Here is a 144,179-nt window from a genome sequence, read left to right as displayed (position 1 = left end):
ATGCAATAGGAGACAATAGGCCTAGGGGCAACACAAACCATATAATCCAAAAGTGGAATGCGAACCACGAATGGACCCCAGGCCTAGTGTAGTGTGTAGAGTGTTGCTGGGAGTGTCAGAAAACACTAAGGGTGTCCAAGATACCCCACCCCAAGACCCTGAAAAGTAGGAGTAAAGTTACCCTACTACCCCAGAAAGACAGTAAAGTCGAGATAGGGGATTCTGCAGAGAAAACAACTGACTGCAGCACACTGAAGACGGATTCCTGGACCTGAGGCCCTGTAAAAGAAGGGGACCAAGTCCAAAAGTCACAAAAGTGTCCAGGGGGGCAGGAGCCCAATAAACCCTGGATGAAGGTGCAAAAGGGCTGCCTCTGGGAAGAAGAAGCCAAAGATTCTGCAACAAAGGAAGGTGCCAGGAACTTCTCCTTTGGTCAGAAGATGTCGCACAAAGTGCTGTAGGATGCAGAGTTGTTTTCACGCACAAAGACTGCAAACAAGCCTTTCTAGCTGCAAGAGTCACGTATGAAGGTTTTGGTTGCTGCCAGGGTTCAGGAAGGACCAGGAGGTCGCCCCTTGGAGGAGGAGACAGTGGGGGCACTCAGCAATACGGAGAGCCCATGCAGAAGCAGGCAGCACCTGCAGAAGTACCTAAAAAGGCACTTAGAAGATTTGAGGACGACGGTCAACTCAGAACAACAAAAGAGGGTCCCACGATGTTGGAGTCCAACTCAGTGAGTTGGGCAATGCAGGACGGGGTACTGGGGACCTGGGCTAGGCTGTGCACAAAGGAATCCTTGCAAGAGTGCAAAGAAGCCCTAGCAGCTGCAGATCACGCAGTACACAGGAATGTCATCTGGCGTGGGGAGGCAAGGACTTACCTCCACCAAACTTGGACTGAAGGACCACTGGACTGTGAGATCCAGCTCCTGTGTTCCATGGACCACGCTCGTCAAGATGAGAGGGGACCCAGAGGACCGGTGATGCAGAAGTTTGGTGCCTACGTTAGCAGGGGGAAGACTCCGTCAACCCACAGGAGATTTCCTCGGGATTTCCAGTGCAGGGTGAAGGCAGACAGCCCTCAGAGCATGCACCACCAGGAAGCAGTCGAGAAAGCCAGCAGGATTAGGCGCTACAATGCCGCTGGTAGTCTTCTTGCTACTTTGTTGCAGTTATGCAGGCATCCTGGAGCAGTCAGCGTCGATCCTTGGCAGAAGTCGAAGAAAGAAGTGCAGAGGAACTCTGGTGAGCTCTTGCATTCAGAATCTGAGGAGAAACCCACAGGAGAGACGCTAAATAGCCCTCAGAGGAGGACTGGCTACTGTGAGAGGTAAGCACCTATCAGGAGGGGTCTCTGATGTGACCTGCTGGCACTGGCCACTCAGAGCTGTCCATTGTGCCCTCACACCTCTGCATTCAAGATGGCAGAGGTCTAGGACACATTGGAGGAGCTCTGGGCACCTCCTCTAGGGAGGTGCAGGTCAGGGGAGTGGTCACTCCCCTTCCTTTTGTCCAGTTTCGCGCCAGAGCAGGGCTGGGGGGATCCCTGAACCGGTGTAGACTGGCTTATGCATGGAGGGCACCATCTGTGTCCTTCAAAGCATTTCCAGAGGCTGGGGGAGGCTACTCCTCCCCAGCCCTTCACACCCATTTCCAAAGGGAGAGGGTGTTACACCCTCTCCCAGAGGAAATGCTTTGTTCTGCCTTCCTGGGACTGGGATGCCCAGACCCCAGGAGGGCAGAAACCTGTCTGAGGGTTGTCAGCAGCTGCCAGGAAAACCCCAGAGAGCTAGTTTGGCAGTACCCGGGTTCTATGCTAGAGCCCCGGGGATGCATGGAATTGTCCCCCCAATACCAAAATGGTATTGGGGTGACAATTCCATGATCCTAGACATGTTACATGGCCATGTTCGGAGTTACCATTGTGACGCTACATATAGGTATTAACCTATATGTATTGCACGCGTGTAATGGTGTCCCCGCACTCAAAAAGTTTGGGGAAATTGCCCTGAACGATGTGGGGGCACCTTGGCTAGTGCCAGGGTGCCCTCACACTTAGTAACTTTGAACCTAACCTTCACGAGGTGAGGGTTGGATATATAGGTGACTTATAAGTTACGTAAGTGCAGTGAAAATGACTGTGAAATTACGTGGACGTTATTTCACGCAGGCTGCAGTGGCAGGGTACCTAGGTTATTGGGGTTCCAGGAGATCCCTATGGGCTGCAGCATTTCTTTTGCCACCCATAGGGAGATCTGACAATTCTTACACAGGCCTGCCAGTGCAGCCTGAGTGAAATAACGTCCACGTTATTTCACAGCCATTTACCACTGCACTTAAGTAACTTATAAGTCACGTATATGTCTAACCTTCAGCTGGTGAAGGTTGGTTGCAAAGTTACTTAGTGTGTGGGCACCCTGGCACTAGCCAAGGTGCCCCCACATAGTTCAGGGCAAATTCCCCGAAATTTGTGAGTGTGGGGACACCATTACACGCGTGCACTGTACATAGGTCACTACCTATGTACAGCGTCACAATGGTAATTCCGAACATGGCCATGTAACATGTCTAAGATCATGGAATTGTCACCATGTCCCCCAGGTCTCTAGCACAGAACCCGGGTATTGCCAAACTGCCTTTCCGGGGTCCCCACTGCAGCTGCTGCTACTACCAACCCCTCAGACAGGTTTCTGCCCTCCTGGGGTCCAGGCAGCCCTGGCCCAGGAAGGCAGCACAAAGGTTTTCCTCTGAGAGAGGGTGTAACACCCTCTCCCTTTGGAAATAGGTGTGAAGGCTGGGGAGGAGTAGCCTCCCCCAGCCTCTGGAAATGGTTTGATGGGCACAGATGGTGCCCATCTCTGCATAAGCTAGTCTACACTGGTTTAGGGATCCCCCAGCCCTGCTCTGGCGCGAAACTGGACAAAGGAAAGGGGAGTGACCACTCCCCTGACCTGCACCTCCCAGGGGAGGTGCCCAGAGCTCCTCCAGTGTGTCTCAGACCTCTGCCATCTTGGAAACAGAGGTGTTTGTGGCACACTGGACTGCTCTGAGTGGCCAGTGCCAGCAGGTGACGTCAGAGGCTCCTTCTGATAGGCTCTTACCTTCCTTGGTAGCCAAACCTCCTTTTCTGGCTATTTAGGGTCTCTGCTTTGGGGAATTCTTTAGATAACAAATGCAAGAGCTCACCAGAGTTCCTCTGCATCTCCCTCTTCACCTTCTGTCAAAGGATCGACCTCTGACTGCTCAGGACGCCTGCAAAACCGCAACAAAGTAGCAAGACGACTACTAGCAACCTTGTATCGCTTCATCCTGCCGGCTTTTTTGAGTGTTGCCAGGTGGTGCATGCTCTGGGGGTAGCCTGCCTCCTCTCTGCACCAGGAGCTCTGAAGAAATCTCCTGTGGGTCGACGGAATCTTCCCTCTACAACCGCAGGCAACAAAAGACTGCATCACCGGTCTTCTGGGTGCCCTCTCAGCACAACGAGCGTGGTCCCTGGAACTCAGCAACTCCGTCCAAGTGACTCTCACAGTCCAGTGACTCTTCAGTCCAAGTTTGGTGGAGGTAAGTCCTTGCCTCCCCACGCTAGACTGCATTGCTAGGTACTGCATGATTTGCAGCTGCTCCGGCTCCTGTGCACTCTTCCAGGATTTCCTTCATGCACATCCAAGCCTGGGTCCCCGACACTCTAACTTGCAGTGCACAACCTTCTGAGTTGTTCTCTGGCGTCGTGGGACTCCCTTTTGTGACTTCGGGTGGACTCTGGTTCACTTTTCTTCTAAGTGCCTGTTCAGGTACTTCTGCGGGTGCTGCCTGCTTCTGTGAGGGCTCCCTGACTTGCTAGGTGCCCCCTCTGTCTCCTCATCCAAGTGGCGACATCCTGATCCCTCCTGGGCTACAGCAGCATCCAAAAACCCTAACTGCAACCCTTGCAGCTAGCAAGGCTTGTTTGCGGTCTTTCTGCGTGGGAACACCTCTTCAAGCTTCTTCACGACTTAGGACATCCATCCTCCAAAGGGGAAGTTCCTAGTCCTCTTCGTTCTTGCAAAACACCAAGCTTCTTCCACCCGGTGGCAGCTTCTTTGCACCCTCAGCTGGCATTTCCTGGGCTCCTGCCCACTCTCGACACTGTCGCGACTCTTGGACTTGGTCCCCTTGTCTTACAGGTACTCAGGTCTGGAAATCCATGGTTGTTGCATTGCTAGTGTTTATTTTCCTTGCAGAATCCCCCTATCACAACTTCTGTGCTCTCCGAGAGTTGTAGGTGCACTTTACACCTACCTTTCAGGGTCTTGGGGTGGGCTATTTTTCTAACCCTCACTGTTTTCTTACAGTCCCAGCGACTCTGTACAAGCTCACATAGGTTTGGGGTCCATTCGTGGTTCGCATTCCACTTTTGGACTATATAGTTTGTGTTGCCCCTATACGTATGAGCTCCTATTGCAATCTACTGTAACTTTACATTGCTTGCATTACTTCCTTTTGCTATTACTTGCATAATTTTGGTTTGTGTACATATATCTTGTGTATATTTCTCATCCTCATAATCAGGGTACTCACTGAGATACTTTTGGCATATTGTCATAAAAATAAAGTACCTTTATTTTTAGTATATCTGTGTATTGTGTTTTCTTATGATATTGTGCATATGACACCAGTGGTATAGTAGGAGCTTTACATGTCTCCTAGTTCAGCCTAAGCTGCTTTGCCATAGCTACCTTCTATCTGCCTAAGCTGCTAGAAACACCTCTTCTACACTAATAAGGGATAACTGGACCTGGCACAAGGTGTAAGTACCTCTGGTACCCACTACAAGCCAGGCCAGCCTCCTACAACTGTCATGCAACATTTTGACTATGCAAGAATGCCCAATGAGTGACATGTTACTAGGCAACCCTTTGTTGTTCCCTGCACCAGTGGCTAATATGCAGCCGTGCACCTACACTCCCAACCTTGCTAGCTGCCCTGTGGAGGTCGATGTATTTGTGCAGGAAGGGACACCACCCTATACATATGCTGTTTTGATGGACAATTGGCTCTTTCTGTGTGTACAGCAGTATGTAGCATGCATTGGTGGCACATTCATATGCGTTCAAAGCACAATCTACTTCCTTATTGCAACCTGCAAATGGTACCCCTGGGGTGGTGTTTGATGTTGGCACTGCCTCAGGTTTTAGGTGACACCTACATCTGAGTCAGCATCATCATGCTATGTATTTGGTGGTGACTGACCTGCAGCAACACATATTGCATGCCCCTTCCATGCTACATACTGCATAGGAGGGTGGCCAATTTACAATGTGGCTTCAAGTCACAAAAAAGTGGTTGTCTGCCAAGTTGTACATACAGTGCAGGCCATGACAATGGCACTGGGGGCTTTTACATAGGTCCCTTGGTGATCCTGATTGGCAGCTAATGTTTGTGGCAGGCGCCAGGTGTCCAAGGGTGTCTATCCCATTGTTTCAGGATGATCAACAATACTACCAGTGTTTCTCCTATCTTCCAACACATAATTCAGCATTTATACTGTCAACACATGCACAGTGCAGGCTATGGGATAGAGCTCAGCTACTTAGCAAATGTGTCCCTTGGCACAGTGCATGTGAGGTCAGTGATGTTCTGTATTCTCCGACAGGGTTTCACTATGGCATTCATGATCTGCACTGTCTAACAGTGACTCTGCCCCATGGTGGGCCATTTATTGTTTATGGGACTGACATGATGGTGTTGTGGGTCAGTAAGTGGTGCATGTGAGGTGGCACTACAGTAGTGTGTGGTGCCACTTATCACAGATCTGGCACATGGTATGCGATGGGCATTGATTTTGTATTCCTATGTGTGTGATCCAATGCGTCAGGCAGATGTCTATGCACATTACAGGTAAGTCAGGTATGTGTTAATGAGATGTAGTTGGTATTGGCAGTGGTTGTCTGGCGTCTGATGTTTGTTCTGGCAGTGACTTACACCCTATGATTTGATGGTTCTGTGCCTATGTGAGGCTTACGTAACATGAGCATGGTGTATGCCATTGACCTGGCTGTGCTATTCTTTGTTTGGTGTACTGTGTGTGAAGTGTACGTAGTAGGCAACCTGTGGGCACTTGTAGTGGTCTGTGTAGTTCTTCTGTTAGAAAAGGGTACATATCTGCACCTGTCCTTCACGTGGTGTGCCTGTCAAATTGTGGGTGCGTTACGTACATGTGGGTGTATGTGTTTGTGGTGTGCACTGATTGTGCTGTACTACAGCATGGTGCAGAAGTGTTGTTACCTGCATATCTGTGTTACCCTGTCCATGTGTTTATGTAGTGGTGTATGTCTTGTGTGTCCTACAGGGTTGGTGTTGTTATGTGTATATTGCTAGGTTTGTTGACTTACCCACAAGTAGGCCATTTCCATATTGTCCATCCTTGAAGTGTTCATTGATCCTGCTGTGCCAGAAGATGAAGGCGTCATGGACACTCCTAGGATACTTTGCCAAAATGTTTATGAATAGTGCCTGGTGGTCCACTATGCCCTGCACATCCTTGGAATGTGTGTGCTTGCGCTTCTGGTATAAGTGCTCTGTTGCTGCTGGTGGAATGAGCCAGACATGGGTGCAGTCGATTGCACAGAGCACATGCGGAAAGCCATGGATTGGTAGAACCCCTGTTTTGTCTCCTGCTGCTTTTGCTGAGTGTTCAGGGTGTCAGGGAGATTATAGCGTCTAACACCTTTTGCAGGAGCACAGAGAAGGACGGCTGTGAGACACCAGCAACCAGGGCACCTGTTGTTTGGAATGAGCCACTTGCCAGCATGTGCAGGACAGCTAGCATCTTTGTCACATGAAGTATGTTGTGTGAGGTCTGCAGGCTGGCTGTGATTAGTGGCTCAATGTGGTGCAGCAGGTGTAGTATAGCTTGCCAGTCAAGTCTGTAGGTCCTTATGATGTCCTGGTCCCTGAGGCCAAGGAAGGTTGTACTGGTTCTGAAGACCCTCTCCTGCCTTCTGCGTTGCCTTTCTGGACCGTGTTGTGGTGAGGGTGATTGGGTGTCGGGTCTGGTGGCTTAGTGGACTAATGCGTCCACTATAGGGGCCTGTGTTTGACCTCATGGTCACAGGTTCAAATCCCGGCAGGTTCACTCAGCCTTTCATCCAAAATTCTGAGGTCGATAAAATGAGTACCATTGAGTTGGGTAACAATAGACATCTGTTATTCAGCGCCAAGATGCCTGCGGGTGAACGTGCGCTTTACAAATACACATGTTATGTTATTGCAGTAGTTGTTGCTGTCCTCTGTGTCGTCTCGCAAGCTGGATCAGTAGCACCTCCATCTTCTCCTGTTGGTTGGTAATGTTGTTTCTGTGTGTTTTCCTTAAGTAGTGATGAGTTTGCCTCATTTTAATGCCTGCCCTGACCCAGTTGTTAAAATTTGACACAAATCGTAGTTAACGTCATTTTTTGGCCCACCTCCCACCAGTGCGTTTTTTTGCCAGGGTGGTTATATATGGGACTAAGGGCTTAGAGTCATTTTTTGGATGGGAACCCCTACCTTGCATCTCATTGATGCAAGGAGGTTTCACGCATCCAAAAATTTATGTTAACTCCAATATTTTGATGCTAGACGGGTCTAGGGTCAAAATAGAAATATGGCGTTAAGTTTGCGCTAAAAAAATGACGCTAATTCAGCGCAGAGTATAAATGTGCCCCACAGTTGTTTAAAAGATGCTCTCTCAGAATTAGATTATACAAGCCCTCATAATCACTGACCTTGCCGCCATGTAACCACCCTTAAAAAGCTTTAACAGAGCAGTTAACAAAATCAACCCAACCCTGTGAGGACTTTTTCCTAGTATCCCTGAACTTGATCCTATATTGTTCAGTGGTGAGACCAGACCCATTTAAGAGTGTAGATTTCAGAACAGCATAGTTGTCAGCATCTTCCTCTGTGACAGTGAGGAGTCTATCTCTCCCTTTGTCAGAGAAGGAGAGCCGGAGGATAGGAGCCCATTGTCTCTGAGGTACCTTATGTACTTTACAGGCCCTCTCCAGAGCATTGGACCACTTGTAAATGAATTTTAAAGTCGAGTTTTCACTGAGCACTTCAGAGGACAAGCATGGGTAATAAAATCTGAGTCACATTAAACAATAATCAATACAGCCAATCGGTCTGGCTTGCTTTGTGATTCACAAGCTACGCCAATGGGATTTGCAAATGTTCTTGTGCACCTTGTGGAATCCACCAGGGACACTTACCAGCAGCAGCGGCCTGGAGACAGGAGAGAACAGCCTCTGGGTGCGCGCACGGCGTGAGCAGCGTCCACGTGCAGGGAAGAAGGACCGCCCAGTGCGCTCTCTTGGGAGCAGCATCCTCTCTGCAGGAAGCAGCATCCGAGCAGCAGGGGGGCGAAGCAGACAGGTGATGATTAAAACAGCGCTGTCAGGGAAGCAGAAAGAAAGCAACAGCCCCATGACAGCAGAGAGGAGCATTCAAGTTTTGGATGTCTTAACAGTGACTCTACCCTGCAGAAAAATTGCATTAATTGACCCTGCTTATCAGATGTTAAATTAGTCCTTCATGCATCGTTGTAGAAGAGTAAGGATACACTCAATCAGCCTATAATAATACGGTTAGGCTAAAATCCCAAGATATGGTTGGTTTAAGATTCTGTGTCAAAGAAGCCAAAGGCTGAAGGAGGCTGATCCAAAGCCCTCTATATAGGTCCATATGTATATATATATATATATATATATATATATATATATATATATATATATATATATGTGTGTATATATATATGTGTGTGTGTGTGTGTATATATATATGTGTGTGTGTGTGTGTATATATATATATATATATATATATATTTAATTCAAAAGGTCGCACTTACACTAGCCCTCAGGTGGTGAAGGCAGGTTAGATTCAGGGAGGTGAGAGTGACTGTGCACCAGCAGATTTGAGGAGTAATGGCTCGCTATAAAGCATCATTTCACTGAAGCAGAAAAAAGCTCAGAGGCCAGTTAGGCGAGATTCGAAGGCAGCATCCGAAATCACTGTTTGCAGGTCGGCCCGGAGCCTTATTGTGATATCTAGATCAAGGCAGGAAGAATGTTGAGGCTGAATTATTACAGGCGTGCTAAGGAGGACGCGCTTTACGAAACCTGTGCCGGGCATGCAATAATTTCAGGACAAGTGGTAGAATGAGAGAACACTGGGATAAGTATAAAGCATCTTCTCACTGTACAAAATGGCACAGCCCCACCCCCTTCACCTTGTCTGAAACCTTAAACAAGCAAAGTAGGTCCAGATATCAGGTCCAGGCAGCATGGTGGTACAAACATTTACCCAAAATATGGGGTCCAAGTTCTTGCTGTGTATCCTGTCCTAGCTTGTAGGAAGATTGCAGGGTTGTGCCTGGAGACCACTCTGCTTCCTATAAAGAAGAAAAGGGACCTGTTTCAGATCCTACCCGATCTTCCCTGTGTCACTCCTGGGCAACAAATCCAAGATCCAAGGGGAAGCCCTGGTCCACACTTTACAAGATTATGTTGAGCAGGATGAAGTGATATCATGTGCCTGAGGTTGAAGCAAGGGTGCTGGAGCAGTGCAGATGCTGACGGAAATGCACCTCACATAAAGTCCCTTACATTTTTTTGAGCTCCAACAAACCTTCAATCCATTGACTGCTGGCTTTTCACAGAAAACACAGGTGGTCATGCTCCTAAACTCTGCCTTGTTGTGCCTTGTCCAGGTGCATTATCAGAACGTCTCTATACTGAAAAGAAAATAGATTCTTCTTCCAGTGGCAGCTCGTGGGAGGGAAAAGAGGTGGGGTGGTGCAAGTCCAGGGTTGGGGGTACGGGGAGGGGAAGAAAATATAATAATTACAAAAATTTATTGCGGCGCCGTGCTACGCCGATCCGCTCCTCCATCATCGACTGCAGGAAAAAGCTCCCAGTCTGCCCTGCGTCCAATCCTAACGCTGCTTTCATGCTGCTGGCAGCATGAAAGCAGCGTTAGGATTGGACAGAGCGCCCAGCCAGGGAGCTCCGAGGCAGAGTGAAAGTCTCTGTCTACTGTCTCCAACCCAGCAACGCAGTGCCTGCATTGCTGGGTTGGAGAGATCTCAGTGCACATATATGTTTGGCCGGCCGAGACAGGGAAGTGCTGTGCAGGTCCTCTTGGTGCTCGTCACCACCCTTTGCCCCGCCCCTTTTACAAGGAAACAATAACAAAAGTGGTTTCTTATTGTTTTTTGTAAAAGTTTTGGAGCTGCTGCTGCTGGTGGGGAGGGTTACGCCCCTGGCTGCTTCCTGTAAGAAATTGGGTATTGAGTGTGGGTGGAAAACCTCTGGCAGCTTGACATACAAACATTTAGGCTTAAGTATTTATGCAGCAAACAAACAGTAATAAAGTGAAAACACAACATAGAAAAAAGCCACAAAAATTTAGAAATGTAATAATTTGTAAGAAAATAACCCAAAAATTAATGAAATCCAGTCAGTAGAATTTGAGTTATAAATATTTGCAGTTTTAGTTAAAAATAGCACTTAAAATATCAAAGCCCCTACCATGGGTACATGTTTGTAGTAGACCAGGGGCAAAGTCATAAGTTAAGCATGACCACGATGGAGCATAGATCGGATAGATGAGGTGGACTGGGCGGAGTCTCAGCTTCCTTTCAGACTTTTGAAGAAAAGTTCTGAGAAGGTAAAGTTCAGTGGAGAAAGGCAACTAGTGTTGTCTGAGGAGGAGGTGTTGTCATTGGGGAGCTGCTGGACGGACTTTGTCACTATTTTTAAGGTTGAAAATCTCCAGCAGGATGAAGCAGCAGATTGTAGGGTTCTAGAGAGGGCGGTGCAAATTCATGAAGGGAGATGCCCTTGGTAGTCGGCACAATTTTATTTAGCAGACTGTAGGTATTATTAAACATGTGTGAGTATTCAGAATATATTTGAATGAATTTATTGCTGAAATATTGCACCACGACATTGCAGAAAGATTGAGAGTAAGAGGTTATGGACCGAGTCGAGATAGGATAAGATAAATTAAATAATGATGCAGAAGAGTTCACATGTCAGCTTGTTGGACTTAGCAAAGTTTTCAAGAAACGTAATTAGCTTTGACAGCTCTAATCTGCTCTTTGTAGTTGCAAATGGCTTCTCTATAACTCAATTTGGCTTGTGAGTCATATGAGACCCTCCAACTGACCTCATACGTCTTACAAATTCTTTTGCCTGCTTTTAAACGGTCAGAATACCAGGGTGCACTTGAATGTTACCATAGCCTTCACCCAGATGGAGGTGTTGGGTCAAGAGCAGCTCTCATCCAGGCACTGACATTAGTGGCATTAGGGGCAATGTGTTCTGCTACATGTGCCAAGGGCCTGTAAATGCTGCTTGTTGGCCTGCAGCACTGATTGAGCCACCCACTCAAGTAGCCCTTTAACCATGGCTCAGGTCTGCCGTGGCAGAGCCTGTGTGAGCAGTTTCACACAGCCATGTCGAGCTGGCAAAATAACCAGTTTGCCAGGCACAAATCTTCCCATTTTTATAAATCCAAGTCACCCCATAGGTAGGCCCTAGCTAACCCAGAGGGCAGGGTGCAATCAATTTAAAAGACAGGGCATGTACTTTTAAGTTTTACATGCCCTGGTGGTGAAAAACTCCAAAAGTCATTTTCACTACTGCAAGGCCTGTCTCTCCAAAAGAATAACATTAGGATTACCCTTGAAATTCACAAACTGAAAAAGATAAACTTTTTGAGTTTGATGTCTCTGGAATCACAATTTAAAACCCCAACTTATGGCGAAGTCAGATGTTAAATTGTAATTTTGAAGATGCCACTTTTAGAAAGTTGGCATTTTTGTACTTTAGTCTTTTGTTGCCTGCTGTCTGTCTCAGATTACTTCTCTGGGGTGGGTGAAAGATGGTCTTTGTGTATTCCTCTAGCCAGCCAGGCATAATGGGAGCTTAAGTATGACTTGATGGGCCATCTTGGGAGGATGGAAGGGAGGAGCTGCAGCAGCTGCACTTATACCTGAATAGGTTCTGTCCCCATACAAAGTGCTGCATTACCCACTGTAGTGAGTCTGGAGCCAGGGTAGGAAGAGCAGGGTGTCTGTGTACTTCAAAGGCCTCTTTTTGAAATTTCTCCCCTTCAAAGGTCCAACTGGGTATAGGTAATGGACCTCTGACCCCACCAACTCAGTACACTTCTGAACCTCTGAATACTCTATCAGGAAGACGGACTGTTGATCTGCTGAAGGACTGCCACTCTGCTGAACTGCTGCTTTGCTGGACACCCGCTTTGCTGTGCTGCCCCTGCTGCCTGCTGTTTCCCTGCCTGAGTGAGAAGGACTGGGCCTGCATCACTTCAACCCAGAGTGGCTCGAGGTGCTAGCTGGCTGGCCTCCTGATCTGAAGTCTCAGGGTCATAAAAGACTTCCAACCATCCTGCTCCTGCACTTAGACTCTGCCATCTTTGACTCTGCTCTGCCAAGTGGTGCCACTCCAGTCCTGGACCCTTAGAAGTGGGGTTAAGGTGTTTGCTCCAGCAAAACCAATGGATCCTCTGATGCTGTTGCATGAAACAGAACCACCACTGTGAAGCTTTTCCCAGTATGGGATGAATAATTGTCGAAGATGATATTCGGTTACCAAATCATAGCTAGTTTTTCCATATACAAATACCAGATGCATACATGGGTTATACTTGTCACACTGAAACTTTTATCCCAAAGTACTGGCTTTACAAAAGGGCTTTAAAGACTCACCATCTGCCGCACTGATCAACACATTTGATGAACTTGCATAATAATATGTGTGTAACCAATCGGGGCAACTTTGGGTTCCATTACCTCCTTCATCCCACAGGGATGGCTGGAATCTCTGCACGTCCTTTGACATTTTCCTTACAGAGAACCACAGCATTGCTATCTGATCCTGCACAGTTGTCTCACATGCTCGCAGCCCACATCACTCTGGGATCTGCATGGCAGCATCATTCATCTGCCTTTGCTCTTTCCTGGCTCCCAGGAATCTGTTTGACATATCCGATGCTGAACTACCTTCTCCAGTTTTTGTGTGGACCCTACCGTCCACTTATGAAAGCAGGTCCCATGCGTCAGCCCAGAGATTTGTCATGGTACTGATGCAGTGAACAATTCTGTTGCAATGGGCATTTTACTAATGGGTGGGACAATCTGACGGAGTTACAATACAAAGGTAGACCAAAGAGCCATGTTTTTGCGTGTTATAATGGAAGGACAGACGATAGGTGTAGAAACACCTTGCATCTGTCCAGTAACTGAGGAGCTTCCACTGTACCATTCGTAGAAGCTGTGAATCTCAATCCATTGTTAATTCTAGAGAGAAGTCTGTTTTTTCAGAAGGTGTAGGTCATATGTGATGGAGGGTGTGATGTACAATAGGAGGTGCTTTATAGGACATGAAACAACCTCCCTGAGATGGTGTGTCTTGGATAGTTACCTCGAACTGCCTTTAAAGTGGGTGTTATGGACAGGTACAACTAGGACACAAATTGTTGAGATGTATTTGTTGTCTTCACTGTTACTAATTCATTCATTCTGCCTTCTTAATCTGTATGCAATGTTCAGTAAAAGAGCCAATGTTAATCTTGAACTTGAATTTTTGATTTTGGTAATTAATAGTATTCTAATTCAAATCTCGAATCAGAATGTCTGACTTCTGTACCTAATTTTGAACAAACCTTTATTAAATATAACTCTATCCAGTTTTGTAGAAGGTACCGTTACGTGAGTTAATTATGTAGGGAGGTAGATTGACATGGACACTAAAGAGGGTAGGGGCAAAATGTTCCTTCGGGGATGCCAATGAGTACAGGAAGTACAGGAAGAAGTGAAGGTACTTAGATTACTAAAAAGTCACCAGGGCCACCAAGATGTGAGATGCAAGCAGGCCCAGCATAGCGCAAAAAGTGCGGCTGTAGTGCTTCGAAAAAACAATACATCAAATGAAGGAAATGAGCTACGTGGCATCCGAGATTGTTAGAGAAAACAGGCAGATGGTGCTCAGGATTTTAATCCCACTTGAATGGGAAATTAAAGATGCCCTTGGCAGGGGCGATGGAAATAACAGATTGGGAAAAAGTGGGAGTGACTGATATGGAAAGGATCCTACTGGGGTGAGGACATCATTGGCAGCTTTGCAGAAATGACATCTAAGAATAACTGTACACATAGGACATAAATGCAGTAGTAGTGAGAACATACAGTGATAGGTTTTACCGGAATTGTAGAGCCTGAATAGGTGTGCCGTGAATAGAAAGAGGCCCAGGCACAAAGCTTAAGCACAGTCAACCGAGAAGGTTCAGAATAAACTCTTGTTGCTTCAGACACCCTTAGTCGGTGTCGGGGAGGTATTGTGCTTAGGAGTGGACTGAGAAGAGGAAATCCCATTAGAGGCACCCGACATGCTGCAGCACATCTCATCTGGGGCCTAAAGAAATATGATCATATCACCCCCATCCTGATGGAATTTCATTGGCACTCCTTGCCAGCCAACAACATCTTCAAACCAGCTGCTTCCTTTACAAAGCTATCTCTACGAGCAATCCCACTAATCTTGCAGACAAGTTCATAATCTCTGGTGGCTCTCGGTACACCTGCAAGCAGGATACCAACAGGCTGCAGACTACAAAGTGTACAGAAGGAAAATAAAGACAGCAGGCCTGTTCCATCAGTGCACCCAGAATCTGGAACATTATTCTTTTATCCATCAGGACCTCCCAAAGTTGCTTCAATTTAGGAAGGAGTTGAAGACACTTCTTTAGAGAACATTACATCACAATGCATTAACTGTCCACATCCCAGCTTCCTTTCATATTACTCGTTGGCTTTATGCTTGTCGTTGACCATATTCAGTGCTCTGCTGCCTTTTGGCTAGGTTTGTGCTACACAAATATCATATAGGTATGTAAATACATACGTACATGAAGAAGACAAAAATCACATAGGCTCAGGCAGCCAAAGATTACTGTCAAACATCAGCATGTTACACTTAGACCAGGTGACGTAGACCATTCGGTGGAGAAATCAGAATGGAACACGTAAAATTACCACCCACAGAATTTGTATATATGCTAAAATACCTCCCAAGACAAGACAGCATTCATCTCCCTGCTGGTAAAGAATCCACAGTGGCACAATCTGATGTTTAATTGTGTTAAATGACCAACAAACTCTAGCATGATAGACATCACATCATATGATTTGATTGCAAGTAAACCGTTCTTTATTGTGAAAATTCCACATATTAGCTCAAAATAACTAAAATAAAATAAAATAAAAATAAGAAAATCTGTCAACAAGACCTGACCTTCTTCAAAGACAACGTTACTACGTTTTGGCAGTGTTTAGATATAATATAAAGGGAAATCATTTCAGAAGATATATTGAACCTTTAACTTCAGCAGGGAGGCCTAGTGTGAAAAACATACACAGAAGGCATTTAACATAACAGTTCCAAGGCAGCTATGGTACAATGCGCTAAAAACAATTGTGGCCTTGCCAGAACTGACTCAATTTACAAAGCAATCAACAGAAGTATGGATGCAGTTTTAACAACTTGTCATTACAAAGCAATTTCTGCGCAAACTTGACGTTTCCTTTCACATGTTCAATGAAATAAAAATGCAAATATGTTAGTATGGGCAAAATCAGCATTTGAGGCTGTGCACAACTCTGTGTGAGCCAGAGATAACAGTCAAGAAAAGTTTAGGAAGAATTAGGAGCATTAGCAACCCTCCTGCTGCTGTTCAGGGGGTGTTATTGGAAGATGTGTTTTGGGAATGGGCTTGTAAAAAGGTGAGTGGAGAGGTCAAGCTATACTATATGGAACTATTAAGAAGTCAGTGTACTAAAGGCTGCTGAATCAGCGAATTCCTATTAAAAGTTCATTATTCTTATTTCAGTTAAATTTAATCTTTTAGGAGAGAATATCGTAATAAACTCAAAATAACCAAATACATCCAACAAAGAAACCTCCGCTCAAGATTGGCATCCCACCTTAGAACACCACCATACAAGAAAAAGACTATAGGTGGTACATCCTTCTCCGTTCAAGCAGCCACACTATGGCATTCATTACCCCCAACTATAAGAGCCACAGATAACTTTCTTGTCTTCAGAAAACTACTCATGAGTTGACTCTTTCCTTCATAACCACCATATTCAAATAACTATGAATTGCATATGCCTATGTTGATAAATATTTTTTTCAGATTATGTGTATATTTCTAGTTATGTATAGTTTCTATTGAAAATACGTATTGCTACTATGTCGTAACAATAAAATACACACACATTCTTTAAACCTGTTTGACTAAGTATATTTTACCCATGGTTCTAATTATGTATTGTATGTGCATATGTGTGTGTATTCATGTGTATGTATATATATATGTATGTGTATATGTTGTTTCTGTGCTTGGCATGTTCGTGGGTCATTGCATGGCTCCTGGGTGGGTTGTTATACTAGATATCTATGAATTCCTGCTCTCATCTTATCACACTTATCTACCCATCATCATATGTCATGTCTCTATCAAACTATCCTCCATTCTCACTCTGACTCATCCCAAATCCTTTCTACTACTTTCATCTCCTAAATAACTCTGCCTAAGCTCTTCCCTCCGCATCCACATTTAACTCACCAAATCTCACTCTACTACCGTGACCTCCCACACAACCCTACTAAATTCTCCCGCATTTATCTCACCCTGCTACTATGCTCTCCCTAACCCTTCCACATACTCTTCCCTCCTCCATCCCCCTTTACTCAACCAAGCCTTTGGGTTGAGTAAATTAAGGAAATACTCCCAATTAACACTTCTGGATTCTTCCCTCCTCCACCCCTCCATTAATCCAGTCAATCTAACTAACAAACTCTCATATCCGCGGCTCAAATTAACTCATAATAATACTAAACCTGTACTCATTGTTTCCCAATACTAATCCATCACTAATTCTTGTTGGGTTCCCGAGTACCGTGCTACTCACCGAAAAACGCTTTGACGCCTCATCAGGGGTAGTAAGCGCTATATAAATACGATTACAATACAATACAATATTTGGCTGACAGATTCTCCTCCCTCTGGGGTAAAAATCTTTCCCTTTTAGAGATCTCTGCCGGCGCATAATTTGTAAAAAAAAAATACGAGTGCAGGTGTAGACATTTTTGTAGGAGGCTGCTGCCCACTTCCACATGGGGAAAGCAAATTTCCTTCACTGGCTCCGCCCACACCCACCAACTGCTCTATGAATGTGAAAAGTCAAAGTCCAGAAAGCGAGGTTCCCTTTCTCAGATGACGGTTCCCGGGGTTTTTTTCTCTGAAAAGATTATTAACACATTACAATTTACAGCCCAGTTTTCATTGCTATGTAGGTTTGACCTGCCAAAACTTAATGAAGGTTGGGGTATTTCATTCATCGGATAATTATCGGATGCGTTAAGTACCTAACAACTCATAAAAGGGGTTTACGCACCAGTCGTAATACACTGACCAACTTGTAATTGTCCTTAGCCTCTGAAAAGGCACTCTGAAAGGGTACTTATGAAATATTCCAGTACCTTACCAGTTCAGTTCAGAGGAGGGCGAAGGCTGGGCATATATTAAGAGGTGCTGTGAACATACCCGGAGAAGGTTGCTATGATAAGGATGTGTCAGAATCCCTATCCAGGGACTTCCATCCACTTCTATAGATTTCTACAAGGTCTTGATGATCAGCCCATCTGAACTTTTGCCCCTGAACCCAGGTGGTAATGAAAGATGCGAAGAGCCCACAGGGTGTGGACTGTGTGTGAAAGTTTGCCTGCAGCTGAGCTGTGGAGTTCACCTGTGCCAGGTGAAGAGTGCAACTCTGTGGGCTCTCCGAGGCCTTGGTTTTGTTAGTGTGTGGATGCCCTCACTGAAGGTGATGAGCCGTTCTTAAATTCAGACTCTTTGTTAAGTGGGGGTAGAAGGTGATTAAAATAGGATATCAAGCCTTTCATTAAGTTAATATTGCATTTTTTTAAAGAAAGACACCTTGTTTTATCTTGAGTAATAATGTGTATTTCTTTAAAGCAGAGTACTGATGTTGGAACTCTAATAATCAAACACAAAGCATTAATCATTGATGTAAAATGGGAAAAAAACATACCCATCTAGTAACTGAATTGCACTGTACAAAATCCCAGATTAATCCCAGCTTCTTGGCTTGACCAAACTGTGTGATCCTAGATAATTGTTTTATTTCACTTAGACTCCTTTTTTATCATGATAATTAAGAGTACCTAAAAATACACCAATTCAGGATGTTGCCTCTACGAAAACCTCACCTCGTACATATGTTTTAAAAGACTATTATTATTTATCCATCTACAATAACAACCATGGCCACAAATAGGGTGCTGATGGCAGCTGGCTTGTCTATTAGTTCACTAGTGGCATTATTATTAGTGTGGTGATGCGGTGGAGAGAAACTTATACCTCTGTTGCAGTATTTTCTTACTGTCCCTGCAAGGAAATTGGTAGTACTGGTCATAATTACATCTAGACTTGATTATGGTAATGCACTGTTCTTAGGACTGCTGGGTTAATTAATGAAAAGATTGCAGGTTGTTTGAAGCACAGCAGCCTGTATTTTGCTTGGCCTTTCTTTAAGAGCTTGTGTTTCTTCCTACCATAGAGAACTGCTTTGGCTACCTATCAGGAAGAGATTATTTTTCAACACTTTGATTTTGATACATAAGGCACTTCATCAGTTGGGCGTGGGTTACCTGAAGAGATAGGATTGGCTTTTACCTGCCACCTAGGCACCTGTGTTCTGCCACCCTTTTTCTGGCCAAAATCCCTAGGATTCAGCGTTATACGTTAGGGGACAGGTCCTTTTCTTTTTTAAGACCTTCCCTTTGGAACAAACTTCCTGTTGAAATTTGGAGCATCTCAGCCATTTCCCAATTTTGAAAGAAATTGAAAACTTGTCTCTTTACGCAGGACTAGTGTTTTTCTCCAAGCTGCACCTTACTGAATGTGCAGAGCACCAGGACACTCCTCGGAGTACTAGTTGTGCTTTGGAAATGCACTTTGTATCACATTACATTCATAGTCTCTGACTCCATCCCAGTTAAAATCTACAAGGTAGGGGGGCCAGTCTTGTTACAGAAGCTCACCAAGCTCTTTCAGACCATGTGGCAACAGGAAGTTATCCCTCAGGACCTCAAGGATGCCTCCACCGTCCATCTCTACAAGAGAAAGGGAAGTAGGCAGTTTTGTGACAACCACAGAGGAATCTCTTTCCTGGTCATTGCCGGCAACATCCTTGCCAGAGTACTCCTGAACCGCCTCACTTAACACATAGAAGACGTGCACCTGCCAATGAGTCAGCGCAGCTCCAAAGAGTGCTGAGGGACAATGGACATGATACTTGCAGCACGTCAACTAGAGGAGAATTGGCAGGAACAAAACAGTGCCATTTACACAACGTTTGTGGACCTCACCAAAGCCTTTGACACCGTCAGTCGTGAGGGGCTATGGCGGATCACGGAGAAGTTTGGCTGCCCAGGCAAATTCATCAGTATGGTGCGCCAGTTCCATGATGGCATGCTTGCTTGAGTACAGGATGATGGAGACTCCTTCAATGCCTTCCCAGTCACCAACGGAGTCAAGCAAGGCTGTGTACTAGTAACCACGCTGTTCAGCATGATGTTCTCAGTCATGCTGTCAGATGCCTTCTGCGATGACGAAAACATCAACATCAAGAGTCAGATATAGGACTGATGGCAGTCTCTTCAACCTGTGGAGGCTACAGGCCAAGACCAAGATTGAAGAGGTCTCTGTGCGCGATTTCCTGTTTGCAGATGACTGCGAACTCAGTGCTGCCACAGAGGCCCAGATGCAGCACAGCATGAAACGCTTTCCACTGCCTGCAAAAACTTCGGCCTCACAATCAGTACCAAGATGACTGAGGTCTTGCATCAGCCCGCACTACAGAAGACGCATGTGGAACCAACTATCACAGCTGAAGGAGAAATCCTGAAGGCGATTGACAAGTTTACATATCTCGGCGGCACACACTCCAGATCTGTGAACATTGACGATGAGGTAGACACATGCATCGTCAAGGCAAGCTCTGCATTTGGACGGCTGCAAGAGTCAGTGTGGGAGATGAGAGGCTTCAAACTGTCCACAAAGCTGAAGATGTATAAGCCACTCATACTGCCCACACTACTGTATGCCTGTGAGACATGGACTGCGAATGAGTACCATGCCAAAAAGCTGAATCGCTTCCACATGCACTGCTTAGGAAGGCTGCTAAAATTACCTGGCAGGGCAAACTTCTAGACACAGATGTCCTCTCTCAAGCTGGTCTGCCAAGTATCTACACCCTGCTATGGAGAGCCCAAGTTAAGTGGGCTGATCACCTTGTACGTATGCCAGACACACATATCCCAAGAGACTGTTCTATGGTGGACTGACGGAAGGCAAATGCAGACAAGGTGGGCAGAAAAAGCGCTTCAAGGACATGCTGAAAGTCTCTCTGAAGAGCTTTGGCATTGACCTGGACTTCTGGGAAACCCTAGTTCAAGACCGCCCCCCGGCGAAGCTGCATCAGCAAAGGCACTACCGCCCACAAGCAGAGCAGGACTGCAGAGGTGTGGAAGATGCGTGAGCTGCACAAATCCATAGCCAACTCTTTGCCAACCAACCCAGCAGACCACTTGTGCCCAACGTGCTGCAGAGCTTTCTGAGCCCGCATTGGACTGATCAGCCACAGCCCGACACACCATACCCAGTCAACCTCCTCAACGTGAGATCCTTGGGCATCATCGACAATGACGGATGAAAAACAACAATGGAATGTACTAAAGTGAAACACATTGAGTGGCATTTACTAGAAGCCAGCTCCCATACTTTGATGATGATGCTATTAGTGAACCGAGAGGTAAACCAGTTGCTATGTTCAAGAGATGCACTTACCTAAGGCCTGCACTGCACTTCACTTTCATCATAGAGTGAGTTCTTGATTGCACTGGCACAGTCATGCACTATTTTCATTTACTGGGTGGACTTGGGGTGCTGTGCTGGAGTGGGTGGGGGCAGGTGTATTTCAGCACTTGCTTAGGCACATTTATTTTAGCTTTAGGCCTGCGGCCTGAGCCCTTTTACCTAGTTAATTTCATGTATTTATTTTATTCGTTCAGCATGGCTTCATTTTAGCAGAGGTGTTTTATTATTTTTTATCAGTTGCTTTTTTACACAGAAAGGTTTATTAGTTCTTTTTGCACAGCATTTCATCTTGTGCTCTGACCAAGTCTGTACATGATAATTTACTGAGCTGCCTGTCCAAGAGTACAATATCTACCTTACACTGAAATAGAAACATGATCACTTTAGGCCAGTACTGAGAACAAAAATATGTAGAATCTAGTAGTGCAGGTAGGAATTTTAGATTCACTAGTGTTACAGGATGCTGGGACCTTTTATCTGTTTCATGTTCTTGGTCACAATGATAATTGTGTTGTATTTCATCTTTATTTACGTAGAAACCAGTTGCTTCAATAATTCTTTTAACCAAGTCCTGTTTCTGTTTGTCTCTGCCTTTGTGAGACTTATGTAACTGAGAGAAAAGGGTAAGACCTGTTCTACCACAGCTTCCCTGAGGAGTCTGGGTGTCATGCGTCACAAATCACCTTTACTTTTAGGTATGGGTGAGGTGCTGTTAGCTAGACGAAAGAGTTAGGCTGACAGCTACCAGATAGTGTGGGATAGACTCAGTTCCCACATGCGGTGGTGCTGCTGCCTGAAAGCAGCAGTGTCGTCCCCATGATGAGCGACAAAACAGGGTAGAATTTTTCAGTGACAGGTTACCCTGCACCACAACAGTGAGAAACGCTGGGCCAGACACAGCAATGCAGCTGCCACCTTTTATCTCGTGCTTTGAGACCCAGTCTTGCCCCGCTTCCAGAGGTTGAAGACCTTGAGTAGAGTCCAGCTCTTGCTGCCTGCCAAAAAAGCAGTAAGCTTCACCCAGCAGCAGGTGCAGTTTGGCAGGCAGTGCACATAATGTACAGGAGTGCACCAGTTGGTATGTGGGTGACACACTAATGATGAAGTCATCAAGATTTAGTTAAATCAGAATAACTAGAAACCCTTTCCAAAAGGCGTGATCTATGTAAATAGGGTTGTGTTTTAAAATGTGAACTAGAAGCCTGGGCTTCGCATAGGGTGGAACCTGGCCTGTGCTTGGGGGCCTTTATGTGAGGTATCTGGTATTGCATCCAGACATATCACACAATAACGAACATATACCTAAAACTATCCAGATTTATTGGCACTGCCATTCCTTACTAGAAGTATCAAATAAGTGAGTAACACTGATAATATTGTTGTGAATATTTGAAATTGAAAATATGAGGTTCTGAATTAAACATTATCACGGTCTGTGGAAGGGGTAGTGGTCTTCGGAGTCTCATTCACTCCAGTTCTTCCTTTCACACCGCTTTTCTCTGTAGCCTCTCTCTGTCTGACATGTAAGCTCTCATTTTCTCAGTACATTTTTTCTGAACTCATCCATCTGCATATTTCCCATGTCCTCTTTACCACTGTCTTTCACTCTCTCCTACATATACTTGCTTGTGTCACCTCCTGTTCACCATGTGAGGTCTCTCTCTCTCACACATACACATGCACATTATTATCACCTATAAGCACAGCATTTTCTCCACTCTGGCTCTGTCAGTATTTCAATCTAAGTGTATGCCTCCTTCACACACTTTCACAAAAATGGTTACATCAATTGACATGTGACAGTCACTCCGTGCACTCTGTAGAAACACATAAGATTGGATAAGCATCATTATGACTTGCTGAGGCACTATAAGAAATTCGCACTACCTTCCCCCTCGACTCACACCGACGAACGGAACTCACTCAGACAAATGGAGGTGACTCAGTTCAAAGTAGAGGTGGGGGAGTCAGCGCATTAAGAGCAAGAGCCGAGCCCTGAAAATACTTGCTAAGTAAATAATACAACAAACATCTCTTAAAAGATGTTGGACTCCTTCAGTATTCAAAAAAGTGTATTCCTTTAACATAAAGAAGATTTGAAATCATGGGAGGTAAAGGGTAGCTTTTTAGGAGTGTTTTAAAGAGGAGGAAGGTCGGCTTGATGATGGGTCTTCTCCTGGAGCTTCCAGGTATGTGAGTGGTAAGACTTAGGGGGTCATTCCAACCCTGGCATGACGACGGAAGCACTGCCAACAGGCTGGCGGTGCTTCCCTGCCCATTCTGACCGCGGCGGTAAAGCCGCGGTCAGAAAAGGGGATCCGGCGGTTTCCCGCCGGATTTCCCCTGTCTGGGCTGAATCTCCATGGCGATTCCGACCCCCTTCCCGCCACCCTGTTTCTGGCGGTTTGTACCGCCAGGAACAGGATGGCGGGAACGGGTGTCGTGGGGCCCCTGGGGGCTCCTGCACTGCCCATGCCACTGGCATGGGCAGTGCAGGGGCCCCCTAACAGGGCCCCAGCATGATTTTCACTGTCTGCTTAGCAGACAGTGAAAATCGCGACGGGTGCAACTGCACCCGTCGCACCACTGCAACACCGCCGGCTCCATTCGGAGCCGGCTTCTATGTTGCAGGGCCTTTCCCGCTGGGCCGGCGGGCGCTCCTTTGGCGGGCGCCCGCCGGCCCAGCGGGAAAGCCAGAATGGCCACCGCGGTCTTTTGACCGCGGAGCGGCCAAATGGCGGTGACCGCATGGCAGGCGGCTACCGCCGCCCGCCGCAATGACCACCTTAGTGCTTAAGGATTGTGGGGTGATTGTTTTATGAAAGGCATAGTACTAACACTCCTTGAGAGGTACAAAATCCATCAAGGTGGTGCTGATGAAGTTTGCCTTGAAGTCTGCCTGCAGCAGCTGTCGGACCTGCATCTCCTGGAACATCTTCTCATAGTCGGTGTACTTTGTTTTTAGCAGCTCACCCCATGGGATCATTCACTGTAGATAGACAGGCTGATGGACTAATTGACTACCATTAGTGGCAGAGTTATCTTTGAACCTTAGTGGACCAATGCTGATTAAAAGAAGTCTCAATCACCACGGGGACAGAGAACAAGGACACCCCAAATCTGGCAGGTTCATTCTCAGAAGTGAGGATGGAATATTCACCATTTTTTGTAGAGTCTCCATGACCATTCTCCTCTAAATTAAGGCTATCAGTACTTTAAGGTCATGTCAAATTATAGATATTTCATAAGATACCACGCTTTTGTTGAAAGACTTGAAATTAATCTTTAAACAAATTAAGTATGGCTCTATTATAAGTTATTGTGCCAAGTATTACGTCCAGCTTGCCATCACCTGTTTTTGTGATGAGTGTCCTAGATGCCAAAAATTACATCTAATGTACTAGTTTTGAAAAGGTGTCCCATAATCAAAGAATGACACTCAGACACACACTCTCAGTCCTGCTCACTTACATTCACTCACACACTCTTAATCTCACCCACACTCTGTTTCTTTCACTCCTCCACTCTCTCACACTGCCTTGCCCTCATTCTAACTCCCACCAACTTTTACTTGTTTCCTTGTCAGTGTACTCTGGGATCCCTACATTTCACCATGCAATGCCCCTCCTGAGTTCTTATACGTATGTGCATCAGGGCCCACTTGACTACATAGACTAGCTCCACCTGCAGTGTACTTTGAGAAGTAAGATAGGACTTTTAGAAAAGTAAACATATTGTGAAAATATGGCAATCTCCTCACCTTCCGGAAGAGTCATGTTACATTTTAGGCTGTGCCTGCTGTTGTCAATCTTGGGGAGAATACCAAACAAACTGTGAGATTACGGCCTGCAGATGGCTGATCGTTGTCCGTTTTTGTGTCAATCTAATATGCCTGCTTCTTATTCAATATCTTTACGTCCTCTTCATGTGTTTCTCCCTCCTCCAGAGCATAGCTTCTTTACCTTCATTTTAATTGGATGACTTGTATCCTTCCACAGCTCCATATCAGGGAACTACTTTTTTTTCTCAGAGCACTCCATAGGAGTGCATGTGTATTTTTGCTTACTCCATCCTGTGCAGTTTCCCTCACATCTCTTCCAACCATGCTGTCCGTGGTACTCCCACACTCTTCTCTCAGTTGTTTCGTAAAAGAGCAGCAACAGGTATATTTTCCCAGTGTTTGACTAAAAAGCAGACTCTATGAGGCTGGTTTAGTTTTATCTCCTATGTTCTCAAGATGTTGCATCAAAGCTCAGGCCTTCAAATGCAAAGCAGGATTTATTGCACTGGGGGAGGAGAAGGTTACTGCACTCCATCTCTGCAAGGGTTGTCTTTCCTCCATAGGCTTATAAATCAGCTCACTGGGTTGCTGCGTAGCTCCAGTTTGCCTGAGAATGTGTTCCAGTTTGGAGTCATGTGGAAAGTAAATTTGGCTTGAGAAGAGTTTTTCTTTAAACATGGGCAATTCATGAACCACTACCTCAGACACCTCTTCTGTGTTCTATTTGAAGCTGGATCATGTGCAAAAGGCTTTGTCTAAGATTTATGGATGCCTTGCACCACCCTTGCATGAAGCAAGTTATTGCAAAGCAACATAAATCCTTCTATGAAATGTACAAGGCCACACAAGGGGCTATTTGCACAGCCTTGTCTTTCTAAAGAAATGTAATGCAGTGCAGAGGCATGCTCTGTGTTGCGTTACATTTTGTTATGGTAGGCATTCCGTGAGTGGAGCGGGGTGTTTCCATAAATCCACCCATCAATTCCACCTATAGAAAAGGTAATAAACCTGGGATTGTGCCAAAATGGTGCACCTACCACTGAGAAAATTACTTCTTCTTTCTATGCGTGATGCATTCTGCAGCATACAAAAGAGAGGAAATTGCCTCTTTGGGTAGTTTTTGTGAAGGAAGGGATCCTTTCATGCACAGATAGAGGCACCTTTGCATCATGGCATAAGGGTGCCTGTGTTGGTATCGAGCTGAAGAATGCTACAACTTACTAGACGTGGTGCTTTTCATATCCCTCCCTTTCACGCAACGCAGTGTAGCAACTATGCTTGCTGCCCTGTGCTGCATAAACGTTTAGTAAACATGCCTTCTTAAAAATTGTGTTAACAATTTACAGCATGAATAGCATTTGAGAAAGAAATCACTCTGTTTATAAAGATTGAAAATGTTTAATTTAATGTTCAGTCTTGAGATACCATAAGATATGTGTTTGCTGCTCCTACAGTATGTTTAAATGTTATCTTTTTGTTTTATGTTGTTTCAAACAGTAATTTACAAGCAAGCATTGGAAAAGGCAATAGCTTGTCACTGCATTCTAAAAGCGAGACCTATTGGCTTTGGCAATGCTTTCTACAGTTTATATGAATGGCAGTGGTGTGTTTATATAGTCTTCTTAGCTGTGCTGTGTGCTTGGTTGTAAGTCATTTCAAATGTGTTCCCGTCATTGTGTACATGATGTGCACCCTGTAACAATGTGGTATCTTGTTTGCCAACGTAAGCCATCGAAAGTGCAAACCGAGTCGCTTCTCAGTACCTTAGTATAGTCAGATAGGGAACCAAGATACACGGATGCGTAAGGCTGCGTAAAGTGGCCAGTGGGTGAGCCAGGATTCAAACAGAGGCATGCGTAAGACTGCGTAAAGTGGTGTGTGGGTGAGCCAGGATTCAAACAGAGGTATGCGTAAGACTGCGTAAAGTGGCCAGTGGGTGAGCCAGGATTCAAACAAAGGTATGCGTAAGACTGCGTAAAGTGGTGAGTGGGTGAGCCAGGTTTCAAACAGAGGTATGCGTAAGACTGCGTAAAGTGGCGAGTGGGTGAGCCAGGATTCAAACAGAGGTATGCGTAAGACTCCGTAAAGTGGCGAGTGGGTGAGCCAGGTTTCAAACAGAGGTATGCGTAAGACTGCGTAAAGTGGCGAGTGGGTGAGCCAGGATTCAAACAGAGGTATGCGTAAGACTGCGTAAAGTGGCCAGTGGGTGAGCCAGGATTCAAACAAAGGTATGCGTAAGACTGCGTAAAGTGGTGTGTGGGTGAGCCAGGATTCAAACAAAGGTATGCGTAAGACTGCGTAAAGTGGCGAGTGGGTGAGCCAGGTTTCAAACAGAGGTATGCGTAAGACTCCGTAAAGTGGTGTGTGGGTGAGCCAGGATTCAAACAAAGGTATGCGTAAGACTGCGTAAAGTGGCGAGTGGGTGAGCCAGGTTTCAAACAGAGGTATGCGTAAGACTGCGTAAAGTGGCGAGTGGGTGAGCCAGGTTTCAAACAGAGGTATGCGTAAGACTCCGTAAAGTGGTGTGTAGGTGAGCCAGGATTCAAACAGAGGTATGCGTAAGACTGCGTAAAGTGGCGAGTGGGTGAGCCAGGTTTCAAACAGAGGTATGCGTAAGACTGCGTAAAGTGGCGTGTGGGTGAGCCAGGATTCAAACAGAGGTATGCGTAAGACTGCGTAAAGTGGCGAGTGGGTGAGCCAGGTTTCAAACAGAGGTATGCGTAAGACTGCGTAAAGTGGCGAGTGGGTGAGCCAGGTTTCAAACAGAGGTATGCGTAAGACTGCGTAAAGTGGCGAGTGGGTGAGCCAGGTTTCAAACAGAGGTATGCGTAAGACTGCGTAAAGTGGCGAGTGGGTGAGCCAGGTTTCAAACAGAGGTATGCGTAAGACTGCGTAAAGTGGCGAGTGGGTGAGCCAGGTTTCAAACAGAGGTATGCGTAAGACTGCGTAAAGTGGCGAGTGGGTGAGCCAGGTTTCAAACAGAGGTATGCGTAAGACTGCGTAAAGTGGCGAGTGGGTGAGCCAGGATTCAAACAAAGGTATGCGTAAGACTGCGTAAAGTGGTGTGTGGGTGAGCCAGGATTCAAACAGAGGTATGCGTAAGACTGCGTAAAGTGGCCAGTGGGTGAGCCAGGATTCAAACAAAGGTATGCGTAAGACTGCGTAAAGTGGTGTGTGGGTGAGCCAGGATTCAAACAGAGGTATGCGTAAGACTGCGTAAAGTGGCGAGTGGGTGAGCCAGGTTTCAAACAGAGGTATGCGTAAGACTCCGTAAAGTGGTGTGTAGGTGAGCCAGGATTCAAACAGAGGTATGCGTAAGACTGCGTAAAGTGGCCAGTGGGTGAGCCAGGATTCAAACAAAGGTATGCGTAAGACTGCGTAAAGTGGTGTGTGGGTGAGCCAGGATTCAAACAGAGGTATGCGTAAGACTGCGTAAAGTGGCGAGTGGGTGAGCCAGGTTTCAAACAGAGGTATGCGTAAGACTGCGTAAAGTGGCGAGTGGGTGAGCCAGGATTCAAACAGAGGTATGCGTAAGACTGCGTAAAGTGGCGAGTGGGTGAGCCAGGATTCAAACAGAGGTTTCCTGGGCCCAGAAGCTATTAGGCAATGCACATGCATGGAACAGTATTTCTTTACCAGTGGCACGTGAAGTACCTCGTACCACGTGGACCGTTGTGTAGTTCTATGAAAAGGTATAATGCAGAACAGCAGCTGGGAAATGAGGGGATACTTTTTTTAATCATGGGGCGATGGTAGTGAGGGCGAAACTTAAGTATTCATTTGTTATTGAATGGATTTGACTCGTATCTGCACATCCTTCGCAAAAAAAGGAAACAACTATTCTGAAGGCCGGGGGCGCACAAAGTTACCCTCAACCCATTTTGTTTAAATGACATTTTCGTCATTCCTGATGGCGATCTCTCTGGTATGGGCTGCAGCTTTGAAAGTGCTTGAATCTGATTGGTGGCAGGATGATTATAAGGGGGGGAGGGGCTTTACTGCAGCTTGCAGGACTCGATGACCAGGCGATGGATGAAAGTCGTTGACACATGGACTGCTGTGTGCGCTCTTGGCCATGACAAACTCGAACGATCACTATTGCAAATTGGCCTAGTCCCTGTTGCAATATAATTATTCCATCTCTAGAGGGCCCCCTACTGTTTAATTTATTTTGTTGCTCTGAATATGTAATCTGCCTTCTTTGGCTCCAATTTCCACACTCGAACCTACTGCCCCACACATCGCTTAATGAAGCTGATAATTAATAAAAGAACAACTGGGCCTTTCTTTACTGCACTTTAGTTGTAACATATACAACCATCCAGGCAGGATAGTGATAGATTTAAGAGGTACATTCTCCTATTTCTTTAAATGCTTTTTGGCATGTAAAAGAACTTTGCTTCTTTTTACATTTAATATGATTTCACCAGAAGCATTCTGCTTTCATAACAACCCACAGAGCCTCTCAGCTCCTTGCTAAATGATAGGGCACATGAAGGAGATGATGGATCTTTTAAAACTGGAGAAACACAATAATACCTTTGCTTTCCCCAGTGATACAACTCTGACAGCTAGATTATAGGCAGTGTGAATCTAAAAGTCAGAGACATACAGGTTATCTGAACAAAGAAGCAACAGACTGTCTATTAAAGGCAACTTTGAGAAATCGCATCAACTCTGCATGTAATGAAAAGAACTTTAATACAGACTTGATGAAAGAGGAGAAAGGAGGGCGAATACGCCTTTATATTGCCCATTAATTTTGTTGAAACTATTGTCTGAGCTCCATCATTTCCCCTGATGCTGCTCTAACTAGTCCTGCCAGGGACAGAAGGCCCTCTATTGGCCCAGCCACCATCAGCATCTTCAGCTCCTGGTCCATGCAGCTGGGGACATGGGCCTGGGATGGTCTCTGCAACACATTATCGCTCTCCTGCGCAGCTGCAGTAGACATGGGCTGTGGTTTCATGAGTTTAGAGAATGGTGCTTGTGATGAGTCACACTACATGAACACCCTTGTATGAGATATGTTATACTCCTGCATTTCATGGGAAGGTATGTGTTATCTATGTTGTTCAGTCTTCTAAATGATTTTCCGCGTGTGCTCTGGTTGGATCTGGCTACAGAAAGCCTTATCCATCAGTCCTTTAACAAAATACAATAACATTCAATAAAGAGAGACTGGGTGTGGGCTAGTGCTCTTTCAAACATTGCTTATCGTGCTTTGCCATTGGTTACGTGGGCTGTCCATCAGGTCCCTGGCATTCTGAGAATGATTACATTGTCCTAGTTGTGTTAATAGGTTATGGTGAAATAGTACTTTTGTTAGACTGAAGATGTCGCAGGACATGTGGTTTATGATGGAAAGTAATTCTGTGTTCCTTGCTGTATTTATTTGGATAGCACAATCACATAACAAAATACTGCACACTAAAATGTGGCACAACATAATGCAGGAAAACACAAGATAACACATCATAACATGCCATACCATAACACAAAATACTATATTAAAGGATTGCATGACAACATAACAATCTACACCATATACATAACATAACATAAGGTAATACAGAATAGTCACTTTTTATGAGATGGTATCTTACCATTGTCTTTGAACACAGCTCTCTCTGGAGACGCTCTCTCATTTGTACTTACCATTATCAATTCCTCCATCACTAAAGGCATCTTCACAGAAGCTCTCAAGACAGATTTTCCCACTCCTAGTGAAATCTACACTAGAGCCTGATGACCTTGCCAGCTACTGGCACATCACTTACCTACCATGAATCAGCAAAATCTTTAACAAAAAAGTCTATGATCAACTCCAAGACTATGGCCCTCATTCCAACCCTGGCGGTCTCCCATTCGGAGCCGGCTTACTCGTTGCAGGGGCTTTCCAGCTGGGCCGGCGGGCGATCTTCTGGCGATGCTGTCTTTCGGCGGTTTCCGACCAGCGGGCGGCACCCGCCGCCCGCCGAAGTCGGAATGAGGGCCTATATGTCCTGCATAACAACCAGCCTGGCTTCAGATGAGCCGGCAACACGGAAACAGCTACTCTACACATCATAGACGAAGCCCTCTTGACCACAGATAAAGATAGTCCTTGCCTTCTGATAAGGCTGGACCTCTCATCAGCATTTAAAACTGTCATCCATCCTAACCTCTATGCACCCTGAAGTCTCGAAAGGAATTCACTAGCACTGTGCCTCACTGGCTCTCCTACCTTTCCAACCAACACCACTTTGTTCACATGGGCACCTTCTAGTCATGAAATATCTTCTTTTGCTGTGGTGTCCTGCAGAGCTTCCTATTCTCTCCCCTGTCATCTTCAACACTTACATGGAGCGGCTTGGTTCTCTACTCCCAAAAAACAGCATCTTCATTCACCAAATGCCAATAATACATAACTCTTCCTGAAAGTCTCCTTTGCTGTATACATCTGATGCTTTAAACACTGCTTGAACATTATCTAGGTCTGGATGTTCACTTACTATATGAAGCTCAACCCAACTAAGCCAGACTTCCTGTTATCTGTCAGGAACACAAAACAAGACACAGTACAAACTAGAGGTGGGCAGAACTTGCGAAGTTCACTTCGCAGAAATCTGCAGAATCAAATGAAATTCCACACACTTCCACGAATGGGTGCAAATCGACACGTCATGCCGCTTGTGATTTTTAGGGCTGGGAGCTCGTTCCGTGATGAAAAATCAGAGCGAGCAGCACCACGAGGTGTGCCAGAGGGTGCTGCTGCTCAAGTGGATTTCACTGCTTCTTGAGTAGATTTTCTACTCGAATAGCAGCTTTCTCACTGCAAATTGTCCTGAAGGAGCGCGACCATACGATGTGAGAAAATCTCACCTGGTGCCCCCTTGGTTCCTGAAAATCTCACTGAAAATGCTAACTCTCACTCTCGCTCACCAGTGTTGGTGAGCTGCACGCAAGAAAAAACTCCACCACATGGCTGTTTGCAGAATATGGCTGGAAGTTCACATCACAAGCATAATGTGGAATGGTGAAAATTCTGCCAACTCCTCCGGCAGAATGGAATTTATTGCCCACTTCTAGTACAAACCTGGCTCAATGACAGGAACCTTGAAGGCATCGAACCCTAGTTTCACTAAATATGAAGTCACTTGGCAAGAAAACAAAGGCAACCTGGTACAAGGTTTTTCTTCTGAAGAACGACAAACTAGTTCTTCCCAAAAGCGGCTTCAAACTGCTATTTTAGTCTGCCACTTATCTGAAACATCGCAATGCCCTACTCCATGGCCTTGCAGACACCACACCGGCACCACTTAAAGGCCTCCTAAGTGATGCAGCATGTCTTATTCAGAGCCTAAAGAAATATGACCACATCTTCCCCATTCTAGCTCCATTGTTTCTCCTTTCTCGCCCACACATCTTCAAACCCAGCTGTATAGTTTACAAGGCTGTAACAACCAGCACCCCATCAAATCTTGCTGGGAAGCTCCCACCTCAGGTGGATATTGGCACACCTGCAGCCAGGACTCCATTAGCTTGCAGGCTAAGAAGTAAAAAAAAGAAAGAAAAAAAACAAGACAATAGGCTTTTTTCCTCTATACACCGAGGATGTGGAGCAAATCTCTGAATCTATCAGGATCCCAAAGCAGCTCCAATTTAAGAAAGAGCTGTAGACTCACCTCCCTGAAGAAAACTACTTCACACTGCGTTAGCCATTCACAGCCTAGCTTCCTCTCTTCTTACACATTGACTTTCTGCTTGTCTTTGACCACATACAGCACTTCGCTACCTTTTGGCAAGGTTAGCTCTATACTACTACCATACACATGCATGTGTACATATAAACAGCGCTGCATGACACAAAATAACGCACCAGTCCAGTGGCTAAAGCTGTGGTCTTCCGAACCTGTAAATTCATAACTAAATCACAGCCCCAGTACTAGAGTCAACATCATGTGGTTCTAGGCAAATTACTTGATGGCCTTATCTCTAGAAATGTGAAACATGTTTAATGTTAATGGTTATTCCCCCCTGATGTATGATGTAAGATCATCTACCAACCCCTCAAATAATATGCAGCACTCTGTTGCTTCATAGTTTGGTTTGCACTATATAAACCCCACTAAATACATAGCTTGTGCAGCATAGCAGAGCTTGGCACAACATAACAGGATACAGCATAGCATGGCAAAACACAGCACTTCATAAATAAACACAGCCTAAGACACGTCACACCTTAGCATAGCACAGCGTGGCAGATTTCAGTGCAAAGACACACAACACTGCACTGCATGACACAAGATAGCACACCATAGCACCCTGGCTTTCACACCTGGCCATCTCAGCACCACATTAGGGCTCCTCCTGCATTGGGCAGATGTCAAGGGTGGGCACTGATACTCCTCCACCTTTGTACGGCGAGTGAAACCATTGGCCATATAAATATCAGCCTTATCTTGGTTCACTTGGTTTCTGACTAATTGTACAACCCAGTTCAAGCAACGGGTGGGCAGAGAGCCCCAATGTCTCTGCTCCCATACCTTGTATCTTAAATGTTTAGTTAGCACCATTTGAACCAACTCTCTGGGCTCACAATGGTATATTTCACTTTTATGCTGATGATAGTCAGATCTATTTTACTTTACTGTAGAAGAGCAAGCTGTGGTTCACCATCAGGTTGCTAGCTGTCTAAAGGGTGTTCAGTCTTGGATGCAGTACTTGTGAGCACAGATGATACATCCCACCTCTGGAACAACTGCCCAGACCACTGGTCTGCATCCTTGGCCAGTTGAAAAGGTTTGCAATCTTGGTGGTACTTTAAACAACAATCTCTGTTTTATTCCTCATGTGAACTCAGACACCAAAGGTGCCTTCCATCCTTGCTTTCTTCTAATTCCCCCGAAAGAAGTATGAGGAGATATAGGGGCAGCTGCAATCGTGAGGGAACGTGAATAATTTTGCCATTGATCTTCAGGGACAAAAGCGACTCAGTGCTCGTGTTGCAGCCTGGGACACAAAGATTACACTGACCCATCCCTCAGGTCACTACATCAGTTTCCAATCAAAGAAATACCATGCTTTAGAACATTCTATAATATATACTTGTCCATTCATAGGCCTGCACTAGGTTATCTGACAAACCCCTACCAGCAGCCCCACCATCCATTCAGATGCCTGAGATAATTTTCTGATAACCTCCTGGCTACTCAGTGACTAAACTGAAAGAGATGGAGCTAGCCTCCTGGTCCAGGGCTCCTCCCTATGGAACCTCTCCACTGAGAATGGAATAAGGTTACCTAAAGTTCAGAGGAGGCTCAAAATATGTGTGTGTGTATATGTATTTATATAAATATGTATATGTGTGTATGTGTGTGTGTATATATATATAAACCTCACGCAGCTCAGATAGCGTACTTCATCTTCTTTGATTCTGCCTATTGTTCTTTAACCCACTCATCCTCCTTACCAATCAAATTCCTAAGACTGGTTGAAATGATAGATGTTTATGTGAAGGAGTTTTCACCATAAAAGACCTCTTGCCTTTGATGTCTGCATTTACATTAGTGACTGATGAGTTTTGCTCCCTACTATGCCTCTTTATGACCGCTGGTTCTCCTCCCTCAGCTCTCTCGGTCAACAACTTGTGGTTTGTAGCATTGCACAAAACCCCACCTATAGATACAAAGTAGACACTGCAACTCATAGCTTTATTTAACTGCATCATACAACTGGCATAACATAGAATAACTTGTCATCAGTGCCTGTACAGAGCTGGAGTGCTGTACCTGAGAAGTGGCAGGTCGAGGTGCCACTCCACCCATTACTGGTCAACATTTGTTTCCTGTAGGAGCATCTAAACACCTTCTGATGGAGCCCTCCGTGTCTAACCATATGGTGAACTCTTTACAGATGCACTTGTTTCATTTTTTTGTTTAATGTTGCTGCTTTGGGTACCGAATATGAATCATGTGTCAAAGTGGACCAACTTGATGAAACAAATCTGCACAAAGTCGAACAGCTGGAGATCTTTTCAGGCAAATGCTTAAAGTTTGGCAGAAGTGCTGAACAATCAGGGTACCACTCAGCCCTGCAACACTAAGGGCCTGATTTAGAGTTTAGCGGAGTGGTTATTCCATCACAACGGTGACAGATACCTCGTCCGCACCCATTATAGCCTCTGGGATTTATTTTTTTCATGGGCGGGATATCCGTCACTGTTGTGATGGAGTAACCCGTCCGTGGAAATGTAAAGAAGGCCCTAACTATGTTTATATTCTATAGTCAATATACTGTATATGTTATTAAAACAATCAAACAGTATTCTTATAGTTTACTGACAGTATGTACTGTTGTATCAATGAATATAATGAATGCAAAGAGCATTAATAATAAACTAGACCTACTGGCCTCGCTAATGCTTGTTTTTTGCCGGGGATGTAATGTAAAAAGGTAAATTTGCACTTGTATAGCGCACTACTCACCCGTTAGGGTCTCAAGGCGCTGTACTCCTACCGCTATGGAACCCCTCCTGGCTTTTCCCTGTGAAGCCAGGCATCCAAGCGCTGTTGGGGCCGTTGTGGAGATTAAGCAAGCTATTGCCCAGAGTTGGACCCATTAATTAGATTAGGCACCGAGGCGAGAAATATCTGGTCCAAGGGAATTGAGCCCAAGACCTGCCGAAGCAGGACTTGAACCCTGGTCTTGAACCAGATCTCTGCTTCAGGGTCTGCCGCTCTAACCATTGTGATAAACCCCCTCCCGCACCCCTCCCATGTGTGCTCCTTTCCTCCTGTTCTCAGTCATGCAAGCAAGCTGCTGCCTATCCTTCGCCCTTTTATATCTGACAATGAATCACAGCATATAAAAGCCTTTATAGGTGTCAGTTCAATACCTTGCTTGATTAAATTTGTTTTATAATTGTTCTTATTAATGTTGTGCAAACTCATGAGGACACCAAGTCCTAGTAAAATCTGAGAATGACCCCACTACACTCACTGACGTACCCCCTAGTGACAAACCAAGCCTAGTGATGGACCTGTGCACATAAGAACAAAAAGACCAGGTATGTGTTGAGAGAGACCTGGGGGTTCCTCGTCTAGTTCTATGCAGACTGTCTCAGCATCTCTGAAGTGCTCCATCTTTCCTGCCCACTGCAGCATGGCCCTCCCCACTGCAGAAGGTTTATTCATAGATTCCACTCCTCACATTTTAGGACTTTGAGAGGCGTCCTGTTTCTCCTTCTAAAATTCTGCTGGTCCAAAATACAATATTTAGGTTTCACAGGCAGCTCCTTCCTTTTAAGCTCTAGTTCATGTGATAAAAATGTATATATTTTGTTTTCCGTCTGGAGACTCTCTACCTTTGAGCAGTTGATTGCGAAATGAATATAAACATGCGTTTTTTAGAGTGGCATCTCTAAAACAAGTCACTTGTAAAAAGTTCCTTTTTACCCATTCTTTCTGGTCTACTGTGACGTCACCCAGATCCATTGCTGCACCATCTTCCTTCACAAGTTGCTTTTGGGCACGCCTCCAAAGATGCTGGTCATCATTTCAATGCAACAATCTATGCTGCATTTTCACATTTTCAGGCTTTCTATTTGGATGCATTCACACATAAGTGAGTACTCGGCAGGCTGCCCATGCGCCACTTATCCATGCCCCACCTTTCAGGGGTTTTGAAAGAGTCATTTTTCAGTGGCAAGAAAATGAATCGTCTTCTCAGCAGAGCACTATTGGATATACTGAGGCATTTCAACATTCACTCCCATTCGGCGCCCCTAACATCCCCCTGCTGTCTTTCAAATGAGACCTGTCCAGATCTGAGCCATCTTCGTAATAGGAACCATATTGGCTCCACCGTCCTCACAATGCATTTGGCACCAACTCAAATAAAATGCAGTTTATTTGCCTCTTCGGTAGACTTGGATGGTTTCAGGCTCAAGTTAAAGGGTTCTGGCCCCTGATCTGTGCAGGACTGTAGACGGTTCCTTCATCATAGCTTTCCTGGATGCCAGCAGAGATCTTGAACAAAACCTTACTTTGTCAACCACCCCAGATGAAGCATTAAAATAGTGGGTCGATGCTTTAGGGACGGGAGTAGGCACGCTTTTCAGCGTATCCAGCATTTTTGGTAAAACCGCCTTTTCACATTTGCCGATTGATCCTTTATTTTTCATCCTTTTCTCCCACAGTGCAAATACTGAATGACTTTGTATCACTTCGAATTGGCTACTGAAGGTAGCACTTTTGATTAGGTCACCCTGATGACGCTCTGCAAAAACACATTTTGTTTAAATCCTGCACCCTGATTAACAGTGGGGTTCAAGAGAATCGATCATTGGGCTTCCGGAGAAACGATGGTTGCTTTACAAATCACTTTGCCTTGAGCATATAGCCCTGGCAAACTTATCACGTGTATTTGTAGAGCACATGTTCTACCTGTGGGCACCTTGGCACTGAATAACAGATGTTTATAGTTACCCAGCCCATTGGTACTATTATTATCGACCACAGAAGGATGAAAGGTTGAGTGGATCCACTGGGATTTTAACCTCTGGTCACAAGGTCAAACACAGTCTTCTGGAATTGGTGTATTAGTTCACTGAGCCAATAACCGCTCTTCCACTGTCTTGATTGTTACAAGTAGGTCATTCAGTGTGGGTGTCAGCCATTGACCGACACTGGGGAGTGTTTCACCTCTCATCGGCTCCACCTCAATTTCCAAACACTTCACTTTTGTGTTGTACATCATAAAGCAAGTAGGAAAACACAGGCTGGCTGAGATGGGCACTGGGGACAGTAAACATGACTCTGCTGCCTCCTTCCTTGTTTAGTGCAGACTCTACAACAGACGTGGTTGAGCCTTTTTTGCTGTTTCAAGAATGCGATCAGCAAAGTGTCGATCCCAAAGCCTTGCCACGTTCTCCAGAGCATATGAAGTGGAGGTTGCTGCTTCTGTGGCAGTAACACTTTCAATGATGGTCAACTGAAAGTCAAGGAAAGACATGAGTCTTCCTGTGTTGCTCTGACGATAAAAAACATATACATTGTATGTTGCCATCTGGATCAGGTGGGTAAACAGTTTCTTATACCAAGCGCAAGTTTTACGACTTGCCTAGTATTACTGAAGAACCTGGTCATTTTTATCCACTCCGTCTATGTACTTGTTGTAATCAAGAATACAGGTGGGCTTACGAATTTTGGCCATCTCACCCCAAACCATGATGGGTGAAGTGCTCTCATCATAAATTGTAGTGAGTATGAACACATCACACCCATCAGAGAACTTGATTGTCAGCAGTTCGTTGGAATGTAACGCAGTGTTCTGGGATTTCTGGAACCTCTTACAAACAAGCTCCTGCGGGAATCCTTTGCAGCGACAAAAAATTGTACTGCATGCCACAGTGCCAGATTTGTACAGCTCACTGAACAACTCTACTTTTGTATAGAAAATGTCTAGATAAAGGTTTTAACCTTTGTGAAGGAGCAGGCGGACAGGCTCCTATACAACCTTTACTGTGAACCCTAGCATGGGAGGGCAACCTACAGAGTTTAGAGTGGAGTCCTTACCTATATGCACTCTCAAGCTGTACACATAACCAGTTGAGGTCTCACACAGCATGTACAGCTTGTTGCATAAGAAGCTCTTTTGCTTGCAATGTATTCCCTGAACAGCAGTCGCCCTGTGTCAAGGATAAAGCACTTATTGATGGCTATATTCTTTCCAGGAGTATAAATCTCTGGAAACCTGGCAGACAAATGTTCCATGATAGGAAAAACTTTGAAAAAACTGTCATGGTTTGGATGGTCTCGGGGCATGCAGCAGAACTGTCATTGAAGTGCAACATATGCTGCAATAGCAAAAAATGATCCCTGCTCTTGTACAGTGCAAAGATGGGGTTACCCAAACCATGCGACCAGTAGGACTGCAGGCTTGGTTTGTGCACTAGCTCCATTTTGAGCATAAGGCCCCAAAATATATTCAGCTCCTGAAGGGAAGTGGGAGTACACTGGTGCGCCCAAAGAATGAGGTCGTAGAGTGCCTCTATGCTCCTTCATAAATAGTTTGCCATGCAAATTTGTTTGCTGCACAATTTGCTCAAATGAATCAACATCCAAAAAGAGACATAGTCAAATGGCAAAAAATTGGCCATATTGACTTTACATCCGGCATTGCCAGTGAAAGGTGGAATTTGGGGCTGAACTAAATTGGGAGGCTGCCAAGAGATCAGTTCCTCTGTGCTCTGCTCTCTGGGTTTGTTTAACCTGCTACAATTGCCCCGTTGCACAGACTGTGCTTGCAAAGAGACAGCATGACTGCCATTATCATGTCCCTCAAAATCGCTGGACGATGAGTTCTCAGATGGAACTCTGTCGACTGAGAGATCACTTCCAGATTCTGTTCCATTTTCCTCTCCGGCAGATGCTGCCTCAGAGCTGTCCTCCACAACATGAGTTGGGGCCTGGGCAACAGTCATCCAACGAGACTCCATCTCTACTGTCTGCCTAATGCGTTCCTTCTAAAACTCTGTCCTACGTAGAAGGCATTAGTACTGTTCTAAATCAGTTAGTGGGAGTGTGCATCTGTGCGATGTGAGCAACAGTAAATTTTAAAAAATACCTTTTTGATGAATATGCAGGTTCTCCGAAGGAATTAAAAAATAAGTATTGGTTTAGCCAATAGGTCTCGCTTTTGGGACATTATAAGTGTTTAAGCAGAATTATTGGCTTTGGAAATGTATTTAAGCTATGTTGTAGAACAGCATGGGTGCTGTGCAGCATGTTGAAAAAGTTATAATAAAAAAGTGTTATAAGCACTTTTGTTACCTTATATATAACCAATAAAACATTATTTATTTAAACTGTGAACAAACTTTTTGAATCATTGTTTTTTCATATGTTTAAATACTTTTACACAATAAAGTGTTTTCTTAATTTCAAATGTAAGACCTTTGATTTTTTATGCTTGAAAATTAAATGAAAGCAGTGGGCAGGCTGTAAGCCAACAAGGAAGTATTTTCAAAGTATATAAACAGGTCTTGAAAGCTCGACCTAGGCACTGGCAAAGCCAATTGGTCTTGCCTATACAAGAGCTATTGGCTTTGGCAGCGCGTTTTTTGCCATATTGTACATGATTATGGCTGCTGTTCAACATGGCTAAAGGTTAGTGGTGTGGAATGTCTTACAGTGTAGTGGGGGAGTGAAGTGTTGTACAATGGAGTAGAGGGGAGTGGAGTGCCATAGAGTTGAGTGGAGAAGAGTAGGGTTCAGAGGCAGAGAGTGCTGTGGCATGGAGTGGTGTGGGGTGGAGTAGGGTGGATTGGGTTGGAGTGGATTGAGGTAGTGGGGTGGATTGGAGTAGGGTGGGGTGGATTGGATTGCAGTAGAGTGGGTTGGATTGGAGTGGGTTGGATTGAAATGGTGTGAGGTGTATTGGGGTGAGGTGTATTGGAGTGGGAAGATTAGACTGGACTGGGGCAGGTGGATTGGAACAAAGTGATAGAACTAGGGTGGAGTGGATTTAGGTGGGGTGGATTGGATTGGGGTGGGTTTAAGTGGGGGGATTTGGAATGGGGTGGATTAGACTGGAGTGGGGTGGAAAGGAGTGGACTGGAGTGGACTAGATTGGAGTGGAGTGGATTGGACTAGAGTGGAGTGGGTGGATTGGATGGGGTTGACTGAGTGGAACAGGCTTAAAAACTACCTCAGAGGCAAGTGAAGACTTGTTTAAGCGTCCCCGCTGCTGCAGTCCCACAGTCGCTATTGGGACGAGCGGTGCAGAGGAGCAAAAATTACTCCATGCCATGAAGAAGCCACAAAGAGGACCACAGAGACCCATTTAAAGCTCCCACCAGTGAGCACCCTCGACGTAGAAGAAAAAAACCTCCCACTGATCTTACCTATATGTCAGGCCTCGAGAGCCAGCACACTTGGAGACGGCCAGCAGGAAGACATGCTGAGAGCACTCCCACCCACCTGAGATGCCATAGGAAGGAGGCAGCAGTCGCTGTGTACAGGGACGGAACAGTAGCCCCGCACAGCCATCTGCATCAGTGATTAAAGGCTGCTACACGTTTGGGTCAGTGTGGAAGAAATAAAGCTCCCACAGGCCTTACCCTGCCACTAGGCCCACAACTGCCACCTTACCTGCCCATCCCAACCTTGAGGGAGCTGGCACACCCGGAGAAGGCCAGCAGGAAGACGCACTGGGGAGGTTGTTTTCAGCTTTTTTCCCAACGGAGTGGGAGAGTGCACTTACCTACTCCTTGCTGGTGGGGAAACTGTGATGTCGGTGCACCTAGCAGCAAGCTGATGTCACAGATGGTTGGGAGAGGGCCGGGGGTCTGACGCTTGAGCGATTCTCCATCGCCCTACCCTTCTTTTTTTTTTTTTAATTAGCACCGGAGGATGCATTGGATGCCTTATTGAAGATTTCACTGTTTCTAGGGAGCTTTAGTCAAATGACATTTGTTCTGATGAGACCCGAAGACTAACTAGAAGTTGAAATGTCAACATCCCTTTAATAAGTTGCTTTCAAAATATGTTATGTTTCTCCAGGGGATACCATATATGAACTGCACTCAGTTTGAGGAATGTAGGTTTCGGAGGCATTCTTGTACACCCCAAAATTGCATCCACAAACTGGAGGGAGTTGGATTCGTATAGTGAGTGCTCTCAAGGAGCATGAAAGCTACGTTTTCCTGAACTTCAAGTAGCTAGCAACAGAAGGCATCAGTATAGGTTCACTTGACAAGTATTCAGGATAAGTAGGGACTTTGATAAGGACAGAGATATGAAAGGGTAGGAAAAGCTAAGGCTGGATGTACTTTCACAGGAATAGTGCATAGGTAGAAGGCAGATAGTCAAAGTAGTTCATATACACATGCTATCACTTCATCAAACCCATTGGCGCTGCACTCCCCCCAGTACTGAATTACTCCCTCACTCAACTAAGCAGATGACTCCAAACCATGAAGAATGCAGCAGGCAGCGTCTTCCCTCAACATCGCAACACACACACACTCTACACCTCAAAGAGTTTCAATGACTCCCCATCCACAACTCTTTTCAATCTCCTGAAGCAGACATTCAATGCCTTACACAGCACTGGTCCAGCATACCTCAATACCACCTCAGATTTCAGAAACCTACCTTTGCACAACATAGGCAGCACCAGAACAAGGAGAATAGGTTTCTCCTAATTGGCTTTAAAAGGGTGTAATGACTTGCCTCTATATGTGCCATCTCTAAAATTAGTGCATTCCACACGAAGCTGAACATTTTGCTCTACGACAGGATTACTCCATAGATCAGCCCTGACTGCTCTTGCCTTGGCAATAGGAAAACCTCTCGGGTGATAATGCCTTTTACAAAAAAATCATAACATTACAGAGGACTCTGCACCCAGCGCTACATGTATGGGTAAAATGTTTGCCCTGCTCGCCATGTTCATTCTTAGTCACAAGTTTGTATATTTTCAGTTTACCGCATGACAAGGGCATTACGGTCACAGTATTGCACATAACAGTGGACGATACATATGCTACATTCTCACTGACTGTCCTGTTCATCAAAATCTGTTGCTTTTTGTAGTTTATGACGTTCTCTCTTGGGAACTTAGGCAGTATTCCCCAAATTATTTACCATAGTTTTAAAGGTAGATATGCTCACTCAGTTTGAATAATGTAGATCTCCAAAGGTATTCTTGGACACTCCCCACCTTGAATCAAGAACTAGAAATAGATGGATACACCACAGTGAGTGTGCTAAAGACACATGTAAGACATGTCTTCCTGAGCCTCATGCGGCTGTTGTGGGAACAATCGGCAAAGGGTTACTAGGCATGCATTCGATAATATTCAACATAATATTCAAAATGAAGGTGGTTATTTGACAGGTGAGAAAAATGTAGTCAAACTGTTTTTTCATTTGAGAAGGTTTTGGATCCATCAAGTATCAACATGTCTGGGCATATGTGTTTTAGAGGTTTGTTTGTGGTGTGTTTGTGTGCAATTTGGTCGATGAATAGTTGAGAGATTTCCTTGAATGGGTATTCCATCATGTGGCATATGAATGTGATGGGCCCTTGCATGGCGGTGGTATATTGATGTGAGTACACTGATCTGTTGCATTGGGGCCTTGTCAAGCAGTATGAAGGTATTGTGTGTGATGCATGAATAGCATGTGAATGGATCATAGAGCGGTTATTGTCTTGATATGGCTTTATGACTCCCATTCAGTAGTCTTGGTTTTAATATTCAGATACTTTGATAGGCATGTGTGCTTTGAAGCTAGCATTTCTGGAGGTGCTAAAACCAGACAGTGTAAGTGGTGCTTTGACTTTAAATAAATATTTGTGGCAGTTAAGGATACTCCGTCGCAATGACAACAATATCCTTACTGTGAAGATAATGGCCTGGCTGCCGATATATATACAGATGGACCACTGGTGTAACCATGGGGAAACCTACTCCACCTCTGGCATTGTTGCATCCCTCACATGTCCTGACTAAGGGCCATTTGTGGCTGGCCTCTATGTATGTCCACCTAATTTAGATGTGCAAACATACAGGTCAGTTCTCACTGCAAGTTACTACCTGGTAAACCATGGTGGTAAGGGGCAGTGATAACTCTCTAATGCCCCCATTGCCATGGGAGATAATGCCGATGGTGAGAGATGCAGTTTAAAAAAAACAGCTTTGACATTTTGTTTTTGAAAAATAAATTGATGGGCAGCTCCATCATGTTGATGGAGTAGTGCGTCAAACGTAAAAAGGCGTTGACAGGAACTGCCATTTTGGCAGCTCCTATCCTGCTTTTGAATTGACTGCCAGCTTGGGGGTCATTTCTAAATTTGACAGGTAGAGTTGTCTGAGCATGGCAAAGGTGAAGCCCTCCACCAGGGCTACTGAGTCTTCTTTATCAGCCAAAATGTAAATAGAGCCCTTACTAAGAACTCCTTTTTTTTTTTTTTTTTTTTTGCAATGTGGGTATCTGTGGATTTTGAGCCCTAGCTCAGCCGGCACTTCGGCAAACCTGCTCCTTTTTAGAAACTATCAACCCGGGTAATCCAGGCGTGCATAACTGTCATGACTTTCACCAGGTAATTTTACCCAGAAGCCCTTGAAAACTTCAAACTTTGGTAAGAAACACACATTTTCCCCACATTTTGGTGACAGAAAGTTCTGGAATCTTCAAGGAGCCACAAATTTCCTACCACTCTGAGTTACCACATTTCTCCCAATAAAGAATGGTACCCCACAACACAAAAGGATCTAAAGTGCTGTGTTGAGAGAAAAGGAATGGTGGTATCTGCTATATTTGAGGCCATGCTGTGGCGCTACCTATGAAAATCTACGAACCACATACATTTATTAAGAGTGGACAAACAGGGCAAGTCCAGGGTGGCGTACCTTGCATGGATCACATGAGGTTCTCTTACCTCATACATTTTTCTTCCATTTTAATTCTGGAAATTCTGGAATCTGCAGGAATCCACACAATGTCTAACAATCAGCATTACCCACTTGTGCTAATAAAAAAGCTGTCCTATTTGAGTGGCTAGGCTTAGTTCCCACAACTGAAATGGATCAAACCAAGGTCAATCGGAACCCTCAAAGGAGTGAGGTATAATTTTTATCAGGGGAGTTGGGGGAATGCCATGGGGAAGGAAGTTTGTGGCTCCCTGCAGATTCCAGAACTTTCCATCACAGAAATGTGAGGAAATGTATTTTTTGTCAAAGTTTGAGGTCTGCAAGGAATTCTGGGTCAAAAAACCTGGTGAGAGCCATGCATGTCAACCCACCCTTGATACTCCTTTGTGTCTAGGTTTAAAAATGTAAACGTTTGCAGGTTGCATAGGTGCCGGCTGAGCTAGGGTCCAAAATCTACAGCTATTCACATTGGAAAAAAGGGTCAGTTTTGAGTGGAAAAATGTAATGCGTTTATGTTGGGTTTCAGGCTGTTTCCTGTCATGGTCAATAAGCCTACTCACACACACATGTGAGGTACATGTCAAAATGTGTGACGGAAGGCTGTTTGTGGCTCCTCTTAAATTCCATCACAGAAATATGAGAGAAAATGTGTTTCATAGTCAAAGTTTGAGGTTTGCAAGGGATTCTGGGTAAACAAATGTTGCTGAGAGACATGCAAGTCTCCCCATCCTGGATACTCCTATGTGTCTAGGTTTCAAAAATGTATAGGTGTGCTAGGTTTCCCTCAGTGCTGTCTGAGCTAGGGTTCAAAATCTGCAGCTAACCACATTGTTGAAACGGTTCGGTTTTCAGTGGTAAAATGTGATTCGTCCATGGAGTGTTTTGGCCAATTTCCTGTAACAGGCACTAGGTCTACCCACACAAGTGAGGTACTGTTCTGATCAGAAAACGTCTGGGAGCATTGAATAGTAGAACATTTGTTATTACCAATTGGATTTTGCTGCATTTGTGCCTTTCAAATGTACGTCAGTGTATAAGAAAGAAGATATTTTTTTTAAATACCCTCTACGCCAGTACGAGTGCCACAAATTTAGAGATGTACAAATACCCACTTCTTCTAAACTCCACATTTTATGCCCATTTCAGAAATACATAGGTTTTCTTGATGCTCATTTTTCACTCTACATATTTCATCATATAAATTGGTCTATACGCAGTACTAAGTGAAAAACAATGTATGGTGCAGCTCCTTTGTTAGCCCTTAGTACATTGGGTTCATGGAGAACCTACAAACAGAATGGTGTAGCGGGCGTAATGGTAGATTGGTTTTGTTAATCGGCCACTGTGACAAAGAATTACAGATGAAAATGTTCACACAAATGGCCACTTGTTTTCCTATCATTTTCAATATTTCTTTATTTCAACAGTTATTTTCCCTGAGAAAACCTTTGAAGGATCCACACATATGACCCCTTGCTGAATTTGGAATTGTGTTGGCTTTTTAGAACTCTGTAGCTTTCCAGGATCACCCAGGGGTTTCCACCACAAACTGAATGCAAATCCATGGTAAACATTCGTTTTTAGATTCAGTTCTGCATGTTTCTGAAACATGGAAGATGGTGACTTTAGTACAGCAAACTGTTTGTTGATGCCATTTTTAGGAATAATAAACCAGAAACTTCTATCTGATGCACGTTCTTTCCCATTTTCCTTAAAAAAAGAAGTACATTTCAGCTGTATTTTGCCTTTCTCTGTCCCCTCCAGGGGAATCCACAAACCCTGGCTACCTTTCGAATCCTCAGAATTTTGGAACAAAGGGACACACATTTGGTGTGGATACCTTATGTGGAACAAGCTATGGAACCCTACGTTTGAACTACCCTAAGTAGCCAAAATGGCTCAGCACTGGGTGGGAAAGCCCAAGCACTTAAGGGGCTAAGAGTTTAGGATCTGTTCTTTCTTCATGTCCCTAAACTTAGATCTATGATAGGTGGAAGGTTTTTTTATGGCTCCCACAAGCAATTAGACCTGAATTTCTTTAGTCATCCCATCAGAACCTAATTTGGTAAAATTCAGAAAAGGCTTAAAGACCTGGCTTGTTCTTGTGTGCCAAGTTAATCTTTAGGTGTATGTTGTGCTTATAAAACAATATAAATAAGTACATATTCTGGAATGCTAAACAATGCTTTGAGGTTGGCCTGCTTGGCCAGGTTAGATATTATGGAAAAGAATGTGCAGTGAATCCCTGCATGCCAGCCCAATCTCATTTCATTCGTTTTTTTTTTTATTGAGATCTTGCATCATGGATCCCATAGATTTGTATGTAAATGTATAAATATATATATATGCAACCTTCCTTTTTCCCCTGCACTGGAGCCCTTTTGACAGCCTAGCACCAACGCAGCCACCCTAAAACCATGGTGCTAGGGTGCCTGTGTTGCATGCAGGATAGTTTTTGTGCAGGAATGGACACCATCCTGCACAAAACCAATCCTGAAAGGCAGCATGCAGCACACATAGAAAGAGGAAGTAATGGGGCGAAATAAAGATGTTTCTCCTGTGACACCTATCTTTTTGGCACATTCCCAGGTTTACATGTTCTTGAACACCCAGGCAACGACCATGGAATGCCTTCCCTGGGCAGAGTAAGGCAATGCAGTGATTTGCGTTGCGTTACGTTACTCCAGAATTTTGGAACCACTCAGAGCCATACAAAGTCACTTTGTGTGACTTTAAAAATATGACTTCGAGTTTTTGTCACACACGTATCATATTGCATGCAAATATGACACAGCCCTATCATACATATGCCCCATTTAGTTCATACTTAAAGTCAGAAAGACAGCCTTCGTAAAAACCTACAAATACCTGGAAACCAAAAGGAAACAGTATTAATGAAAGTCATGTTGTTCATGGTGATTTTCATCTTTTAACCACATGCTTGGGAATGTATGACATTCCTAGATACAAGTACTGTGCTTTCAGTTTGCACATTTCTCAAAGCAACTGATTCCATATCATCTATTGATCACCATTTAGAAACATCGAACAATGCATTGCGTAATAGTGGAACTAGCTGACTGTCCTCAGTTCTACATCCCGCCTTATACATATCCATCTGGATAAGCCACTTCTTGTAATATCAGAAGTGAATTCAACAGGTTTGCTCTGTAAAAGCTTGTACTATTTGCCAAGTCTAAATCTGTTCACTCTGAAATATTATGGATGCCTCATCAAGTTTGCATCTTGCTCGATATCCATTCCAGACACTGACCATGGGGTCAGAGGTATGAACTTTTAAGAAGTTGCAAACCATGTGATTCACTAACTTTGTGGGTTTGTGGCCACCAAAAACTGTTCCAATGTCCAAAGCTATTTAAGGAGTCAGTGAAATGTTATTGATTCCTAAAATGGGTTTTCAACAGTATACAAAATCATAATTTGCAAGGGGCATATTGTGGGGGTCACTTCCAAATTTTGCTTCTGTATCATAATGTGACTGTAAATCCATTTCCAAATCATTGAACAATTAATTATTCTTCACATTGAGGTGGTAACTCATTCGCAAAGGGTAATCGTTCCTGTTTCGAGCACTTGAACTTTGTGAATTTTTGTAAAGGTTTTAGGGGAATTAGGAGGCGGCCCACATGACCACAGCCAGCTCGCAGTGAAACTTAACACAAAGAGCAGCCCTTTTTAATTTAAGAAAAACAGGCTTCTTAAACAAATACACAACCGCAGATATGGTGGTCTGTTGACCCTTGCATGCCACTATCCCTGTGATTGGAGCAATATGTGACCTACAATATGTGACCTACATCATAAATTTCAGTGAGGTAGATCGTATTGTGAAACACTCTGACCTGACCTATCACTAATACACAAAAGGACTGATTTCAAATTATGACCGGATTTGTGACCAGTGCAATGGCACATCTGACCCTACGTGTGTGCTACAGTTGAATGTATTCAAGCCCCTTCATTTGACGGCCCCAATACACAGGGCCAGACTGGCTACTGGGCATTTTGTTCTAAATAAACAATGCAAAAGCAAATGGTTTTAAAATACATTTTTAAAGCACTTGTTTTTGCATTGTGATGAGCCTTCATGGCACTGTGATACGGATACTACATAATAAGCTAGAAACTCTATAATTTCACCTAACTGTTATTGAGGTAAGGATTATTTGGATGTGCAAAACATATAAACAATATATACGAGAGTGAATCCGATGACCAGTGAGTGAGGAAACAAATTAAGGGTATGGGTGAAAGAAATAGCAAAGGAGAGGTGGTGCAATGAATGAATATGAATCAATCAATAAAACATTTATAGAGAGAGGTAAATCACACGTGAGGGTCCCCAGGTGCTGGAGCTGTACGCTGCTGCGTGGAGGTATGATCAGTTGATCATCCTGTTCTTTAGTTCTATTCTGAATCATTGGAGTGACAGTGCAGTCCTGAGGCCTTGGCTGCCAGGTGCACGAAGGAGAGTCCTCTGCTGTTGGCTCAACGGATCAATGGGGTGTCTGCGAGGGAGAGAGAAGCTGATCGAAGGTGTCAGGTCAGTTGGACGAGTCAAGGAGGATCAGGCCTGCTATTTCCCCATGATCTAGGAGGGCTTTGATGTCCTTTGTGGCTGCAATCAGGGCTGTCTTAGTGCTGTGGTTAACTCAAAATCCAGATTGGGAGGAGTCATGGAGGTTGTAGTCTTCTAGGTTTTGGGTGAGTTGCTGGTTGATTGTTTTCTCGGGGACACCTGCTGGATAGGGGAGCAGTGACATGGCCCGGTAATTCTTCAATTCGGTTAGGTCGGTGGATGTTTTTTTCAGGAACGGCCTCACTTCACTGTGTTTCTAGACCTCCAAGAAGAAGGCCGTGTGATGGAGATATTTAGGAACTTCCTGAGCTTGTGGCCGATTGTCTTGCTTCTGAGGTTGAAGACGTCATAGGGACAAGCGTCTGTGGGTGCTCTAGAAGGTGTTCGAGGTTTGTTTTCTGCATGTGAGCTGGTTGATGCTGTCTGTGGGGGAGAGTTTGCGTTCAAAATTTGTATAGATGGCTGAGAAGAACTCCGCAGGGGGGTTTCACAGTTCCTAGGAGGGAGTAAGTGATGGCATTCTCAGTGGCTGTGGGATTGGTGAACTCCTTCATGATGCAATGACTTCTTTGGTATGGTTTTGTGCAGGCTTTGATGCGGTCTATTACTGTGTTCTTCTTGGTTTCCTTCAGGAGGTGGTGGTTCTGGTTAAGAGTGGTCCTGAAGACGGTGCGGTCTTGTTTTTTTTCTGATGCACACTTCCTTTCAAGTTGTTGACAGTTGCATTTGTTGGAGTGCAGTTCCTCAGTGAACCTGCTTGCTCTTTTGCTATGTTCTTTGACCTTGGCTGTCTTGGCGGGGGCAATGGGTTTGCCCATTTTATGATCCACTCGGAGAAGCTCTTTGCTGCTTGTTCAGGGTTGTGTGTAGAGTCTGAGATGTGGAAGTTGAGAGGTTTGTTCCACTGGTTGTCTGATACTATTTCCAGTTTCTTTGCGTGGGTCTGGGGGCACAGTGCCAGGTAATGTGGGTCCTGAGATGGTAAAGTGCATGCTCTGGTGGTCGGACCTGGTGAGTGGTGTGGTGTGGATGTACCTGACTCTGTCGCTGGAGGTGAAGATGGGGTTGAGTGTGTGTCCTGCAATGTGGTTAGGGTCAGTGATGAGCTGCTTGAGGCCAAAGCTGTTCAAGCTTTCCAGGAGGTTGATGAAGTTGGCATCACTGGGGTCATTGAGTTGGAAGTTGAGGTCCCCTAGGAATATGTAGTGCTAGGAGTCGATTGCTTTGAGGGACAGTGAGTTCTGGGATGGCTTCGAAGAAGCTGGGGCATGCTCCTGGTGGTCTGTAGGTAAGGGTGCTTTTTCCGTCTCTGTGGAGTTGGAAGTTGAGGTGTTCCATTACTGGTGTTTGGCCGTCAAGGGTAGTTGTGCAGCGGAGGGTGTCCAAGCAGGTGATGGCGATTCAGCCTCCATGCTTGTTGGTTCCGTCCCAGTGTGTTATGTTGTGGTTGAGCCAGGTTTCTGTGAGGAAGATGATGTCCAGGGTGAGGGAGGAGATCATGTCCCAGACCTCAGTGGTGTATTTAACTAGTGAACGTGCAGTGAGTAGGATGTACTGGAGTTGTGTTGTGGTGGTTTAAGTCGATGTGTTCGGTGCATTGGTTTCTCCGGTGCTGAAGGTGATATGGCAGTGTCTGTAGAAGAGAGGCCCTCTGGTGGTACATGGGAATGTGTGGCAGCAGTGGCTGTTGGTGTGTCCGGGCTTCAAGGCCTCAGAGGTCAGTGGTGATGTATCTTCGTGGGGTCGAATAGCCAGGGGTCTTGGTGCAGTTCAGGTGCAGACGAGTGCAGGCCGTCTTGTCTGTGGTGCACCTGATTCACGCACTGCGGCCTCCATTAAGTAGGCCCTGGGAGGATGGAGGGGTGCTGGTAGGTGGTGGGTGGGGCTAGGGGGCAGATGGGAAAACAGACGGCAGGTAGGAGCAGCAATGGGGGGAAAAAGGAATGAACTGTGAAAAAAGGAGGCAAAAACAGGAGAAAGTACTCAGGAAAAGTGGGGGAGACAAGGATAGGGTAGTGAGAATGAGCTAGAAAACAGTAGCGAGCGGTGCAGCTGCAGCGGAGAGCCGGCCTGGGAAATTATACTGTGTCTGTCATAGAGTTTGCGTGTCACAGCAGACGTTATGATGCAACAAACATGAAAAGATCACTGAAAAGCTCCGGCAGAGTAACATTAAGAATTAACAGTTTCCTTAAAATTAAAATTGGAAAGCTCTGTGTACGTTTTCCTCCTTACCCTGGCTTTACATGATCCTAGTGCAGGTTAACATTGAGTGTGTTCAGCACTAGACCTCTCAGAGGCTTTCCTTCATTTGAAAATGTATTAAACCTTTCAGGTTCATGGAAAAAGTTGTGGGAAAATGTAGTCACAATGTACTATATGCTTCCTTTTTCTGAACATGTCAAGTGCTGAGGAATAATTTGATTTATGATGCTCTCCAGACAAATAATATAAAAAACACAGGACAAGTTGTTCAGTTGCTGAGAGGAAAGCAGCACCTTGGTGTAAGCATGAATGCTTCATAGGTTCACTCACTTACTATCAGGAGTATGGAGGAGCAGAGACACACTACTTGCAGAACAGATCTGGCCTATAAGGCGGCCCCCTGAAAGGCTGGGACCCTGTGAGAGAGCCCACTTTGCTCATGCCTTAAAACATCTCTGAAGATGGGTCACTGTCATCACAGCCTGAGCTATAAAGCAGATCAGGGCCACTCAGCCAAGCCACGCAGGCAGCTGATGGTGGTGGGTGGGTAGCACATAGGCCATCAGACTGTGAGGCATGTGCCCAAAACCGAAGAGTCTCCTGCCACGCTTCTAGTAAGGCAATGCGGGTAAGGATGTGATGGCTGAGTCCTATAACTCCTTGCGTCCCCACCTATGTCGCTTGCTGTCTGGTAGAGCAGCGCCCTGGGCTCAAGGAGAACACCTCTTAACTCAGCCTGGACCTCTCACCCTACTGCACGTGTCATTTACTTCCACTTTATTTATTTATTTTGGATTATTGTAATTCAGCATGTTATGTTATAACACTCCACTGTGTGGCCTTTATTAGAAATAGCGAGTCATACACCTTATGCCCCGCCAAGTTTTCTGATAAATCTAGAGGCAGCTCAGTTGTCTCATTAATCCCATGTAAGCCTTTGGGCTTTTAACTGGAGCAATGTTATGGTATATTAAACCAAATACAATATTTCTGTACTCTTCATACCCTGAAATGAAACATTTCAATGTGGTCTCAGATCTGATGGTCATGCAGAAGGAGGCACATTAGAGAAACATATAGTCATATAGTTTAGTCAAGCTGGGAAGGCATGATTGACAATGGGTTTCCGGAATAGACCAATCCTTGATAGGTATCACATTCTTTCCTCCTTCTGCCCTGGTGATAGTTTAGTGACTCAACTGACATGGAAGTTGCCTTGAGCATCCTTTATGAGGCCTTCATTGTTGATATAGATGGAGCAACACAATGATCTACTACACCCTTCAGCAGAGATGTTTGGGTGCAATGTATATCCTGAACTGAATTATTTCAAAGTGTTCTCAAATCTGCTGAATTATAAAAAAAGGAAGGCACAGCAAAGAAAATTAATTGCCCAGGGCCACACAGTTTGGTCAGCTGGGAAGCTGGAACCATCATCAGAGGCCGCAGCTCGTTTCTGCCCTGGGTCCCACTAAAGCTTCCGACTGGCCTGGTCATGTTATGTAACTGTATTCAAACTATCCTTGAATTTATTAGGATGGGGCAACAAAAAATGTAAATACACCTTCTTCATTGAGTAGGTACCTCTTGGGAAGAAATAGTTAACACTTCCCTCCTTTGAGGATAGGTACACCTAGGGAAACATCAGTGCAGGCTTGATCCATCACAGGACAGGTACAAATGTGGCAGCAGCAGTGAAAGTTTTACATCCTCATAGAACAGATAGAGCATGGCAGTAGCAAAGCAATCTTTCTTCTTTCACAAAAGGTAGCAAGTGCAATCTCCCATTTCCCGCGGAACAGATTCTATTGGGTAGAATAATGCAAGATTTCATCACTCACAGGAGATGTACAGTGAAGACATGCATGACATGCATGTTATCCACAGATCTCTGGAACCGGTGCTTAACTCACTAAGAGGAATGTATAGATGGATGACTGAGCGAGTTCACAAGTTATGACACCTTTCTCACCTAGGTGATATTCCAGGTCAGTCTGGGACACCTGCTATTTGTGTTGATTCTTTGGTATTTTAGTATTTCATGAATTGAGAAGTAGTTTTAAACCTAGTAGGTCCTTCTTTTTTGGAGCTGCCCAGCAACAGCCAAAGCAAATATGCTCTAGGCAGGTACAAAGGGGACAACCTCTTTGAAGAAGCTTTCAGTGCACATGCGCCAGGCACTGTGCAATCCCAGCCACAGCGACCCATGTGTTTGAAATCCTGAGAGCTGCCACTGACTACCCAGTAACCAGTTACTGACACAGGTCAGAAGACCTGCCTCAGACACACTTCATGGAGACCCACCCATGTCTCCATCAGAAAACACCCAACCCTACAACCACAAAAGAAGCCTGACATATCAAGGCACAATTGTTTGTGGCAACCATGTAAGAAATGTGTTTTGTCTGGGTGAAAAGTCCAGTTTGGCTTTTTTTTAGAACACTACTGAGGGCCCTTTATTTATTATTATCAGAAAAATTCCATTATGTTTGTGATGAGGCTGCAGACACAGCACTGCAGAGTGATGCAGCCAGCCTTGCAGTGTCAGCGGCCAGACTCCTTCGTATGTTAGGGGTGCATGCGCTGCATGTGTCACACATGTAAACAAGGGGTCAGATCACATAAACCTTTCTGATAGGAGTATTTGAATGTGCTGGCAGGAAAGTGTGCAGTGTTTTCCCAAGCAACACCCATGGATTTTGATGCCGCCTCAGATTTACTTAATGATGTAACCCTGGGGCGGCACCAAAAGCTTAGGCCTCCTAGGGGTGGCATGACGAGGAGAAATATTTGTCTTTCTTCTCTCTCTATTTGTGCTGCATTCTGCAGCACACATAGAAAGCAGAAAATGCCTCTCAGTATTATTTTTGTGGAAGAAGGTGTCCCTTCCTGCACAAAAAAAATACTGGATGCCACGTAGAAACCCTTGCACTAGGGTGCCCGCATTGGCGCTAGGCAGCAAATTGTGTGTCAGCACAGGGGGGAAAGGACAGGAATGCACCTTATTTCATAAATATGATGCATTTGTGACCTTTCACATTGGCGTAGGGCAGCGCAGCAAAAAGACTTGTGGCACTACCTTAGGTCAATTCCACAGACATATGGGCTCCTGTTTGCAGCAGTGCTTAATTTGTAAATAAAAACGTGCCGGTGCTCAAAGCACTCCTCTCAAACACGCGGCTGCTACAATTAAATGTGTGAGGCGGTGTATTCAATATTTGTAACAACTGCACTGAGATTTATCTGCTTCATAATAAGACAGGGCCCATGGCTTTGTTTTACCTTCGACTATGACCCAAAAGTGTGCAATAGTGAAATTTTGCTGTGTTGTGTGATGCAGCAATTCTGATAGCACTTTTTAGAGTCTATGCACTTTCTCGGAAACAACATTTTTTACTGTGTCTGTGCCTTGATAAACCAGTTTTAATCGGGTTGAGATCATCTCTATTTTAGAGCCATGAATTTCAAGTGTCTTTGTATGAATTTTATGATGTGTATTCAACTAATTTTGTGGAAGTGGCAGTATATTAGGAGGATTTCTTGTTTCAGCTGACAGATATGATAGACACTGTTCCACTATATTTGTATTACGCAAATATATAACACATTTTTGGCAAGTTTTAAATAAATTATACAAACAAAGCTAATTGAATATAAAAATACCAGGGAGAAGCAAGACTAAAAAGTAACTTAGTAACACAATGGACTTCTAAGTTCTGAAAAGAAATCTGGAGGTGTAGGACAATAATGCTTAGGTTCATAATGAAGAAAGTCTGTATTTCGGCAAATGTTTTGTACTCTAGTAATGTAACAGCCCAGGTTCAGTAATTTAGGAATGGTTCAAGGATTAAAGTGATAATAGATAAACTGAGGATGAAGGACTGATAAAGTAGTCTACATCTGAAAAGAAAAGTGGTACAAATGTGTATTCATGTTAGAATGCTTTAAAACGGATGTAAGTCAGAACAACGCATGCTGGAACAACGCATGCCTGAACAACGAGGTCGGAACAACATTGTTACCACTAATGCCTTTACCACGAATGCCTTAACAACGATTTTTCATTGTAAAGGCATTCCTGGTAAAGGCATTAGTGATAGGCATGCATGGTTTCAGCATGCGTTCACCCTGGCCCCCCCACCCACACCCCTTCCCCTAAAAATTACCGCAACCCCCCACCCCCTCCCCTAAAACTAGCCAACCCCCCACCCTTGCCCTAAAACTACCCCAGCCCCCACCTCGTCCCTAACATTACCGCGACCCCCACCCTGCCCCTAAAACAACCCCAACCCCCACCCCATCCCTGAAACCTAAAGTACCCCAACCCCCACCCCTAAAACCTAAAACCACCCCATCCCTAAAACTACCCGAGCCCCCACCCCGCCCCTAAAACCTGAACTACCCCAACCCCCACCCCTAACACCTAAAACCACCCCAACACCCCCACCCCTAAAACTACCCCCAGTCCCCCACCCCGCCCCTAAAACCCCCTAGCCTCCCCACACCGCCCCTAAAATTACCTGACTCCCCAACCCACCCCGAAAACCTAAAACCACCCCAATCCCCACCCCTAAAACCTAAACCACCCCAATCCCCCACCCCTAAAAACCTAAACTACCCCGACCCCCCACCCCCAAATACTAAAAATACCTGACCCCCCACCCTGCCCCTAAAACTAAAAATACCCCTCCCCCAAACCGCCCGACCCCCCACCCCTAAAACTAAAAATACCCAGACCCCCCACCCTCGCCCCTAAAACTAAAAATACCCCTGCCCTCCCTCCCCCGCCCCTAAACCTAAACCGGCCCGACGCCGCCTCCCCTAAAACTAAAACCTCAACCCCCTCCCCTAAAACTAAAAATACCCCAACCCCCCCACCCCTGCCCCTAAAACTAAAACCCCGCCCCTAAAACAAAAAATACCCCGACCCCCAGCCCCTAAAATAGCCACACTTACCGGGCTCATCTCATCGTCCTCCTCAGCACACTTCCTTGTTCTGTGCATTAACCACGTATGTGCGTGGTTCAGCACATGCGTGGTTAAGGCACAAAACAACGAAGTCGTGGTTAACAAAAGCATTGTTCCGCTTTAGTCGTCCACTACTTCGTTGTTACGGAGTCATGGTTCAGGGCGTTTCCCCTCTAAAACCAGTGTTTAATTTGTGCTTTTTGTTTCCAGTGCAGAGCAGTGGCACGTATTTTTGAGGGCCAGCACTTATTTTTCTGCCGCAAGCATTGACTGCGAGCAAAAGACACATATGAGAAAGACGGAGGAAGAGAAAAACAAAAAAACGTCACAAGGGGAGAAAGCATATAGCTGCAAGAGTGAGTTGAAGGGGCAGAGAGTGGCTGGAAATGGATTAAAGAGGCCCGAGATGAGTTCAGGACTCCGCACATTTAATTACAACAGCCTCGTGTTTAAGAGGAGGGCTTTGGGCACTGGCACTTTTTATTTACAAATTAAGCACCGTTTAAAACTTATGCCATAGTGAGAAGCTGATAATAAGGCTGGCATTGTGTGAGAAGCAGTGCAGAGTTTGCAGAGGGCAGTGCACTCCCTTGGTTATCTGGCACAGCAAGAAACTCACCCTTTCTTATTTTCAGACAGAAGTGCTATATTCCAAGTGTCTTTCTGGCAGAGTATTTTTGTAATTTCTGACGAGCTGAGATCCGATCCTGCGGTGAGAGGCGGGCTCTATCTAGCCTGACTGTGGGAGGCAGGTGCTGGACTCACCTGTGGGATGAGGACGCTCTTCTGCACCTTTTTGGAAGGAATGACGTCATCAGCCCTGGACGGTCACTTTCACGCTCACACGTCTGGGCTACTGATTGAATGAGCTGTGTAGGAATAGTAAGATGTAGCGCTTTGGTATCGCACCTCACAAATCAGTCAGTGTATCTCTGGAAACCTACCAAACACAGCAGCCTCTTCACTGTTGGTAAATTTGAAGATGAAGATTTATTCAACAAAAGGACACCAGCAGAGTACACTCAACGCACCATCCGGAAGATGAGCCCCGGCTGACAAAATGTTCACAACAACATTTTAAACAGCATCAATCACATTCGAAGCAGAATGAAGAGAGCATTCCTGGCCCCCCACCACATATAGTAAACATACTTCATGGCATTAGTCCTTAAAAAAAAGACAAAAGCAAAACAAAAAAATGAATAAACAGCATCGCTAGAACCAAGCAGTAAGAGAAATGCATTAACTGTATTACCTGAAGCGAATGCTCTCCTGCAGACCAAAGCATCCTTAGATTCACCATCAAATCACAAGCGGTCAAGGGCTCCTCTGAAGAGGGGCAATGTCCACTATCACACGCAAAACAGACACACATCCACTCCAGACGGGTCACTCTGCACCTCTCCCACTTTACCCACTCTCATCGTTCAACCAGTGATGACTCCTGACTCTGACAGTGCTACCACAGACTTGGCAATCACCACAGGATCACCAATCTTAGAATTGCCTTTTTGATGTGACCAGTTTTGTTCACGCGTGCAACAGTTCTCACAGACGAATTAGCTGTCTTAGTAAACCTATTTCTATTCCAATTTGTTGGACTTGAGCAGCTTTAGTATTGGTTCACACAGAAGAATCAATAACCAGGGCCTCCTCACTGTCACACAGCCATTTCCTTATCCATGAAGGACCCAGTTTTCTCACTCCTTAAGAGCTGCAAGGGTGATGCCTCAGCCATAGAGTGTGTGGTACTGTGAATGTAACACAGGGCTTGTTTCACAAAGGTAAACTTACACTTGTGTGTACGTTGATGATTCTTTGTTATTCACAAGTGATTTAGGAGTTGTATCTCTACAATTGCGGAGTTTCCACACATAAATGATAGGGTACTCCTATCTTTTAATGTGCGGAGACGCCACAATCATAAAGATAAGACTTGTAAATCCATTTGCGAATAGCAAATAATCATAAACTTACACAAAATGTGTTTACCTTTGCAAATTAGGTCCATAGCATGGTTCTGACCACTCTCAACACATCACACTTACCCACAAGAGATCATTGTATGCGCTCACCCACTGTATGGTTTATCTACTCAACTAAACCATTGGTTCAACGGTGATACAGCAAATATTCAAATGGTTTACTCCTACAATTTAGGAAAGTCTTGAATCTCCTCATCTAACAAACTATACCCCTTTGTCTAACACTTAGTGCCTCATTACGACTTCAGCGGTCTTGAAAAAAGACCACCGAAGCCACGGGCGCCACAATACCGCCAGTGCTGGTGGTATTGGTGGCACCCTATTTTGACATTTCTGCTGGCCCAGCGGAAAAGTCACATCAACATTAAAGCCGGCTAATAATAGAGCCGGCGGCAATGTTGATGTGCAGCGGGTGCAGCAGCACCCATCGCGCATTTTGGGCAGTGAAATGTGCTATGGGGCTGTGCCTGGGGGCCCCTGTACTGCCCATGCAAAGTACAGGGGCCCCCAGGGGCACCCCGTGTCCCCCTTACTGCCAGCCTTTCCATGGCTGTGCTTACCGCCATGGACAGGCTGGCTGTGGGGACTCATAACCCCCAGGGCAGCGCTGCCCTGGGGATTATGACCGCTTGGCGGAAGCCTGGTGGTATAGTGGAGGGGCCGGCGGTATGGCCGTGGCTAATGCGCCACGGTCATAATACACTGGCGGAACACCACCAGCCTGTTGGCGGTGTTACCGCCAGTGTTCAGCCGGCTGCCAGGGTTGTTATGACCCCCTAAGTATTTTGGGAATCCCTCTCTTGAGAACAGATTCTTAAGAAACCTAATCACAGCCATGAAGTTGATGTTGATGTTTAACTAAAACCTGAACTCTGGCAACTTCATACATTTATCTACCAAAATCACATCACAGCAGTGGCACGAAGATCACAAATTAAAAGGCCCCCGCAAATCTATGGCCACTTTCATCCAAGGGCCAATCTAAAACTCAATCAATTCAATGGGTTGACGTGGAGCAGTGCATACAATAGTTTTTTTCTCACAGCCGGCACACCCACAACACACCTCTTCTCCACATTCTCCACATCTTTTTTCTTGCCAGGCCACAAACACTGCACTTCGTCATGTATATTTCATGGACATTGTGGACAATGGTTGATCTCAGTTGCCTTGAGGGGAACCAACCTGCCAGCCTGAATTAAGTGCCCATCATAACTTAAACAAATGGATGAGCAAACATCAAAATGTTCCTTTTATTGCAAGCAATCCTTGAAAAAATGAATGACCTCTTGCAACAACTCATCTCAGAAGCTGCAAACCTCTCATCTGCAATAGCACTAGATTTTTCGACATTCACAGAAGAAGAGAGAGTACACTCAGTTTCCTTGTTTTCTTCAACCTCACCATTATCCTGTTGAGGAAACCTTGACATATTTTTCCTCTTTACAGTGTTCGTCTCCGGAACCGTGATGAATATAAAACTGAAACTGGAGGAGCTTGAATGTCAATTGCGTAATGCGTGGTGCGTACCTCTTAACAGTCTAATCCATTGACAATAAAAACAAGCAACCTTATCAAGACTACACAACCCTTGCCTAACAAATATACTCAAAACTTCTCCACGGCCAACACACTTCCAGGTACTTTCTTCTCTAAGACAGTAAAGAGTATTACAGTTTTTCTATACCCCAAAACACATATTATCAGGAATGGGGTCTCTAGTTGGCAGTCAGTTTGCACTCCGTCCAAGCAGGGACCCTCACTGTATTCAGGATGAGGGAGATGCACACCTAGAATAACCTCTGCTCACACCCTTGGTAGTTTGGCACAAGCAGTCAGGCTTATCTCAGAGGCAATGTGTAAAGTATTTGTACAAACACACACTTTAACACAGTGAAAACACCACAAAAGCACTCAACACCATTTTAGAAAAATAGCCTATATTTATCTGAGTAAAACAAGAGCAAAACAACAAATCCAACATATACAAGCAAAGCTACAAATTTTCAAAGATTAAACGTCAATAAAGCGCTTAGAAACATATTAGCTCCAACTTGGGCCATCGCAAAGTTGTTGACTAAGTCCTTTCCAACAATCTGACACCACCCATGAGTAGGGCACACACGGACACCCAGGTACAGAATGTGGAAACAAGCCGGTGCATGGAGTCAGGGAGGTGAGGCATCACTGGATCCGGTGCGGCGTCGGTTCCTTACTGCAGAGCAGGGGAGGTGATGTGGCCTCGGTGTGAGGCGTCAGTTCTAATGATCCGGAAGAGTCAATGAATTCCGTGGGTCAAGATGCGGTCACGCCACTGGGCTACAGGCACCGTGGTGGAGTCGGGTTTCACGGACATCAGTGACACGGCACTTGGGACTCCCAAAGTCATGGTACGTCAGTGGGGCTGCGGCGGTGTTGGGCCTCCGGTGTCAGTCATGATCATCGCACTCAAGCAGGGAGTCGTCCGGAGTCGGTGCACCTGGTTCTTTTTGTTTTTAGGCCAGCTTTCACTCCCAAGGGTCCAGAAACTGAAATACGCATCACCTGGCGAGTTGGGGTCCACCGCAAGCGAACCCAGAGGCTGGTAGGTGAAGTCTTGATGTCACTGAGACTTCTTAACAGGAGGCAAGCTCAGTCCTTGCCCTTGGAGAAACTTCACAAGCAGGATGCACAGCAAAGTCTAGTCTTTGACCTCTTTTAGACAGAATCAGCAACTGCAGGCCAACCCAGCAAAGCATACAAGACAAAGGGACAGTACTCTTCCTTCATCTTTTCTCCTTGTTAGATGTTCCTCTTGATCCAGAAGTGTTCTAAAAGTCTGGGGTTTTCGGTCCACTACTAATGCTCATTTCTGCCTTTGAAGTAGGGAACGTTCAAAGGAAAGTCTCTGTTGTTCACAAGATTCTGCCTTGCCCAGACCTGGCCCCAGACACACTCTAGGGGGTTGGCGACAGCACTGTGTGAGGACAGGCACAGCCCTTTAGGGTGCAGGTGTCTGCTCCTCCCTCCCCACTCTAGCTCAGGAATACTCATCAGGATATGCAGGACACACCTCAGTTACCTTTGTCTTACTGTCTAGGGGGAATTCACAAACAGCCCAACTGTCATTTTGCCCCAGATGTGGATTCTACAGACAGGCAGAGGCACAGAATGGTTAAGACAGAAAATGTCCACTTATTAAAAGTGACATTTTCAAACAGCAATCTGAAAAACCAACTCTACGAAAAGATGTATTTTAAAATTGTGAGTTCAGAGACCTCAAACTCCATATCTCTACCTGCTCCCAATGGGAAACTGCACGTAAAAGGTATTTAAAGGCAGCCCCCATGTCAACCTATGGGCCTTGCACTAGTGAAAAATGCTTTTGGCAGTATTTCAGTACCAGGACATGTAAAACACACCACTGCATGTCCTACTTTTTGAATACGCTGTACCCTGCCCAATGGGGCTACCTAAGGTCTACCTTAGGGGTGACTTGCATGTAGTAAAAGGGAAGGTTTGGGCCCTCAAGTGGGTTCACTTGCCAGGTCGAATTGGCAGTGAAAGACAGCACACACAGACACTGAAGTGGCAGGACTGAGATATGTTTATAGGGCTACTCATGTGGATGGCCCAATTAGTGCTGCAGGGCCACTAGTAGCATTTGATTTACAGGCCCTGGGCATCTCTAGGGCACTTTACTAGGGACTTACTAGTTAATACAATTTGCCAATCATGGAAATACCACTCACCAACACAATTTAGACAGCATATGCACTTTAGCAGTGTTTAGCAGTGGTAAAGTGTGCAGTCCCCTAAAGCCCACACAAAGTGGTAGGGGAAAATAGGAGGAAAGAGAAAAAAATTTTGAGGATGCCCGTGCAAAAATGTCCAGATCAAACACATACCTATACTAAATTATTCTTCCCCATTAGGAAGTAACAACAAGGCTTCCAGCCCACATTTGCTGGCATGAACCGTGACAAGACAATTACTTCCTACATCCACTAAAATGCACTTTTATTTATTATAATTCCAGTTAATCAGGACATCCCCTGCAACTTGGCTGCAAAGGCGTGTGGCATAGTTGGGAAAACCTTGAACAGAATTCACATAATGCTTGAAAACGACTTCACGCTGGACTGTGAAGTGGAGACTCTGCATTTTAATGACATGCACCAAACCAGGGCATGGGAAAATACTAATCTTTGAAACAACATGCTCAACCTACTCCACTTGCCTTCTCAATAACCTACACTTTTCCTTTTTTAAGACAACATCCCTGGTCTGAAGTACCTTGAGCTCTTGTTCCTAAATATTATTATGCTCCGACTGGCCGGGTACAAAAATGAAACCATAGTCCTAAAGCACAATGACTCTTTTGAGATCTTTAATATGAGGACAATGATCCACACGGGCTTTTGCCAGGGTAGAGAGCACCCTGAGCTCCATGTCTAGTCCTGAGGTGAGGCACGACTCCTGATGATTGTGGGTAAGACCTGCTTTTGAATTAATTGACATTGTGTTGATTGTTTACAATGTCTCTTTTAAATCTTTGATGGAACTGCATATAAGTGGTCTTGAGCAATTATTGCTTTTCTGTGCATCCATTGGGCGGCGTGGAGGTGAGTTGCCCCAGTTCTGTAACCTGTCTATGATTTATTTTCTCCTTATGTTGTGTGTGGATCTTCCCTTTGCTCGGACTGACAGTGGACAGTCGGAGGTTGCAAATCACTTTCTCACTTGAGCACAAACTTTTGAAAAGAAGCCTTTTTCTCTCTAGTTTCCTGACATCCAGACGAATGCCACCACACCTCCTTTGGGGGAATTATGGCAAAAGCATTGTGACCTATTCTGCTTACATTTTGAAGCAGGATGTTTTCATCTCAATAGCGTTCTTGTTTTAATCCTGACCCAGGGACGCATGAATAAAAGTGTATGAGTACTCCCTTTTGCACCATTATGTCAGTGTTTGAATATTCTCATCTCTCTCACCACCATACTCACCTTAGGGCACTTCTCCTCAATTCATTAAGACATCCACAAGATCTCCTCTCACATACCATTGGGTTGTAGCCTGCACCGTGAATGGCTATCACAGGGCTGGGAGATTATCGATGAGGAAGCATGCAAACCTTTGGGGGGTGAGGCAAATCGTATTTAATAAATAAATATTTCATCATATTGTGGGTATTCATCTTTCTTTCCCCCTTTTTTTGTTTGTTGGTTAATAGACTCAGGAGTTTTTGTGCATTATATGATTATGATGTGGGAGTGAACACCTGTTTGGTTTTTAAATCTCCCCCGGCCCCCTTTGGTGGTTTTGTATTGTTATTTGAAAGTTAGCCCAACCTAGAAAGAAATATTCATTGGACTGCATATCCTTTCAAATTTAGATTCATTATTGTTCAGAGGTGATTTTGTTCTTTGAAATAGGTTTTCCCCTGCCTGTCTCATCATCAACAGTGGATGCAGCTATCAACTCACATCTTTATTGTGCCAAAACACTCCTGCTTATTGCACTGTATAAATGTGCTCTGTCTGTTTGAAGAGCATCTTCTGGTGTAAATTGTAAGAATGTCTTTAATGCTTTGAACCATTTGTTTATAGAACATTTCAGTTTACCGCTTAAAAGGCCATAGAGCAGTGGTTCTTATCTGGGGGTCCGCAAAGCTTCTCAGGAGGTCCACGACTCCTCGGAAAATGAAATAACCCGAACAGATTAATAAACTGTATGTAATAAAAGAAGGAAAATTTAAAACTGACCATTTAAAAACATTCTGCAAATGTGAAGAAATTTGGAATTGAAGGCTTAAAATTAAGTTTGTATTCTCAGATTGATTTGGGGAAACAGTGCAAGTGCATCAAAGAGAATATAGTATGGATGAGCTCAATTGAATTTAGAAAAGCTCCATCCCAGGGGCGAAGCTTGGTCAGTAAGATTAGGGGGCTTGTGAACTTCAGATATTCCAACAGTCACACTGGCATATAATGTTAAAATACATTATATGACAATCAGAGTGCATAGCAGGTGTCTAAGGGGCAGTGAAAAGGGAAGGGAATGACGATTGAGAGGAGTACTAAGTGAGAGAAAAAACAATATTTTGCAAAATAACCAACATTTTCCAGGACTTTCAAAACAGAGGGGAAGAGAGTATGGCCCTCATTCCAACATTGACGGGCGGCGGAGGCCGCCCGTCAATGTTGCGCGTCAGGAATACCGCTCCGCGGTCCAGAGACCGCGGAGGGTATTCCAAGTTTTCCCCTGGGCTGGCGGGCGGCCGCCGAAAGGCCGCCCGCCAGCCCAGGGGAAAACGACCTTCCCACCATGAAGCCGGCTCGTAATCGAGCCGGCGGAGTGGGAAGGTGCGACAGGTGCTACTGCACCCGTCGCGTATTTCACTGTCTGCTATGCAGACAGTGAAATACATTTTGGGGACCTCTTACGGGGGCCCCGCGACTCCCCCTCCCGCCATCCGGTTCCCGGCGGGAGAACCGCCAGGAACTGGATGGCGGGAGGGGGAGTCGGAATCCCCAAGCCGGCGGTGCCACCGCGTCCCGCGGCCCTGGCGGAAGTAATCCGCCAGGGTCGTAATGACCACCTATGTGTGCATTTTTGTCTGTAAGTGAAAATTCTCAGTGAAATCCAACAGAAACCTCCCCATACCAGACTGAACGCACCTGTACCCAAATATTTATCAGAAAATACATTTATCAATTTATCACAGGGGTGTATCACCCCACCAAAGCTACGCCCCTGCTCCAACCTTCACATTAAAATTACGTTTATGCTGTATATATTTGTTTGTAAATTAATATTTCATAATTACTGCATGTGTGGATGAGCACTGGTTTCTGTGTTTTTTGTATTGTGGTTCTGCTCATCGAAAAGGGTCAGGGTGGGTGCCCCAGCTTCCAGCATTGTCGTAGTGATGGTGCTTAGATTCCAATGAGGTTACATTGTGGGCTCCACAGAAAATGACAGATAACAGAGACAGTAACATAGCAGCATACCGTCCAGAGCCAAAAGCACAGACAGAGCTCTAAGCAATTGTTAAAAATATTATGTACATAGAGAAGTTTAACTCAAGACCAAATAAACAAAAGAGCCTGTGTGTGATAAATCCAAACACAGGGCAAGGAAGCCTTGTACATGTCAATCCCAACAGCTAGAAATAGTAGAGACTAAAGAACCAACAAAAACGCCATTTCAACTCCGAAAGGAGGCAGATGCACCACGATAGAGCATAACTTGGCATCTCCATTATGCTCTTTTGGAGGAAGAGTAATGAAGCATTTAATCTCACATATATGTCATGTAAACTATATCCATGCAAATGTGGCACAATAAAATACCACAATGCCACAGTGCCTTTATGAGTCAAGATACACAAGGTTTTATGTAAACTGCCTTTTTGCAATGTTAACCAAACTTATTTATACCCTAGTATCTTAACAAATCTTATGTTTTAGAACCATTCTATATTTTTTGTGTTTAAGGAAATTGTATTTGTAAAGGTATAACTAAAATGTGTATTTCCTTTCTGTTGTTTGGTCTGGAATTAAGGCCTACAGGATTCCTATATTTAATTTCAACATGAAACTCGCTTTCTTTGTGCATTATTTTTCTTTCCTCTGCAGGTAATAGATAAGGAAGTGTGAGCTGAGTTGCCAAGGACGAGAATCGGCAGCAAGGAGCCGGATGCACAGACTGCCCTGTTGGATTCCTGAGCATGGATGGAATCCAAGGTCGAGCAGATGTGTTCAGAAGAAGATAAAAAATAATTGGATATAATTCACAGTGGTGTCTTGTTAGTGGAACTTTCCTTTGGTGTAATGTCAGCTACTGGAATGTTCTGAGGTTGACTAAAGTGTTGATTAGTCAGTTAGAGATTCAGATTCCCTTTGCCCCTTGACTACAGCGGAACCATATGGAAAGATAGATCTCCTGTCTCTATTAGACTAAGTGGCTTTGTGCTACTCACATCTCTCTCAACTTCTATTGAAGTTTCCTGTGATGCTGATGTTTTTCTCTGAGTTCATTTTAGATTATTAGAATGGTTAGGAACTTAGGGCCAGATGTAGAAAGTGTTTTGCATGGAGCAAACAGCGAATTTCGCTATTTGCGCCATGCAAAACGCACACCGCGATGCTCATTCCCATTTTGGGAGTCGGTAACCTGGTTACCGACTCGCAAAATGGGAATGAGACTCGCAAATAGGAAGGGGTGTTCCCCTTCCTATTTGCAATTCGCATCGCGATGTAGAATTGCTTTGTGACCGCGAACGCGGTTGCAAAGCAATTTGTAGTTAACCCATTCGCAAAAGGGAAGGGGTCCCCATGGGACCCCTTGCCCTTTGTGAATGGCTCTGAAAACATTTTCTCAGAGCATGCATGGACCACTGCCTGCTCTGAAAAAATGAAAAAAAAGTTTCATTTTTTCATGTGTATTGCAACTCGTTTTCCTTTAAGGAAAACGGGCTGCAATACAAAAAAAAAATGCTTTATTAACAAGCAGTCACAGACATGGTGGTCTGCTGTCTCCAGCAGGCCACCATCCCTGTGAGTGCTGCGAATCGGATGGGGGTCGCAAATTGCGACCCACCTCATTAATATTAATGAGGTGGGTCTTTGCGACCCCCTTCCGATTCGCAGATGGTGTCAGGGACACCATCCAGCATCCGGTTTGCGACTCGCAAATTGCGAGTCGCCCAGACTCACAATTTGCAAGTTGCAAACCCATTTTTTCGTACATCTAGCCCTTAAATTCGATGATTAGGTAGGCAAATCTGAGCCTGAATTTGAAGCATCATATGCTTTTACTTATCTTCTGCATCATAGCTACTGAATTATCTGTCTTTTATATGTTAGTGAAATTTAACATTGTGCAAAGCTTTGATCCTCCTTTGGTAATCATATATATATATATATATATATATATATATATATATATACACACACACACGCCATGTTTTAAGACTCATTTATGTAAGTTTGGCTTTGAGTCTGTAATAAATTCCTGTCTAAACTTCAAGTTCCTCTCTGTGATTTAATGTGTAACCACATGGGTTGCGCTGTCATATTACTGTTGAGAGTGAAAGTGTTTGTTCTTGCCCCTCAGGAATCCTAAAAAGATGCAGGAGAAAGAGAGGACGGCGCTGGATCACTCGAGAGTGACAAGAGAGTGAAGCAGAGGTTCAGAGAGTGGTGAGTGTGGCTACCGGGCATAACTCAGTCCGCGCCTTCAGAACACTTCCGCATAAGGAGGGCTTGAATGCATTTATTTGCAGAGACTGAGTACCCGGCATTCATGTGTACTGGACACACAGAAAATAGGTGAGTGGATGAGTGCGTGGTGGATGCGTCCATCTGATGGCTTAGAATAAAGCCCTTTTTATTATAATAATCTCTCAGCTACGCAGCCTGATGAGAGGTCTGCGTGTACAACATACAGGAGCCTTTCATTACAGTCAGTTCTTGCTACAAGGAGGGATTAGGCCTGCTTTGTGTTTGCTACAAAGGACCTGTGGTTGCGGGTGCAGTCCCAGGCGAGAAGAGCAGCAGGTGAACCCTTACAGGGACATTTCCCATATTTAACCTGAGCACTCGCCGCACTTTCACCTGCATTCATTTATCATACCTCATTCTTGGCTCTGCTGCGCCCCCTCTTGGAATTATTAGGTGTTTGTCCTATTATTTTATTTCTGTAATCATTTTTACCCAACATTAATCATTGGCTTTGTTTTCCATTTTGTTTCATGAAAGGGAGATATTTGAGGGATGTTTTGAAGTGCAAGCCTGTAATACTCGAAGTTCAACACTGACGCATTGTGTGATCTTGGCACACATGGTTTCTTTCATGCTTCACATATTTTATTGCAGTAAACATTCCCATAAAACCAGTAATAATCAGAAAGAGTTGAAGTATTTAGAAACAAAATGTACCTAATTGTTTGCCAACCTTAGCACTGTTAACACAGAGCATTTGTATCTGCAGGCATGTCTCCACCCACCCGCAGGCATGTCTCCACCCACCCACTAGCATGTCTCCACACACCCGCAGGTGTATCTCCACCCAACCGCAGGCATGTCTGCGCCCACTCACAGGAATGTCTCCACCCACCCGCAGGCATGTCTCCACCCACTCGAAAGTATGTCTCCATCCACCCGCACGCATGTCTCCACCCACTCGGAAGTATGTCTCCACCCACCCTCAGGCATGCCTCCACCCACCCACTGGCATGTCTCCACCCAACCACAGGCATGTCTCCACCCACTCAGAAGTATGTCTCCAACCACCCGAAGGCATGTCTCCACCCACTCAGAAGTATGTCTCCACCCACCCTCAGGCATGTCTTCACCCACTCGCAGGTATGTCTCCACCCACCCGCTGGCATGTCTGCACTAAACCGCAGGCATGTCTGCACCCACCCGTAGGCATGTCTGCACCCACCTGTAGGCATGTGTCTACCCACCCATAGGCATGTCTGCACCCACCCGTAGGCACGCTGCCCTTAGAGATCCAACAGCACTCATTTATAGAAATTGTGACTTTTTTATATAACATCACAAAGAGAGATAATTGCAGAAAAAAATTAAAGCAGAATGGGGAAATAAGAAAACAGTGTGAAAGGGAGAAAGCAGTGTTAAAAAAGAAAACACAACAGTGACATGTAGACTGTAGGGTGGTGGAAGAAAGAGGCATGAAGTGACTAGACCGACTTGGTATGGACAACACTTTATTCGGAAGCAACAGCATCAGGCTTCTAAATAAACTTCGGTCCCAACACTTTTGTTCTTTTTTTTTTTTTTTTAACAGATTAAGGACAGCCCTTCACCCTTGAGGGAAATAACGTCATGGCTAAGTAGTCACACTTTTTCTCAGTAGGCCACGTACCTGCTGCAAGTGACTGGTTTCAATTGTGGCGCACTCTGTAGAACCTCATTAAAAAAGGCCCCAAAGTGTCTTGCTGCCCCACCCTGCGCCACGGGGAAAGGTGCGACATGCACCGTATCTACAAGATATGGTGCATTTCTGTCCTCTCTCCCTGCGCTGGTGCAGAAATTGCTGCCATGCGCCAGCGTAGGCATCCTTGCACTCGGTTTTTATATGCGGTCCAGTCTCGCCAAAAAGTAAAAGTGCGAATACTTCAGCACTGTAGCAGAAGTAGGTGCAAAGTGCACGGTGCACCCCTTGTGGAACATTGGATTGAGAATGTTATCTTGAACCCAAGGGGATGTCAGTCTGACTGATGTCCTAAATCTGCGTGAATACAAATGGATCCATATCTTAGATACAGTAGTTCATGGGCTTAACGGATTTGAGGAGATCTCATGCCAGCATCAGTATAGGCAACTTTTGACCTTGCCCGGGCTCTGGATGCAATGGTAACTGGGTAACCCCTGCATGTGAGCTTGGGTGCTAACTGCTGTGCATGCTGGGTAACTGTGTGGGATTAATTATCTATAACTGCTGATCTATTTGATGCTAAATCCCTGTGGTTCCCTTCCACTTGCGAAAGACAAAGATATGAAAACCGAATATACTGTACCCCAAGAAAGAATATGTACTCTTCATATGACAAGATTCACTTTCTGATCGTACAAAGTACTTAGTGAATATGTCTGCGTTTTACATGGTAACTGTATATAACTATGTTTCATTTAAGAACCATTTATTTGTTTTATGATATACAATCAAGTTTTCCTTCTGGGAAAGGCTAAATTAATGTGGAACTTGAATACAATGTATATTGAAGAAGAAGATATATTCTGCGAATGGAAATATTCAGTGTCCAATTGGTTGGAAATGATTGCTTGGTATTTTGTAAACATGCTTCATTTAAAAAATAAAAAAAAACACTAAGGATATATTTGTACCTTGGAAGGGAACCCATGTGTGTCTATACATGATAGACAATGCCCACGTGGCAACTATATGTGTGTTTTCAAGATGGGGCTGCACTGTTTTTGAACACGATAAGCTCTGAAATATAACTATTTGTTTTGTCTGTTTCCAACACATTGTTTGCATGCACGAGAAACCATGTTTACGGTTTTAACAACGTTCCTGTTTTTTAGGAACATTACTGTTTCCACTATGTTTATAAATATGACGGTCTTTGTAGACAGAATTAGGAGTGATAATTGCTGTGGATTCTGCTGTAAAACTTCTTTTCGGAATTTAGCCTCAATAGTGTTTTTTTTTTTATTCCTAAATCCCACAGCCAGGGATGCACGAGAGACGCAATCACGCGGGAATGCGGCCTCTAGCCGCTGCATCCCCAGCGCGAGACCAGCAGCGCGGGCGCGGACCTGACGTAACACCCTTTTAGGTACGATTGTGACGTCTGCGAGACGTTTCCATTGATGCCTTGAGGCACGGAGGTGCAGGACTGGACTGAGTGACGTCCACCGACCATCCCGATAAGGACAACTAGTTTAGTTAGTAACCGTGTGCACTCCTGTTGGATTTCTAGAGTCACGCGGATGGCTGATACCCTTTATGTAATGGATATGCAAAGAAGTACCCCCTGTTTAGGGTGAGTAATTAGGTTGGACCTCAGTTTTTCATTACATTCTGATGCACATTGACCATTAGTTAACACCTGTGCATTGTTTCAGCACAAGTGTGTGGAGGACATTTGGAAGGCCAACACGGTTAGAAAAGCCAGTGGGCCTTGCTGTCTATCCAGTTTGATTGCAGCTTCCTCCCCAGGGAATTATTGTGATTCCAGGTCGGGGTTGCACCTCCTCCTTGGTATGTTAAAAGGGAATGGGTTTGGGGCTCAGTTCTTTGGTTGTGCAAGGTTAAGGTGGACCCTTATATGGAGATTGATCCATTGGGCGGAATCCTTCGCTTGCAGATGGAGAGCTGGAGGTCCTTTGCTGTTTTTACAAGTCAAACTACTTCCACCTCTCACAAGAATGATTGCCGTTCCAGGTGAGGTTGAGTGCCTGGGAAGAGTTTTAACTTCACATTGCAAACACCTTCAACTCTTATTGATTGGCGTCTTTCCCTCCCCTTTAGGTCGCTCCCTTTTGTCCTGATGAAGACCTGCCATTGAGGTGGCAAGTGATCTTCCTCCATCTTGGGTCGAAACGTCGACAACTCTATCCCCCCAGCCCGGACTGCCAGAGGGACAGTATTGATTCAAACACTGTACCTGTACATTGTGAATGGAGTTTGATTTATCCAAGAAAGAGTTTCGTCAGACAGGCTTAATATGCTATATAGTTGAGGTTTTAGATGGTTCAATTGATACAGTATGCTTTCTGATCTCTTCACTTATGCACAAGCCATTTTTTTCAAGCACTTTTATTTTACACTTTCAAGCAACTTCTTTATGATAAATATGTATAAAGATATATTGAGCTTTAATACAGTTTTGAATTAATTTAAATTGAGTATTGGTGTTTTTGTGTTGTAATGTGTATGTATACGCATCCTTTTGTGAAAAAAAGGTGTATTCCCCTTTACTTTGGGCCCAGGTTGTATGACTACTGATACAGAGTCCGAATAGGCCAATTTATTTGCTATATCCTGCAATTCCCCACCAGGACCAATTTTTGTATGTATCGCACTGTACCCGTGCCCTGCGTCCATTGGGTTACCCCATTGCTATGTATCGGTTTGTCTGAAAGGAATGCACCTGCCAGCCCAAGATCAGAGAACTAACCAAGTGCCAAGAAGCCCACCTCACCCCCAAGTGGTTAAAGACACAACTGTCATGACCCTAGTGCTCACTGACATCTGAATGCCTCAAATACTCACTAGACATGTAAAGTTGTTGAGAAATGGATGGCTCCAAGATTCAGATCAGAGGGGCAGTGACTTTGCAAGAAAGGCACACTCCGCACTTCATAACTTTTATTGTCTTTATTCTGATTTGACACTTTAACAGCTCCAACTGTGTGCACCTCCTTGAGGTCAGCAATGCACACACATCAGGGCCAAGACTCTGCCCCTTTCTTTGCAGATGCCATTGACACTGTAGCAAAATCCCCATTGGGTTTCCCCACTTCCTAGATGTTCCCAAACCTTAATTTTAGAGTTCCAGCCCTTAATAAACCAAACTGTGTAGAAAGTAACCCTCTCTATAACTGCAGTGGCCACCTATAGCTGCTTGATCTTCAGGTGTTTGCTAACATACCTTCACCATACTACTGTTTCTGCACTGCAGTGTGTTGCTTGTGTCTTTCCTCATTTCATGTGCATTTGTAACCATGCATACATTAGCGCTTGTGAATATTAGAGCTTTGCAACCTTTCTGTAGATTGTATAGAGAGGGGGCCTTGATCTGCTCATCTTACCACCTGCTATGCACGATTCCTTGTTTCTGCAGAAGATTAACACTCTCATTGCAAAGTTACTGGTTCCAGTGTGTGTTTTTACCGCTTTGCTATTGTGTAGTGATTTGTGCATCTTCCATTCTTCGTTATTGTTCATGCTGTACATATTCGTCCTATATTATGACATATTATTTTAAATGTAGTCTAACCCACAATCTTGGATGGACAGTCACACTTTATTGCATCTGTGACAACTGCTCTGAGATGTACCTAGACCTGTCTCACATCACCCCCGGTGACTTAAACCTTCACTGCTCGCACATCAATCAAGAGTTTGGAAGCTAGACGAGGTCTACCTTCTTTTGCAGAGCTTGCTTTTTTGAACACTGATTGCTTGGGGGCGACCGGCTGCCAGCCAGTGTAAGAGTACCTTCAGGGCGCCAAAAATCGAAGCGCTTGACATCCTAGCACGCAGTTGTAGCCTGGAATTGCAATTGTCTGAAAATGGTTTTAATGAAATATTACTGGAGCCTGTTCCAATCAGAGGGCCGAGCAGAAATGCTGTGTCCAGCTGAAATGAAAGTGGCTCGGGTAGAAAACACATTTTCAACTAAAGGCCTGGATTCATTAAGGAAGTGCTGGGTCTCTCCTCAATAACAGGGTGCTTGTGCAAAATAATTGGGTTCAGTTAGGGATACAATTCATGTAATTAATTGCGGCTGCTAGCAGTGTTGAGGAAAAGGGTCCTTTAAAAGGGCGGCAGTGAATCACTGGAGTTTTATTTTGCCGGTTATCTAAAGGAAAAAGATGGTGATGAGAGGAAAATGGATAGAACAGTGTGCATGGGGTCAGCAGGGAGGTGAGCAGAACTTGTGCTACTCATCAAGCCATTAATGAAGCTGCCATTCCCTGCCAGCTGCTCTGCACTCCATGCTGACTGCTTGGCCTTCCTGCAGGCTGTTTCTGCAGGAGGCATTGAATCGTTCAAAAAATAAAGTTCTAAAACGATAAAGTTGTCCTGTGTGTCATCATACACTCTCATGTTTATGTCTCTCTGAAAACTTGAGCGAAGTCCACCCTTTTGCAGGGTTACCCCTGCTTATTTTAACCTGGGTGGGTACCCAGTAAAACAACACCCCACTTCAAGTGTCTTCCTTTAAATCACGGACTAACTGGAATATTTGTTATATTTGCACGCCTGTTGTTAAACGAGTGGGCCGATGGTGCATGCTGCTGAAATGTCAAACCCCAAAGGCAAAGCTGAAGCAACAATTGTTGTTGTCACAAGCTAGATTTGGGTGGCAGAAGTAAAAAATGAAATTATTTTTTCCATTTAAAATGCTAAATTTAGGGGCGTGGTCTGGCCGCTGTGCTGCATGGCCGCCTGATTTAGGTGCTCAGCGCACCGAAGCGGGAAGGAGGTTGTGGAGGGGACCCCAGCTACTGAGGGGCTACCACCGGGGCTTCTCCTTAGCCCTGAGCAGACAGCGGAACCCGACAGGGTTGGTGCTCGCCGCCTGGCGCCGGCAGGATCACAGAGAAGCCAGCTTAAATTGCGGCCGAGAGCCCAGTGGTGAGGCAGGCGGCCGGGGGGATTGCCCCCGGGCGTGAAATCAACTTTGGGGTCCGTCTGAGTCGCAGGTCTTTTGGCGGCTTGGACGCAAAGAATACGACAGGCGGGCCTCCCTGGCCTACAGCAAGTGGCCTGGCAGAGGAGCCGCGTGGAACCACGACACGCCGGGATCTGGCCTGGAGCACCTGAGGGACCATTACAGAGCACCACAGGGCCGAACATCACAGCGCCTGGCCGCGTGGATTGCCTGGGGCCCGCTGAGGAGTTGGACCTCCTAAATCCTGCAACATGACGTCCTACCCACCTCTAGACGCCTGGGGAGGTCGGAGAGCTGACGGCTGGTGAGTTGCATTCCTTTAATGCTCACACCCTATACTGGGACAACCACTGCCCTCCAGTACAAAACAATGGCATATCGCAGGGACGACTGCTCACATACGCCTCACCGCACCGTGGAGAGACCCAGGGAGAGGAGGGGCTCTCCCCTACCAGTGGGGCTGACCCCTACACTGAAAACTCAGAGGGGCCCCATGTTGGTGACAAACCTACTTCTGGCCCAGGTGAACAGAACTTAGCACAGCACAGCAGTGGAATACCTCCCATCTCAGACCTTTCCATGGCCTCTGCCTCCATTCGGACAGACTTAGCCTGTTTCTGTGAGAAGGTAATGGATCTTGATCAATGCCTCACGACTGTAAAAGAACACATTGGGATGGTACCGGAACATGACGCAGAGTTGCGGACCCTGCGAGCAAAGATCATGGACCTTGATGAAAGAAGCCGGAGAGACAACGTCCATTTCTTTGGCATACCAGAACATAAAGAAGGCACTGATATCAAAGCCTTCCTTAAAAGCTTGCTCCCCGAGCTTACCGGCCTGACCTTTTCACCACCGCTCGAGTTCCAGAGAGTGCACAGGATCAGCCCTCTTCTTACAGTGACCTCTGGGCGGCCTTGCCCTGTCATCGCGTGCTTCCTCTGCCATGAGCAAGCTCGCCTGGTTCTCTCAACGGCTCGGTCCCAGGGTCCATTCTTGTTGGAAGGTCACAAGGTCAGAGTGGCAGCAGACTTCTCCAGGATAATGAATGAGAAGCGGAAGGCGTTCCTGGCCCTCAGACCGCAACTCCGGAAGCTGGACATCAAATTTGGCCTCTTTGAACCAGCTCGTATGAGGATCACGTACAACGACAAATTGAGGGACTTCATCGAAACCATGGACCTTGGCTCATTTTTGGACGACCTCACTCAGTGCTCCATGGACTAAGCCATGGTGTCCCTCTGACCGGACTCTCCCGACACAAGGTCATTCCCTCAGCTTCTCCTGCCTTCCCCCAACATCATACTGCTTCACAGAAGAGGGGTAGGACCTATGACCGCCTCCGTAAATCGCAGGATGGACGGGATCATGCTTTCCAAGCAGTGATCGCACAACCCCAGGACCAGGGCATAGTAGCAGGACCCTCTGCATTGGACAGCAAAGTGCCAAACCTACCTGCCTCCTCTATCTCTCCTCTATTTGTTATGGGGGGGTTGGATGGGAGGGATTAACGTGTCAGCATCCTAGTGCTACAGTGTTACAGCTCTGTCTTAGTGTTGTTACTGGGGTTCACTACGTTTATGCACAGGTATATTCATTGCCGACCCCGTAGGATAAATGTCACCTGCGGAAATCTCAATATGGCAGGGACTCCTGGACGGAGATATGCTCATATGCTCAGTCTGCTCAGTCCACTGGATTCTTGCCACCCCCCTGTGCTTTTGGTTCATCCACATTACTTGACCCCCGCACATTGTTGGTGCTATATGTTTGGTCCTATCCCCTTTCTATCTTCTGGATCTAGTCCTTTGTCACAATGAGAGCTTCGCCCTATCCTCCCCCCCTCGCCTGTAGTCCTGTTGTTTGCCGCTATTCATTACTAGAAGATTGTAGACGGCCCTTGTGTTCCACGTTTTTCTTCTTCTTGTGTTCCACGTTTTTCTTCTTCTCTCCACCTCATTGCGCGTGCTCAGCTCGCGGACCATGCTGGTCCTGACCCGCAGTTCAACAGAGCTATCAGTGGTGAGGCATTTCCTTACCTATCACAGACCTCGGTCTGTGTTCCTTTTCCTCCTCTTTCCCTCCTTCCAGGGACACAAGGTTCGGGTCCTTTCTTTATCAGCTATATCCCTCGATCTGTTCTCTCTTCCTTTCTATACACTGCCCCACTCTCTGTATTTCTACATTAGCATTTGCTCTCCCTTTTCTTTCCCCTCAATTCCTACTTGCCTGATCCTCTCCTATTCCGCGGCTGAGGGACCCTCGTAGCCCCCCTTCTCCTTGACTGCCCTTTATCACCATACCCATATTCAGAGTTTCAACCCCCGTACTAGCCTCCCACTTAGTATACTCCTCCTTAGGAGATCTTGAGTCCTGTTACTCCCAGATCACTGCTATCTCCTAATGGGCTCCACGGCTCCACTGAAGGTCCTTTCCTGGAACGTTCTTGGCATGACACACTACGTTAAACAGTAAAAAGTTTTATCTTATCTACCGTCCAAAAACACAGACATTGCTCTATTGGAGGAAACCCACCTATCTCCATCGGAATCAGAGAAGCTGCGCAGGGATTGGGTGGGCAAGGTGCTCTACAGTGGGGCACCGCAGTACAAGATGGGGCGCAGGGAACAGGACGGAGATGTGGAGTGATGATTCTCATTGGCCGATCCTTACAGTTTAGGCTTCTTAAGACTTGGTGTGACCCATAGGGACGTTATGTCCTTGCCAAGCTGGTATTGGGCCCCTCCACAGTGTGCGTAGGATCTGTATATGCTCCAACGGGCTCCAAACGTTCTTGTTTCCTCTCCCTTAACAGACTGTTGACGGAGATCGGTGCTTTTCAGTATCTTCTGGGAGGGGACTGGAACCTAGCACCAGATGCTCTCCTAGATAGGTCAAACGGTTGTGACACGGGCAACAATGTGCACAGGTCTCTCTTGGAGGAAGTCCTATCAGACCACGGTTTGCTAGATCACTGGCGTCTTTCCCACCCCACCGACCGTGACTACACCTTTGTCTCCCCAGTGCATGTGACCCAATCCAGAATGGACTACTTCCTGGTTTCTCATCGGCTCTTGCAAGCTATTAGAGAGTCTGCGATTCTACTGGCTGCCTTGTCGGATCACTCTCCGGTCTTATTGTCCCTAGGGCTAGGGCAAGTTTCTCCCAGTTGTAAACCATGGTGCCTCAACACCTCCCACTACCGCACCATGAAGGGAAAATAGCAGCTTAAAACCCATGTCATCGATTACCTCCATGATAACAAGGGCTCAGTTTCCTCACCTCAGTTACTATGGGCTGCCGCAAAGGCGACGATCAGGGGACAACTAATGAGAAATGCTACCCTTGCCAATGCCCAGAGGCATGAACAGCAGAGAGCTCTGGAAGACTGCATTGTACAAACTATGCCTGAATATTCTCGGGCCCCTTCCGCATCCCTTCGTCGCCACTTGGAACACACCAAAATGGAACTCATCACCCTCTTTACATCACGCGCAGAATATGCCCTACAGAGACTGAAAGGTCGTCATTACGAACATGGAGAGAAAGCAGGCCACCTGCTAGCCACCCAACTACGCCAACGAGAGGCAACATTGGCCATCCCGGCCCTCTACAGAACCCACGGTTCACTTATTACCCAACCCAAGGAAATTGCTGATGAGTTTGGTCACTTCTACCAGACCCTTTAAGCTCCAGAAACAGAGCAAGACCGGGTCAGGTTGTCCACCTTTCTAGAGAAGGCAAATCTGCCTCACCTCTCGGAGGAAGGCAGGGCTCTTCTAGCAGGAGACATCAGCAGAGAGGAGATACAACAGGCTATTGCTAACCTACCATATCATAAAGCACCTGGCGAGGATGGGTACCCGACAGAATTCTATAAATGGACAGGGGAAGATACAGTGGAAGCCTTATATGAGGCCTTCCGTGGGGCTACCCAAACTGGCTCTCTTTATCCACTATCCAACAAAGCCTCTATAACAGTCCTGCCCAAACCAGGTAAGGACCCCCTTATGTGTAGTAGCTACAGTACCATATTCCTCCTCAACGGCGATGTTAAAATCCTGGTGGGGATACTCACGGCTCGTCTTAAGAAGGTAATACCTTCTCTGGTCCATCACACACAGGTTTGCTTTGTACCCAGCCGCTCTTCCAGGAACCACCTCCGCACACTGCTGCATGCTCTGTGGGCAGTGCGGGACTCGCATGAAGAAGCTCTTGCCCTTTCCCTAGACGCCGAGAAGGCATTTGATTGCACAGAGTGGTGGTACCTCTTTGAACACTAGAACGCTTTGGCCTCGGAACTAGTTTCATTAATATGATACGCCTACTATATGACTTCCCGACCGCACAGGTCAACTGCAGTGAGTTCCTCTCCGACACATTTCCAGTGTGTAGGGGGACCCGCCAGGGATGCCTCCTGTTGCCCTTGCTGTTTGTCTTGGCTGTTGAACCCCTGGTGGCCACATTACGCAGCTCCAATACCATCTCTTGGATACCCATCCCCGGTGGGTGTTCTACTGTTTATTTATATGCCGATTATATTCTACTCACCCTCACTGACCTATCCAACTCTCTACCGCCTCTTCGTGCCATACTCTCTGAATTTGAGCTCCTTTCAGGATATCAAATCAATTGGGATAAGAGTGAAGCATTACCGCTGTCCCCAGTAACGGTGAGTGCATCTCTGTAAAATGGAAACAGTCTCGTCTTCAATATCTTGGTATATACATCAATAGTAGAGTGGAGAAAATGGTGACAGATAATTTGGACCTGTTATTAACTAGTATGAAACGTGACTTTGACAAATGGGCACACCTAGGCCTCTCCATGTGGGGTAGAGCCCAGGCGGTATATATGGTGACCCTACCGCGCTTCCTATATGTCCTGGGTATGTTACCGTTACAGATTCCTCTACCTACACTCTGAGAGATAGATCGTCGCTTTCGAGCCTTTGTATGGGGATCAATGCATCCGCGGCTACCAAGGCAGCATTACTTGCCAGATGTGAGTGCGGAGGACTGGGCCTTCCTTCCGTGGAACATTACACACTTGCACTACACCTCTCACAATTAGCCTACCTGCTACCGGGAGTGAGGGACCCACCCCTTTGGGTGACGGTGGAAAGGACTCTTTCCCACTCCCTGTTGGGGCTACAGATACTCTATAATGCAAGATCTGCTCCCTTGCGCACCACCAACCCCATGATTAGAACCATGCGCAACCCATGGCGACAAGCCCATCGATTGCTCAAAATCGACCCCCAGATCCATGACAGAGCACCGTTGTGGGGCAATGGGGGTTTGCTTATAGGGAAAAAAGCAAAGCCATCTTTTGGGAGGATAGGCGCTCGAAGGGCCTTCAACGACATGACCAACTTCTGAATAGGGGCACCTTGAAATCATTCACAGAACTAAGAGAGGAATTTGATCTCCCGGTGCACCATCTATGGAGCTTCGTCCAGCTAAAACATTCCTAGAGGGGCGATTGGGGAAACCCCCCTGGAGCCTCTCCCAATCCCCGATACTCCACTACTTGGAATCCTGGGGATCCCTTTGTGGCGTAATCTCCAGACTACACTCTCAGCTGAATCACCACCTCATTTCCCTCCCACTTTTGCTGTCCACCAAGGCCAAGTGACAGGCACGCCTCCAGACTGAATATGAATTGGAGGACTGGGCAGACATGATTGCGGCCAGAGACCGAGGAGCTTGAGAGGCCCGCCTAAAATTCAGTCTCCTCAAGACGTTACACAAATGGTACTGGACCCCCCAGAAGTTATGTTCAGCGGGGTTATTATCCCACGCCTCATGTTGGAGATGCCCTCATGACCGCTGTGATCTGCCCCACATCCTACATGACTGCCCAGCTATACAGCCTTCTTGGCAGAAGGTGGGACACACCCTCAGGGAGATAGTACCGCTGCCGCCCTCTCTGACCCCTTCTCTATTGTTATTGCATGATACCAGTGAGGTAGGCTGTCTCTCCCGACTGCTATGTATCAGGCGGACACTTATGAGAGGTTCATTTATGGCCTCCAGGACAAGTTGTATGTCTTCCTACAAACGTGGACCCCCTTTTTCTCCACGCCGGAGGGTTAACGGACATCTGTAAGCACCATGATCAGCACTAACGGACATTGGTATACTCACCGGAGACTTACATATTCACATGTTAGTGTGCTGCCCTATCTTCTCACTTGGTTCTAGCTGCGCTCTACCAAGCATTTCCACCTGGGCTAGGCAGTGGTTGGCAATGGGTAAGATGTACTTACCTACTCATTACCCCCTTTTGTGTTTTGTCCGCACCCTCTCTGATGCCTCCCCTTTCCTTTGACTCAGTTACCTCTCCATACCTACTCACCCCAGATCCCACCTCCCCTCGCCCCGTACTGTATCTACCATCCTTCCCCCCCCCCGGTCACTGTTACTATTATTAACTTTCCGCTTACTTCCTACCCTCTTCCCTCTATCCCTTCCTTTGCTCCTCTTCTCTTTTCTATCTTAGTTCCTCTTCTCTCATGAACATTGTTTTATTATTGTATTTCTCTTCCTATTTACGGCTCTCACACCTCATAGCCCAGAGCTAATATCTGCTGAGTAACACGTCATATCAGCTGTTAAATATTTCTAATACTCCAAGTCCAGCACCTATTCCCTCCACCTGTTAGTCGGTATTGTTTATATTGGCTTCGAGACCTGCTCAGTGCGTCGAGATGCCATTGGCATTCTCACACCCTCCATTGTGTTATTAAATGGGTGGCCAGCTATGTTATCCCCCCGTCTACCTTATTTTTCCCCATTCTTCCAGCATTCCTATATATTCTTTTTTCCCTGATCTATACACCATATATCCCCTCTTCCTATTCTAATCTCTCCTCCTCGCCCACTATCTCTGCCTTTTAGTCCCCACGACCTAGAGGAACCATTCATCTCTTTCTCCAGGCCTCCCTGCTAGTAACCTCCTTGTGCTGCTTCCCTCTGTCCTGTTTACAATGGTGGCTGCTGCAGTAGGGAGGGGTGAGGGAGAACTAGTAGACGGGGGTATGCCCGGAATACTGATCATTTCTGCACACTACCGCTGGGATACGGACAGAGCCATAAACACAACCTCATACTATCATCAGACTGCCTGTGTTGCATTGTCAGTTGCATTGAACTCTGGAAGTACGATAATGGTTTTCGAAGTCATGTCCGACATTTGTACACCTCAGGTCACATATTACCTTTGCATGGCTGTAGAGTCCTTCATATATGCATATGTTGAGCCTTAATGAGAAATACGTACCTATTTCATGTCAAACGGGATTTATGTACAATGTTAATGCTTTTGATCTTGAAAGTTGATTTTAAAGACTTAAATAAAGAATTACAACACAAAAAATGCTAAATTTAACACACACACACACACACACACACACGAAAGCCATTCCCACAGCCTAGAACTAATTGATATGAAAAGTATACACTTTCATTTTATATACTGCAAAGATAACTTTTATAAGGCTGTCTTGTTTCTATCATTTCAGTATCCAGACTATGCCAGTGATTTAAATGTGTTTCTTGGACTTGAGATTCCTGAGGTTCTTCTGTAATTAGACTAGGAGAGGAGGCCTCTATTGGTGATCAACGATTTCTGTAAACCTAGCCCTACCAGCCCTTCAGTTCCTTTCTGATTTGATACCACATGCCAGTGGAGCCCATGACTTTGACCTGCTTTAAAGGACTTGCAGACTTGGAAAAGCCTGTCTCAACAGACTTAGAGGGAATTGCTTCTAGGAGGGTGCTGCAATCTTTGAATGCTGCAGGTGAAGGCACTATGGGAATGATTCCGTAAAAAAACATTCATTTAGAGAATATCGCAAGTTACAATTGAGTAAACCTTATAACAAGCATTGCAAAGCCAATAAGTTTCACCTATGCAAGATCTAGTGACTTTGTTAATTTTTGTAGCTGTGCTGTACAGCAGCATGGCTAACAGTAAAAAAAAGTGATATGACATGGTCAATGCTGGCCATCCCATAGCAGTTTTTTTAACTTTTAACCACGCAGAGGCAAGACCTATTGGCTTTGCCACTGCTTGTTACATCTTTTTCCAAGACCCAGTGAAAAGGGGGAATTCATTGGAGACATCTCATTCCTCCTCCAAACATCAAACAACCAGGAGCTGATTGGCTGGCTATGTCATGTGCTGAAAGCCTGCAAGTCAGATTTTAATTAGCATGTTTGAGCAGTCACATCTACGGAACTCGAGTGATGAATTCTCAGAAGTTAAAACACTTCATGCACAGACATCCCTTAATGGCACACAACCTGCAAACCACAATATTATAAACATGAGTGTGTATTAGAAGCATTGAGTGCCATGTGATGATCCCCCAGTACAAAACAGGCAACAATCATATGAGGAGCTTACCCAGTCAGTGAACATTCTCTTTTAGCATTTTTTTGTACGGTGCATGTTAGAAATTGGATTTCTGTTTGGTAGAAGTATGCACCCTGTCAAGCAACAACCACAATCCTAGTCAGGAAAGTCACAAACATCTGTGCTTACCCTCTGGTAGCTTGGCATAGAGCAGTTAGGCTTAACTTAAGAGGCAATGTGTAAAGTATTTTTGCAAAACATCAAACGGTAAAACAGTAAAACACCACACAAAAAGATTCCATACCAATTTAGAAATATAGCTCTTAATTGAATAAATAAAACAAGACCAAAACGCAAAAAATCCAAAAAGTCAAGATATTAATTTTTAAACAATAAATGTAAAAATAGCACTTAGAAGCAATAAGTGCCTATGTAGGATATCTGTTTGTGCTGAACCAGTACAAATTCAAAAGTTCAGGCCAAACGCAGTGGAGCAGAGGCCAGATACAGGGCCCCTGCAAGGCCACCTTAACAAAAGTACCTTGATCCTTGTCGCAACACTAACGATGCAGGGTGTAGCTGAGCAATGCGTTGGTGCTGATCCTGCAGTCAAGATGATACGTAGGTTTTCTGCACTCAATGATGGTGATGTACTGGTTCCAGAGGGGCAGCGCTGGTTCAGAGATGTGAGATACCTAGTTGTGTATAGGGTGTTTGAAGAGCACAGAGGTCCTCCCTTCCTGCCCTGGTTCCAGATTCACTACAGAGGGTATGCAAACCTTTGTTGACAGCACTCAGCCTATTAAGGTGTAAGTGTGAGGCTGTGCCCAGCACCTCCCTCCCAACCTCCCAAACTCAAGTTCCCAGTCTGTGTGACTGTCTAGAGGAAAAACACAAAGTCCAACCGGCACCCAGCCCAGCCAGTGATCAGAGACAAGCTGCAAACATCAAATGGCTAAAAGAAGGAACATGCCTAACTTTCTAAAAGTAGCATTTTCAAAATAGTATCAAGAAATCTAACTTTACCATTAAAGAGGATTTATCATTACCGTTCCAAAAGTAGTAAACATGAAAGATCTACTGTCTCTCTATTAGGAATTACAGCTTCTTAAATGTAATAAGGAATACATAATGTTAACCTATGAGAGGCCTCTCAGTAGTAAAAAAACAAGTTTGGGGGTTTTTCACTACCAGGACATGTAAAACCTGCAAACATATTTCCTACCTTTTAGTAACACAGCACCTTGCTCTTTGGGCTGCCTAGGGCCTATGTTTGGGGGTGACATACCTTCAATAAAAGGAGATTAAGGATTGGCAAGAGGTTTTACATGCCAAGTCAGCATGGCAGTGTAAACTACACACACAAGCTCTGCAGGGCAGGTCTGAGACATGTTTAAGAGCTACTTAAGTGGGTAGCGCAAGCAATGCTGCAGCCCCACTAGTAACATTTAATTTTCAGGCCCTGGGCACATGTAGTGCACTTCACTAGGGACTTATATGTAAATTAAATATTGCTATTGTGGATGTACCAATCAAATTATGTTTAGGCAAGAGAGCACATGCACTTTAGCACTATTCAGCAGAAATCAGCAAAATATGAGGCAAGCAGGCAAAAAGTTTGGAGAAAGACGTCCTAAGGCTGACAGGTCCAACAATGCACATGAGATATTAGTACCATATTGGCAACCAATGCTTGAAAAACAGCATTAAAAGGCACAATGTATGAAATCCTGCAACTCAGATGCAAATAATCAAATTTGCGAAAAGCACAAAACAAGACACTAACATTCTCCTCTATCAAATATATATCACTGGCACTGCTGTGGAACTTCAGTCATATAATAAAAACAAATCCACTGACGCAATCAGCACTGGCCGCGTCATTGCAATTTCTTTCTAGTGGGAGGGAGGAGGCTCAAGGAACATCTCCAGGAGGCACACAATGCCTGTAATGGGGGCAAGCAACAACGATGGGAGGGGAGAAGGGGAGAGGGTACGGAGAGGAGGCAAACAACAATAACGGGAGAGGGTGCAAACAGCAATAATGGGATGACAAGCAACAATGATGGGAATGTGGGAGGGGAACGATAAGGAGGCAGGCGGGAGCAATCCACAATGATGAGGAAATACAGATGATGGGGAAGCAACGAGCAAACAAACACCTGTATCCATGTGTGAGCAACAGAAGGGCTCTTTTAATGACATTTATCAGTACTTGGTCTATGCTCCACTGAAGAGACAAACACATGAAGAGAGAAAATTAAACCAGCACACGCTGACCAATGAGAAGCAAGGACACAAGAATGACACTGAAACTAATGATTGTTGAATAATGAGTGGCCTCTAAGCCCCATCAAAGTTTAAATTAACAAAGGATCTTGCAAACAACAGCACATGTGCTGTCTCAGGTAAGACCTAAAATCTACTGTAACCACTCTGTAGGCAGAGAACTGCATGGGATAGAAGAGGATAATTTGCATTGCTTTGTGTTACCTTTTAAAAAGATTGTGGACTGATTTACTCCAGTTTTCTGTACACCTGTTGGTCCTGAAATTATTCTGTGAGGGCTTTCTTGGCCCAGAAAAGCTGGTGTCATGATCTGTGACCTGCACTTAGTTCTTATTTCTGATCTGTTGAGGAGGCACAGTATTCCAAAACGCCAGACTGTGAAACTCTCCCAGGAACAAGAAAGGAATGAAAAAAGGCTGGCAGTAAACGCACTACAAAAGTGTAATTTATATTTCTCCAGCCCCAAAGTAATGCAGTTGGCTTGCTCTTGTGTGGGTGGGCGACATCCCTCCATAAAGCCCTTATCCTCTCTGAACCCCTCTAGCTCCTCCCTTCTCCCACTTTCTTTTATAGTAACTCTGGAACTTTTCCCACCCACTCCCTCCAGTCACACCCACATTTACTACTAAAACGTGTAGCTAAGTGTGTGGAGACTCTGCAGTCAGGGAGGAGAACTCCACACATATAAGTATAGATAACACAGAGGCAAAACATTCCACACATAATTTGTGAATTGCAATTCTTAGCATGTTTTGTAGTACTGCAAAATGTATTACAAAGTGCCGTTTGTAATTCAGGCCCACTGGATGTACTTTCTTCATGGTTCAAAACATCTGTGCTTAGCACTTGAGGTAGATAGTTGCTGCAGCTTGGACTTTTTGCCAGAGTTATAAAACTTTGTAGGCAGGTGGTATCCTTGGAAGCTGATGAGAGACTGAACTGCATAGAGGATAAAAACTGGGTTAAAGGATCTAAGGTCAATATTTGAGCATTAGATTCAGGAGCCATCCCTTGATGAATATGAACTCTTGCACCTCCATATTTCCATTAGTGGTGTAAAGGAATAATCATCTTTGCAAAGGATTTGATAAATTTTATTTTGAATACTCATGGTAATAATGTATCAACATAGATGGGAAAGTTATTATTTGTTGTCAGATAAAGTACATCAGGGTCTCCAACCGTTTCTGTAATTACAGCTACTTATAGTCAATAAATATCATCCCACAATACTGTTATTACCATTGTAATAATGAGCATGTCGGGCAAGATTACATTAGGAACCACCTCATGCAAGATTGCCAGCAGAGATCACCTCAGGGACACAGGCAGGGTTGGCAGTAGTGATTTAATCAACGGCTTTATCAATTTAGAATGGCTGTACATGGCTAATACATAACACCCAACCCTGAAACCAAGGTAATAATATGATTCATAAGTCTCCCTGATGCTGTGTGATTTATCAGTGAAATATTTTCTTTCAGTATATTTTACAAAGTCTATCATGTTTCTCAAACCATCAGCGTATGAGTTCTGAAAGTACACATATTTTCATGTCCAATACCCTTTTTGTCAATCTTGTATATATATATTAATTCAACCTATTGAAAGCTTCTGTTTTAGTGGGCTGGGCTACACACAGGAGAGCTACCTACAGGTAGCTGGTGAGCTACCAGTAGCTCATGAGCTACTCGTTGGAGACGGCTGAACTATATTTTAATAATGTGCATTTATGTTGGCACAGTTTAGGAACCTGTCATGTGGAACATAAAACAAATCACAATGCATATTCATATAATACAGTATGTAGTTAATTGTAGTAAGAAACACATAGTAAACCTTAATATCTTTGGATATACCACATAGGTTGTACTTGTAGTCCCGAACTAGGAAGACACAGAGTACTTGGCGGACAGGGTACTCCATCACAAACGTGACAGATATCCCATCCACCGTATTACGATCTCCACGGGCTATAATGGGATTTTAATATGGCGACTGGATATCTGTGACGTTTGTGATGGATTAACCCCCTCCACCAAACTCCAAATCAGGCCCAGAGTTTCTGATTATATTATAGAGGCTGGTGAGCCACAGAGATCTATGACATTAGGAATCAGGTGGTGAACCAGGAAATGCTTAGTCATCTGAACAGTATGCTTATATGTAAGTACCTATGTGGTATTTGTACAGTGTCCACTACATCCTCATGGCACTATTTAGCTGGAAATGGCAACATCACTGTGGTCTCCAGTTAACAGAGTATTGCCACTGGTTGCAACACAAACAATACACATTGAACATGCATGTGTAGATATACTGTTAGATATACTCTTCAACTGTGCAGTTCTGTGTTTGCAATAGTTGACTAAAATAGAAGTACTTTATTAATGGTGTATTACTGGGTACACTGTTGTTCTTAATAGTGAGCACAGAGAACAACAATTGTAATGCTAAAGAGGGGGCGTCAGTTCTGAAAGAATGTGTTTGAAGGACACTATACAAGACAATAGTAGCTTAAGGACATTAACAACATGACCATTAAATACCCCAAGCACCCTTACCACATAACAGCAGTTCACACACATTCTGGCTCCATGTGAGATCATTAATACAAGATCATTACATTTCCCACAGCCAGCCAGTGGCTGACCTGAAGAAGGAAGCATTCAAGGATCCCTGCGATAAGGATCAGAAAGTAGCACCTGGAGGTGAAGAATGGAAAGGCTGAGTAACCCGAGGCACAGCTGGCACCTGTTAAGACTCAATCTGAACGTTGCCATCATCCAACAAACCAGTAAAAATTAACTTATAACTCCATACTCTGAAGAACTGCGACAGACATTAACTGATACAAAAATGCATCTGATCCCTATTATACATGTGGCAAATGTTCCTCACCACAAAGCAGGAGAGCAGCTACAGGGCAATCAGACAGGCAGCAAACTGAAAAAACACAAACACAATAAGAAGGTGTCCATGTCTGGCATTTATAATCTCTTATTTTGTCTAAGATTTTGGTTTTAATGTAGACAGTATCCCGGAACAAGTAAGAAAGTATCTAATGAATTGAATCCATCTCAGATTGCATCCGACATTGTCACTACCTATGTTGCCAGTTTCCATAATATTTACATGCATTACAATTGTTTGGTGTGCACCCTGAATATCAAAACTAGAATATCGATAGCACACAATATAAATTACAAAGTATTAAATTCAAAATATTGACAGGTAAGTAAAAATATCTATCTATCTATCTATCTATCTATCTATCTATCTATCTATCTATCTATCTATCTTCATCTCTATCTATCTATCTTTTTCTCTATCTCTCTATCTATCTCGCTATCTACTTAAAAAAACAAAGTTTACAGGGACGGTATAGTTAGGTTCACATTTTAAACATACCAAACCGTAGAAATTCACCTGTTATAGTTAGAGTTACCTCAAGTAAGTGCTATGTAGCTTAAGGCGTCCCTCACTGTGCCATTGCTTCCACAAGCACAGAGCTGCTATCAAAGCAGCTCAGTGCTTACTGAAGCATTTCATCTCTGTTCCCTGCACGTGTATAGGGGACAGTGATGAAAGCTCTGGTTTTTGACAGCAGGACCTGCTCTACAGGTCCTGCGTTAAAAAAGCAGAGCTGCAGCCAAGCCCCAGCAAACAGCTATGTCCCAGTGGTGGGCACGTCGGGACATAGCAGGAACTGGGGAGGTGGCGGTCCCCAGGGCTATCTGTGGGTCCAAGAAGGGGCTGCGTGGCCCCCCTCCAACGAGGACATAGCTCCGGGGATGGTGGACCCCAGGGCTTGGAGGTCCCATATGGACCCCTTTTGGGACCCACTTTCTTTTTTAAAATATTTGCTGTGGGGGGTGGCGGTCCCTACGGCAGCGGGGTGCAGCCCCCACACTCAAAATACAATGTAGCCCCGTGGGATGGTGGTCCCCAGGGTGGGGGGGCGTAGTGTCCCCACTCCAAATACAGTGTAGCCCCGGGGATGTTGGTCCCCATGGCACGGGGGACACCGGACCCCTGCATTAATTACATTCATCGGCCCAGGGAGGTGGAGGTCCGCAAGGCAGCAGGGGGACATGAGCCCCCCGCATATATAATATTTGCCCTGGTGAGGTGGTGGTCTCCAGGGCAGCGGGGGCCCCTCTCTTGAATGAAAAGCCCTGTGGCGGTCCCCAGGGCAGCAGGAGGGGGCCAGGAGCCCCCCCTTGCTCCAAATACAGTGTAGCCCTGGGGGATGGTGGACCCTGGGGAGCAGCAGGCCACAGGCCCCCCTGCATTAATTACATTCTTCGCCCTGGGGAGGTGGTGGTCCCCGGGGTAGCGGTGGGGGCACGCGACCCCCCCAACATATGTAGTAGTTGCCCTGGAGAGTTGATGGTTCCCAGGGCAGTGGGAGGGGGTGAGGAGCCCTCCCGTATTTTCACAGAAAAGCCCCCGGGACTTGGCTTACCTGGAGGCATTATATAAACGAAGCACGGGAGCCCGCAGTTCATTTAAAAAAAATTCTACTGCGGATCTGCAGCTCCACTACGACTTCGCTCATAAAATGCTTTTTAGCCTGGGTGGGGGGGGAGGTTTCCACCAGAGCTAAGGGTTCATGATGTCCGTACCCTGGCCCCTTTTCTTTATTTTTTTCCATTTTTTGGGACTCAGCTTCAGCCAATTCCCAGGATGACGGACAACACTAAACGGCTTTTGTTATCAGCACGAGATCGGGAGCTGTCGCGAATCCTTTGCATCCCTAGATATACAAATTTCTTTTCCCCTGAATTCTCAAAAACTACTGAACGGAATTACACCAAAACAAAAAGGTGGCTTTCTGGACCAGGACCTACTTTCCTTCAAAATTTGGTGTAATTCCGTTCAGTAGTTTTTGATATTGCTGCTCAAAAATCCCTATGGCAAAATGAATGGGGAAAAAGTGTTTGACCCCCCTTTTTTCTCAGCCCCCTTGGACAGATCACCCCGAAACATTTCAGGCAGCAGCTTACAGGACTGGCAAATTATTGTGGAAAGTTTTGTGAAGATTTGTCAAGTGGCACCAAAAGATATAGGCAAGTAAAAAAAGCTTTTTATATAGAAACTAGGTCATAACTATAACTGCCTAGTGGCGACCGCCACTAGGTAATCTATCTATCTATCTCTCTACCTATCTATCTATCTATCTATCTATCTATCTATCTATCTATCTATCTATCTATCTATCTATCTATCTATCTATCTATCTATCTGATATATATCACCTTCTGGCAGTCGCCAGTAGTTAGTTATAGTTAGGACCATGTTTCCATAGAATTTTTTTTTTTTTGACTTGCCTATATCTTTGGCACCGTTTGACGGATCTTCACAAAATTTTCCCAAAAAAGTGTACTGATGATTCTTGTTGCTCATTGAAAGTTTCATGGTGGTCTGTCAAGCGGGAGTCAAAAAATTGGTGGTAAAAAAAGTGCATTTCCCATGTTAATTTCCGTAGGAGTTTTGAACACGATTACAACCTGAACCGCTGAACAAAACTGAATCAAATTTGGCAGAAAGGTTGGCTTTGGTATGCAGATTACACTTTTTTTATGTGGTCTAAATCCATTCAATAGTTTTTGAGATATTAAAGGGGAAATAAATTTGTATATCTAGGGCCGCAAATTTTTCCAAAGTTTTTGTGGTGATGGCAGCATATTCGTGAATGTGCACGCCAAGGGGAATGCTGTGATTGGCTGGCCAGAAAGTTGCAGCCACCATTTTAGGTAACGGGACCCGAGCTGAAAAATAAAATGAAAAGTGGCATAAGGGGTCTGGTTGGAGGTACCCTGACCCCAGGTCTGTGATATAAGGGGCTATGAGGGTGAAACTATGTCTGTTAAAAGAATTTGACACTAAACAATATTTGCAAATACGTTGTGATGCACATTCTGGCCCCCATGTAACGTTGTGATGAATTTTAAAAAAATGGCAGAAAACATTGATAAAAAAAACATTCACAGACTCGTTCATACACTAATTCATTCACTCAAAGTAGCACTCAGCCAGTCATGCATCTACTGACAGAGCCACAGAGTCATTGACACACCCACTAACAGACCGATATAGATACTCATGCACCCACTCAGACCCTTACACACCCACTCACAAACCCACTCAAACACTGATGCCCACACTCACAGACCCACTCAGACACAGAGCTGATTCACCCCCTCACAGACCCACTCAGACCATCACACATTCACTCACAGACCCACTCAGACCCTCATGCACCTACTCACAGACCCACTCAGATTCTCACCCACCCACTCACAGACCCACTCAGACACCCACTCACAGATCCACTAAGACACTCGCACACCTCCACTCAGACCCTTGTGTACCCACTCATAGGCCCACTCAGTCACTCATGCACCCACTCACAGACCCTGTGAGACACTGACACACCCACTCACAAAGTCACTCAGACATCACACGTCCACTTTCTGAACCACTCAGACCCTTATGCACCCACTCTCACACCCAGACAGACACTCTCAACCCTAGAGACACCCTCTCATACCTATCCTCACACCTAGAGAGATAGCCCTTCAGCCATGCATGGTGGGGGTTGGGTGATTACAAGGGGTTGGCTGCTGGGCGTGGCTGCAGGCCAGACCCTGCCACCAACCTGTGCCACGCAAGGCCAAAGGCCCTACGTGGTGTAGGTTTGGGTGGTTATAGGGGTTTGGTCACAGGGCCTGGCCACAGGCAGGGGTTTGGTCGTGGCTGTTGCACCAAGGATAAATGTGCACCTCAATGGGCTATCAACCAAAAGTGATGTCATGCTGTGGTATACCTTTTGCACCTAATATGGTATCGAACTACAGCATTTCTTCACCTCTCTGAGTTATACCTCACAATGGCATATTATGGCTGTCCTACAGTTAATCTGCTTCTCAAGGTCGATGATCTACATGTTCTTGTGTGCTTTATTAAGGCCACCAAATCTAAAACAATGTAAGCTTCATATCTCATCCAACCCCAGTATGCGTGTAATAAGAAAACAAAGATACTATCGCACCTTGTCTTGTTGCGTAGGCTCTCATTATTTTAATGAGACTACTGGATTTTGAGCAGCAGAATCGCCTGTGGTGTGGGAGACTGAGTCTGACCCAATACAGGTGACACCTGTCACCCCAATCCGGGTTTTGCTCCGGCTAACTAGCAGTGCCTCATCTCTACCCACGGGCAGGGATGATTGAACAGCCGAGCGCATGACATAATTGATTTCTCAGGGAAACCGTGGTCACTCAGGTCTCATCCTTTTCTCTCAATTACATTGGTCTCACATACACAATGACAGACAGAGGCAGTATATGTTTCAATAAGATTTTAATGAAGCGACAGCATCTTAGATAGCAAAGCATGTGCTGCAATAACCAGGACGATACAGCATGACAAGATTAAAATTGTGACAAGGAGAGTACAGCATAGAAATAACGCTTCCATATTGTCACTAGAGTCCATAGACTAATTCCTACCTAGGCTATAATAGAGCACAGCATGTTAAGCTCTAATTCTGCCCTTCAGGTTCCCCTGGGAAGACATCATCCCCCATACCTGAGCAAAGGCCTGAAGTCTGCATACGCAGCTGTAGCAACGCATTCAGCAATCAGCATACTGTCGTGGTTCTCTGGCTGGAATCTCCCTCTAACGTGTAAGGGACAGGGAAGTGTTTTTATAATAAAACAGCTGGTGTTCAGAGAAAAATGTCCCTACGTAAGGATGTGTGTTTTTCTATGAATGTCAGAGACAAAACTTGTACCACGTTCACCCTCAACCTATCTTACTACAGCCTTGAAACAAGTACAGAGTGAGCAAGAATGTCTTGTTTGAGAACACAGTACTGGCCCAGGCAAAAAAAGCTAGATAGAGAGAAATAAAACACGATTCCAAAAAATAGCTATTGTAAGAATAATAAAACGAAGCTGAATAAAATATATCTAGGTTAAAGTGCACAGCAGCAGGCCTAGTATGCTAAAATAACATGCATGGAGATATATAACTAGAATGGCTATACAGCAGTCCTACCCACAAACATCCTAAGAAAACATAAAAACCATGACCACTAAAACAATCAATGACAGAAGAAACTATGAAAGATATTGTGCAACCCAAGGGAACCCCACAGGGGGAAAAACATCCACATTAACAAGAAGTCGGAAATTGTATAAAGACCCACAGCTCAGCTCGTAGGGCTGAGGCACTTTCCAAATCCCACGTTTATTCCAGAGGGAAGCCCAAAGACTAATTTGGAATGGTGACACAAGGAGTATCTTAAACGTTTGTGCCATATGAATATCCAACGTAATTTGCTAGCTCTCATACATTGTGTATTACATTGTGTGTGATTAAAGTAAATTAAATCTTCATGTTCTAAAACTAAGCCCTGGTTGGGCATTGAGTTATTGACTGGTATTAGTTGGTTTGCTTAGTTCAGGGTCTCTAACCGTTCACCACCTCCCTAGGTAAGCCTTGGACTGCTTATCTTCACTACCCTTATGGTCAAGCATGGAGGGATGTCCTTATTGGCTCAGTAGTAGGGTTAAGCCCCAGAATACCCATGGCGAAAGGCTCAGATTGACACAATCTGAGCCGAGTAATCCGTGTCTGCCTAGAACTCCTGCAAATGTTCCCTCAACGTAGCTGTACGTACTCCATAGATATATAATCTTATCATGCTTACATTCCTAAAAACTGTACATCCTGTCCCCACAGTTAAAACATCACTGATTGTTAAAATGATGGAAAACATGAGAAAGATGGTGAAACTTATAGATAACAGAGATATATGAGGAACCAAGCCTCAAGTCAAACTTAATCAGTGAAGTAAAACACGCCAGGAGTGTTAAGGAAGTCCATTTGCAAACGTGTAATTTAAAACTTCTCTCTTGATGCTACTTGTCATCAGTGGAGAAGTTGATCATAGTGTTGCCAGTGTGGTCAGTCACAAATATCCATTAATTATTTTTTATTTCTTTTTAAGTTTTCATTTCATTAGAGCTTTGTTCTTGTTTTAGTAGTTTTCCAAATCCACAGTTCCAGTCCCTTATACAGCTTGCTCTTTCCTTGCATTTTAGAACAAAACCTAAAAATCATGGACCGTGGCCACGTTGGTCTTCTTGCTAAATCTCTCAACTGTATTTTGTGGTGGGCAACCTACCCAAGTTTGTTCAAAAATCCCAAATTGTGTGGCAGTATTCTTTATTTTTGGATTTTTTGATACCATTAAATATAAGGGCTCTTAGGTTACTATGGAGGTCCATCAGTATGACCAAAAACATAATTTCTTTGATTTCTTTGACCAATATTGAAACTGAGGAAAGAGCGTTGGACAGTATCAATCTACCATTATGAATGCTATTGACATTTGACATGGAAGCAATTATTTTTTTATTATTTGACTACTAGAGCTTTAAATCTTATCAAGATATGTTTTTATGCAAAAATGTGTTACTCTTAGCAAGTGCTTGGTGTTCAAACAATGAAACAATAGAAAGAACCACCATTAAAGAGAAATATGTGCAAAGATGAAATCAGCCACCAGGGAATGAGCTACATTTAAAAGGAACACCCAAAAATTATTTATTGAATGAAATCTGAAATAATATCTCAATATCTGTTGAATTATGGAGAACAATGTATAATGTGTTTTCCCTGCAGATTATATTACAGAGATCCAATCAATAAATTGGAATATGCAATAGACACAGTGCTTCTATGTTTTAATGATTATCTTGGTAAAATCTCATAGTACAGAATGCAGCATGTTCATATTTTGAAGGCCTCATTTAGTTTCGGCCTAACGTGAGATCCAACAAAAACTGTCAGGGTTTCCATCCACCTATAAGTTTCTCTGACTCACATAGAGGTTGGGAATCTGCTGCGTTCCTGAAGGCAAAGCTACAACGATATTGTCTGTCGGAAAAACCTTTGTGGTGGGCTAGCAGCCTGCTTACTGGGCACTGGAAGTCCTGACCTACTTCCAATATTGTCCGTCCTTTAGTACTCAAGTGTGTCCTGTGCATGAACTCAAGTATGTAAAAAAAGTAAAATTATCTACCTGGTCTGTCATGCCATTTGGGATTGATAACTGGTCTGCCTGATCAGTTTTGCTGATACAGCTCCCTTAGAGTTGGTTGAAGGACACTATTTGGTTTGTTGTCCAAAATATTAGAATTGACATCTGATATCTATGATTGTTCTTGTATATCCTAGCCTTGAGAATCTGGGTTGAAGGGCTACAGGGTAGAAAAGAACTGTCCCCCAATCTCAACAAGTGGCATCTTTCAACACTGGTGTCACAGGGCCTTCACACTGGAATCTTTAACTGGAAGTTAAATACCTCCTTCAGCACTTGACTCTCCTGGTAGAGAGGCAGAGCAGTCCAAGGCTTACCCAGGGAAGGTGTGTGGGTTAGAGAATCAGCAATTCAACAAACAACACTGATTAAATCACTGCCTGGTGAGAGGAAAAGTACTTTAGTACACATACTCCCAAATACTATACATACACTGATAACTATATATATACAGAAACCATGGATGGAAATACATATGGCCACACCGTCTAAAGGCCCTCACAACCAACAGCGGGTGTACACTAGCGACAGGTCCCGTAGATCAGGGCACCTTCTAAGTGCACCCTGAACCCCCTGCAGTGGAGGCACCCCTAATGGACAGTTCACCAGCATGCCCTAACCCCTAAAACCACAACCCCCTTGCAAGTCTAGCACAACATAATGGGTGCAGACAACAGAAGGCAGGCTTATTAGTATTGTCATGGTGTCTCCACAATAATTGAAGGCAAAGTTATAAAGATCAAAATACTATGCAATCGATATTAAAAATTGTTTGTATGCTACTACCTTCCAATAACATTTGCAATAATACTCCGTTAATTCTGCTGTTATAAAAAAAATGTCAGTTTTGGATAATATGCAGTGTGTGAGGTTTTTTTCCACCTTAACACATCACGTTTCAATGCAGCCATACACCCTAAAGCAAAGATTCCTGCACCCCAGAGACAAACCTCTAAGGGCCTGATCTACAAAAGTAATATTTGCATACAATAGTCATAAATAACACACTGGCTTTTGGTGAATGGAAATGAATTTTGCGAACAGGCCTCTGTACTGACCGGTCAGTTCACAATGATCCGAATCAAAGTGGGTTGCAATCCGGCCTTTCTAATCATTATTATGAAGTAGGTTGTAAATTGTGACTCACTACAATTTGATGCCATCACAGGGGTGGGGGTCTGCTGGGGTCAGCAGACCATCATATCTGTGATTGCATTATAAATCAATTCAACTTTTTGTTTAAATGCATTAAAAAAAGAAAATGTTATTTTCTTTGTGTTTTTTGACAATTGACAGTGGTCCCTGGGCCACTGTCTACTCCCCAACAAACTTAGTTAGCATTTACAAAGAGGAGAGGTTCCAAGGGTACCCATTCCCATTTAAAAATAGGTCAATACATCTCTTTAAGATGTCAGTAAAATGTTAATATTTTGTGACCAGATTTCGGTCACAAAGCATTGGCACATCTCTTATGAAATCCCTATTTGAAATGAATTTACTAAACATGTTCCTTCCAACTAGTCAATCATTATGGGGTTCTTATCCCATTTTGTGATTCGATAATGCGTTACCAAATCGAAAAAATGGGTTTGCAGTCATTAAAAACGCATTTTGTGGTTTCAAACACTGTGGTTTTTAGACAACAAAATAGGTTTTCAGCCTGGGGAAGCTGTTTCTTATACTTGTAGTTGTGCCGTCTCGTGATATTTAGAACCAACTTATGTGAAAGATCTCCATTGCTTGCAGTGTGCCTCTGCCTTTGGTGTGTGAGTTTGTGCAATGGGGAGAAGCCTCTCATTATTAATACATTCCTCAAGTCTGTGAGACGTTCCTGCAGCTGGCATTGATGTTAGCAAATGTCCATCTGTTGACGGGTTTATCTCTGGCGAGCAACTGTGGATTTAGGTTTTTTTTCTGGCCACATGCATTTTGCATTGTTGCTAGTTTGATAATTTAGTTGATTATAATTAAACTCCTTCTTGCTTTGTGCTTTTTAGATTTATAATACTGGGGTTCTTGTTAGCTCCACGGAGGTTGTGGTTGGAGTGGGTGTAGAAACATGCATTGACATCAATTTAAAATTAGCTTTCTACCTCTCTAATAATCAATCAATCAATCAATCATAAGATATATAAAGCGCACTAATCACCCATTAGGGTCTCAAGGCGACTGGGGGGGTGGAAGTTACTGGTTGAATAGCCATGTCTTTAGGTGTTTCCTGAAAGTTAGGAGGTCTTGGGTCTGGCGAAGGTGGAGCGGTAGGGAGTTCCAAGTCTTGGGGGCCAGGTGGGAGAAGGGTCTTCCTCTGGCTGTGGTGCGGCAGATGCGGGGAACGGAGGTGAGGGCGAGGCTGGCGGAGCGAAGGTTGCGGGTGGGGGTGTGGAAGGTGAGTCTTTCGTTGTGGTAGGTTGGGCCTGTGTTGTGGAGGGCCTTGTGTGCGTGGACGAGGAGTTTGAAGGTGATCCTCTTCGGTATTGGTAGCCAGTGTAAGTCTCTGAGGTGGGGGGTGATGTGGTGGCGGCGAGGGACGTCCAGAATGAGTCGGGCGGATGCGTTCTGGATTCTTTGCAGCTTTGTTTGAGTTTGGTTGTTGTACCTGCATATAGGGCGATTCCGTAGTCCAGTCGGCTGCTGACTAGGGTGTGGGTGACAGTTTTCCTGGTTTCTACGGGAATCCACTTGAAGATTTTCCAGAGCATGCAGAGGGTGCTGTAGCAAGAAGAGGTGATGGCGTTGACCTGCTGAGTCATGCTGAGTGTGGAATCCAGGATGAATCCCAGGTTGCATGCGTGGGTGGTGGGAGGTGGTGTGGATCCTAGGGCGGTGGGCCACCAAGAGCCGTTCCATGATGAGGGGTTTGCTCCGAAGATGAGGATCTCTGTCTTGTCTGTGTTTAGTTTGAGGCGGCTTGCTTCCATCCAGCTGGCGATGGCTTGGAGTCCATTGTGGAGGTTGTTTTTTGCAGCTGTAGGGTCTTTTGTGGGGGAGAGGATTAGCTGAGGGGGGCCATGTACACGTTGGAAAGCGTGGGGCTGAGAGATGAGCCTTGGGGGACGCCGCAGATGATACTGGAGGCTTCCGATATGAATGGTGGGAGGCGGACTCTCTGGGTTCTGCCTGTAAGGAATGATGAGATCCAGTCGAGTGCTTTGTCGCGGATTACGGCGTTATGGAGGCGTGTGCGGAGAGTGTGATGACAAACCGTGTCGAAGGCGGAGAGGGCCAGGTGGATGAGTGCTGCTGTTTCTCCTTCGTCGATCATGGTCCTGATGTTGTCTGTGGCAGCAATGAGTGTGGTCTCGGTGCTGTGGTGTTTGCGGAGTCCGGATTGGGAGGTGTCGAGTGCCTTGCTGTCTTCCAGGAATCGGGATAGTTGGCTGTTCACGATTTTCTCGATTACTTTGGCTGGGAATGGGAGGAGGGAGATGGGTTGGTAGCTCTTCAGGTCCTCTGGGTCTGCCTTGGGTTTTTTCAGCAGGGCGTTGACTTCTGCGTGTTTCCAGCTTTCTGGGAAGGTGGCTGACTTGAAGAAGCTATTGATGGTGTTGCAGAGGTGGGGAGTGATGATGATATTTGCATTATTCAAGATATGGGGGGTCATTCTGACCCTGGCGGCCGGTGACCGCCAGGGTCACCGACCACGGGAGCACCGCCAACAGGCTGGCGGTGCTCCCTCGAGCATTCTGACCGCGGCGGTTCAGCCGCGGTCAGAAACGGAAAGTCGGCGGTCTCCCGCCGACTTTCCACTGCTTGGGGGAATCCTCCATGGCGGCGGAGCGCGCTCCGCCGCCATGGGGATTCTGACACCCCCTACCGCCATCCTGTTCCTGGCGGGTCTCCCGCCAGGAACAGGATGGCGGTAGGGGGTGCCGTGGGGCCCCTGGGGGCCCCTGCAGTGCCCATGCCAATGGCATGGGCACTGCAGGGGCCCCCGTAAGAGGGCCCCACTTAGTATTTCAGTGTCTGCTTTGCAGACACTGAAATACGTGACGGGTGCAACTGCACCCGTCGCACCTTCCCACTCCGCCGGCTCAATTCTGAGCCGGCGTCCTAGTGGGAAGGTTGATTTGCCCTGGGCTGGCGGGCGGCCTTTTGGCGGCCGCCCGCCAGCCCAGGGCAAATCCCAAAATACCCTCAGCGGTCTTGCGACCGCGGAGCGGTATTTTGGAGGGGGAACATTGGCGGGCAGCCTCCGCCGCCCGCCAATGTTAGAATGACTCCCATGGTGTGGGCAGGGGTCCGATGGTGAACCAGAGTGGATGGAGGCCATAGTGTTGGCGGTGTCTTCTTTGTTGACAGAGGTCCAGTTGTGGAGGAGGTGGATGTCGCTTGGGGGATTGGGTTCGTGGGTGTTTGTAGTCAGCTGGTGGGTCTGGGGGTTGAAGCTGTTGTGGATTTCTTCTATCTTTCGACGGAAGTGGGTTGCGAGTGAGTTGCAGAACTCCTGTGATGGCAGGGGTTTGTTGGAGCAAGTGTTGGGAGCGGAGAGCTCTTTGATGATGCCGAAGAGCTCTTTACTGTTGTGAGAGCTGGTGTCAATGCGGTTTTTGAAGTGGGTCCTTTTGGTGGTGCGGATCAGTTGGTGATGTTTGCGTATGGAATCCTTGAATGCGAAGTGGTTGGAGTTGGTAGGTTCGCGGCGCCAGGTTTTTTCCAGTCTGCGACATAGCCGTTTGGATTCCTGTAGGTCTGGGGTGAACCATCTGGCCTTGGTTCTGTGGAGGGTGTTTGTTTTTTTTTTGAGCGTGCGAGAGTGGTGGCGCAGTCCTCTATCCAGCGGTTCAGGTTGGTGGCGGCTGTGTTGGGGTCCGTAGTCTCGGGGGGGGGTGGTCCTGGGCGAGTGTGGAAATCAGTTGATCCGTCGATATTTTTTTTCCAGTTGCGTTGGGGGGGGGGTTGTGTGCGGTGGTGGGTGACTGGCAAGTGGATGCATCAGTGGTCTGTCCAGCTGAGTTCGGTGGTGTGGCTGATATAGATGTGGTTGCTGGCTGAGAAGACGGGGTCGAGTGTGTGGCCTGCGGAGTGGGTGGGTGAGCTTATGAGTTGAGTGAGGCCAAGGTTGTCGAGGTTGTCCAGTAGGTTGGTGGTGTTGGCGTCGTTGTTGTTTTCTAGGTGAAAGTTCAGATCGCCAAGGAGGATGTATTCTGTGGAGTCCATGGCATTGGTGCTGACGATGTCGGTGATGGCTTCGCAGGAATGAGAGCGGGGGCCAGGAGGTCTATAGATCAGAGTTCCTTTGAGGGTGGTGTTGGTGTTGATGTGCATTCTGAAGTGGAGGTGCTCTGCGAGGTTGAGGGTGTCATGGGTGCTGGTCGAGACTCTGATGGTGCATTTGTGGACTATGGCGATTCCTCCTCCTGGTTTGTTGGTGCGGTCTCTTCTGGTGATTTTGTAGCCTTCAGGGATGGCTATGGCTATGTCGGGTAATGTAAATAGGCCCAGAGCATTCACATTTTAGGTTTATTTTGTATTGTTTATGGTGATTGCCTGCAGGTGTGGTTATGTCCATGTTCATGACTAGGGCATAGATTTACAAAGATTTGGTGGTGGGTTTGCATCACTTTTTTGACACAGGCAAGACGCAAAATCTATTTTAATATTTACAAATTCAACATCTGTGTTGTAACACTTTATAAAAATAAAAAAAAGTAAAGCAATGCAGCCCCTTGAATGAATGAATGAAAAATAATTTCTAAAGGTTGGCATAATCCAAACTTGAGGTGATTAAGGCATGCACAATATCTTTCAAACGACAACTAGGAAAAAATGTTACTGTTGTTTTTTAAAGGTTTTTGTAGGGAGGAACAAACAACAGCATTTTTCTGCACATGTGGTTGAAATGATAATACAGTGTCCAATTGCACACCCAAGGTTCTGACCACTGACCTTGGTATCAGAGGTTCCCCTAACTCAGCTGGACATAATCTCTGTAGTGATAAATTCTCAAAGACCAATATTTCAGATTTATCTGAGTTCAGCTGCAAACAGCCGCCTCGCATCCAATTTGCTACAGCCGAGAGACACCCGTGAAAATGTCCAATCATAGTGTCATTCATTTATTGAAATACAAGCATCAACCATATTTCTTCTACACAGGATACTACATTGAATCCCCACAGCTGAACTTCTGAAGCTAATGGAGCCATACATACATTAAATGGGTGGGGCTAAGATCCACCACTGTGGAACACCCCATCTTATTTCCCCACATAAAATGGCAAAAATACTGCTTGTTGTCTGTCAGAAAAGATTTAATCCAGTGCCAAGATTTATCTACCATGCTCGCCTTCTTCAGTTTCTGCAAGTGACTATTCTGGGACACCGTATAGAAAGCTGCAAATAAATCAAATGAAATGACCACAGATTTTTTTATCTAAATCAAGGTTACTTCTAATAACAAAATTCTGTGACCTTTAAAGTGCCAATTCTGTGCTGAGCCCTGCACGGAAACCAGATTGAGACCAATGAAGGATGCCATTCCTTTCAATATAACTAGTAATTTGCGTGGGCACCATAATTTCAAGCATTTCCCCATTGCCAAAAGAAGAGTGATAGGCCTGTAGTTAGTCAGGATTGATGGATCACAGATAGTTCTTTTTAAAGGTTGAACTAAAGACTTCTTCCTGGCAAACACTGCATTGTGTTACTTTGCGTCAGGAAGTGGTTCCATGCGTAGTGCTTGGGCGCCCCAGTGCATCAACCCTGCATTTTGATACAAGTAATATTTACAAAGAGTTCTACACAGAAGGGTATATTTATCAAATAGTTGCATCGCTTTTGCACCACACAACTTAGTGCAAGACTGACCTAACTCTTTATCAAGTCAGGCAAGGCAACCTTGTGTGGTCTTTCCCGGCTTGATAAATCTAGAGGAACGCAACAATGTACAAATCGTTCTGTTGTTTTTCTCTACCTTGGGAAGGGGTTCTATGAGCAGAGAGTGGCCCACGCCCCCACTCATGGATTTTGGTGCATTCCTAGATTTAACATTTCTAGACCTGGAGTACATTAAAAACCTATGCCTTCCCAGGTGAGGCGTAACAAGGAGAAATCTCTGCATTCCACAGGACACACAGAAAAAGGAAAATACCTCTCAGAATTATTTCTGTGAAGGAAGGTGTGCTTTCCGGCACAAAAACAATCCTGCTTACAGCGCAGGCACCCTTGCATGCCTGCATTAGCAGTAGACAGCATATTGTGCATCAGTCCTGGGAAAAGCCAGGAATGCACCGTACAGTGTTAACAATGGCACATTCCTGCTCTTTGCCAATCACGCACCATAGTGCAGCAAAGTGACTTGCTGCACTGTGTGATTTAATGCTAAATATTCCCCAGAGTTTGCACCAGAATAGTGCATCTACCTGCCCAAAATATCTTCATGTCTCCTCGTTATTTCCTCTTTGCATGTGTGCTGCATTCCAGGAAATACCTCCAAAGCTACCCCTTTCTGCGTAAAGCTATCCTCAGCTTAACCCAAACACCCTTACACTATGGCACACGGGAGCCTGAATTGGTGCTATGGCAGAGCATATAGAGAGCAGCACTGTACCATTTCCTTGAAGATATGGTACAGTTCTGCTGTCTCTTGATCATGCAATGTAGCCCAGCAGATTCACTGCATTGTGTGAACTCTTTGAAAATATGCCTCTCGGTGTTCATCTAGAGGGCATTCTCTATTGTGCTCACCTTTAGGGTGTGCTGCCTTCAAATCACTCCCTTTTCCAATCTAATAATTGCAAATCTTTGCCTATTTCTGTGAATGTATGGGCCAGGGCCCCTTGCTTGGAGTGGTATGCAACCTTTCCTTAGTTGGCTCAGTGGTTAATATAGTGGAAGCTGTGACCTTAACTCATCTGATCCACACCCTTCCCCATGGCAAGAAACACTCAGGAGAAATATTTTGGGATACACAGTGGGTAGAATATGAATCCTGTTGACTCAGGCATTAGTATTGTTAATAGCAGATAAATACAGCATTGATTGTCCACATTGTTATGAGCTGAACAGCAAGGTGACACTGGAATTGATATAACTAAAGGTACTTCCTTTATGGAAATGAGTGTCTCTGGTAAGGGGTTCTTGCCAGCTGAGCAGTTTATGAACCATCCACAAAGTGTATTCATCATGTCCCTTTCTTTGCTAAAGGGCCTGAGTAGAAGAAAACATCTAGAAAATGTGGATATTGTGAGAACGCTGGCCTACGGATATAGACACCAATGGCTTGTAATGATTCCCTGATTATCCTGCAGATTACACCATGGAGCAGAGAATTGACTTGGCCCGCAACAGTGTTGTCGCAGCCGGCTGCGCATTAGGTTCTGGAAAGCGCAATCTTATTAGAGTGAAAGATGATGTGATGGACAGCACGGTCACTGAGTGGCTTTGATTGCTCAGTGTAATGTCTGTCCTCTGTCTGCAGCAGAGCGCTGAGGTCCCAGCTAATGAAGACCCGCTCTTGGGCATAGCCGGCGGTACGCGCACTGCCTGCGATCCAGCACTCGCTGAATGGGCCCGCTAACTTCATTTTCCAGCAATGATTGACTCACTTTTCAATTCTCTGAGCCTAATTGTCTCTGAGAAGAATATTATTTGTTGTAATAAGTGTTAGCTTCATCTGTCTTCCAGATAGAGCTGTAAAAACATGTCAGGGAAAATACGAGCTGGTTATCGCTGAAAGAGAGAGAGGAGTTGGAGGAGGCGGACATTGATGTTTCGAAGGTTGGATGGTAGTCTTTTGTATCTTTCGATTCATGCAAGATTTTCATTAGCATCAGAAGACTGTCATTGTGGCTTCTTCTTTGTGCCTCTGTCAGAAGCTCCCTCTGCTGTGCCTTACCCTCCACTCTTGGCCTGTAGCACCCCTGCTGTGCTGTTCTTCTACTGCGGCTCCTAGCAAACCTTCTTCAGCCCAGGCTGATCCTATACAATTTCTAGGCACTGTCCCCTGTGTGATTGTGAGATGGTTGTGACAGCTGTGGACGCCTGCAGGGATGCTTCACATGATTTAAATTGTAGTTTTACTGAGTGTGCTTTGCCACTGGCTGGTGATCACTGCTGATTCTCAAGTCCTGCTTGAAAAGCCCATTGCATTCACATGCTCCTCAAACTTAAGATGTGTGTGCATTGAGAATAAACAAAGATAAGCAAAAATACATTTGTGTTACGTTTTGTAAATGTACACATAAAGGGAATGTTGAAGACAATGCACACATCAACAAATGTAACCTTAACCTGCATAGCAGTGTTCTCATTTCTTTCCTGCTTGCTGGGTAATCAATCTGGGTGATTTCATCCCCATCAGTCTGACATACATATTGCTGTGCAGAGATCTCTCCAGTGACATTCATGTGAGCAGCTTCATGTGAACAGAGCAGCTGTCAGTCCGATATGTAAGATACCTCAAGGGACATCCTGCTCAGGCCGATGTGAGCAGCCTCGTGTGAACTACACAGCTCTCAGTCCATCATATGGACTGACATAGGGTCAGCTTTAGCTGTCTTGAAAGCCTTTCATCAGAACACAACATGAAAAAACACACCTATAGACATGAATGTATCAAGGACCTTTGCATCAGACATCTTCGTCCATTGATCTATCCATCTGTCTTTCTAGTTTGGTCCCCGCCCACCACAGCATATAGTAAGAGGCATCAGGTCAACCCGCTTCAGCCAGCCTTCAGTCCTGCACTGTCAGTGGCAGCATTTTGCTGAATTGCATGTGGAAACCACTTAGAAAGAATCACAAATATGTTTCTTTGCCAATGCTTCTTTGCCTTTTTCTATTTTTAGTTATCCTTGTGTGGTTACTCTGTCTGGACTATTCACACACTATACTTTGCACTACCTTTAGTAGTACCGCAACAGTACTGCTCATGTACTAGAAAATGCTATGAACAATCCAACATATATACTGTAGACCTCAGCTCTACCTCTTCATTTTCTCCAGGTGGAGATCTCTGCCCAGACTGCAAACATCTCCGCACATGTGAGCCTATGTTTTTACTGTAAATGTGGGCGGGACAGGGAGGAGCAGCTGGAAAATAGGGAATGTTTACTACAAAGTGGGAGGAGTTTAGGGAGGTGTGGGGAGGATTTGCGGGTTAAGAAGTAGTTTAGAGAGCAACAAATACCTACCCACAAAAGAATAAGCCCATTGCTATTCACAAACTGCACTTCTATAGTAACTACAACCAACACTGGGCCAAAATAGTTACAAATGTAGTCCAGCTTAGACCACAGAAAATAATGTTAAAATAAACGAATTTATTATACATATATATATAGAGAGAGAGAGAGAAAGAGAGAGAGAAAGAGAGAGAGAGAGAATATTTAATAAAAACATATCAAATTAAACATTCATATTTTATTTTAGACTTTTTATAAACCGTTTGAAATGTACCAATATATTTATCTTAAAAATAGTGAAGTACATATCTACATTGAAATATATCATTATATATTATTGAAATATATTGAAATGTACTCAAATTAATATTTTTCAATATACTTGTAAGACAATAGTGCTGAAACCATTTTTTCTATGTTTAAAAAGACATTGATGCAATTGATATACACAAAAATGTAATATTGAAATATTTTAGTAAATTAAAGTTTAATACACCTTTCTCCGTACTTCACCATTGGGAGATGTCTGCTCAAGTGACAAGACACTGTCTAGGTGTAAAAAGTTACCAGCAGTTATTTTATGTTCATACATCTGGCTCCATCTCCTGGTCTCTCGGGGAGGGGTCATGTGAGTAAACACTGTAGTACATTTACACCCAGAAATGGTGACTTGCCAATCAAAATGTGGTAAGGTTATCACAAAGTTGAAGAGTAAATTTACGCATGAGTAAACCTACATGTATAAATGTATCTTTGTGAGTGGGGCATATCACTTCATCTTACAGCCATTCAGAGCAAGTAGTACATTTTCTTTATGTCAGTAAGAATCATATTTTCCTGTGATGTGAATTAACAATAAAACAGTAAAATCGGTTTCTATGCGAGTTTTAAGTGTGCTTCCCAGCTAGGAAGCAGCTGTACTGTAAAATTATCTTTTTGTTAGTAAAGTTAATATTTTTATTGCAAGACTATAGCCACGTTAATAAGACAAAAATGTTTTTTTATTTTTTTTCAGGACACAAGCTTGGATTGTTTCATTCCTATCCGCAATCTCAGACAAACTTTAGAAAGTGTTCTTATTCACTGCAATTCCATCACAGCAGTGAGAACCAAAGCATGTTACCCCATCTAAGCACTCAGAAGTGGACACTTAGCTGTGTGTGCAGCAAAAACTGAGCATACATGAATATACAAGTCAGTTTTAAGCCAGTATGTTTAATACAAATTATTTGCATTAACATAATGCATGAAGTTGTTAGGCGGACCCTCAGACTAATGTTGCCAGGTGAATCTTGGCTTTTTTCTTTTATAATCAGTTCACATAGACATACTTTTTAGCCTTTCTGATTTTATCTTTTGACCCCTCAGGCTCGTGTTCAGTGGCCTCAGGTTGGTCCTAGCTGCTTTGCAGCTCTGTTTGGGCTGTTTTAATGGTGTTTTTAAGTGGCTTTTATTGCTGCTTTCTCTCACCTTGTGCCTCTCTCATCTGTCTCTCCCACGACAGGGAACCTGCCCCCCTCTCTCAAAGTAGAGCGCCTGTTTCCCTCGGGGAGCCGCCATCTTGGATTGCGGTCTAGTTGCTGCCTACTGCTTCCCTGACCGCATATAAGGGTCGCAATGCAGTGGATGTGCTGCTGACGCGCCAAAGGCGAGCCTTAGGCAAGCCCGTCGGCGCCTGTCCGAGCCTGGACGGGCCCAGGGACTCTGTTCCTCTCATCTTAGAGGACACATTTTACACTCTTTCACACCCTCCTCTCCGGAAGCCTGTCAGAACACCTTCTATCCCGACCTCCAAGCATGGTCATCACCAACTGTCACTGGTCACCCCAGATTGAACCAGTGACATCCTCATTTGAGCATAACAGGGCTTCCAGCCGGCTCCTCTTAGCTAACTGCCATCCTCTTGCTGGGTACAGACTAGACATCTGCCTTCTTCTGAGCGAGCTATCTCCAGTGGCCTTATTTTTCACTGAAAACTTGGCTCCATTAAGAGTCCTCGCCGGATGTGGCCCTGGCACTTCCCCAGGGCTACCTGACAAACAGACTGGACAGAGTTAATGCCAGGGGTGGCAGAACTGCCATTATCTATAAGGAGACGGTAAAATGCACCTCTCAGCCTCTGACTATCCCTGGCTGCAAAAGCATGACCTTCTCCCTAACACTTAATCCTCTCTGCACTTTCTCTGGCAATCTCCCTGCTGCCTGCTGTGTCCAAACTAATTGAGAAACATGTAAACAGTCATTTATCAGGATTTCTTGAGAACCACAATATCCACCACCCCACTCAAATGGGTTTTAGACCTCAACACAGTACTGAGACAGCATTGCACACAGTTATGGAAGAGGTCAGAAGGCTCTTCAATGAAGAGGGTGCTGCGGCCATATTTTTGCTCGAACTCAGTGCAGCCTTTGATGCGGTTGGCCACTCCATTCTGTTTGAGAGAATGGCGGAGGCTGGGATCACAGGCAAGGCATCAAAATGTCTCTCTTCCTTTTTGGAGGGTAGGACCTTTCAAATCCTCGACCATTCCAGCTGTGTCTCGCTCAACTATAGGGTGCTTCAGGGCTCCTCCCTGAGCCCCACCTTGTTTAATCTTTATATGTATCCCCTAGCAGAGATCATAAAACCATATGGTCTGTCGCTGGTGTCCCATGGTGATGATACTCAATTGGTCTTCATTCCTCACTGACTCCCTGTCTTGAAGCAGTAACCAGATGGAAGTCCGACTGCAAGCTTAGATTAAACGAAGACAAAACAGAGGTAATGTTGTTATGGAATCACGTGCCCCAGGTGCCTCATTCACCTATTCCGGATTGTCTGAAAGCCCTGCCACATCCTAATGATAAGATAAAGGGCCTGGGAGTCTGGCTTAACTTGTGGCTCAACATGGACTAAAAGGACAGCTGACACCTATTTTAGTCTTCTTGGGGCCAGATGTATGAAACTTTTTTGCATTTGCAAATGGTGCGAATCGCAAAATTCGACCTTTTGCGAATGGAAAAACGTGGTCTGCGATGCATGAAAGGCATTCGCAGACCAAAAATAAGAAATCGCAAAAATTCTGATTTTTTTGCGTTGTGACCTGTTTTTGCGCGTCGCATTTTGCGATTCGGTATTTCCAGTAGGAAATTGTGAGGCGCAAATTGCAATTCGCAAAATCCAAGTCGCAATTTGATGCATCAAAAAATTGCAAATTGCGATTTTTCGCAGAATGGCATTTTGCACACAGTGAAACCAGGTGGTAACCAGGTGCAACCTATATAAAAAGGCCCAGAATGCCTCAGACTCTTTTCCACAATGGCTGCACTCTACGTAATGGCAAGGAGGATGAGGATCTTGACAGGTTTGAGGAGAGGGAGGAGAAGACAGGAGTGCATTTTCAGAGTGCACATTACACTTTTTAACCAGACAGAGGAGGAAATATTTGAGAGGTATAGGTTGAACTCAGCCATGATACTTGATCTGATAACTGAGCTACAACCCATACTGCAGCGCAGAACACATAGGACTCATAGCATCCCCACCCATGTGCAGGTATTATGCTCCCTACACCTACTCCCCTCTGGGAGCTATCAAGAGGTCATAGCTGCAGCTGGAGGGGTATCACAGAGTACCCTCTCTAGATTTTTCAATGCATTTATTAACGCCATGCTGAGCAGGATACACCAGTACATCAGATTCCCCCACACCCCACAGGAAATACAGCAGACAAAAATAGATTTCTACCAGATAGCACAGTTCCCCCATGTCCTAGGTGCCATAGATGGGACACATGTTGCAATCTGTCCACCATCAGCCACAGAGTATGTGTACCGCAACCGTAAATACCAACATTCAATGAATATACAGGTGGTATGCAATGCCTCCTACATCATAACTGATCTCGTGGCCAGGTACCCAGGGAGCACACATGATTCGTACATCTTTCACCATAGCGGCATTCACACAAGACTGCTAGCTGGGGAGTTTGGTGAAGGATATCTACTAGGTATTGTCCCTCTATACAATGGCGCATTGATGGCATGCTGATGTCAGATGGCTCAGTTACTCAATGTACCCTCTGTCCCTTCCAGGAGACAGTGCCTACGCAGTGCGCACCTACATGATGACGCCCTACCTCAATCCTGCTACACCAGCAGAACAGAGATACAATGCAGCACACAGGGCAACCCGCAACGTGATGGAGCGCACCTTTGGCCTGCTGAAGAGTCACTTCCGGTGCCTCCACAAAAGTGGAGGGGCACTACAGTACAGCCCAGAGACAACATGTAGAATAGTGGCTACTTGTGCAATCTTGCACAATATAGCTACCACCAGGGGCATACCTGTGGAAATATCAGAGCCAGACTCAGATGAGGATGATGATCCCATACCATCCCTATAGCCAGCAGACAGGACCAGTGCAGCAGAGGGAAGGCAAAGGCGTGCTGACATCACATACAACCATTTCAGATGTAAGTATGTAAACACAAATCCACTGACAAATGTACCTGTAGTGAGTAAATTTATTACCTTAATGTCAGGTAATGTTAGTCCAACGAATACCAACAAAAGTGATTTTAAAAAAAAACTATTGCAGTTCACAGTAAAGCACTATTCCTTCATAGTGTACTCATTACAGACACACATACAGTCCCCTGTGGCCACTACAGTCACTTCTTTCGGCCCCGCATGCCACTCGAGTGCCTAGTTGCCTCACTGGCACCTCAATTGTCTGCCTCTGTGGCAGTGCTGTGCCTGGCACTGCACCGTCTGGTGTCCATTGCGGGCACAGCTAGGCTGCTGAGGCTGGATGTGTCCTCCGTGTCCCCCAGTCAAAGCTTGCTAGGTGTGGCTGACCTGTTTCCCATGATATTGTCAATCACATTGGTGATTTGGACTAGTCCTTGAGCCACGTCCCTGCTGCTGTGTGCTGCCTCAACATGTGCAGTCACTGCACGACGTGAAATTAGGGAGGTGGAATTAGCCAGCCTAGTCACAGAGCGACAAAATCCCCCAAACATGCTCATGAAGCGTCACTCCTGGCTGCGGTGGCTCACCCTGTCATGGCGCAGCTCCTGACATAGTTCCCTCACAGCACTAGTGAGCTCCCTTGTGTCCTGCGATGCCTGGACCTGTCCCTCATGCAGTTGTTCAATGTTTGCATTCAGGCACTCCAGCTAACGATGCAGGCCCCCCATGTTGGCATTATGTTTGTGAGAAAGTAACCTCTTTCTAGCCCTGTTACCCCCACTTTTGGCCTGTTTGTGAGTGTATGTCAGGGTGTTTTCACTGTCTCACTGGGATCCTGCTTGCCAGGGCCCAGTGCTCATAGTGAAAACCCTATGTTGTAAGTGTGGTTGTTATGTGTCACTGGGATCCTGCCAGCCAGGACCCCAGTGCTCATAAGTTTGTGACCTATATGTATGTGTTCCCTGTGTGATGCCTAAGTGTCTCACTGAGGCTCTGCTAACCAGAGCCTCAGTGGTTATGCTCTCTCTGCTTTCCAAATTTGTCACTAACAGGCTTGTGACTAAATTTACCAATTCACATTGGCATACTGGTACACCCATATAATTCCCTAGTATATGGTACTGAGGTACCCAGGTTATTGGGGTTCCAGGAGATCCCTATGGGCTGCAGCATTTCTTTTGCCACCCATAGGGAGCTCTGACAATTCTTACACAGGCCTGCCATTGCAGCCTGCGTGAAATAACGTCCATGTTATTTCACAGCCATTTACCACTGCACTTAAGTAGCTTATAAGTCACCTATATGTCTAACCTTCACCTGGTGAAGGTTGGGTGCAAAGTTACTTAGTGTGTGGGCACCCTAGCACTAGCCAAGGTTCCCCCACATCATTCAGGGCAAATTCCCCGGACTTTGAGAGTGCGGGGACACCATTACACGCGTGCACTATACATAGGTAACTACCTATGTATAGTGTCACAATGGTAACTCCGAACATGGCCATGTAACATGTCTAAGATCATGGAATTGTCACCCCAATGCCAAACTGCCTTTCCGGGGTCTCCACTGCAGCTGCTGCCAACCCCTCAGACAGGTTTCTGCCTTCCCGGGGTCCAGGCAGCCCTGGCCCAGGAGGCAGAACAAAGGACTTCCTCTGAGAGAGGGTGTAACACCCTCTCCCTTTGGAAATAGGTGTGAGGGCTGGAGAGGAGTAGCCTCCCCCGGCCTCTGAAAGTGCTTTGATGGGCACAGATGGTGCCCATCTCTGCATAAGCCAGTCTACACCAGTTCAGGGATCCCCCAGCCCTGCTCTGGCGTGAAACTGGACAAAGGAAAGGGGAGTGACCACTCCCCTGACCTGCACCTCCCAGGGGAGGTGCCCAGAGCTCCTCCAGTGTGTCCCAGACCTCTGCCATCTTGGAAACAGAGGTGTTTGTGGCACACTGGACTGCTCTGAGTGGCCAGTGCCAGCAGGTGACGTCAGAGGCTCCTTCTGATAGACTCTTACCTATCCTCCTTCCTAGGTAGCCAAACGTCCTCTTTTGGCTATTTAGGGTCTCTGCTTTGGGGATTTCACCAGATAACAAATGCAAGAGCTCACCAGAGTTCCTCTGCATCTCCCTCTTCACCTTCTGCCAAAGGATCAACCTCTGACTGCTCAGGACGCCTGCAAAACCGCAACAAAGTAACACGGCGACTACTAGCAACCTTGTATCGCTTCATCCTGCCAGCTTTCTCAACTGTTTCCAGGTGGTGCATGCTCTGGGGGTAGCCTGCCTCCTCTCTGCACCAGAAGCTCTGAAGAAGTCTTCCGTGGTTGGACGGAATCTTCCCCCTGCAACCGCAGGCACCAAAAGACTGCATCACTGGTCCTCTGGGGCCCCTCTCAGCACAACGAGCGTGGTCCCTGGAACTCAGCAACTCTGTCCAAGTGACTCGCACAGTCCAGTGACTCTTCAGTCCAAGTTTGGTGGAGGTAAGTCCTTGCCTCCCCACGCTAGACTCCATTGCTGGGTACCGCGTGATTTGCAGCTGCTCCGGCTCCTGTGCACTCTTCCAGGATTTCCTTCATGCACAGCCAAGCCTGGGTCCCTGACACTCTAACCTGCAGTGCACAACCTTCTGAGTTGTCCTCTGGCATTGTGGGACTCCCTTTTGTGACTTCGCATGGACTCCCGTTCACTCTTCTTCCAAGTGCCTGTTCAGGTACTTCTGCGGGTACTGCCTGCTTCTGTGAGGGCTCCCTGACTTGCTGGGCGCCCCCCTCTGTCTCCTCCTCCAAGTGGTGACATCCTAGTCCCTCCTGGGCCACAGCAGCACCCAAAAACCTCTACCGCAACCCTTGCAGCTAGCAAGGCTTATTTGTGGTCTTTCTGCGTGGGAACATCTCTGCAAGCATCATCGCGACGTGGGACATCTGTCTTCCAAAGGAGAAGTCCCTAGCTCTCTTCTTTCTTGCAGAACTCCAAGATTCTTCCAACCAGTGGCAGCTTCCTTGCACCCTCAGCTGGCTGCCATTTCCTGGGCTCCTGCCCACTCTTGACACTGTCGCGACTATTGGACTTGGCCCCCTTGTCTTACAGGTGCTCAGGTCCGGAAATCCACTGTTGTTGCATTGCTGGTGTTTGTTCTTCCTGCAGAATCCCCCTATCACGACTTCTGTGCTCTCTAGGGGTAGCAGGTGCACTTTACACCTACCTTTCAGGGTCTTAGGGTGGGCTATTTTTCTAACCCTCACTGTTTTCTTACAGTCCCAGCGACCCTCTAAAAGCTCACATAGGTTTGGGGTCCATTCGTGGTTCGCATTCCACTTTTGGAGTATATGGTTTGTGTTGCCCCTATACCTATGTGCTCCTATTGCAATCTAGTGTAATTTTACACTGCTTGCATTACTTTCCTTGCTATTACCTGCATAATTTTGGTTTGTGTACATATATCTTGTGTATATAACTTATCCTCATACTGAGGGTACTCACTGAGATACTTTTGGCATATTGTCATAAAAATAAAGTACCTTTATTTTTAGTACTTCCGTGTATTGTGTTTTCTTATGATATTGTGCATATGACACCAGTGGTATAGTAGGAGCTTTACATGTCTCCTAGTTCAGCCTAAGCTGCTTTGCCATAGCTACCTTCTACCAGCCTAAGCTGCTAGAAACACCTCTTCTACACTAATAAGGGATAACTGGACCTGGCACAAGGTGTAAGTACCTTGGGTACCCACTACAAGCCAGGCCAGCCTCCTACAATGTTGCTGCATCTGCCTTTGTAATGCAGTGATCTTTTTATTTTGCAGGCGCTGCTGCTGCAACATAGCCTATTCCAGGCCACCAAAGAAGGAGGTTTCCTCACCTGCCTCATACGCCTGTGCACCTGCATATGTAGGCATCCTGCGGGGTGCTGTGGTCTGCTGCGAACGGGGCTCCTGCATCTGGGTGCATCTGACAGTTGGGGATGGTGTTTGTGGGCCTTTCTGCTGCTCATCGGAGTCCTGACTCAGTTCTGGCAGTGACAGTGCCCTAGGCCTGCGTCGGAGTGGCGCAATGTTCTGAGACCAACTCGTATTGGAGTCTGAAGCAGGATGGGTGTCTGTCTCCCCTAAACTGGCACATGCTGTGGCTGCTGGGTCTGGCCCACCTGCAACGACAATATGCAGCATGTCAGTTATGTTTGTTACAATTAAAGTCACACAATGGTAATAAATGTACAGGTACTTCTCTTCACTGTGTTGTGTTCTTCTGGGTGTCGCTCTACTTAATTACATTCTATGTGCTACTTTCAGCTCTGGGTTGTGGACTACCACTCCCATAAGACATTATTGTGCTGTTTCTAAGATGTGGAATGGACTACTTCTCACAATGTTTTACATTACTTGCTAATTCCTAAGGGGCTTTTGTGCATACACATATGGGGTTACTATTCAAAATTGCACTTCCCTTTGCTGGTACTTGGTGTGCCGGAGGTGTCAATCTCAGTGACCCCACTGACTGCTTCCGGGAGGAGTGTGGACTCCACTAGGTCCTCTATCGGGTTGGAGGGTGTCTCTGTGGGTGGGCCGCCTCCTGTGCTCCTGGCCTCCTGCAGTCGTCTTGCCACCCTCTCCTTGGCACGGGACTGCAGGTAGTACCACCTCTTCTTGATTTCTTCTACTGAGCGCTGTGCCACTCCAACAGCGCAGGTCTTTGTCTGTATTTCTGCCCAGAGTCTCCGTTTTTCACTCTCAGGCACCTGGAGTGAGCTTTTGCCAAACAACCGGTCATGGCTCCTGACCACCTCCTCTGTCAGCACCTCCAGCTCTTGCTCACTAAATTTCAGCTTACGCTTTCTTTCTCCCTTCTCCTTTCCCCTGGGCAGAGGTGTCCATGTTTGTTCAGCTGTGCTGCTGCCTTCTCCAGAGACTTGCTCAGTGTGGCTGGGCTGACTCTCTCTGAGTGCTGGTTTGGGTGTGGCACCTGAAACTGCCTGGGATGACACACTTCCTGCTTGTGATGTCATCAGGCTCCCCCAGGTGTGCTTTCTCACAATTCCTTGCAATTTGCGATTTTCAATTACCGAATCGCAATTTGCAAAAATGCAAATTGCGATTCAGTAATTGGGCCTCGCAAACCACAAATAGCGATTTTTAAGAAATCGCTAATTCCGATTTGCAAATATGATACATGGCCTATTGCGACTTGGAAATAGTGATTTCTTAAAAATCGCTATTTGCGATTCGCAAGGCCATTTCTTCATACATCTGGCCCTTAATTTTTAAAGTACTTCCATTCTTAGCTAAAAAGCTCTTAGGGTCATAGTCCAGGCCCTAATTATCTCACATCTGGACTATGGTAATGCTCTTTACTTCAGTTCTCCTAAGTATGTGGTTAAAAGACTTCAGGTGGTTCAGAATGCCTCCGCTCAGCTGCTACTGAAATTTCCCAGACATCAATCCGCCAAACCCTCCATTTCCTTCCTCCACTGGCTCCCAGTGGAACAACGGATAAAGTTTAAAACCCTGTGCCTCATACATAGAGCATTACACAACAGGGGATCTGCCTTATTAAGATCTGTTGCCTCCTTTTATACGCCTCTCAGGTCTTTTAGATCCTCGATGGCCGCTCTGGTCAAGCTTTCTTTGGTGGAGAGAGCTAGGTGGGGTGGTAGGTTCATGTCCTATTTAGGAGCTAAACCTTGGAACTTCCTCCCACCAGAGCTCCGTCTGACCAGCCACAAACTTTTGTTCTGCAGATCACTCAAATCCTTGCTATTCAGAGTCTAACCCCTTTGTTAGTCTGTTTGGATTCCGTGTTAGCGCTGGGAGGCCTCCGGGTAGCCATGCGCTCTATAAATACTTTAAACTAAACTAAACTTAGGCCCGGGTGAAATTGCATTACACCAGCATAATTTGCGAAATTTGGAGGATTTCATGTTACTCTTGTTATGCGTAGTTCCTGAAATTAAGCCATCATACTCTGCCAAGTAGTTATGTGACCATTTGCTGTAAAATTACGGTGCAGGAGTGGGAGAACACTGCGAACAACAAGAATGCGAACATCTAATGTTCATAGCACCTTTGTTTTTTTTTGTGTTCTTTGCGTGAAATACTTCATAACATTGAAATGGAAGCAAAGATGCACTTTGTCATATTATAGTGCTAAATGCCAGATTTGCATGTATATAATTGTGTGTTATTTCATGTAGTTTTCTTGAAATTTCACATAACTACACAAAATTCAATTTGGCTAATTTCTCACAGTCCTAGAAATCGGCAGAGACTAATAACATCCTACCATCTTTTCCACCATCTACCTGTTAACACCCCTCTCTGGATCCTATGCAAAATATACAGCTATGGAACAAACCACAGAACATTTTGGGTCAGGCTTGCTAACATTTTGCACTGGGTTTACATCACAAAAGTGACAAAAATCTGTACAAACTGGATTTACATTCATCGCAAAACAAGTTTTGAGCTGCAAGGTTGCTTGAGAATAACATGCTGCTTTGCATAACTATGCATCATGGGACTTTCCATTGGTGGTATATGGGTGTTGCCATGAAACTACCCATGGTTTTTAACACAATGCCCTGTCTGTTAAGAAAAGTAGACAGGGCTTTGGCCCAAAAAATAATGTGCCTCATTCCCTCCCCGCCATCAGGCTGCCTGTGCAGCCTGAACCGCACCAGCCCTATTAGGAATTCACTGTAGGGCCGGCGGGCGGAAACAGGGTTTCGGCCCACCAGCCCTGCGGTGAACAGGGCCTTAACATTGCAGCCGGTTCCTGATGGACCTGGCTGCAATGCGGCAGTGCGGTGGGTGCAGCACCACCCCTCGCACATTCCACTGCCTATAATTCGAGCAGTGGAATGCGTGACGGGGCTGTGCATGGAGGCCCCCCGAGTCCACCATTCCGCCAGCCTTTCCATGGCGGTGTAAACCACCATGGAAAGGCTGGCGGATGGGGACTCGAAATCCCCAGGGCAGCACTGCTCTGGTGGATTACAACTGCCAGGACTGGCAGGCTGCAGACTGGTGGCAGCCTGGCGGTGCCGGCGGTTGGACTGTGGTGGCTCCGCCACGGTCATAATGTCATGGTCGGACTGCCATTTTGGCGGCGGTCCGACTGCGTTCGTGATCCTGGCGGTCATAATGAGGCCCAATGTCTCTTTGAACCTGGCGTTACGAAGGAGAATTGCTTTCATTTCACCTAACATTTCTCACTTTACATTTGTGTTGCACTGTAAAGCGCACGTCCAAAGTGGGACAAGTTTTAAAATTTGTCTAGGCATAGCATGTTGTACTGGAAAGGGACTCTTCCAGGACAAACCCTATTCTAGAGATACAATATGCACCTTTGCACTATGATGCAAAGGTTTGTGTCTGCATGGCACTAGGAAGTATGATTGTGCATGAGCACTAGGGAGAGTGCACAAAAGTGCTTAGTAGATATAGCTCTTTCCCTCTCATGTAACAGGGGGCTGCACCGTGAAATGTTGCTAAATATGGACCATAGGCCCTCATTCTGACCTTGGCGGGCGGCGGAGGCCGCCCGCCAAAGTCCCGCCGTCAGGTTACCGTTCCGCGGTCGAAAGACCGCGGCGGTAATTCTGACTTTCCCGCTGGGCTGGCGGGCGGTCGCCTTCAGACCGCCAGCCAGCCCAGCGGGAAAGAGGCTTCCACGATGAAGCCGGCTCGGAATCGAGCCGGCGGAGTGGAAGCTGTGCGACGGGTGCAGTTGCACCCATCGCGTATTTCACTGTCTGCGCAGCAGACAGTGAAATACATGTAGGGGCCCTCTTACGGGGGCCCCTGCAATGCCCATGCCAGTGGCATGGGCACTGCAGGGGCCCCCAGGGGCCCCGCGACCCCCCCTACCGCCATCCGGATCTCGGCGGTCCGACCGCCGGGATCTGGATGGCGGTAGGGGGGGTCGGAATCCCCGCGGCGGTGCAGCAAGCTGCGCCGCCGCGGAGGATTCAATGGGGCCGCGGTACACTGGCGGGACCCCGCCAGTGGTGCCGGTCCGACCGCGGCTTTACCGCCGCGGTCGGAATCCCCATTGGAGCACCGCCGGCCTGTCGGCGGTGCTCCCGCGGTCCTCCGCCCTGGCGGTCAAAGACCGCCAGGGTCAGAATGACCGCCATAGTGTCTTTAAATATAGTTACTGAAAGGTGCACACACCTATCCGATGCCCCTTCTGTAATATAGAGGTGTGTGAAGGGAGGACTAAGCTACCCATTGCTTGGCACTTATATAGTCCCACCAAATGTGTCAGATGCATTAAAAATTAAGACTGTATAAATGGAAGTGTCCCATTAAAGTATATTTAGAGGTCTCCTCCCATACGTAGGCGTGATTTGTGAAAATAAAGAGTAAAAAGACAGTAACATACATCTTCTGACAAACAGGTCTTTGTTAATCTGGCTAATGTGCTTTTAGATGAGAAATGTCTATTTTTATATTACTTGATGCCTACATCAAGAGTCCTCACTTTCTGCATTGCAGTGATGTGCGGCAATTAGAAGCTCTTAGAATACATTATCTGTTGAGCATCAGTGAAATTACATTTCTTAAAGATAATGTCTAGATGTATTTAAAATAGGCTACTTATATTTTATGCATGTGCCATCTACAGCAAGCAGTGTCTTTCTTTACATACATATGCTGTGAAGTGCAAGTTGTATAGGAAGCCATTTTCCAGAATACAGGTTTCAAAATGTAGACATTTCCTGTTCTGGCATCAGAGTATTGACAAACTAATGTTGTGTTTCACTTTTCTTACCGCAGAGCAGAGGAAAACTGGGTACACGCTTCTGTGGATGCTGGTCCATCACCTTGCTAGGTCTCTGGGGGGCCGGGGGAAAGGATGATGTTTCCCCTGTCAGCAGGGCTTGACTGGTGCTATGAGACACGGGGGTATCCTGGTGAGCTGGGTGAGGCCAGTTTCACAGCTGGTAGGGACCAGTTTGGTTGCTGGTGGCCAGGTCGGGCAGGCTGCGTTTCTTGCCTGGTACGTTTTACGAATAAACCGTACCAAAACAAATAGGGGCTCATTTACAAGCCACTTCCGCTACTGTAGCGCCATTTATTCTGACACTGCGGTGGCGGAGAACAGTCCCCCACCCTGCACTGTGTGGTACCATTGTGCCAGTTTGTAAACCCTTGCGCCACATTATACCTGTGCCATCAAGATGGACGAACCCTGTCCCCTTATGCAGAGCTCATGTGCCCACCCTAGAGGAGTGGAAAGGAAATAAGTGAATCCTCTCCTGTGGTCCCTCAAAAACAGTTCTTGGGGCAGCTTCTTTCCCACTGGGAGTGGTGTCTGGCTGGCTGCAAGGACAGTAGAGGGGGCAGGCCCAGGTGTGAGCTACCATGAATGCTCCGATGCCTTAATCTCTGCCTTAGACCTCTTTGGGATACAGATGTACGTTTGTCCTTTGTTATGCTTCCCAAGGCCCCTGTCTTCTTCTGTCTGCTGAAGGGTTTCACAAGAGGCTCTAATCTTGTTTCTAGAGCAGAGTTTATGTTTTCATGCTTTCATTCTTTTTATAATCCTAATAATTAAAATATCTAAGGCCGCTGACTCTCAGTCTGAATGATAAAAGCACAAGTAACATTGGGGCCATTGTCAGTGACTACTTAATGGCATTCTCTAGCCCTTTTTCAGAAGGTTGTTTTAGAAAGTGAAATGTCATCCATATTCCAATAAAAGGATTATATACTTTGCATCTCTAGAACTTTTCACCTCGAGATACGCCTTGCAGGTGCTCGACCTACACCGTATGGCCTGAGGGACATACAGTGGTCTAGCATTAGCCCCCTCGTCCCTGTGGTGCAGGGGGGGCCCCCGAGCTCCAGGGGACCCCCTCAGAACCCTGCCCGAGAGCTCTGGACAGAGTCTGGGGAGGCCCCCCTGTACTTTACAGGCGGGGGCCCTTTAGTTTTGCTACGCCACTGGGGACATACTCACCACTGAGATCACTCAGGTGAATGAAGTTAGCTTGTTTAATATGTCACCTTCAAATATGTTGCTAATAATGCAAGAATACAATGATGGAAGGACAGAGGTAATGAAGGGAGGGAGGTTTGATTGCTGGGCTCCGAGAGGGAGTCCATGGAAGGTGGACGCTGCCCGACACATGCAAGGGAAGAGTTGGGAATAGCAATGTCAATAAACAAGCTGTGCCTTTCCACCCACGCACCTCATCTACATATTGCATATGCACTGGGTTAGTAATGAGAAGTAAATTGCTTTCCTTCAAAATTAGACAATTATCTATTATCAATACTTCAACATGCAGGTTATCTGGTCTTTATCGATCGGATCCCTAGGGTGCTGCAGTGTTCGCTCGATGCATTAACTGCATTTAATCCAGCTACTTCCATGGGAAGTAACCCCATGGCTGCCTGTGGTCCCTTTTAAAGAACCGTGTGCACCACAGGGAGCCGCGTCCCCCCTCTCACTAGCTCTTGTGGCCAGTTGAGGAGCTGAATACGAATTTTCCTAGATATGTCACAGAGAGAAACCAACAATCTCCTGAAAGTTCTTCTGCCAAGTGGAGGCCCAGGCAAAATTTAAATTTCATGGGCGTAATTTATGTAATTTCCAGAATGCACGTTACGCTTCTGATGTCAAATTCACAAAATGAAGCCTTTATGCCACAATGTCTACTTACGCCGCCATTTCCTGCAAAATGATACCACGGGACCGAAGGCGCCGCGCGAATAACCAGAGCACGAGGAAGTGTTGTCCGTGCAATTTTTTAGTGCGAAATGCATGCTTGCACCAACAGGTTTATAAAAGGATGCATTTTACGCTAAAACAACAGGGCTAACGGATGAATTTTCATTCTCAGAATTACGTGTAATTTTACACACCCCTAGTCAACAGCTGCTTCTTCCTTCTCTGACTTCATCAGCAAAATGACCCACCCGGCATTTCTCCCATGATGGAGCCCTGCCCAGATGGTAGCACAAAAACAAACATTGGCAACGCCAAGAGACCCTTTCTTTAAAACAATGTTGAATGTTAATGTGAAGCACTACAATGAAATAGTAAGGGAATTAATAACCACTTGTATGGAAGAAAAGAACTGTAGAATAATACTGGTGTTGGTTAAAAGGCCAGATGACAGTTGCCCTGTCGAGCCAGACCTAAAAATTAATGTAGATTATGACAGCCCTCCTCCATCTGTAGTGCTGCCAGAGAAAAGTAACATAAACTAGCTAGTTATCTAAGACATTTTAGTAGCATTACAGTTTTATGCTTCTGCCTCTGAAAGTTCAAGAGCAGGCAGCTCGATAAACAAAATGGTCAGGGCTGTGTGAAGGCACTTCTTTTGTGGAAGCACACAACTTTTGCCCAGTAAGAATCTACCCTTGGCTTGCAACATGTTGGTGGAGACAAAGCCCCTCTCTACTGATGTTCACATAATTGGCGACAGCTGGGCTGTCAACCCAGACCATAAAAATAGAAAAGTTAGCCCCTCGATCTTGGACAGGGAAAAAACAAAAACTTTATTTACTGCTCCCCACTGACTAACACTGATGTCTATAACAGCCAATGTTAACAGTGACTTGCACTGAATTGTACAAGATGGTTAAATCTGTTGTTTCCCACTGTGCCTACATCCCTTTTCCTTAACTGTTCATGTTAGTTAGTAAATTAATTCTTTTAAATTAATTATTCTGTGATCTCTTCAGTTCCTGTTCTTTCCTTGGAGTTAGAACAATGACGTGTGCTGAAGGGTTTGGATAAGGGTTTAGATACAAACGCCAGCACTGCCACACCAAGACAACGACAACAGCTCAGTCGGTGCTGTCAGAAGCAGGAGGGCAGATGAAGAGTTAGTTTTACACACGAAGCTGGTTCCGGGTAGTTACCATGGCGACAGTGAAGCCAATGATCCCATTAAAGGTCTTGACACTGGCGCGCGTGGGCCTCCCTGGTAGGAGCCCTTCAGATGTGATGCACTGCAGATGTGTCCTTGTCTGTGGCGGACGTATCTAGGCGCAGACATGACGTCACGCAAGGACTGGCACTGGAAAAAGAGGAACATAGCGAGACTAAACAAGGGCTCCTCGCGTGATTGTGTCTCTGGTGCTGGTTGCCTTAGATACAAAGTACTGCTTCCAAAACTCCCGCTATTGCATTGTCTTGTGCTGGAACTGAATGTATATAGCGCTTACAGGCGTTGAAGCGCATGCAGCGAATTAGGTTGGTTTAATGGTAATGGTTGCAAAATAGTGCTCTGGGGTTGCAGGATACGTGGTAGTAAATTCTTCTCTTGCGTATCCTAATATAGTGCCCCGGGAGCCTGTATTGGAGCATACAATCGCAAATACGTAATGAAATACATCTGCTTCGATTGTTCTTATCATATTAGTAGTAACAGGCATGAGAATAACTGCAGACACTTCTATGACTGCACAGAACCTCCAGACCTCCCTCCTTTGACGCTGGAGATTCAGGTTCGAGTCTCGGCGTCGGCTCAACATCCTGTGATTCTGAGCAAATCACTTAATCTTTCCTCTTCTTCCGAAAAACCAATGTGTCCGTCTGTAGCGTACCTGCTGCTCATGTAAAGCGTTCCACTACCCTCGGGTCGAGTCCAGGCTGTGTAACACTACAAAAAGCTTGACTTACAGAGGAAGGCTCTTTCATTTCTCTGCCGCTTGCTGTGAACGGATTTATTGTAAACTGTCTGAAATGATGCTTAACCTGGCTGCTGCTCAAGGGTGTTTTTGTCAATGATATTTTATCGCAGTATTGAAACCCTACATGTGGGCCAAGAGCCCTTGAAAGAATGCACGTGCACACGTTTGGGTGGGAAGGATGCTGATTGGTGTGGCTTAATTTGTAAATGAAAACGTGCCCGTGCTCAAAGCCCTCCTCAAACACGTGGCTGCTGTAAGTAAATGTGCGAGCACAGAATACTGAAGCATCGTAATCCTGAAGCCATCTCGGGCCTCTTTAATCCATTTACAGCCACTCCCTCCCCCTTCAGATCACTCTTGCAGCTTTCTGCTTTCTCCCATTGTGATGATTTTTCGTTTCTCTCTTCCTTCGTCTTTCCCATATTTGTCTTTTGCACACTTGAGGCAGAAAAATAAATGCAGGCCCTCAAAACTAAGAGCTGGTGCTCTGCACTGGAAACAACAAGCACAAATTAAGCCCTGCTTCATATAGGACATGCTCTCAGCTTGTCACAGATGGCTTGATGCATGGAGTCAATGGCGAGAAGGCTCTGAGTGTTGAAAAGACTGCAAGAAGTGTGTGTGCATGCGGGCCCACGCATGAAAGAATGCAGACTTGGGAATGTGTGTATCTTTGTGTCATTCATAGGGGGTTAATATGGGCTCGGAAACTGACACGGGGAGTAGTGGGCACACGAAACAAACATTTGCAATGCAATGGGTCGCGTGTTTGCTTGAGTTAGAACTATTAATGTTGTAAATTCCTTACAGGACTTTTCTTGCCACCTAAATTGAAAATGAAAAGTAAAACAGTTGACATAAGTGAGCCGATTCAAAGCACCAGGGTCGCCATGAGCATGAGTTCAAAGGAGAGACACAAAGGGAAAAATAAGTTTGCTCACAGTCAAGCATATCGGTAAACGTGCCATTATCCATGTAACAGAGTTGATGTCCAAGGGGTAACCAAACCGCCTCAAGGAGGGACAAACGTAAAGCATTTCCAAATGATAACCAAGGGTTTCTGAAAGGCAAGCCCATGAATGAGTGATAGTTATGGATGTGCGGTCGGCACAGTTAAAAGCACACAGATAGATTACAACACGTCAGAGCGCTTGTGCGCTCTGACTAAAAAGGATATTGATTTTTATCTAGATTTAGCAGCATCGCCTTCCTCTGGGACTGCTTGTGCTTGACAGATTCCGTGTTGCTACATATTTTGGTTCATCCGGTCATGTGTTTGTGAACAGCCCTGCTTTAAAGGAAGTGTGAAAAACAAGATGAATACTTCAGATTCAAAAAGGAAGAGAGTTTCGAATGTTAGCTTTTTCGACAACCTTGAGCCCTCCACGTGAGATTTGTGAAAGGTAGGTATCTCTAGTCAAAGATAGACCTGTGAGCAAAAGCTGTACCAGGACCGGTCAATCCACATTTTTCATTTGAGAAAGTTGTGTCGTATTCCACAAAGTACATAGTGGGGGACATAGAGGGCCTTGTTTGAGATTTTTATGGCTATGGAAATGATTGTGTAACTGAATATAAACACAAATAATATTGTGGTACAAGAATGTCAAGGACAGAATATCGAGGAACAAAATATTCAAAAGGTAATCACGTATGGAGCAGTAGAGTTTTACTACTCCTAACTCCACATCTAGTGCCTTGAAGATATTTGTACCGTGTAGAGATATGCAGATTATGTGCCACATTATGCCGACATACATTTTGCAGCCTGCAATGTTGGGCTTCATTAAGCAGCGCTGCAGTTAAAGGTGCCAGAATGCCCGAGGGCAGGGTGGGAAGGGCAGCGGGAGGGACATGGGGGTACCCACATTAAAAAAACAAAAAAACAAAAACTGGTAGGGAGGATACTGGTGTGTCAGTGTTTGTGACTAATAAAGCAATACACTGTTCCTAAGAGACCAGGGTGAGCTAAGGAAAGTACTCTGGGATCCTAATTAATAGGAGCAAGAGTCCTCACACACCCAAATGGGTGTCATGCCTCATGATCGGACAAGCTCCTCGTCAGACCGGCGCTGCAATGTCTGACGGGCACCACCCAATGTGGGACTCTTTGCCGGAGATCTTTTTCTCGATGATGCCTCACTGTCCCGCAAATGAGTAGGGAGGAAGAAAAGGGGAGAGTTCAAAAGGATGAAATAGAAATAAAATTGGCTCAGGACCCTTGATAAATGCTGACTTTATTCTGTTTGTGTAGGGTGAAGGCCAAGATTAAAATATCAATAGAAAAAGTGAGATAGAGATAATGCTCAACCACTTTCAAACTATATGTCTAATGGTGGGAGGGTCAGGGAACTGCGAGGCCCACCTCAAAATTGGGTCGACATGTTTCGCGTCCCGGTGGTCCAGAATGGATCCAGTGACGCTTCTTCAGGACCTAGTGTAAAAGAACTTCTCCAATTTTAAAGCTGAATTAGCTGTTATGTAGTGTTGCTGATAGTCAAAAAAAGTAATCGTCAGTCACTTACACAAGTCTATTGTGACCGAGTGTTTAGTTCCTAATCGTCACCCTGAAAAATATCAAAACATAAGTTGTATCTCAAGAAATTTTCTCGAGGCAAACGAAGCAGAATGAACAACAAACTGTGTGGCACACGGTGACAGTGCTGGTGATCGCACAGCCATGCTTAGGTATACAAAAATTATGCTTACCCTCCCAGATTGAGTAGGGGCTTCATGGGATCACGCGGGCCATAAGCCAGATCAGCATAACATACTCTTTGTCATGTCATAAATAAAATGAGGGAACAATTATAAACATTGAAAGAGAAATGTCATGCCCTTCACCCAATGGAGAGAAAACACAGGATATTTGTGAATATCAAAAACCAGATAAGAAGGGAATTCCCTCTGCAGAAAGACGTATTGTTCATGTGATGGTAATGTATAAGAAGAACATTCATTGATGGTGAGCATACTTCAAATGCACAAATTTTCTGTGGAGTTGAAACAGTTATTAAATGTCCAACCTAAGCTTGGACCAAGCAGCTAACTGATTCACAGTACCGTTGGTCTAATGGCCGTGCATTGCCTGTTTACTACCGGTTTGTAAAAAACAAAAATCCCTTGAGAAACGGGAGTCCGACAAAAGTACGGGCTAGGGGAGCCTGCTGCCAAACAAGGACCAGGATATCATTTAGACAAAGCGTAACAGTGCACTTACTTGTTTACGGACCTGGTGGAGGGCAGCTCAACCTACCCCTTGGACGCGCTCCCGGATGTAAGCGGGAAGCGCGAGTCCAGGGGTAGAAATACAACGTCCAGCGCACGCGATCGGTGACCGCTGACTGCGTTGCTAAGGGACGCAAGTGCGTCCCGAGAGCGGTATTCATAAAAATCGCTGACGGACTCATAGGGGGCCCGGCCCTAATATGGCGGCCATCTTAGAGTGGACTGATAGAAAAACATTATCTATCTGTGACAACAGATAACCGAAATGGCTTCAACAGATATGGCTTCAATGTGCCTCATTAATTCCTTTATTCAGACACCAAAGAAAAAGGTATAGTCCCAGTTCATTGTTTATGGCCAATAGTCATCTAATGTTTCTCGTGATGGTTGGTGATTACATAATGCAGTAAAGACATTGTCTATCAGAAGAACTTGGAGGGGTGGTTACAATGTGCCTCATTTATTCCTTTACTCAGACACAAAGGAAAGGGATACGTTCCCAATTCATAGTCTGTAACCAGTTATTAGATAATGTTTCTCATACTGGTTAATAATTACATAATGTCAAGATACAGACCGATTAGTGCAGTGGTGCTTGCCTGATCGATCAGCCACTATGACTATCATGTGTTGTTACCTAGATCAAGGGGAGAGACTCATCCAGGGGATGTCATCATTCAGTCCCCTATGATGGGTCCCAAGTCTAAACACCCAGCGCTGCTCTAGTTCAAAGAGGGGCCTAGTCTCCTTTTGAGCACATGTCTGTAATACAACCCACCACATATCATCAGGGCTATGTTGTGTTTCAATATAATGAATGCTAAGTTTGGTAGAAGCTCGTCCGCAGCGGATGTTGCTGCAGTGTTCATTAATTCTGAGTTTGACCGCTCTTGTGGTCATCCCAACATATTGTAAGTTACATGGGCAAGTTATTAAATATACACAATATTTAGTGTTGCAGTTGGTGTGTCTAAGTAAACGCCAGTTGCCAAAGGGTGCTAAATCCAATGAATCTAGTTGTTTGGTGAGTGAGCATACGTTGCAGCTACCACAAGGGTAATGGCCAGTCACTGGTGTCTGAATAAAGGAATTAATGAGGCACATTGAAGCCATATCTGTTGAAGCCATTTGGGTTATCTGTTGTCACAGATAGATAATGTTTTTCTATCAGTCCACTCTAAGATGGCCGCCGTATTAGGGCCGGGCCCCCTATGAGTCCGTCAGTGATTTTTATGAATGCCGCTCTCGGGACGCACTCGCGTCCCTTAGCAACGCAGTCAGCGGTCACCGATCGCGCGCGCTGGACGTTGTATTTCTACCCCTGGACTCGCGCTTCCCGCTTACATCCGGGAGCGCGTCCAAGGGGTAGGTTGAGCTGCCCTCCACCAGCTCCGTAAACAAGTAAGTGCACTGTTACGCTTTGTCTAAATGATATCCTGGTCCTTGTTTGGCAGCAGGCTCCCCTAGCCCGTACTTTTGTCGGACTCCCGTTTCTCAAGGGATTTTTGTTTTTTACAAACCGGTAGTAAACAGGCAATGCACGGCCATTAGACCAACGGTACTGTGAATCAGTTAGCTGCTTGGTCCAAGCTTAGGTTGGACATTTAATAACTGTTTCAACTCCACAGAAAATTTGTGCATTTGAAGTATGCTCACCATCAATTAATGTTCTTCTTATACATTACCATCACATGAACAATATGTCTTTCTGCAGAGGGAATTCCCTTCTTATCTGGTTTTTGATATTCACAAATATCCTGTGTTTTCTCTCCATTGGGTGAAGGGCATGACATTTCTCTTTCAATGTTTATAATTGTTCCCTCATTTTATTTCTGACATGACAAAGAGTATGTTATGCTGATCTGGCTTATGGCCCGCGTGATCCCATGAAGCCCCTACTCAATCTGGGAGGGTAAGCATAATTTTTGTATACCTAAGCATGGCTGTGCGATCACCTACACTGTCACCGTGTGCCACACAGTTTGTTGTTCATTCTGCTTCGTTTGCCTCGAGAAAAGTTCTTGAGATACAACTTATGTTTTGATATTTTTCAGGGTGACGATTAGGAACTAAACACTCGGTCACAATAGACTTGTGTAAGTGACTGACGATTACTTTTTTTGACTATCAGCAACACTACATAACAGCTAATTCAGCTTTAAAATTGGAGAAGTTCTTTTACACTAGGTCCTGAAGAAGCGTCACTGGATCCATTCTGGACCACCGGGACGCGAAACATGTCGACCCAATTTTGAGGTGGGTCTCGCAGTTCCCTGACCCTCCCACCATTAGACATATAGTTTGAAAGTGGTTGAGCATTATCTCTATCTCACTTTTTCTATTGATATTTTAATCTTGGCCTTCACCCTACACAAACAGAATAAAGTCAGCATTTATCAAGGGTCCTGAGCCAATTTTATTTCTATTTCATCCTTTTGAACTCTCCCCTTTTCTTCCTCCCTACTCATTTGCGGGACAGTGAGGCATCATCGAGAAAAAGATCTCCGGCAAAGAGCCCCCCATTGGGTGGTGCCCGTCAGACATTGCAGCGCCGGTCTGACGAGGAGCTTGTCCGATGATGAAGCATGACACCCATTTGGGTGTGTGAGGACTCTTGCTCCTATTAATTAGGATCCCAGAGTACTTTCCTTAGCTCACCCTGGTCTCTTAGGAACAGTGTATTGCTTTATTAGTCACTTTCATTGGAGGGTATACACTGGACCTTTAATCCTCCCTATCCCCATTATTTTTGATATGTTTAGTACAGCAGCTTTGCTGTGGGATTTATATTAGTCTACTTCAGACTTCCCCAAGATGGATAATTTCCAGGGACTCAGCTTTGACGACGATATCGTCTCAGCAATTTTACAGACCCCTTCCATTTTGGAACATGAGGGTGCTGGACCTTCGGGTCCCACTAAAGCAGAATGGGATAAACTGTCCTCTCTGAAGCGAGATCTGATCAAGACAGTACTTCATGGTACAATCATGACAGAATACTTAAGAGTCAACATAGCCCCTAATGGACTACTTGTGTCCAATATGCCGCGCATTTTCCTACAAGACCTGGTCTTTAGGAAAGATTGGGCACAAATTGCCTGGAAATGCACCCGCGACTGGTTGGTACTCATCATCAACACCTCCAGGCGATTAGCAGAATCCATGGCTGTACAGATTTCCTTTATGGAGAACACACTGAAAACCACGGTGTCTATTTCAGCATTTAAGAGCCGACTAGCTGAAATTAACTCGGACTTGAATGAGTCAAAATAATTTTTGACTCAACAGAAAATCACTAAATTACAGAAGGACATCAGTAAATTTAGCAGAGAAAAAGTCTATCCCTACATCAAGGAAGACTACTCTGTCGACACTCAATCCGTTTCATCGGATGAGTCTTCTACAGCGCCTAGGAGACCCCGTAAATATAGCCATAGTTCCTCATCAGACGGGTGGAGTACTGATGAAGAAAGATCACAACCGTTTTTCAATTTCCCTCAATACCACCCTGGACAACCGTTGGGGTGGCAACAACCCTTCCCCTTTTACCAACCCCGCCATATGCTACCATACATGCCTTTTTTAGGCAACGGCAGGGGCAGGGGAAGAGGCAGAAGGCGAGGAAGAGGGAGAAGAGTTCCCTGGGCACAGGAGGAACCTCAGATGGTCACACGGAGCCAGGGCAGAGTCCAACAACCAAAGACTTAGTTGTCAACTTGTCTGCAAGACCCCTCTCCCCTGAGGAAACCACGGTTCTTAACAAGGCTTTGGGGTTTGTACCTACCCCGAGGGAGGATTTCTTTCGCCTTCAATGTGAGCTTGCACAATTCTTTAGGAAGATTCGACTACAGGCCTTTTTCCAATATAAAATCACAGATAATACACCTGCTGATTCAGGCCTTAAGAAACCATCCAAATTTATGCCACCTTCATCTGCCATGCCATGTGAGATCCTGGCATTTGAAAAGGCCGTTAATACTGATTTAAATAAATTACGACCCAAACAGAGCTTCATCAATATACCTAAAAATGAGAATGAGGCTCTGAAAAGGTTGGCCACTGATGATAGCATCATCATCAAACCAGCAGATAAAGGTGGTGCCATAGTCATATTGAACTCAGCAGACTATACTGTAGACAAGAATGCCTTCGTCTCCTGAGTGACTCTACCTACTATGCACAAATCACGAGTGACCCGACAACCAGAATCCAAACTGAGATTAGAGGAATGATTAGTGAGGCTTCTCATAATGCTTGGATTTCACAGAAAGAAGCAGAATTTCTAGACACTGCCAATCCGAGAATACCTTACTTTTATTGCCTCCCTAAGATTCACAAGGGGAAGACACCTCCACCAGGTCGCCCGATAGTGTCAGGAATTGGTTCTATCCTGGAACCCCTATCTGCATTCTGTGATCATTTTTTGCAACCTCTTGTGCAGCAATCTACTACATATTTAAAAGACACGAGAGATGTCTTAAACCTTATAGAGTCCATCAATGCTACAGGTGACGTCCAAGCTTTAATTACCTTGGATGTCGAATCCTTATACACTAATATTCCACAACAAGCCACCTTGGGAGTAGTAGAGACAGCCCTGCTCTCAGCCTCACTTGATTCAGCTACCCCCGTGCATTTTATTATGCACTGTGCCAATTTAGCTATGACGGAAAATTTCTTTCAGTTCGAAGACCTGCTATTCCACCAGATTCGAGGTACTTCGATGGGTAGTACTTTTGCTCCCAGCTTAGCGTGTCTCTACATGTATGATTTTGAAAAACAATTCATACTGCCTAAGTCGAACCCTTTTTTTGACAATATTAAATGATGGCGCCGTTACATTGACGATATTCTGGTCATCTGGCAGGGCCCTACCGAGGAGGTAGCAGCCTTTACAACTTGGGTCAATAAGTTGAATCCTTTTCTGCATTTCACCTCATCGGTTTCAACGACTACGATCCCGTTTTTAGATCTGATGATCAGTATCGTTGGAGGGAAATTGGAGACCTATACATATAAAAAAATGACAGATCGCAACAGTTTATTATTGTACGATAGCTATCATCCTAAAGCACTTAGAGACAACTTACCCTATGGCCAGTTTTTACGGCTACGTCGTAATTCCAGTAGCATCAGCTCGTTTGATACACAAGCTACTGAATTAAGACATAAACTAAGCGACCGTCACTACCCCACCAGAGTGGTACATACCGCCTACAAGCGAGCCAAATATAGTGACAGAGATTCACTATTGCATCCGGTACCCCGATATGCAGAAAATAAACTGACCTGTGTCACCACCTTCACACCACTGTCCAATACCATTAAGAAAATTATCAACCACAGATGGGATATCCTTTGCAGTGGTGGTGAAAATGTCTCGAAACCTTTATTTGCCTTTAAAAGGACTACAAATCTTAAAGATATACTGGTCCACACACAACCCAAATCTCGGGCGCCGCCCAACAAGCAAGGGACCCGCTGGGGATTACCACCAGTGACTGGCCATTACCCTTGTGGTAGCTGCAACGTATGCTCACTCACCAAACAACTAGATTCATTGGATTTAGCACCCATTGGCAACTGGCGTTTACTTAGACACACCAACTGCAACACTAAATATTGTGTATATTTAATAACTTGCCCATGTAACTTACAATATGTTGGGATGACCACAAGAGCGGTCAAACTCAGAATTAATGAACACCGCAGCAACATCCGCTGCGGACGAGCTTCTACCAAACTTAGCATTCATTATATTGAAACACAACATAGCCCTGATGATATGTGGTGGGTTGTATTACAGACATGTGCTCAAAAGGAGACTAGGCCCCTCTTTGAACTAGAGCAGCGCTGGGTGTTTAGACTTGGGACCCATCATAGGGGACTGAATGATGACATCCCCTGGATGAGTCTCTCCCCTTGATCTAGGTAACAACACATGATAGTCATAGTGGCTGATCGATCAGGCAAGCACCACTGCACTAATCGGTCTGTATCTTGACATTATGTAATTATTAACCAGTATGAGAAACATTATCTAATAACTGGTTACAGACTATGAATTGGGAACGTATCCCTTTCCTTTGTGTCTGAGTAAAGGAATAAATGAGGCACATTGTAACCACCCCTCCAAGTTCTTCTGATAGACAATGTCTTTACTGCATTATGTAATCACCAACCATCACGAGAAACATTAGATGACTATTGGCCATAAACGATGAACTGGGACTATACCTTTTTCTTTGGTGTCTGAATAAAGGAATTAATGAGGCACATTGAAGCCATATCTGTTGAAGCCATTTCGGTTATCTGTTGTCACAGATAGATAATGTTTTTCTATCAGTCCACTCTAAGATGGCCGCCGTATTAGGGCCGGGCCCCCTATGAGTCCGTCAGCGATTTTTATGAATGCCGCTCTCGGGACGCACTCGCGTCCCTTAGCAACGCAGTCAGCGGTCACCGATCGCGCGCGCTGGACATTGTATTTCTACCCCTGGACTCGTGCTTCCCGCTTACATCCGGGAGCGCGTCCAAGGGGTAGGTTGAGCTGCCCTCCACCAGGTCCGTAAACAAGTAAGTGCACTGTTACGCTTTGTCTAAATGATATCCTGGTCCTTGTTTGGCAGCAGGCTCCCCTAGCCCGTACTTTTGTCGGACTCCCGTTTCTCAAGGGATTTTTGTTTTTTACAAACCGGTAGTAAACAGGCAATGCACGGCCACTAGACCAACGGTATTGTGAATCAGTTAGCTGCTTGGTCCAAGCTTAGGTTGGACATTTAATAACTGTTTCAACTCCACAGAAAATTTGTGCATTTGAAGTATGCTCACCATCAATGAATGTTCTTCTTATACATTACCATCACATGAACAATACGTCTTTCTGCAGAGGGAATTCCCTTCTTATCTGGTTTTTGATATTCACAAATATCCTGTGTTTTCTCTCCATTGGGTGAAGGGCATGACATTTCTCTTTCAATGTTTATAATTGTTCCCTCATTTTATTTCTGACATGACAAAGAGTATGTTATGCTGATCTGGCTTATGGCCGGCGTGATCCCATGAAGCCCCTACTCAATCTGGGAGGGTAAGCATAATTTTTGTATACCTAAGCATGGCTGTGCGATCACCAGCACTGTCACCGTGTGCCACACAGTTTGTTGTTCATTCTGCTTCGTTTGCCTCGAGAAAATTTCTTGAGATACAACTTATGTTTTGATATTTTTCAGGGTGACGATTAGGAACTAAACACTCGGTCACAATAGACTTGTGTAAGTGACTGACGATTACTTTTTTTGACTATCAGCAACACTACATAACAGCTAATTCAGCTTTAAAATTGGAGAAGTTCTTTTACACTAGGTCCTGAAGAAGCGTCACTGGATCCATTCTGGACCACCAGGACGCGAAACATGTCGACCCAATTTTGAGGTGGGTCTCGCAGTTCCCTGGCCCTCCCACCATTAGACATATAGTTTGAAAGTGGTTGAGCATTATCTCTATCTCACTTTTTCTATTGATATTTTAATCTTGGCCTTCACCCTACACAAACAGAATAAAGTCAGCATTTATCAAGGGTCCTGAGCCAATTTTATTTCTATTTCATCCTTTTGAACTCTCCCCTTTTCTTCCTCCCTACTCATTTGCGGGACAGTGAGGCATCATCGAGAAAAAGATCTCTGGCAAAGAGCCCCCCATTGGGTGGTGCCTGTCAGACATTGCAGCGCCGGTCTGACGAGGAGCTTGTCCGATGATGAAGCATGACACCCATTTGGGTGTGTGAGGACTCTTGCTCCTATTAATTAGGATCCCAGAGTACTTTCCTTAGCTCACCCTGGTCTCTTAGGAACAGTGTATTGCTTTATTAGTCACTTTCATTGGAGGGTATACCCTGGACCTTTAATCCTCCCTATCCCCATTATTTTTGATGTGTCAGTGTTTGTGCCACAGTGACATTCCAGTTGTATATTTCCTACTGGCGGTCACCAGAAGGTAATTTTATTTAAGACCATGTTTCCATGGGAAAACTGTTTTTTGACTAGCCTATCTTTGGCGCAGTTTGAAAGAGCTTCATGAAATATTCCACAAAAAGTGTGCAGGCAATTCTTGTTGCACATGGACAGTTTTGGGATGATCTGTTAAGCAGGGGCTGGGAATAAAAGGGGTAAAAAAAGGGAGTTTCCTATAATAATCCCCATAGGAGTTTTGAACATGACTACAATCCGCACCGTTGGATGGAATTCCACCAAATTTGCTAGAAAGCTAGATTATGTTCCACAGATTGTGCTTTTGGTTATTTGGTGTAAATTAGTTCAGTAGTTTATTCAGATAGTAAAGGGAAAAGAAATGTGTAAATCTAGGGCATGGATCTTTCACAACTAACTCACGATTATTGCGATGAAAGAGCGTATCAACAGGAATGCTGTGATTGGCTGGCTGCAACCTGAGCAGAAAGTTGCAGCCACCATTTTAGGTGACTGGACACGGTCCCTTGGGCTGAAAATTCGAATCAAACATGTGCACGATGCAGGGCTAGATGAATATAGGGGGTTGGCCGCAGGGTCTAGCCTGCAGGCCAGGAAATGCAGCCAACCCCGCTGGCTATGTGCGATGCAGGCTTAGGTGACTATAGGGGGTTGGCCGCAGGGGCTCGACGCAGGTCAGGCCCTGTGGTCAACCCCAGCTGTGCATGGCCGAAGGCCGTGTGCGGGGTTAGGTGGTTATAGGGGGTGGCCACAGGAACTGGCTACAGGTAGTAACAAAGGTTACAGGGACATTAAAGTTAGGAAATAGAATTTAAAAAAAAAACATACAAATTCACTTAAAAAAGGTTACAGAGACGTTATAGTCAGGTTCCGAATTTACTCGCACAAAACCATAGAAATTCAGCAGTTATAGTTAGTTAGCAACTATAACTCGTGCCCTAAGGTAACTATAACTTGCACCCCCGCCATGCACTGCTAGTTACGACAAATATTACAGCACTCTGGACAACCTCTATAACATTATTAAAAATATAAATCACTGGATCCCAACCTTTTGACTTCTGTGGACCACCACTTTATCATTACTGGAACCCAGGGACCCCTACTGAATCATTATTGGAATCTGGGGACCCCCAACGGAGTCATTACTGAAAGCTGGGGACCTAATCTCTTAATAATATTTAATTTTCTAAGCAGTTGGGGACCCCTTGAGGAGGCTCCGCTGACCCCCAGGGGTCCCTGGCCCACAGGTTTGGAACCAGTGATATAAACAAAATCTTAGAAGTCAAATTATTGAAGAAATACTGTGCATGTGATCACTGCCTTTCCAGACTTCAGAAAAAAGCAGAGTTGTAAAAGAAAACATATGTCTTACCAAATTGTTTGCATTTTTCTAACTGGCATTCCAATTTTCCTATTCTTTTGGAGGGGGTTCAACCTACTTGCAATTTGTGGTGGAATCAAGTGTGAAAATCATAGATGAAGCTAAAAAGCTACACATTTCTCATAACTAGATACAATCTTGAATTCAGCAAGCAATCATTTGGGTATGTTGCTCATAGATGTCCTAAAGAAGCTAACCATTTAAAGGAAATAAATAATGAACTTATAAAGGAAAAATTGCATTTAGTGACACCATTTTCATCAGTAGTTTCTTTTGCTATGGTGGCTGATTTACAAAAGAATGTCCATCAGACCCTTTTCATCACAAGGATATGTATTGTTTGTTGGTGCTCAAAAACACATGATATTCAGAGGCAGCAACTGAGCTGCAGCTTGTAAGGCCTATTCATTTTGTACTGACCAGGCAAAGTTCATATGGTAAAATCTAAAGGATGAAAAATGGGTATGCAGGAAATCTCTGTATTTCTGAAATGAGCACACAATATTGAGCTTATGAATAGTGAGTATTTGTACACCTCTGATTTTGGAGTTACCTGTACTATCATGTGATTCATAGGGCAATTTTCAAACTGTGATCTTTCTTGTACCTTAGCTTACATTTGGAAGTCAATAATGGAGGGAAATTCTATTAATAATATGAAACATCATAGTATTCTGTGTTACCATACCTCTCTTGATACAAATGTTAGCCCACTTGTGTGGCTGGGCTTAGCGTTTGCATCACAAAAGGCTCCAAAATGTAACGTGGAAACATCAGCATTTCCTGTAAAACAATAACGTGTTTGGTGATGGGGTAGTTACAGTATTTGGGCATGGGCTTGGCCGTCACCCAGGGAAACCTACCTAACCCCGACATTTTTTAAAACTAGACATCCAGAGAAGTCCAGGAAGGTGTGCTTTGTTTCGATCCCTTAGACAAATTTATCCAAAATCTTTGGATTGTTGGTCATTGTCGGTAAGAATATATACTGCAATACATGCACTTGACATCTCCTTTGACTCCCTGGCATAGCAAGTGAGATGAAATTGTGATTCACCCATCTGTGCTGGATTACATGTACAAACAACATCCAAAAGAATCAGATTGTCCTCTTGCTTGCCATTGGGGTGAGGAGCTTTAGCCCCGAGGTGGTATTACTATTGTTGGGGTTGTAGAAGTGGAGGTGAGGCCTGGCATTGGGACTGGCAAGCCCCCACTCTATCATTTGTTTAAACAATATCCCTTGAATGCAGTGGGCTTTCTGCCCCCCAAACAGAAGATTGATGGCAAACCTGCATCAGCCAAGAAGATCAGAAAGGCTGTATTGTCTCTTTTGGTGTGAGGGGATGGTGAGATGCAAGGCTGGGCTGCATCAAACGTGTATGTCTCAAAGTAAACTCCCTGGTGTCTAGTATGTTCTCTACTCCACCGGGGCAGATTGGGCAAGCCTCAATTTGGTCCAGTAGTCTATCTCTCCCTGTGTGTGTGTGGAGGGGGGGTAGAAAGAGTGCTTCACCCTTTTTTGGGTGGAGATATGGCCAGTTGCCAGGATGGGCCACTCCATGCCTTTATATTGCCCCATCATAAAATTAGAATTCCTGGGTGTAGTGGGCTCTCTGCACCCTGGGGGCAGATTGGGCACTCCCCTATTTGGACAAACTTACTATCAGCCCCTGGGGGTAGAAAGACTGTATTACCCCTTTTTGGGAGAGGTGGGGCCAGGTAACAGGGCTGTCTGCACCCCCCTCTTTCTAGCCTCATTTCAAAATCTCAGGATCTAATTTGCTTTCAACCCTGCCAAGGGGGGCAGATTGTGGCCAAGCTCTGTATCATCTGCAGGGAGGAGAAATACTTTTTTGTCTCTACTATGATGGGCCTGTGGCCCGATGCCAGGGTGGGCCACCTGAACCACTTTTGTCCACCATGCAAAAATACTGGGTGTCTTTTTTGCTAAAAGAAATCCTGGTGTTTAGTGGGCTTTTTGACTGAGCTGAATAAATGCATTGCCCTTTTTGGGGCGTGGGCATTGCTCAATGCCAGGGTATGCTGCCTACACCCCTTCTTTTACCACCATACAGAAATCCATGTACAGAAATCCCTGATGTATAGTGGGTTTTCTGCTGTCCTTTGGGGTGCCCTCCTCCAGCAGCTTCCAAGCTGGGATCCCCCTAGGAAAGGATATCATTAGAAAGGAGAGATTCTCTCTTTTCCAATGATACCTCTCTCATCAAAATTAGTGCTTGAAGGGCCAAGATACCCACCCAAGCAACAATGCAAGTGAAAGTTAAATGAACCCATCGGTTACGTTTTCAAAAAAATAGTTTTAGGATAAACTACAGCTTTCATCAGGTTTTGAAGCGTCCCAACTTGGATTGTGGAGGTTCAAAAGGATGAGAGTTATCGCTGTATGTGCAAAACTGTTTATATAATGCTCCAGCATTTACTGCAATATTTTTATGTTCCCAAGCACCAATCGAAGTGAAAGTTAAATGAGCCCATTGGCTCATTTTACTTCCACTTTCAGCATATTGATCAAAGCACCATGTTTGCTGATAGTAATTGGTCACTACAAAAAGAAAAAGAACAGCAGGCTTGGGGCACTGGCGAAGCTCTCCCCAGCAGCCCCACTTGAAGTGAAAAAAATGAATCCCTCACATCCCTGTCTGCAGAACCCAGCAGGGTGTGGATGTGGGAGTCACATCAGCAGCACCCAAATGGTTAAATTAGTTTTTCTATTTTTTTTTTAAACAGTATTAGATGAAACTATGTCTTTCATCATGTTTTGAAGGGTCTCAGCATGGATTTTGAGGCTCCTACAGGATGAGTTTTTTTGCTCTATGTGCACACTTCTGTATATCATTGGCCCCCAAGCACCGATGCAAGTGAAAACTAAATTAGTCCATTGGCTCATTTTACTTCCTGTTTTAACATAATGATATCGAAACACCATGATCACTGATGGTAATTCTTCATTTGAAAGAAATGAAAACATCTTTAGGATGCTGGGGAAGCTTGATCACAGAAGCTCATCCATCTGGTGCCAGCACCATCCATGTCTACAGAAACTACAGGGAGTTGAAGGGGAGGTCACATCGGTGGCACCCAAAGGGAGACTTTTATTTTTTTCATTTAAAAAAGATAATAGTTTTAGATTAAACTTCAGCTTTCATTAGGTTTTCAAGACTCTAGGCTTGAATTGTGGAGCTTTAACGGCATGTTTTTTTTTGCTCTATGTGACAGTTCTTTATATAATTGGCCAACGTTTTTTAAAAGTAATTTTAGGCTTTGCTGAAGTTTTAGTTTGTAACTTGGATTGTGGTCATTTTAAATGGAGTTCTAAAGGATGATGATGGAATGACTTTAAAATTCTGTTATCTCTTGAGAAAAAACGACAGCTCTAAGTAAGATTATAAAATAAATCTACAGTAAATCTTGAAAACACGTTTTTGGGGCGTGGGAAGGGGAAATTTAAAATGTTTAGACTTGTGGTGACCAATTACGACTCAGACTATGAATTTTCTTTTTAACTATTGCAAGACAGGAGAGTAAGTTCAATGTATTGATAATAATGCAAAGAGCTTTGTAATGTAATATGTAAACTTTATTTTCCAGGACGTCTATTCCCCAAAACATTCCATATTGTTGAACTTTAAAAGGGGCATGCTCATTAATTTATTTTATTTTTAGTTACTGTGGTCTGCGGACTACCTGTAAACGAATAGGCTTGTCTCATTGCCCAGAAGCTTTGCATTCTTTTTCTTAATTTCCAGAAAAAAGGTAGAACGTGGGGTGGTGCAACTCAACCTGGTTTCTTCAAACTAATTTATCAAAGGGGCCAATTTTTCTTCATTTGAAGTATAATAGTCGGATTACGTTGTTGCTATGTAGAAATCATGTATATGTTTTTTTTAATTGTACTGTGTAATATATGATGCTTTGACTGTTTCATAATTTTTCCCTTTCCCTTTACTGCTCTAGTTTGCTGACAAACAAACCATACTTTTCAATTCTTATTTCGCTTGCTTTTGATTTTCCAATTCATAGAGAAATAAGATTGTTTGGTTACACCTTTGACTTAGCTTTCATTTACCAGTTCCTGTTTTTAATTAGTGAAAGGAAAGAAATATTAGTTTTGTTTTTTTCTTTTGTTTTTTGATGGCTGTATAAATATCATAGTAAGACTTTGATTTGCCTTTGTTTCCTCCTTTAGAGAGTTTCGCAGACTTAAGTACATCAGTTTTATATGCAGTAGTATTAGCAGGTTTCAAATTGTCCTTATATCATACGTATAATAATAAACCCTGCTTTGTATTTAATATATATGAAGGGAAAAGGTGTTTTTTTAAATTACTGTTGCTTACTGAAAGTAAGCGATAGATGGCACCATTCCCTCCCCTTTAGCTTTCATTGGTTTCAGGCTTGTCGTAATATTCATAGAAAGGTCTGAAATAGGCAGATGACAAAATGGTGACATATGTTTATATGTCTCTTCTTTTGTAAATCTGTTTTTATCTATCAACTATTTTTGGAAGTTACTTAGCAAATTAATGGGTGACCGAAGCCAAACGTTTTGTGTATGTTTGAAAACAAAGATTTGGCATTCCTGTGTATGTAAATGGTGAAGCCATATTGGTTGGAGATTTTTAATCTTACCATAAAATCTGTGAATTAATGTGGCATTACGGGTTTTGTGTGATTATACATTTTTAAAATTAATTTAATATTATAACCCATTTTTGCTATGTGTGGTACAAATCTGCAGTACACCTATGACAATGTATTTGGGTCCTGAGATAACTCTAGGTAAAGATAATGTACATCAGCCATAAGGTTTCAGATCCAGCTCCTGAGGCATGTACTTCCCAGTCCCTGCTGCTGGAAATCTGTGCGGTGGGAGAAGGGTCTACTGGGAGGCAGGAGAGGCCGCTGAGCACGCTGAGCAGTAGCTCTGGTGCCTCCCCAGTTCCTCTCAGTGTAAATAGCCACCCTGAATGGCAGCAGAAATATAATTGTCTGCAGTTTGAGTTCACATCCACTTTGGAAGAGACATCCATCTTCAGGCATCAAGGCTGGGTGAAGCAAAATCTTGTGTCACATAAGGTTAGCAGTTTGCCCATTTTCCAGGGGCAGCTTTTTCGCAATAGCGAAGGAGCGTCGCTCCCCCAGCTAATAGCCAGCAGCTCAGAACTAAAATGAGATTTCATTTTATTTTTTAGCTGCTGGCTCAGATGATCCAGCGTGTGCAGGGAGGGGCAGGGCTGGGTGTGTTTGGCCGGCCGTGACAGACCAGCCTAACTGACATGCGCACTTAGGTTTCTCCAACCCGGCTGTTATACACAGCCGGGTTGGAGAAACTGCACAGACTCCAATGGAGTGTCTGAGTAGGAGACCAAGCTGCTCCGACCAATCCTGGTACTGCTCTCATGGCATCGTCGGGAAAGGTAACTTTATTTTTTTTATTACTACTATTTTTTTATTTTATTATTATTTACTGTCCCATCTTCCCTCCTCCCCCCCTCCACTCCTGGCCCCTCACCTTGAGATTTGCAGCGTCCGCCACTGCCATTTTCACAAAGAAAGACATTTTCCAACTTCTCCTGAAGTCACAAATGAAATTTAATTTTCGCACTTCTAATTAGGAGAAAGGTGGGAAAAGAAAACAAATGCAACAGGGAGGATATAAGGTTGAGTTGTTAAAACAAAATATTTGTGGGTAGATTGGATAATGAAACGAGATAAAAGGAAGAGTTTCGGAGAAAGATGGCGAAGAGTTTAGTTAGAGGTAGGTGTTGGATTGGCGTGGTTGGGAAGGAAGGGCTATGGATGCAGTACATGGGAGAGTAGTTTGGAAAGGCTGTCAATAGTGTGAACATATAGGGTAAAGAAAATATATTTGTCAAAGAGCTAGATGGACTGGGGATGGAATTGAGAAAGAAATTAGTCTGGTGGCCATTTGGATGCATCTAGTGAAAAAGGAGTAGCTCCCGGGTGCAGGGCCCAATAGAAATTCATGGGTGGCTACTCACTGGTGGCACCTTGAAGGGGCGGTTACAAAAATCACAGGTGGGACCTTGAAATGGAAGCAATCCATACGTGCACCCAGTAGAAGAATACAGTAATAAAAGGGAGCATCCAGCGAATTAGCGAGTCCATCAGCATCAACACTATTTGAGAACTACTTGGGATACAGTTAGAAGTCTGAAGACATCAGAAATGGGAAAAGTCCACCAAGTTGACTCGCGCCTGCTGACTTGCAGTGAGCAAAATGGAACATAAAACATGATGCAAGTTACTAGCTGACATTCTGCATCAAATCGAGCATCTCTCACGCGCACTGGTACCTCTTCATGTTGATTCTTACTTCTATAAATTAGAAGCTTTTTTTCATGTGCAACCCTGGGGATGCAATTTTTCCTGAATCATAATCCTGAACATGCCTGTGCGTTCATCTCTCTCACCCAATAACCAGTGAGGTGCAGCCTGAAGAAACATCTAAACATTTAGGTTTCAGGAAACCATGGTCACAATAACAGCATCTGTGCATATTTAGATAGTTATTAGCATCTGCAATATTTAAATTAGTATTATCCTCATTCGGAGACAATCAGGCCTGCTGGAGTGGAAGAAATTGAAGTAAACAAAACCATTCATCAAAGGGAAAACGCAGACATAATCAAATGCTCATGAGCTGAGATTTAATTCCAGGAAGTCTCACAGGACTTAACCCATCGCTGGCCATTTCAAAAGTGCCTTCCTACAAATCAATGACATTTCATGCTTGTGGACTTAGTCACTCGTTTAGATCTTCTTTCATATGATGCTACGAAAAATCCTGCATTGTACAGAACAGCACTGTACATGTGGAGGACAGTACACCCACCATGTATTTTATATAACATATTTATTGGGTTTGTTGCATTAAACATACCTAAGAGTAAGCACATTTTTTAATGTCAGCAGTATTGGTATAACACAGCAGTACCCCACCCCGCCCCCACACTGCGATTTGATGATTTTTTGAACAGTTTTGTGTCCATAAGCCATTGATCCTGTACACAATCCTTCTTTACCTTATTGGTACTGATAGAGCGTTCCGTACTAATAATTTACCTGTACTTGGACGCTCTTTCGGCCGATGAATCTTTTGGCTAAGTGGGACTCTCTTCACCCGAGATCAGTCAATTTAATCAAATCAATAATCAATAACGAACGTAAGCAATGCCCTGATCAACATAACACTTAACAATTAATCCAGAATACATTTCGGCGAACCATGACCTTTCGGTCATGAATAATCACACCAGTTTATTCAAAGTTAATGAATTTATTTCCCTATATTAACAAAGCTAGCACAATATAGATGTGTCTCAACACCAAATGATAAACGTAAATGAACATTAATAGCTGTCCATAACGACGAAACAGGTGCAATCTATGCAGCATTTGAATAACAAGGCATTCGATGATAGCAATGCAAATCACTAAAACTATAATCTGTAATGAGCTAATTGCATACATTTAGTCAGCATAACAAGGTCTCAAATTGCATCGTGCAACAAAAGGAATCCTCATCTAACCTCAAATTAGCATCGGCATGTGGGACTTCATGCAAAAACACTTTAGCAACATTAATTTAGAAAAACTCCTAACTAGGGCTCTTATCAAAAATCAGCAGTTGGTTACCTAAAAGAAACACAATGCAATTGTACAATTTCCTTTCATATTTACCAATTACAATCAGCATTCAAGGAAGTCTTCGTCTCACAGGTACCGTTTCTCGATCAGCATGGGACGGGGCAAAGGGGCAGGGGTGGACGGGGCAGTTGCCTCACGGCGGCAAGATAAACTACTACTACATGCAAAGGGACAAATCAAAGTTAAAGTCTCTAGGGTAAGAATCATTTAAAGTCTCTTTCTCTCGATTAGAGAAAGCATCAAAGTCTCTTTCAAAATGGCGTCGCAGCAAGGTGGGCCATATTAGCTGCAAAATGGCGGGTAAAGGCAATAATGGCTGTAATGGCTGTAATGGCTGTAATGGCTACTTTCTTCTTGTGCACCCGGTTTAAGTAGACAACAGTTCAAATCCAGTAGGGTCTTCCATTGGAGGGTTCATAGGTTGGTTTCAAATTGTCCAATCAAAAACAACAGTTCTCAAGCCTTTACTTAAGCATACATTATCCTTGGAGACGGGTACGCAAGTTGCAACATTTTATACCACTTAACTCATTTTCAGAGCTTCCATTGTCCGCACCTGCAGATTGACCTTGGAGCAAAGAGAAAAAATGCCAGGCTGGCACGAAACCTTAAGATAAGCATGTGAACGATCTCAGTGGAAAAGTACAGCTTCAAGCAGAAATACACGTTTAATAGCACATTGGAAAAATACGAGCATCTAAATCGTGAGACCAGGCAACTAGGCCGAAGCCTCCACTAAAGTAATGCTAAGCTAAAACATTTCAAACAAGCAAATCATAGCACACGTTTACGATTATGTCAGATTAGTGCAATTCTAATACATCACATTATATAAAGCACGCTTATAAATGTTGGCAAACTACTCTGAGGGCACATTTTGTCCCCGTACAATCTTTATTAGTTCGGTTAAAGTCACTCTTGATTATTGCAGCACTACGTTTAAGCGCTAATAAATGTAAAACCTTCATTTCTGCGTCATCAATCCCTCCTCTGATGACTACTTGTCATCACACAAACTATTCCCACAAATTTTATTCCATTAAAATTCTGTCAGTTCTCTTTTCCTTTTAGTTCCCCTTGTTCTTGCTTTGTATTCTTCTGCCATTCTTTTCATCATTTTCTCTTCCTTCCTTCTCTTAATTCTTGCCATAATCATTATTATTCCCCTTTTTATTCCCCAAATTCCAAATATACAAATCAGTACTATTAATATTCCCTGTATTATTTTTAGTAATATTCCATTCCAAATTCCACCAATCCAATTTCCCACTGAAGCAAGTCCTTTTCCAACCTTATCCCACACTCCTGGTTCTTTCAATTCCTTCAAGTCTTCACTCTCTTTTGTTAGATTAGCAAGCATAGTTTTAATTTTCACACTGTTGTCTGGAATATACGTGCAACAGTGGCGCGCACCAAGCATTTTGCAAACGCCGCCATCCTTTGCTAAAAAAAATGTCTAAGGCAAGCCTGTTTTGAAGAGTCATAGCTCTTTCCGCTGCAAGTTCAGCATCTATCAGGATTATAGCATCTGAAAACTTTGTCAACATGTTATCCACTATAGTAGACAACTTTCTTATTTTGATGGAATTCAACACAACTCCCAATGAAGGAATCATGGCTCCAAATATATCTCCTACCACAGCAGCTGCGGTCTCTCTTTTCTGGATACGATGGGATCCAGATGTCTTTGGAATCATCGATAGGTCATCCAGTTGATAAACCTTTGGGAACACTATACCCAAATAACATCTTCCCCACCATCCCTTCGGAAGACGATAATAGGCATTATACCCACAAATGTAATATACACCTGGTATGACAGGGTCAAGTCCGTTCATCATGAATGTCCATTTGGCCTTAAAGATAAACGTATGTTTACACTCGCTCGCTCCTACGAAAATGTTATCATAATAAGATTCACCTCGATATATACAAAATTTCCCTACATGCCAAGCATCTAAAGCTATTCTCCCTTGTGTCTTTATTGCGGCAAAATCATAATGATCTACTGAAGTCCTCTTACTTAGCTCTTTTTCTAATTTCGCATTCATTTGTG

This window comes from Pleurodeles waltl, chromosome 8 (genome assembly GCF_031143425.1).
Source record: "Pleurodeles waltl isolate 20211129_DDA chromosome 8, aPleWal1.hap1.20221129, whole genome shotgun sequence".
In the NCBI taxonomy this organism is placed as follows: domain Eukaryota; kingdom Metazoa; phylum Chordata; class Amphibia; order Caudata; family Salamandridae; genus Pleurodeles; species Pleurodeles waltl.
The sequence above is the reverse complement of the archived record's forward strand: the minus strand, read 5'-3'. Positions refer to the sequence as shown.